This window comes from Rattus norvegicus, chromosome 9 (assembly GCF_036323735.1).
Source record: "Rattus norvegicus strain BN/NHsdMcwi chromosome 9, GRCr8, whole genome shotgun sequence".
NCBI lineage: Eukaryota > Metazoa > Chordata > Mammalia > Rodentia > Muridae > Rattus > Rattus norvegicus.
In genome coordinates, this window is record NC_086027.1 from 3,341,773 (window position 1) to 3,459,436 (window position 117,664).

Consider the following 117,664-nt stretch of genomic DNA (forward strand, 5'->3'; position numbering starts at 1 on the left):
TTTCTCTGTGTCTGTGTGTGTGTGTTTGTGCATGCACACATGCATCCATACCTCATTTGACAGTGCAACCTTCCAATGACCAGAATAAGGAAGGATTAGAGGAAAGAATGTAAGACACCCGGAAGGAGAAAGAACTGATCACCCAGGAAAGTGACTTGTGAGAAACAATGTACAAGCATTATGATATCTTTGAGATCAGATAGGAACACAGGCTGGCAGAAGCCATTTGAATATCCTTTCCTATAAAAATACCCTTTTTGGGTGAATGACCACCCACATGGATTTCAGCCTCAGGCAGCTAAAGAGCTACTGAGAGTATTGTTCTGGTACAGTTTATGTGAATTTTGCCCATGAAACAATATATATGATCCTCTGGATTTCTTGGTATTTTCTACTCCTTTCTTCCTGTGATCTCTCCGGAAAGATCTGAGCACATTTTCTCTTCTGTCCTGTCACAAATTGCCTTACACTACCCATAGACTTACAGGGGTGCTGTTCTGTTTCTACATCACAATCACCTTTGATGTTCTGTGTGTTTGCTGGGAAGATTTGCATGGAGCACATTCTCAGTGATTACAGGATCTATGCAATTCCCATGGATTTGATGTGAGATGGCTTCTCTGTGTATTTGCAGATACAGTAGTTGACAAATGGAACCTAGGCAGGTTCCTTCAGTGCTAACATAATCAGAAGTTTCACCTCAATTCTGGGCATGTTCTCCAGAAGGCATCCACATGGTATTCTAGGTTGCTCATACCTCTCTTGAAGTCAGATACAGACATAGCTACAATGTTATTATTCAATATAACATACCTGGACAAGTGGGAAAATATGCTCATTTTTCTCTAAATTCCAGTACAGTACATACTCCACAGTTCAAATTCTAGCAGTTTTAAAACCTGAGATATAAATCCAAGCGCAGGTACTCTATGACACTTGGGAATGCAGGGTCTGACCTCAGCTGACAGGTCATGCTGGATTGTCCAACTGAATAGAGCTGATGTAAGAGGGAGAGCTGAATTGACAACCACTCACTAAACCTTTTTCCCTTGCTCTGCTAGGTCTGAAATTCTCCAGCAGAAACTCGAACATGACACAGACCAGGACAAGATCTCCCTTGGAGAGAAGAGCTACAGGAGGAGTACCAAGTGTGCACAGCAAATACACCACTATTGCATCTCATCTGTAATGTCCATAGCTATCGTGGACTGCATTTTCCTCCTTTAGCTTGATTTCTTTAGATTGAATAGGCTGTACTTTCACCTCGCCTCTCTCCAGCAAGTGTACACTTTTGGAGGGACTCAGAGAAGTGCTGATGCACATCAATCAAGAGCTGATGGTCATCCAGAAAGACTGTGCACGTGTAAATTTGTACTTGTCCTGATGGGTCATCCAAAAGAGTTTCACGGGGATCAGTTCACAACATTGGAAAGACTTTGAGACAAGTCTGTAATATCATTTATACTCAGTGTTGGATGGCTTTTTCCTTAATACCCCCACTCCAACAAAACAGACCTACTCCCACTCCTCTTGAAAAGATTATTACCAACAGTAACTGCTTGTCTGCTATGTCTCCAAGGCAAGCCACAGGCTATAAGTCTATTCTGCAAAAGGAGCAGCAAAAGAATGCTTAGTGCAATTCCTCTATGTAAAGTTTGGTTGAGTTTTGATCATTTTCGTTATTTGGTTTTCCTTCTACTCATTTGAAATTTTGTTATTTATGTGTTGTTGTTTTGTTCATTTGCTTTTCTGTTTTGATAAGGATATAGACTGTACATATTGACTACCTGCATCTGGTTACTATCAAGTAAATTGCATGTATTCTGGTGAATAAAAGAGTAATCTCAAACTCTTCACTCTTAAGAACCTTCTTTATTGATCATTAGTGTCAACATCTGACGTCCCACAGCTATCAGGGAGGGATGGATCTGTGCATTCTCATGGGGACTGGGCATCAAAATTACTTCCCGGTCAGACTGAGATTCAAAGGCAGTTATACAGTCACTGTTCACTGTGTTCCCAACTCTGTGAATTTCAAGTTCATCATGCATATATTACCCACTGAGTATGCTTGCTGTCACATATATAGTTACCTCTAAATTAAACTCTGTGGATGAGAGTGTTGAACAAATTAATGGGATAAACATCAATTTTTCTGTAATATCTCCCAGGAAATGTAAACATGGTATAAGGGAGATTAAAGCAATCAGGAAGCCTGCACCCAAATCCCGTGGTGGAGAGTGCTGAAATCCCAGAAATGTGGACAATTCTGTGACCACAGGACAGACAGCCACTTCTGCCCAGCTCTGCCCACATCCCTGGCCCAAGAATAATCTGCATGGTGTCTCTGGAAACAGGAAAGGAGGAGCAGTCAGTGGCAGGAACCTGCTTGGTCCAGCCTGGGCCCAGAACTGACCCGGGCCAAGAGCATATTTGAAGAAAACCAGAGGCATACAATTCTCTGTTTCCTGATTGTGGCTTTTTTTATTTGAAGCTCTAAACACCATGTTGTTGTTGTTGATTTTTATTTGGATATATTTCATTTCGAATTAAAATGTTATTCACTTTGCTGATTTCCCAGAAATAAGTCCCAATATCATCGCCCTCCCCTTCTTCTATAATGGTATTCCCTTCACCATGCATCCACTTTCCCAGCCTAGCAAGGACCAAGGGCTGCTCATTCCATTTGTGCCCAAGAAGACCATCCTCTGATACACATGCAGATGGAGCCATGGCACAGTCCCTGTATAGTGATTGGGTAGTGGTTTAGTCTCTGGGAACTCTGCTTGGCAGGCATGGTTGTTCTTATGGGGCTGCAAGTCCCTTCAGGTCTTTCAATTTTTCTTTAATTCCTCCAACTGAGGTCCAGTTCTCAGTTCAATGGTTTGCTGCTAGCATTCACCATTGTATTTGACATGCTCTGGCTGTGCCTCTCAGGAGACATCTATATCCAGTTCCTGTCAGCCTGCACTTCTTAGCTTCATCACCTTATCTAGTTTGAAGGCTGTATAGGTATAGGTCACTCGTGGGGTAGACTCTGAATGGACATTTCTGCAGGCTCTGTTCTACACTTTCCCTCCCTATCCCTTTTATGGGTATTCTCCTTCCCCTTTGAAATGCATGAGCATTTTGGTCATCCTTCTTGAGTCTCATGGTGTCTGTGCATCTTGGGTAATTCGAGCATTTGGGCTAATATCCACTTATCAATGAGTGCATACCATGTGTGTATTTCTGTGATTGGGTTAACTCACTCAGGAGGATATTTTCTGGTTCATTCTCTTTGCCTATGAATTTCATGAAGTCATTGTTTTTGATATCTCTGTAGTACTCCATTGTGTAGATGTACCACACTTTCTTTTTCCATTCCTCTGTTGAAGGGCATCTTTTCATTTTCTGATGATTATAAATAAGGCTGCTATGAACATAGTGGAGCATGTGCCTTGTTGTATGTTGGAGCATCTTTTGGGTATACGTGCAAGAGAGGTATAGCTGGGTCCTCAGCTAGTGCAATGTCTAATTTTCTGAGGAACCTCCAGACTGATATCCAGAATGGTTGTACCAGGCTGCAATCTCACCAACAATGGAGGAGTGTTCGTCTTTCTCACATCCGCATCAGCATCTTCTGTTGACTGACTGTTTGATCTTAGCCATTCAGACTGGTGTGATGGGGAATCTCAGGGTTGTTTAGATTTGCATTTCTCTTATAACTAAAGATGTTGAACATTTCTTTGGGTGCTTCTCAGCCACTCCATATTCCTCAGCTGTGAATTCTTTGTTTAACTCTGAACCGCAATTTTTAATAGGGTTATTAGTCTCCCTTAAGTCCAAGTTCATGAGTTCTTTTTATTTTTTGGATATTAGCCCTCTATCAGTTGTACGGTTCATAAAGGTGTTTTCCCAATCTGTTGGTTGCTGTTTTGTCCTAAGCACAGTGTCCTTTGCCTTACAGAAGCTTTGTAGTTTTATGAGGTCCCATATGTCTACTCTTGATCTTAGAGCATAAACAATTCGTGTTTTGTTCAGGAAAATTTTCCAGTGTCCATGTGTTCAAGATTCTTCCCCACTTTTGCTTCTATTAGTTTGAGTGTATCTGGTTTGATGTAGAGGTCCTTGATCCACCTGTGCTTAAGCTTTGTCCAGGGCAATAAGAAGGGGATGATTTGTACTCCTCCATATGCTGACCTCCAGTGAAATGGTGAAAATGCTATCTTTTCTCCACTGGACAGTTTTGTCTCTTTTGTCAAAAATCAAGTGACCATAGGTGTGTGCGTTCATTTCTGGGTCTTCACTTCTATTCCACTGGTCTATCTTCCTGTCTCTGTACCAACACCATACAGTTTTTATCACTAATGCTCTGTAATACTGCTTGAGTTCAAGAATGGTAATTCCCCCAGAAGTCCTTTCATTGTTGAGGATGGTTTTAGATATACTGGGTTTTTTGTTATTCCATGTGAACTTGCAAATTGTTGTCTAACCCTATGAAGAATTGGATTGGAATTTTGATGGGGATTGCATTGAATCTGTAGATCACTTTTGGAAATATGGCCATTTTTACTCTCTTCATCCTGCCAACCCATGAGCATGGGAGATCTTTCCATCTTCTGAGATCTTCTTCAATTTCTTTCTTTAGACACTTGAAGTTCTTGTCACACAGATCTTTCACTTGATTGAAAAAAGTCACACTGAGGTATTTTTATATTATTTGGGACTATTATGAAAGGTGTCATTTCCCTAATTTCTTTCTCACCTTTTGTGTAGAGGATGGCTACTGATTTGTTTGAGTTAATTTTATACCCAACCACTTTGCTGAAGTTGTTCATCAGGCTTAGGAGTTCTCTGGTGGAACTTTTGGGGTCACTTAAGTACACTTTCATATCATCTGCAATAGTGATATTTTGACTTCTTCCTTTCCAATCTGTATCCCTTTGACCTCCTTTTGTTGTCTGATTGCTCTGGCTAATGCTGAGAACAACATACAATGACAGGGACTGCCAGCAGTATGCTGGGATGGAGACATCGCAGAAGCCAGTGGCAGCTCCTTGTAAAGTGAGGTGGCATCTGGGACTCTGAGACAGATCCCTCCAGGTGACCAGCCATCTGAAATAAGAGGCTGACTGCAGTAGTCCGGGATGGAGACATCTCAGTAGCCCGCAGTAGCTCTTTGTAAAAACTGGTTGTTCCCATTTCCCCTAACCTTAGCCCTGGACAACGGCTGTATAGAATTCATTTGTGTGTGACTGCCTTTCAGTTGGCCTTGGTGTGCATAGTTATTCTATTATATCTGACTTTCCAACTTCTTTCTCCTCCTGCTCTGGTGAATTCTGTGCAATTAGATGCTCCTTGATGTTATGATTCTTAAACAATTGGAAATTGATGCATAGGGGCACAGCACAGCACAGCCCTAATGGCCCATGTGCATGCTGTGTGGTCTCATCTTGGAAACAATGTAATAAGTGCACAATAGTATTTCCAGATTAATGCTTGACTTGCAAAGAAAGTTTGAAGGAATTATTAGAAAATGAATTAGAGCCAACATTGGGACCCTAAGAAAGGAAAAGTTATTGAAGTTAGGAAATAAATTTTACATAATATTTGAGACTGGTTACTGGATAAGGAAGTATAGAATATATAAAATAATATACTAGTAAACTACGTCAAACTACTGGGACTCTTATGAGGGTCTTTGTGTGCAAGGAACAGAAAGCTAGCAGAACTACTGAGCTAAGGGTTAACTTGATTCTTTCTGGCCACTGCCCGGCAGCTTTGGCTATATCATTTATCATTAGAGCTTCACAGGAAAATGCAAGTAGCTGACCTCGGAGCTTTGAACTCTGAAGAATAATAAGTTAAAAGTTAAAGTTTAAATAATGATGAGTTTACCATTATTATTATTTTGGCCACAGGCCTGGGTATAGGGGAAGATTGAAACTTTGTGGAGTAATTGTAATTCTTACTTCTTGGTGGGATGTGGTTATTCTTTGAATTTGATTTGGCAATGATTATAAATGTCTTTTTTCTACCTGCTTTTGGATCATGAATAAAGGACTGGGGCAAGAGAAAGGCTACAGAACATGTGAAGAGTAAATGAGAGAGAGCATGAGGGAGTGAATGAGAGAGTACATGACAGAGCTAATGTAAGAACAAATGTGAGAGCGAATGAGAGAGCATGAGAAGAGCATGTGAAGAGTGAGTGGAGAGAGAATGTGATAGTGAATGAGGGAGCAAATGAGAGAGAGATTCTGAGAACAAATGTGAGCGCCAGGGAGAGAGCATGTGAGAATGAGTGAGGAGAGAACGTGAGGTGTGTGTGAAGACTGTGTGTGTGCGTGACAGGAGAGTGCATGTGGTATGTGTGAGATATGTATGAGGTGTGTGTGAAGAGTGTGTGTGTGAGTGAAAGGAGAGTGCATGTGGTGTGTGTGAGATATGTATGAGGTGTGTATGAAGATTGTGTGTGTGTGTGACAGGAGAGTGCATGTGGTGTGTGTGAGATATGTGTGAGGTGTGTGTGAAGACTGTGTGCGTGTGTGACAGGAGACTGCATGTGGTGTGTGTGAGATATGTATGAGGTGTGTATGAAGACTGTGTGTGTGCGTGACAGGAGAGTGCATGTGGTGTGTGTGAGATATGTATGAGGTGTGTATGAAGATTGTGTGTGTGTGTGACAGGAGAGTGCATGTGGTGTGTGTGAGATATGTGTGAGGTGTGTGTGAAGACTGTGTGTGTGCGTGACAGGAGAGTGCATGTGGTGTGTGTGAGATATGTGTGAGGTGTGTATGAAGACTGTGTGTGTGCGTGACAGGAGAGTGCATGTGGTGTGTGTGAGATATGTATGAGGTGTGTATGAAGATTGTGTGTGTGTGTGACAGGAGAGTGCATGTGGTGTGTGTGAGATATGTGTGAGGTGTGTGTGAAGACTGTGTGTGTGCGTGACAGGAGAGTGCATGTGGTGTGTGTGAGATATGTGTGAGGTGTGTATGAAGAGTGTGTGTGTGAGTGAAAGGAGAGTGCATGTGGTGTGTGTGAGATATGTATGAGGTGTGTATGAAGATTGTGTGTGCGTGACAGGAGAGTGCATGTGGTGTGTGTGAGATATGTGTGAGGTGTGTATGAAGAGTGTGTGTGTGAGTGAAAGGAGAGTGCATGTGGTGTGTGTGAGATATGTATGAGGTGTGTATGAAGATTGTGTGTGTGTGACAGGAGAGTGCATGTGGTGTGTGTGAGATATGTGTGAGGTGTGTGTGAAGACTGTGTGTGTGCGTGACAGGAGAGTGCATGTGGTGTGTGTGAGATATGTGTGAGGTGTGTGTGAAGACTGTGTGTGTGCGTGACAGGAGAGTGCATGTGGTGTGTGTGAGATATGTATGAGGTGTGTATGAAGAGTGTGTGTGAGAATGAAAGGGTAATGAACAGAGGTGTGCATGAGTGTGGGAGTTTGAAAAGAGAAAACTGCAATAAAAAAAGCAGAGTGCACAAAAGAATGCAGAGTGTGTTTATCCTCAAGCTCTGAGAGAGTGAGAGAGAGAGAGACAGAGAGAGAGAGAGAGAGAGAGAGAGAGAGAGAGAGAGAGAGAGAGAATGACTTTAAGCCTTGAAGTTGCCTGTCAGTTTGTACCCAAAGAGTAGTCTGTGGGTATGTATTATGCGCCTTCCAGATAACCCTGTTTCCAGGTAAGAACTCTGATCCTGTGAGAGGGCCAGGAAAGGCTGAAAGAATGGCTGCAACCCTGAGGGCAGAGGAAAAAACTTTTTGGCCTAGAATTCCTAATTTATCTTTTCACCTGAAGCCTTATTATTCAAATTTTGTTACTGTGATACAACTATGGTCCTGGTGAGCGTCTTGTCTCTTGGATGCTCAATCAGTTCTTTATTGTCACAGACTGTTTGAGCTTACTCCAGTCACTGGGACTTATTCACACCTTCAAGTTTTCTGAACTTTTCAGATTTCTAACACTTGTGGCAAACTGAGTGACAAAAGCAATAAACGTTGAGCACTTCCCTGGGGTCCAGTGCATATGGAGCTAAGGGTGTATGGATATGGTAAGTCCCTAGAAGTTATTCTAAGATAGTAGGACTGTGCTATTAGGACCCCTGCGTGACCTCACTTAACTTTGCCAGCTTTGTGGGCTACTACCCTGCTGCTCTGAGAAGAACTGAAAACTAATGGAATAGATGTGTAGCCTCCCATTACCTTTGTCATTGTTAGGATATTAGTAGGATAGGTTTGATTGAAATATACTCTCAAGAATATTAACAAAACCATTGCCTCTTCTGTACCATCTGGATGAACTACCAAATTCACAGACAGTTCTTCACGCACTTTCCAAAGCCAGCAAATTGGAGCATGAAGAAAGCTAAGTCGAAGGCATTCAAAACCAGCATCCTCACCAATGCCCCCAGGAAAGGCTTTGCTGAAAGAAGGGAGGTACTGAGACAGTTGGCCTTCATACACTCAGAGAAGACTGTGCCAGGAGAATTGGGGAAGGATTGTGGGAGAGAGTAATTAGGTGTCAGTAGTCAGTGAGCAGAAAGTAAAGTGAATAAGAAAAATATATATAAATAGAAATAAAGTAAAGTTCTTTAACAAAATGGGACACAATGTATTGCTGAACTAACTCTACTGTGTTTATACTTGCAAATGCTTTAACATCTAGAGAGACTGGATGTTATAAAATAGGATGCCCTTGTCATTTACATATACTATGTAAACAGCAAAGATAAATGAAGTGGAGAACATGCAGATCAAAGATCCATTGTTCCCTCACATCTAGGTGGCTCTGCTTCCCTTTATCAGGACTGTGGAGGCCTCTGCTCATCCAGCTCTCAGGGCTCAATCATCTCTGGCCAAGTGCTCTTGTGTTCCAAACAGAACTCTGCCTCAGGCTCCAGAGGCACTGAAGGGCCAGCCTTCACCTTCAAGGTGCAACCACTCTTTCAGCCTTTCCAGGCTCTCTGTTACTCAACTGGAGGCTTCAGCAGAGGCCTTTCATCTCAATAACAGAAGCTTACCTGATCCAAAACATTGGAAGCCATCCTACACTCCTGATTGGCTGGTTATCTGAGACCAAACAACATAGCTCTCTTCTTTATGCCTGTTTTCCTGATTTGAAAGTAAATAATGTGACCATCTGTGGTGTTGGTGGTAAGAATAAAATCCTTAACATGAATAATAGGCCCATGCAGAGCATGGGCTTCACATTCTAGGTACAGAGCGTATAGCTAGAGGGAATTACCAAAGAAAACAGTAAGAATCCTAACAACAATTACAAAAACAAATAAATAAATGAAATGAAATAAAACAAAAACAATAACAAAAAAACCTCGTGGGTGCTGGGATTAAAGGTGTGTATCAACTCTCACCAGCTTTGTAGGTATTTCCAATAAAAAGCAAACAAACAAACAAATAGCCCCATTACAGTTGCAGCAGTTGCAGGAGAGAAAGCTGGGAGATATCCTGTGCTGCTGCCCCCATGCTGTGATTCTGCAGCAACAACTTCCTTGGGAATAGAATCCTGTATGCAGTAGGCCCCTGGGTGAGCCTGTCATCTCAAAAATAAAAGCTTCAGTAATCCAAAAGATTGGACTCCAGTATATGTCAAGCCAGGAAAGAAGTCAGCCATCATTAGGGAAAGAGCAAGGGAAAAAGTATATAGGAAAAATATGTGCCTTAATCAGAAAAGATCCTCAACTTCTAAGGCCTCCACAATCTCCATCCCTCTCTTCTGAGCTTGGCATAGTGATGTTGTATAACTCCAGATGGTAGGAAAAGGCAGAGTTCTCCCCAGAAAAGTCATACATGATTTTCATCCTGACGTCTGTGAGGTTAGGTGGCATCTTATCACAGATTCAGCACACCCGGGATGAGAACACAGAAGCCACAGATGACAATGCCAAATGGACTCCCTCCTGAACTTATGGACGCATTAGAATTGAGGTTTAAACTGAACTCAGGCCATTGCACTCCCTGCCCATCCGCCTGATTCTTATGCTTGCTATGAATTAAATATCACAATGCAGGATATCCCAATATCCTTAGAAATTCAGGAAGAAATATGTTGGAGAAGGGATGGTTATCTGATTACAATGTAGTAACACAAGGTCCAGGTTGACGTTTTCTCACTGATGTCCAATTTAATTGTCTTGTTATATTTCAGAAAGTGAGGATGTCCAACTTAATATATAAAAGGACAGAAATTCATAATTTCATACGTGCCCTGTACTTTATCCCCTATGTTCACAAGAAAAGGCAGATTTTATAGCAAAAAGTTGGATTACAGACCACTGATTTTGTGCAATACATGGATGTGTATATCAAAACAATGCCAGCTAACAAGGAGTTCACAGTGAGCAAATATTACCAGGTTATATACAATTGAAGATATATGAGAAGGATATTGGTCTCTAAGAACAGGGAAAACCTTGGGAATTGAAATGTGTGTCACATGCATGTTCTCAGGTGGTAGATGTAGATCCGTGGTCTCTAAGAGATTTGGGTGGTAAGAAAACTCTCTAACCCAATTCAGGGTTGTAAGCAACTCTCCCCAGCAAAAGCATTGATGACTTCTAATGAAGCAGAGAGAAATATCTAGCTTTGAAATAGAGGTTGCCAAATGGTATTCCCAGCGACACATGAGAGACTGGAGGAAAGGGCCCCCACAGAAATTGATCAATTTGGGGAAAGCTAGTTAGCAGGTAGGCCTTAGAACTTCCCAGTGACATCATCAGTAAGCCCTTCACTGGACAATCTATTGTATCTAAGAGATCCCTAGAATCTTCTGTGATGTCACCAGTGTTGTGGTGACACCAACTGCCTTTGGGATATTCCTTCAGTTCCCTTTGGGTTCACAAGCAGGCATGTTTCGCCAGCTGCTCAAGCTATTTCGAAAGGAAAGTGGAGATCAAGGAGAGACCACACCAAGGCAGAAGGAAGATGACCCCCTCTCTAGTAAAACAGGAAGGAGGAAATCATTCCGGGGAAGGCTTGGTGAGTCCTGGGCAGAGTTGGGGAACATCCTCAAGGAGGTAGGTTTGAGATGTGCCTTCTAAGACTAGGCCTTACAAGCAGGAGCCTTGGGATTTCTCAAAGGCAAACCAAGAGTCAGGAGTTCCTGATCATTAATTTGACAGAGAGCCAAGGATTGGTAAGCCTTCAGCTTCTTTTCTGGAAGCTTTTTAGTTTTGAGTGCCAATGAATGCCAGGATCAGGTACTGTGAGATTTACAATGTGACCATCCATGGTTGGGAGTTGAAGCACTTCATCCTCTAGATTACTGTAGGTTACATAAGTCTCTGATGACAAGAATAAGGAAGGATGCACCCCTAGTCATGAATTGAAATCTCAGACACTTTGGGCTGGAACACACATGATTAGAGCTTGATGTTGCTAAGCATTAAGAACTCCAGGGTTGGTTTTTTTTTTTTTTTTTTTTGGTTCTTTTTTTCGGAGCTGGGGACCGAACCCAGGGCCTTGTGCTTCCTAGGTAAGCGCTCTACCACTGAGCTAAATCCCCAGCCCCAGAACTCCAGGTTTTAACTGCCCCACGTCTGAAATGAACTGACAATGTCCCAAATCTTTATGTCTGAGGCAGCTTGGGGCAAGGGGCCCTTTAATAGTGAATGAGGCATATGTATGGCAGTGGCAGTTAGGAAGAGGAACACAGTCCAGGTTGAAGATAGCTTTTCTACTCTTTCAGGGATTCACCTAGCCTCCTGATTTTCCATTTCCTCAACCTCCTTTTGGGACTCAGAATGGTTTTGACTCCCATGGGCCATCAAATATGCAAATTCACTTCTGTCTATCTATCTACAGGTTTTGGTAGGAAGGCATCATCCCAAAATGTCATCAGTAAGCAAGAAAAGCAGATACGAAAATTGGAGGAACTGAAATTTGAAATCCAGAAGTGTAAATTCAAGAGGGATGAACTTTCTAAAATCCTGAACCTTTATATCTATGATGATTGGGACTACAGGTAGTCAATATGCCCAGTAACCTGTTGACTGTCTTGTGCTCTCTCTCTGTTAACCCAAGATTTCTTTACATCAAGAGAGTATTTCACCTCTCCTCCCAGATTTAAGGAGCCTTGGCAGGCATTGTTTTGTGAGATAAGCTAGGTGCTGTGTGTTTAGGATCAACCTCTTTTGGACTTGACCCTGTGCTGCTTGGAGTTGCATTGGTTTGGTCAACAGCTGGAAGGACAAGGTCACAGTTGCAGCATCTAAGTGAGTGAATGAAATGCCTGAATGTCATCGTTCTTATACTCTGATATTGTTCATTATACACTGATTCTATGGCACCTCCATGGATATAGTTGGCATTCTAATTGTGTTTATATATGGGTTGGTATGTATGTATGTGAAAGTATTTGTGGGTGTTTTGTTCATGATCAGGGAGTGTGGAAACTTTGATGGGATCTGATGATTTATTTGATGAACAATTTGCAGGTGATGATAGTGTGGAGGCCCACATTTATCAACAGAGCCCTTTGCAGATTCTGTTTAACTTGGTGTTAGATAGTACTCTCCTGAGGGAAGGAAGTGTTATAAATCCTCTGCCCTGTCAAAAGTAGTTATGCCAACTGGGAATTCATGTAACAATAGAAACCAAGGATTGAGTATCCCTGCTTTCAAAACAAGGGAAATGTCATCACAAGGTTCTCTTGGAACAAAGGCTGTGACACAGGCTGGAGGAAATGCCTTACAGAACTAGTCAATGCTTTAATACTCACTCGGCTAACTCTTGAAGGTCAGATCCCTCCAATTGGTACCCTGGCTCTATTGCCTGTGCCCAGGATAAGAAGTTTAATCAGTACGAATAGGACCCAGTTGGAAGAAGCAAGTATGTGGTATATACTGGGTTTAAGTAACTCAGAGACAGTCTGATTTCACATAATCTTCTTTTGCCTGATTTGAACTTTATTTTTGTTTTACTTTTTATTTTTTAACTATCTATGGATGGTTTATTGTGACCTAGAAACAGTTACTTTAGAAATAAATTCTTGGCATTAAAGCGGCAGGTCCCCTGTGGTCCAGACACCGACCGGATCTGAAGGGACCCGATCAAAAGCTCCCTGCACCCAAATCCCATGGGAGGGAGAGTTAAACCTTCAGAGGGGCAGACACAGCTGGGAAGCCAGAAGAGACAACACTCTTCCCACATTTCTGACTCCAGAGGAAAACACCTAACTCCATCTGAGACCCTGGTGCACAGGGGCCCCAGGAAAAGGCGGTGCAGGCCCACCTGGTTGCCGCCCTCCTGGAGAGCTCAAAAGCAGCTCCCCACGAGCAACTTCAGCCACGGGACCACAGGTAAGACCAACTTTTCTGCTCCAAGCGACCTGCCTGGTGGACTCAGGACATAGGCACACAGGAACAGCGAAGACCAGTAGACAGGAAAGACTACACGCCCGAAAGCAGAACACTCTGTTCCCATAACTGGCTGAAAGAAAACAGGAAAACAGGTCTACAGCACTCCTGACACACAGGCCTATAGGACAGTCTAGCCACTGTCAGAAATAGCAGAACAAGGTAACACCAGAGACAACCTGAGGCCAAGAGGCAAGCACAGGAACCCAAGCAACAGAAACCAAGACTATGTGCCATCATTGGAGCCCAATTCTCCCACCAAAGCAAACACTGAATATCCAAACACACCAGAAAAGCAAGATCTAGATTTAAAATCACATTTGATCATGATGATGGAGGACTTCAAGTAAGACATAAAGAGCTCCCTTAGAGAAACGGAGGAAAACATAAATAAACAAGTAGAAGCCTATAGAGAGGAATTAGAAAAATCCCTGAAAGAATTCCAGGAAAACACAATCAAACAGGTGAATGAATTAAAAATGGAAATAGAAGCAATAAAGAAAGCACAAAGGGAGACAACCCTGGATATAGAAAAACCAAAGGAAGAGACAAGGAGCCGTAGATACAAACATCACCAACAGAATACAAGAGATAGAAGAGAGAATCTCAGGAGCAGAAGATTCCATAGAAATCATCGACACAACTATCAAAGATAATGTAAAATGGAAAAAGCTACTGGTCCAAAACATACAGGAAATCCAGGACTCAATGAGAAGATCAAACCTAAGGAAAATAGGTGTAGAAGAGAGTGAAAACTCCCAGCTCAAAGGACCAGTAAATATCTTCAACAAAATCATAGAAGAAAACTTCCCTAACCTAAAGAAGGAGATGTCCATAAACATATAAGAAGCCTACAGAACTCTAAATAGATTGGACCAGAAAAGAAACTCCTCCCGTCACATAATAGTCAAAACACCAAATACACAAAACAAAGAATATTAAAAGCAGTACGGGAAAAAGATCAAGTAACATATAAAGGTAGACCTATCAGAATCACACCAGACTTCTCACCAGAGACTATGAAAGCCAGAGGATCCTGGACAGATGTCATACAGACCCTAAGAGAACACAAATACCAGGCCAGGTTACTTATCCAGCAAAATTTTCAATTAACATAGATGGAGAAACCAAGATATTCCATGACAAAACTAAATTTACACAATATCTTTCTACAAATCCAGCCCTACAAAGATAATAAATGGTAAAGTACAACATAAGGAGGCAAACTACACCCTAGAAAAAGCAAAAAACTAATCATCCTGACAACAAAACAAAGAGAAGAAAAGCACACAAACATAACCTCACATCCAAATACAAATAAAACAGGAAGAAACAATCACTATTCCTTAATATCTCTCAACATCAATGGACTCAACTCCCCAATAAAAAGATATAGATTAACAAACTGGATATGCAACAAGGACCCTGCATTCTGCTGCCTACAGGAAACACACCTCAGAGACAAAGACAGACACTACATCAGAGTGAAAGGCTGGAAAACAATTTTCCAAGCAAATGGTCTGAAGAAGCAAGCTGGGGGAGCCATTCTAATATCAAATGAAATCAATTTTCAATGAAAAGTCATCAAAAAAGATAAGGAAGGACACTTCATATTCATCAAAGGAAAAATCCACCAAGATGAACTCTCAATCTTAAATATCTATGCTCCAAATACAAGGGCCCCTACATACATAAAAGAAACCTTACTAAAGCTCAAAGCACACATTGCACTTCACACAATAATAGTAGTAGATTTCAACACCCCATTCTCATCAATGGACAGATCATGGAAACAGAAATTAAACAGATATAGACAGATTAAACGAAGTCATGAACCAAATGGACTTAACAGATATTTATAGAACATTCTATCCTAAAACAAAAGGATATACTTTCTTCTCAACACCTCATGGTACTTTCTCCAAAATAGACCATATAATTGGTCATAAAACAGGCCTCAGTAGTTACAGAAAGATAGAAATAATCCCATGCATCCTATCAGACCACCACGGGCTAAAGCTGGTCTTCAACAACAATAGGGAAGAACACCCACATATACATGGAAGTTGAACAATGCTCTACTCAATGATAACCTGGTCAAGGAAGAAATAAAGAAAGAAATTAAAGACTTCTTAGAATTTTATGAAAATGAAGGTACAACATACCCAAACTTATGGGACACAATGAAAGCTGTGCTAAGAGGAAAACTCATAGCTCTGAGTGCCTGCAGAAAGAAACAGGAGAGAGCATATATCAGCAACGCGACAGCACACCTAAAAGCTCTAGAACAAAAAGAAGCAAATACACCCAGGAGGAGTAGAAAGCAGGAAATAATCAAACTCAGAGCTGAAATTAACCAAGTAGAAACAAAAAGGACCATATAAAGAATCAACAGAACCAAAAGTTGGTTCTTTGAGAAAATCGACAAGATAGATAAACCCTTAGCCAGACTAAGCAGAGGACACAGAGTGTGTCCAAATTAACAAAATCAGAAATGAAAAGGGAGACGTAACTGCAGAATCAGAGGAAATTCAAAAAAATCATCAGATCCTACTACAAAAGCCCATATTCAACAAAACTTGAAAATCTACAGGAAATGGACAATTTCCTAGACAGATGCCAGGTACTGAAGTTAAACCATTTAAACAACCCCATAACTCCTAAAGAAATAGAAGCAGTCATTAAAGGTCTCCCAACCAAAAAAGAGCCCAGGTCCAGATGGGTTCAGTGCAGAATTCTATCAGACCTTCATAGAAGACCTCATACCAATACTATCCAAACTATTCCACAAAATTGAAACAGATGAGCGCTACCGAATTCCTTCTATGAAGCCACAATTACTCTTATACCTAAACCACACAAAGACCCAACAAAGAAAGAGAACTTCAGACCAATTTCCCTTATGAATATTGACGCAAAAATACTCAATAAAATTCTGGCAAACTAAATCCAAGAGCACATCAAAACAATCATCTACAATGATCAAGTAGGCTTCATCCCAGGCATGCAGGGATGGTTTAATATATGGAAAACCATCAATGTAATCCATTATATAAACAAACTGAAAGATAAAAACCATATGATCAATTCATTAGAGTCTGAGAAAGCATTTGACAAAATTCAACACCCCTTCATGATAAAAGTCCTGGAAAGAATAGGAATTCAAGGCCCATACCTAAACATAGTAAAAGCCATATACAGCAAACCAGTTGCTAACATTAAACTAAATGGAGAGAAACTTGAAGCAATCCCACTAAAATCAGGGACTAGACAAGGCTGCCCACTCTCTCCCTACTTATTCCATATAGTTCTTGAAGTTCTAGCCAGAGCAATCAGACAACAAAAGGAGATCAAAGGGATACAGATTGGAAAAGAAGTCAAAATATCACTATTTGCAGATGATATGATATTATGTTTAAGTGATCCCGAAAGTTCCACCAGAGAACTACTAAACCTGATAAACAACTTCAGCAAAGTGGTTGGGTATAAAATTAACTCAAATAAATCAATAGCCTTCCTCTACACAAAAGAGAAACAAGACGAGAAAGAAAATAATGAAACAACACCCTTCATAATAATCCCAAATAATATAAAATACCTCGGTGTGACTTTAACCAAGCAAGTAAAAGATTTGTACAATAAGAACTTCAAGACACTGAAGAAAGAAATTGAAGAAGACCTCAGAAGATGGAAAAATCTCCCATGCTCATGGATTGGTAGGATTAATATAGTAAAAATGGCCATTTTATCAAAAGTGATCTACAGATTCAATGCAATCCCCATCAAAATACCAATCCAATTCTTCAGAGAGTTGGACAGAACAATTTGAAAATTCATCTGGAATAACAAAAAACCCAGGATAGCTTAAACTGTCCTCAACAATAAAAAGACTTCCGGGGGAATCACTATCCCTGAACTCAAGCAGTATTACAGAGCAATAGTGATAAAAACTGTATGGTGTTGGTACAGAGACAGACAGATAGACCAGTGGAATAGAATTGAAGACCCAGAAAGGAACCCACACACCTATGGTCACTTGATTTTTGACAAAGGACCCAAAACCATCCAATGGGAAGAAGATAGCATTTTCATCAATTGGTGCTGGTTCAACTGGAGGTCAACATGTAGAAGAATGCAGATCGATCCATGCTTATCACCCTGTACAAAGCTTAAGTCCAAGTGGATCAAGGACCTCCACATCAAACCAGATACACTCAAACTAATAGAAAAAAAGTGGGGAAGCATCTTGACCACATGGGCACTGGAGAAAGTTTCCTGAACAAAACATCAATGGCTTATGCTCTAAGATCAAGAATCGACAAATGGGATCTCATAAAACTGCAAAGCTTCTGTAAGGCAAAGGACACTGTGGTTAGGACAAACGACAACCAACAGATTGGGAAAAGATCTTTACCAATCCTACAACAGATAGAGGCCGTATATCCAAAATATACAAAAAACTCACAAAGTTAGACTGCAGGGAGACAAATAACCCTATTAAAAAATGGAGTTCAGAGCTAAACAAAGAATTCACAGCTGAACAATGCCAAATGGCTGAGGAACACCTACAGAAATGTTCAACATCTTTAGTCATAAGGGAAATGCAAATCAAAACAACCCTGAGATTTCACCTCACACCAGTCAGAATGGCTAAGATCAAAAACTCAGGTGACAGCAAATGCTGGCGAGGATGTGGAGAAAGAGGAACACTCCTCCATTGTTGGTGGGATTGCAGACTGGTACAATCATTCTGGAAATCAGTCTGGAGGTTCCTCAGAAAATTGGACATTGAACTACCTGAGGACCCAGCTATACCTCTCTTGGGCATATACCCCAAAGATGCTCCAACATAAAACAAAGACACATGCTCCACTATGTTCATAGCAGCCTTATTTATAATAGCCAGAAGCTGGAAAGAACCCAGATGCCCTTCAACAGAGGAATGGATACAGAAAATGTGGTACATCTACACAATGGAATATTACTCAGCTATCAAAAAGAATGACTTTATGAAATTCATAGGCAAATGAATGGAACTGGAAAATATCATCCTGAGTGAGGTAACCCAATCACAGAAAAACTGCACTCATTGATAAGTGGATATTAGCCCAAATGCTCGAATTACCCTAGATGCACAGAACACATGAAACTCAAGAAGGATGATCAAAATCTGAATGCTTTACTCCTTCTTTAAAAGGGCAACAAGACTACCCTTGGGAGGGAATAGGAAGGCAAAGATTAAAACAGAGGCTGAAGGAACACCAATTCAGAGCCTGCCCCACATGTGGCCCATACATAAACAGCCACCCAATTAGACAAGATGGATGAAGCAAAGAAGTGCAGACCGACAGGAGCCGGATGTAGATCGCTCCTGAGAGACACAGCCAGAATACAGCAAATACAGAGGCGAATGCCAGCAGCAAACCACTGAACTGAGAATAGGACCCCCGTTGAAGGAATCAGAGAAAGGACTGGAAGAGCTTGAAGGGGCTTGAGACCCCATATGTACAACAATGCCAAGCAACCAGAGCTTCCAGGGACTAAGCCACTACCTAAAGACTATACATGGACTGACCCTGGACTCTGACCTCATAGGTAGCAATGAATATCCTAGTAAGAGCACCAGTGCAAGGGGAAGCCCTGGGTCCTGCCAAGACTGAACCTCCAGTGAATGTGATTGTTGGGAGGGCGGTAATGGGGGGAGGATGGGGAGGGGAACACCCATCGAGAAGGGGAGGGGGAGGGATTAGGGGGATGTTGGCCTGGAAACCAGGAAGGGGAATAACAATCGTAATGTAAATAAGAAATACTCAAGTTAATAAAGATGAAAAAGAAAAAAAAAAAAGAAATTCTTGTCTCTTGTTATTCCCAATCAGGAAACCTCCAGGCTCTGTCTACTCATATACACAGAGTCTTTGTAGAAACATATCTATCTCCCAAGCCTTTTAAGGAGTCCTTATTTCAAATTAGATATTTGCTTATTTTCATAGAAATATTTCATGTGGAAGAATCATGGTTGGAGTCTCACTGTTGGGTTTTTGCTCTGGTCTGTGAGTTTACCACATTCTTCCCTCACACCCATAAATTAAATTTGAATTTTTTATTGGGTTTTTTATTTACATTTCATGTAATTCTGAAATCATGAGTTCAGATGGTTATTTGTTCCTTGGGCCATGTCCCAACACAGGTTGGATGTCGAATTGCCAATACTTCAATCCAAACATGAGAGGAGAATGATGGCTATGCAAATGATGACCAACTCAATAAGTGATGCCATGGAGAAGTACAAGGAGCTCATACAAGTGAACAGTTCCTACCGGTGACTCGCTGACAGAGATGAAAACCCAGCACTAGGCAGGGAATGCTTCTGTCCTGTATGACTTTGAACCAAAGACAGGGCTCTGGTTCCGTAGTGTCTGACTCTTAATAAGAAGCCTGCCTCCTGACAACGGTCTTAGATTTGTAGCTCTTGGACTCAGTTGTCCTACATGTGAAGGGTGTAGAAGACCCTCCAATTGTTATTTTCCCCATTAAGGATCCTCTAGTTAGAATGTTTTGTACCATGATGGGAATATCAATCAACTCTGAACCTGTAGGACTCTTGACAGGAGATTTAAAGATCTGTGATGCATGAGGAACACATGGAAAGATTGTATAGCTATTGGTTCTTCAACTACCCCTCAGAGGGGATTTCCCCACTCCACAAAGATGGTTTTAGCATACCATATAAGCACCCATATGGACCATCTCTTCTTCCTTGATTTATATAAACCGTCTTAGTGTAGGATTTTCGGAAGTACTTTGATTCATGTGGAATGTGGATTCTGGATTTGACCTCCTCTAATTGGTGCTAACTTGTATAGTGTGGCTCTATTCTGGGGATGTCTAGGGGTGAGGACCCTTGAAGGGATAATTGGACTTGCAAGAGTGACAGGCAATTAGAAGCTGGCTAGGATTTACCATTTTTTGTTTGTGGTTCAGCATCAGGCATTCCCAGCTCCTGTGTGAACAAGCTCAATTGAAGAACAAAATACAGATTTTGCTGAATGAGAAGAGAGAACTGCTGGTGGAGCAGACTGAACTGCCAGCATCCTCTGTGGAGGCAAAGAGGCTCTGTGAAGAGGCCGGAATGAACATCTGTGACCCCAGAGCCAAGCAACAGCAGGTAGGGTTAGGCCTCAGGGTCAGGTTGTCCTCATGCCTTACCATAAACATAGACAATCCAATGTAACTGTCTATTGACTGATCCATGTACTGTCCTAGGTCTCAACCAAGTGTTCATTTATGTGATGGATTACAAGGCTTTCTGTGGAGATAGCCCTTTTTCAAGAAACAGCATGTTTGGAAAGCAAATGCTCCTGCTCTTCGAGAATCTGCAGTTTATTAAGGGAGATAGGTTGATCACACATCACAGTACTACATGCCATTATGTGTGGAGGGTGCTATGTGGGAGCCCCTCTTTAGACTAGAACAGGGCTTTGAGGGATGAAGCAAAAGCCTGGAGCTCATTTTCTTTACAAGGATCGTGTGAGATTCCATGAAGTACGTAGTTTGCAAGGAGAGCCTGGTGGAAATGCCGAAGAAATGGTTCTCATTGGCATCTTTTGTTGGCTTTTGTTTTTTCTACCCAATTGTCCCTGTATATCAAGATGGTGTCTTCATGCTTCATAGATCTTGGTTAACTGACAGAGCCTGAGTAGCAGCATGTCAGTCCTGTTTTCTTTGAATGCTGCTGAAGAGTTCATATCTGGATCTTACAGTCTGAAGCTGGTTAGAAAGGCAGGGATGTGAAAATGTGTTCTCAAAAGCTGAGGATTGCAAAAGAGATTTTAGACTTCAAGAACAAAGTTATCCATATATACACCCCATTCTCACCAAGAAGACTACATTGTTGTGGTGACCTGTAATTTGTGAGTATGACGGGAGGCCAGTTAATCACATCTGATTTTGTCCGATCATTCTCTAACTTAGTCCTTTGAGCCTAGGTCTCTCAACAAACATGGAGCTTCCTGTTCTGTGCTGGCCAGCAGTCTTTGCATCACCGGTCCAGTTCCAGGTGGAGCCCCCTCTCATTTGTCTCAACACATTCTTAAACCATTCAGTTATTTTAAAAATAAGGATTAGATTTCTTCACTTTACCTGGACAGAGGTATCCCCCGGGAAGATTCTGGTTTGTCTTATTGGCTTCAGCATGATCTTGCATGGAATCCTAGAGTGCATCCCTCTGCTGACATTGCTTTGCTGACTATATCATGGGCACGGCATTCTTTCAGGATAGATTCCCTCTCAATATTGTACACAGTGCTGCATTTCAGAAAAGTCACTGTATATTATTTATTTAGCCTCCTTCTGACTGACATTGAGGTTGTTTTAATATCACATGAACTCTAATGTGATGAAAAGTTCCTGGGAACTGACCATGAGTCACTGTCTCCTCTGATGCTTCCAAGGTCGTCTATGAAGGAAACAGGGTAGTTTTAGTGAGGGGCCTATGATGAGTCAGCATAGAGCCTGATGGAGTCTTTTCCTAGAAATCTCTCTCTTGGGAATTTGATGTTGTATTGTTTAGGCTATCTGTGCAGAACATGTAACTTATTTGTAGGACCATCAAGTATCTGCATAGAAAGGTTTCCGGAAGTGGAAATGAGTACAGGCCAGGGCAGCACAGCCTGCTTGAGTCTAAGAGACTTGTACACAGCATTGTTCCCACTAATTCCTCACTCAACAGGAAATGTGCTGCATAAGAGCAAAGTTTTCATTTGTGCATGTGAGTGTGTGTGTGTGTATATGTGTATGTGTGTGTGTGTGTGTCTGTGTGTGTGTGTGTGTGTGTGTGTGTGTGTGTGTACCAGCTCTGTCTGAGCATGTTTATGCTCATGCTGTTTGTTTTTCTAATGTTGGGTGATTTTGCAAGTCTTTGTGGTATGCGTGTTTGTATGTGCAAGTGAGTGTGTGTTTGTGCAGAAATGCACCTGTGTTTGCCTCTATTTCCGAGTACTGACAACAGCACTGCTAGTGTTCACTTTGCATCCATGCAGCATCAAATACAGCACCCCAATCGTTTGGCATACAATGGAGCTCTTCCATGGATTATGAGATAATCCATGCAAGCATTCACTTACTTACTCAAAATATCTGTGACAAAATCACATTATGGGCAGAAAAAATTGTTGATTTTGATCCTGGGTATGGAGATTTCCTATGATTCTAGCTTTGGGCATGAAGTCAGTCAGGCTATGGTAAAGAGAGTTCCGATTAGAAGAAGCTGTACACTTTGGGGAAAGTCTGAAACAGTGAACAAGAGTCTAGTCCACCACCAACATATGATCCTTTGCTGGAAACAAGACTGCTCTACAACCTTGGGAACTTGCTAAACCAGATGAGCTAATAGGACAAGAACCCTAATTCTACGTTGGTTTATGAGAGGACAGAACATCACTGACTGAGCTGTCTGTAGGCTATGGCCACTGTGTACATATCCCACTCAACATTTGTTTTTATGCCTCCAGAGTATCCTGGGGAATCATTATATTAAGGATTAACTGGGAAAGTAAACACTTCACTTTGATGTACTATGTTTATATTGTGTGAACACACATGTCTTGTGTGTTTGGGAGTGTGTATTATTGTTTCTGTGTGTCTCTGTGTGTGTTTGTGTGTGCACACATTCATGCATACCTGATTTGACAGTACAATCTTCCAATGACCAGAATTAGGAAGGATTATAGGAAAGAATGCAAGACACTCTGAAGGAGAAAGAATTCATCACCCAGTAAAATGACTTCTGAGAAACAATGTAGAAGCATGCTGAGATCAGGTAGGAACAGAGGTTGGCAGAAGCCATTTAGATATCCTGTCCCTGTATAAATATCCTTTTTGGGTGAATGACCACCCACATGGATTTCAGCATCAGGCAGCTAAGGAGCTACTCAGAGTATTGTTCTAGTACAGTTCCTGTGAATTTTGCCCATGAAACAATATATATGATCCTCTGGATTTCTTGGTATTTTCTACTCCTTTCTTCCTGTGATCTCTCCGGAAAGATCTGAGGACATTTTCTCTTCTGTCCTCTCACAAATTGCCTTACACTAGCCATAGACTTACAGGGCTGCTGTTCTGTTTCTACATCACAATCACCTTTAATGTCCATGTGTATGCTGGGAAGATTTGCATGGAGCACATTCTCAGTGATTACAGGATCTATGCAATTCCCATGGATTTGATGTGAGATGGCTTCTCTGTGTATTTGCAGGTACAGCGGTTAAAATGGAACCTAGGCAGGTTCCTTCACTGCAAACATAATCAGAACTTTCACCTCAATTCTGGGCATGTTCTCCAGAAGGCATCCACATGGTATTCTAGGTTACTCATACCTCTTTTGGACTCAGATTCAGACATAGCTACAAGGTTATTATTCAATGTAATATACTGGATGAGTAAAAAATATGCTCATTTTTCTTTTTCTTTTAATTCCAGTACAGTGTGTAGTTCACAGTTCAATTTCTAGCAGTTTTTAAAAGCTGAGATATAAATCCAAGTCCCATACTCTATGACACTTGGTGATGCAGGGACTGACCTCAGCTGACAGGTCATGCTGGATTGTCCAACTGAACAGAGCTGATGTAAGAGGGAGAGCTGAATTGACAACCACTCACTAAACCTTTTTTCCTTCACTCTGCTAGGTCTGAAATTCTCCAGCAGAAACTCAAACATGACACAGACCAGGACAAGACCTCCCTTGGAGAGAAGTGCTACAGGAGGAGAACTAAGTGTGCACAGCAAATACACCACTATTGAATCTCACCTGTAATGTCCATAGCAATTGTGGACTGCATTTTCCTCCTTTAGTTTGATTTCTTTGGATTGAATAGGCCGTACTTTCATCTCTCTTCTCCCCATCAAGAGTGCACATTTGGAGGGACTCAGAGAAGTGTTGATGCACATCAGTCAAGAGCTGCTGGTCATCCAGAAACACTGTGCATTTGTAAATTTGTACTTGTCCTGATGGGTCATCCAGAAGTGTTTCCTAGAGATCAGTCCACAACATTGGAAAGACTTTGAGTCACAGACTGTCATATATTTTATACTCAGTAGTGGACAACCTTGTCCTTCATACCCCACTCCAACAAAAGAGAACTCCTTACATTCCTCTTGAAAAGATTATTCCCATCAGTAACTGCTTTTCTATTATTTTTCCAAAGTCAGCCATAGTCTATCAGTCTGTTCTGTAAAATGAGCAGCAAAAGAATGCTGAGCACAATTCCTCTGTTTAGATTTTGATTTCAGTTTTGATTATTTTGGTTATTTGATTTTCCTTCTATTCATTTGAAGTTTTGTTTTTTATTTGTTCTTGTTTTTTTCTTGCAATTGATTTGCTATTTTGATAAGGATATAGACTTTATATATTGACTACCTGCATCTGGTTACTATCAAGTAAATTGGATGTATTCTGGTGAATAAAAGAGTAATCTCAAACTATTCACTCTTAACGATCTTCTTTATTGAGGTGTGGTGTCACCATCTGAAGTCCCACAGCTATCAGGTAGGGATGGGTCTCTGCATTCTCATGGGGCCTGGGCATCATAATTACTTCCCAGTCAGACTGAGATTCAAAGGCAGTTATACTTACACTGTAGACTGTGTTTCATCTCTGTGAACTCCAAGTTCATCATAAAAATTTACCCATGGCGTATACTTGTTGTCAAATGTTTAGCTACCCCTAAATTATACTTTTCTGTGAATGAGAGTTTTGAACAAATTAATCGATTATACATCAAATTTTCTATAATATCTCCCAGGAAATAAAAGCATGGTATAAGGGAGATTAAAGCAATCAGGAAGCCTCCACCCCAATCCTGTGGTGGAGAGTGCTGAACACCCAGAAGTGTGAACAATCCTGAGACCACAGGACAGAAAGCCACTCCTGCCCACCTCTGCCCACATCCCTGGCCCTGGAAACTGCATATTGCTTCTGGACCCAGGAATATAGGAGCAGTCAGTGGCAGGAACCAGCGGGGTCCAGCCCATGCCCTGAACTGAACTGAACAGGTCACACAGGTCCCTGCACCTAAATCCCTTTGGGGAGAGAGCTGGACCCTCAGAAGTGGAGGCTCTCCCAAGAACTCAGAGGAGTCTACTCTCTCCTCACATACCCGACCCAAGAGGAAATTGCCTAGTGCCATATGTGCCCTCGGGACACAGGGACCTAAGAGCAATCAGGGTCAGGGTCATGACCCTTGGGCTTTCTACCATGGAACAGAATAAAAGCCAGTCGCCAGGAGCGCCTACACACCTGAGAGCAGAGCTCTCTTGTTCCCAAATTTGGCTGAAAGAAAACATGTCTACAGGCGTGGTGACACACAGACCTACAGGAGGGCCAAGCCACTGTCAGAGACATCATGACACTTGCCTCTCGCCATCAGGTTGACTCTGGCATTAGCTTGTCTTGCTGTCCCTGACAGTGGCTTAACCCTCTTATGGCCCTGGGTGTCAGCACTCCCGTAGACATGTTCTCTTTCAGCCTTATCTGGGAACAGAGAGCGGTTCTGTCACCTGAAGCTTCCAGTCAAGTTGCTTGGCACAGAAGAGTTGGTCAGACCTCTGCTCTCAGGTTTGTAGGCGATCCTGGTGACTGGATTTCAGCTCTCTGTGCAGGCAGAAACCTGAAGGGCCCTGCCCCTGACTACTGCCAGGTCCCTGTGCTCAGAGGGAGGGCACAGACGTCACTAGGCAATTTCCTCTTGGGTCAGGAATGTGGGCAGAAAGTAGTTGTCTCCTGTGAGTTCTCAGGATTGTCTGCACTTCTGAGGGTACAGCTCTAGTCCCACCCACCCCTCACGGGATTTGGGTGCAGGGAGCTGTGGGACCAGTTCAGTTTACTTCCAGAAGCAGACAGAAACCAGGGTCAAAAATTCTTTCTTCTGTAACTTCATCACTTTGTAAAACAAAAGGCCTTGTAAACATGAAATAATGATTTTCACAAAGAAACTAAGCATGGCAATTTCACATTTTACAAGCTGAAGTGCTTTCAGACGCTGTAGATGATCCTGCACAATGTCACTCACTCATTATGTTTTTTTTTTCTAGGAGAAAAGTTGGCATTTATTCCCTCTTATACATAACTCTGTCGAACATCAGTCATATAGACATTTGCATAGTACTTAAAATCTTTGCCCACTTTCCCTCAGCAAAAAGGCTCTGATATAACCTTTCAAGCACTACTTTATTAACAATGGTTCTCGAAAGGTGCTGTGTCTTCTACTCCTCATATCAAAGACAACAGAGTCCTCCCACTCCGTGTCTCATGAGGTAATTTCTTGTAAGGCTATAGCTGGCACCAGCTAATATTTTTCTTGTTGTTCCAGTCACCTATTTCCCAGGTGCCATTGTCTTTTTCAACTTTATGAGATCAGACAGCTGAGAGATTAACAGTTTTATGCATGCATCTTTTTTTGTTTTGTTTTGTTGTTTTGTCTTTTTTTTTCATCTTTATTAACTTGAGTATTTCTTTTTTACATTTCAATTGTTAATCCCCTTCCTGGTTTCCCTAACCCCTAACCCCTCCCCCTCCCCTTCTCAATGGGTGTTCCCCTCCCCATCCTCCCCCCATTACCGCCCTCCCCACAACAATCACATTCACTGGGGGTTCAGTCTTGGCAGGACCAAGGACTTTCCCTTCCACTGGTGCTCTTACTAGACTATTCATTGCTACCTATGAGGTCAGAGTCCAGGGTCAGTCCATGTATAGTCTTTGGGTAGTGGCTTAGTCTCTGGAAGCTCTGGTTGGTTGGCATTGTTGTACATATGGGGTCTCAAGCCCCTTCAAGCTCTTCCAGTCCTTTCTCTGATTCCTTCAATGGGGGTCCCGTTCTCAGTTCAGTGGTTTGTTGCTGGCATTCGCCTATGTATTGGCTGTATTCTGGCGGTGTCTCTCAGGAGAGATCTACATCTGGTTCCTGTCGGCCTGCACTTCTTTGCTTCATCCATCTTATCTAGTTTGGTGGCTGTATATGTGTGGGCCACATGTACTCATTATGATTAATAACAATGTGGGCATTAGGCATTTATCTAAAAAAAATAGAGGAATAATCTTCTGTGGAGACAAACCTGAAATCTTATTTTGTGGTCAGAATTGTGAAAAACAACAGTGTGTGCCAACTGCCTTGGAAGGCAGAGGTTTTGCCCAGTTTCTGACGTTACTTCTTCCTCCTAGTTACACACACACACATACACACACAAACACACAAACACACACACATACACACACAAACACACACACAAGCACACACACACAAACACACACACAAACACACACACAAGCACACACACACAAGCACACACACACAAACACACACACAAGCACACACACATACATACACACACATACACACACACAAACACACACACAAACACACACACAAACACACATACATACATACACACACATACACACACACATACACACACAAGCACACACACACAAACACACACACATACACACACACGAACACACACACACAAACACACACACACAAACACACACACATACACACACAAACACACACACAAACACACATACATACACATACACACACACACATACACACACAAACACACACACACAAACACACACACATACACACACACGAACACACACACAAACACACACACATACACACACACGAACACACACATACACACACACGAACACACACACACATACACACACACAAACACACACACATACACACACAAACACACACATACACACATACATGCACACACATACACACACATACATGCACACACATACACACACATACACACACAAACACACAAACACACACACACAAACACACACACATACACACACATACATGCACACACATACACACACATACACACACAAACACACACACATACACACACACAAACACACACACATACACACGCACACACACACACACACACACACATTTACCAACAGTAAAAAATATCTTTTCCTCCTTCCTCTACAGAGCTATTGCATCTAAACTGTGAATCTATATCTGGCTGGGCTTGTGACTCTAAGGTAGATTCCTTTCCTGTTTAGGACATAGTTTATTATAGGCCAGCTGAAGATTGTTCTGCTTCTCAGTGTGGCTTGAGAAAGGGATGTGGCTAACATCTTTCCCAACACAGCAGGTCTTCTATGTCTCATCTACACTTCTATATCCATATGTAATGTCAAGATGGTCTCAGTCCTTGTCTCTATGGCATCCTGCTATGTGTAGGAAAAAGTCACAGATGTTAATTGTTGCATAACCCTCAGAGCCTACGCAACCCTTTTCTCAAACAAAAGATACATGTGTGGAACGAAGTGGCCTGACCACTCAGGTGAATAGGAGAAGAAAGGAATGACCTGCCAACATCTGTTAAGCATTATATTAGAAAGTTCACCTGCATTTTCTCTTTCAGTCCTAATAAGACAGAAAGATAAATATTCCAAATTCCACTTTATAATCAGAAAGCCTTATGTCCATTGAAGTCACACATGTGAAAGGGTTGGGGATGGGGATTAGAGTTACTCAAAGAGAAGTCTGATCTTAGCTCCTGATAGGATGCCAGTGAAGTTTCCAGTACTGAAGCCTGGTCTCTGGAAACCCTGACAAGATAGGCTCAGCCACTCATCCTTCCCATGTCAATTAGAGAGACAAGTAACAGTGAATGGAAAGCAGAAGAAAAGACTTATCCAGATCATTACATTGAGAAGACGAACAAAGAGCAAGGCAGAGGGAGCTCTAAGCCAAGTTGGGGCTGACATGAAGCTTAGGCTTAAATTGAGAGCAAGAGACAGGCACAGCTAAGCAGTATTGGCCATCAAAATATCATTGCCAGGTTCTAGTTTGTCCCATCAAGAGGTCTGAGAAGTTACCAGAACTGTGTGAAATCTCTTCCCAGGAGACAAATTCTTTCTTTGGTACAAGACTCTAGCCTTTCCCTTCTCCAAACATGAGCTTCCTGAGGGATTCAGTTCCTTAGAGAGAATTGTGTTAGTCATTTATTACCAAAAGAGAGGGTCACCAGTGTCTCTCCTTAGAATATCTTCCCTGGGCCTGGAGAGATGGCTCAGCATTTGACAGCACTTCTGCTCTTCCGGAGGTCCTGAGCTCAACTACCAGCAGCCACATGGTGTCTCACAACCTTCTATATTGGAATCTGATTCCCTCTTCTGTAATGTAGGGGTACATGCAAATAGAATACTCATAAACATTAAAAGGAAGGAAGAAGGAAGGAAGGAAGGGAGAGAAGGAGGGAGGGAGGGAAGAAAATGAGAGAGAGAGAGAGAGAGAGAATATCTTTTCTTGTGCCAAGCATGGTTGTTGGATGTCTTTAATCCCAACACTGGGGAGGTAGAGGTATAAGGGGTGCCTGTGAGTTGGAGGTCAGCTTAGTCTACAAATTGAGTCCAGGACCACTAGGGATTGTTCCGTAAAGAAACCCTGTCTTGAAAAACATCATCTCAATCTTTAGAATTTCCTGGATTGTTGTTCAATCCATGATGGGCCCCTTGGACCATGCCTGATGGTTCATGCTAATGACATGACTCATGGCGATTTCCTGATAGTTTATGTAAATGCAATGACTCAAGTTTGGTCTGGCTGATGCCAAGAAAGACTAGAGGGTTGGGAGTCTCAGCCATATTCTAGCATCCTAGTACCTGGGGACTGGAGGCCGCCAGAGAATGAGTTCAACCGCAGCGGAAATTATTCAGTTATTGGGATAATGAGGAAAACAAAAACTTGACTCTGAACCTTGGGTGAGCTTCAATGGTTGGCAGTACTCCTCACATACAGCGCTGTGTTCAGATGCCAGCGGTGATGTGTTCTTCAAGTCCCAGAGCTGTCTGTTTGGAATCCTTGGTCCCAAGATCTTACCTATATACCTTTTTCTCCCAATATCAGATGTATTTCCTTTTGCCAAACTAAGCTGTATTCATAAATGTTATCCTCCTGAGTCCTGTAAGCCACTTAGGAAACAGAGGGGAGTCTGGAGAGAACTTAAATATCTAGACAGCTAGCCAGAAATGAGGATGACCCTGGAAGCCCCCAAACCTATGCTTGGGTATAGAAGTCTTGGCAAATTGGACAGCATTCGGATAAACCCGGAGAGAAAATAATATTTATAAGGCCACACAACAAACGAACGTTGTAACTGATTTTGGAACCTTGGTATCTCAGTCATATCCTGACCTGGAAAGCAGTTGGGTTTACCCTTATGTGAGGCTCACTAAAGGTGACCACTCAGACACACTATAGCTAATTAGAAGTCTTTTATTCCACCCAGATGGGACAACACTCGGTTACTCAGGGCCAAAGTGTAGCACTGAGGGTCCAGAGTATGGGATTTTTGAAAGCAAAGAATAGGTCTTGTCATCTTGCTCAACAGCTACAGGAGAGCTTTGTGTTAAGCAAGTAATTTGACAGAAACTAAGCTGAGCAGTTAGCTGGGGGGAGAGGCCTGCACAAGCAACAGTTTAACAAAGACTAAGATAAGTTATCTAGGACATCCTGACTTTGGGCTCCTAGAATACAGTTGAGTAATTTTCCACTGGATTCTCTGTTGAGGAGATCAATTTGTTAAACCTGAGGTCTCAGCAAGTTAATAAGGTGGAGGAGCCTCTGCATCATCCTACCCTGTCCTTTACCACACACTGTGTACCTGGACCATAACTCTGAAACTCATTAATCTCTACATGACTCGTTCATGCATACAGACCAGAGGGTTCTCATGGGTGAGTTTGTCCCATAGGGAACATTGAGAGATGTCCAGAGGTGCCGTGTAGTTACACATCTAATGGACAAAGACAAAGACCAAGGGTGCAAGATCCTAAAATGCACAGGACAGGCTTCCTTCCTCACCAATAAAAAGTATCCATCTGGTGAGATGTTGGTTTCACTGAGACTGGAAGACCTTACACAGCTATGACCATCCTCCTCTTCAGTCATCTCATAAGCATCGAAGCAGGATTCATTTCACAGAGGGGACTCTTGTCTCCTAGTTAGAGTTCTTTATCCAAAAGTCTGTCTCAGAGTGAGTGCTCTGAAAAGCAGACACTAAGAATTTCAATGTGCAGAACCCGTCACTGGCAAATGACTCTGATAGTGGAAAGCCATTCCTAACTCTAGGCTTTGTGTTTGTTAGACTCTGGTGTCTAGTGTGGGCATTATTGTCCTGTTACAGTATAACAGCATTTTAACTGTTTTATATGTGAGCGTGCATGCTTGCATGTGCGTGCCTGTGTGTGTGTGTGTGTGTGTGTGTGTGTGTGTAATCTTCTACAGTAATAAGCATGTTACCACTTGACTTTTCCTAAAGGTTTTTAGAGTTACTTATCCCTCCTTTCCCCTTCCCTCCCACCCCTACCCCAGTTTAACCCTCCCTGCTACATTAATCCTGTTCATCTGTTGCTGATGTCTATCTCTCCTCCCTTGAGGCCCCTTACTAATTTCCTGATTCTACGGTCATTATAGCGACTCAATGGGGGTAGAAATGCACACATCTGAAAATTCAAAGCTAGCATCCAAAACGAGATGTGTGTGACCTTTATGTCACTGGGTCCGGCATACCTCGCTCAGCAATTGTTTCCAGCTTGATCCACATACTGGCAATTTTCATCTTTCTTCATAGGTAAATAATACCCCATTGTATAAATATAGCACACTGTCCTTATTTATTCATCACTGATGGACAGTTAGTCTGTTCCCATTTCCTGAATGTTGTGAATAGAGCAGAAATTGTGAGTGAGCAGGCATCTCAGTAGTAGATACAGATTCCTTTCAGCATACACCGAAGACTGGATCATAAAACTAGCTTGAATAGCCAAGGCCATCCACAGGATCCTCAGTGGTAACACAGCCCACCAGTGACGCAGGTGCAGCCTGCGTAATGTTTATTTATTATTGGTAAGTATTTGTGTACTTATTTGTTTATCTTAGCCTTTCTGACTGAGATAAGAGGAAATCTTTAATTTGCATTTCCCTAATAGCTAAGGGTGCTGGACGTTTTCCTCTTTTTCTTTTCCTTTTATTTATTTTATGTGTGCTCTATCAGTATGTACACCTGCATGCCAGAAGAGGGCACTAGATACTAGTGTAGATGGATGAGAGCCACTATGTGGTTGCTGGGCATTGAATTCAAGTTGTCTGGAAGAACACAGTGCCCTTAACTGCATTCTCTCCAGGCTGGCACTGAACATTAAAAAAAAAAAAGTTTCTTGCCCATTTATGTTTTATCTTTTGAGAACTTTGTTTCATTCCAGGCCCCATATCTTAACGGACTTGTTAATTTTATTGTTTAGTTTTATTTCTTTGCATACTTTAGATACCAATCTTCTGTCTGATGTACAGTTGCTGACGATTTTTTTCTGATTCTGAAGATTTATTTTATTCAAATGATGATGTCATTTGTTGTACAGAAACTCTAGTTCTGTGAGGTCCTATTTGTCAATTGTTGGCTCAAATGCCTGCACTATCAGGTCCTATTAAGAAAGTCCTTCCCTCTGTCATTGAGCTCAAGTGTATTTCCTATGTTCTCATGGACTGGACTCAACGTACAGATTATTGATAATGCTATTGGCTCCCCTCCAGAACTTGATGGAAGAACTTATTGCTGAAGGCATCGTGTATTTGAGCCGCAAAATGTGGAAATATTAAACTGGTACTGACCTAGAAGGACCATCTTTCTGCTTAGCTTCCAAAATACTGGAGGGTCCTATACATGCTACTAGAGGAGAAAAGTTATTGTGAACCTTAGCTGTAAACCATGCTAGCTAGCTACAGTGACTGACACAGTAAAGTGTGCCCATAGGCTCAACAGTAACCAACGACTTTTCTGATTGGATTTCAGACCCTCTCCACAAGATGAAACCCCACTTGTGCCATTGTTGAGGTAAGAACCTAAAGATAGATCATAGATAGATAGATAGATAGATAGATAGATAGATAGATAGATAGATAGATAGATAGATAGATAGAGGATAGATAGATCGATCATAGGCCATAGGGGAGAATCCATTACTATTAGTCTTCTAAATGGACATAGAATTAAACCAGCTCCTAATGACTTATCTTTATACACACAGTCTGGTATCTCTCAATCCTCAGCAGAGAAACTTCTATCTGCAATATGCAGTAATTAATGCAAAGACCCACAACTGGCCAACAGGAAGAGAGTAAGAGACTGCCGAACACTCAGCCCTAAATTGAACATCTGTACTACACCCCTATATCTCAAGGCGCAGGGGTCCTCATGGAAGAGGAAACAGAAAGGCTGCAAGCGCCAGGGGCAGTGGACCTACAAGCCGAACGTGCCGACTGCATGTCTGCCACGCCGCTGGGCTGCCTGAGTGCCACTGCCAACTTCTCAGGGGAGGCAGAACACTCCACAATAGGGGTCCCGGCATGCATTTTTCCTGGTGAGAAACTGCAACGTTTAGACAGATGTTGTCATTCTCAGGAGTTACCCAGATGCCTCTGGGGACTGCAGGGATCTGGGAATGGTGGTTTAAGGTTCCTGCTTCCCCTGTGCCGCGAAGGAAGGGGATGGCTGAGCCCAGGATCGGCAGAATAAGTTTTGGTTCTGAGTGAGTGTACGTGTACAGAGCGGCTGGAAGGGACAAGGCCTTTACTGGGAGATTTAGGCGCAGTTCTTTACAACTAAGGCCCCCCCCAATTTGGTGACCCTTGATGAAGGGTTGCCCAAACTTCTTTATTCGATGCTGGATGTAAATGCGCACGTCTTACTCAGGGTGAACCAGGGATTAAATACCTTCTGCGGGAAGGGGATGCCCAGGAAAGGAAGCTCATTGGCTAAACACTTAGGGTCTATCTAGATACCTCATTAGCATGGAGAACTCTAGGTTTTTATGCTACATGACCCTGGTCCTCTACGTGAAGTCCTCTGATTATGCGTTCCAGATCAGGTAGTTTGGCAAGGAGCTGGCCTACTGTTCTGAAATTTGAGACTTCCCTAGGAAACTGGAAACTGGCTCAACGGTTCTGGTGGCACGGTCCACTTTTCCCACAAGTTCATATGAATTCACAGCGGTTCTGACATTTGCACATGCCCTGGGCTCACTCAAGGCAGACCAAATCCATCATGGAGAAGGGAGGCAGCCATGAAGTCTCACCCTTAGCCAAGAAACTCTTGGCGAGTGGTAGCTGCTGGAAGAGCTGAGCCAGTTTTCTTAAGAATTTTGCCCCTGGCTTAGTTAATTTCAGTAGGAAGAGTCTCTGTAGGGTAAGTCTTTAGGCTATAAATATCCAGAGGAGAATGCCATGTTGCACATTTTCTGTATACATTATCAACACCCAGATTCCCCCCACACCCTCCACCCTCACACTCCCCCCCACCCCCGAAGGTTTTGCCATTTCCTTCTGAGGCTCAACCAGGGGGCTAGGGTGGGACCAGGCAGGGCAGGGAGGCATGGGTCTGAGATTAGGATCCTTACCAGATGCATGTTACTGTAGACAAGTTCTATTTAAGCAGCATGCAAATTAGGAGAGCTGGCTGCCTCCCTTTTGTTTTCCTGATGTCCTCACTCCCTTGTGCTTCTGAATAAATGACCTATAGACTAGCCTGAATCTGAGAATTTTCAGGGGACCCAAATTAGGACAGATTATAAATACACATTTCACAGAAGGGGGAACAGGAGAGACCAACAGGCCTAGGGACAGAGGATCAACTTCAGTGCTCAGATATATTCAAACTACAGAGGGAATCACCATTTTGCCTCAAAGATTGGCAAAAAAAAATTTTTAAGTATGGTTGTGTTTTGAGATAAGGTCAGCCTTAGACTGGCTCTGACCTCAAACTTCAGATGCTCATGCTTCCAGTTCCTGAATGCTGGTTTAAGGCTATGATGGCCATTCTTGACTATTGGCTCAACTATGTCTAGAATCAGCTAAAACCCAAAAATCTGGGACTCCAGCCCTACACAGCCATTGCTGGGCTCTGAACTACAGACTGCAAGCCACTCTAAGAAATCACAGCAGCTCTGTCCCTGCAGTGAGTTGTGTAGGCTTAGGCTTTTCAAAATCTACTTTAATAAGAATCCTCAAATGCTTCGACCCGCTCCCCTTCTAGTCCACTGTCCAAAGGTAGGGGAGAAAAATGGTAAATCGGAGAAGGGGATGTGGACCAGAATAGAAGTAGGTCTTTGGGGTTGATTCCAGTCTTTGTTGTCAAGATACCAGAAGTCCAATTCAGTAGTGTTAGGATATCAAATATAGATCAGCAGTGGAGGTTTGATCCAGCAGAAACAGCCAGTCCTCCACCATGGGAGTGACCAGAACCAGCCGGGGTGCCAGGAGAAACTCTCTGCCATGCCTCTCTCATGAAGTGAAGATCAGTGAAGACTGAAGACCACCGAAACATTGCAAGGCTAGCTATGCAAGCACCCCATCACTGTCTGTTGAGTCCTGTGTTTACTCTCTCCAAACATCACCTGCAGGTCTTGCCTAAGCAAAACACCACATGAGTCTGTATCACATGACACAACCAGAAACTTCCACTTCATAGCTGTGACTACTCTGCAGGCAGACTCCACAGTACCAGGTTCACGTGGTTTACTATAGGGATTGATCCCGGGACTTCAGTGTCCCAGGCAACCACTGTACTGCCTGAGTAGGATCCACAGACTAGAACTGTGGACTGTCTAAGGCACTGGGAGGAGGTGGAGAAACTAATGTTGTAGTTCTATGAATATGTCACCCAACACGGTGCCCTGACATCTAAGCACAGACTCCAGGGTCAGCAGTCCCCACTCACTCTCAACTCCATTCCACCTGACAGCTGAACAAGCTGTTCTTCAAGGCCTTTGGTGGCTTTCCTACCCTGACCAGCTCCCCGCTCCCCTCCCTTCTCCTTTTGAACCTTTCTCCTGTAATCCATTCTTTTCCTGCTTGCATTCAGTTGGCCACGCCTCTTACTGAATTGAGAATGTGAAAGGAAAACAAAGTGCATGTGTTCCTGTCTGTCAGAGAGGCAGTCCTCAGTGTATGCTGTGCCCTCCACACCCTATACAGCTTCCTCGCCTGTCTGCTCTCTTCAAGAGCAATAGTCTAGGTTGCCTCTGTGCTGCCCATCTCTCCTACTCTGTAGTATCACTCACATCAACAAGTGTTGTCATCCAACTCGAGAAAAAAGGGAAGGTGAGAGGGAGGGACGTAGGAACAAATAAAGGAAAGAAAATGTCCTTGTTTTGAACTTCTCTTTCTATAGCTCATTTACAGCAGCATATCTCCAGGGAGTTGTTTGTATTCTGCCTTCGTGATGGGCCCATCAGCATCAACTGATGTCATCCTTCTTGTAGCCCTTGGAAAGCTTCTGAGTCTCTTGCTTGAGTCTTCCCACATGGCCTACACTCTACATTCAGCTACTTCCCAACCTTTCCAGACACCTCATGTTTGTTTGGCCTGAGGCCCCAGCCCCTCTAGCAGTTCTGCATGGACACATATTCCTTCTTCCATTTGCAGCAGGGCCACTGTCATTGCATCCTGTCTGGCCACTCCCTCTTCTCCTTGTTTTTCTGGAAGTTTCTCTCTACTGGACTGCTAGTGAGCGGGATCTTTAAAATATCAATAGTAAAAGCTCTGAGTCAGATCTTGTTCTTTTCTTTAAAATCCTTCCCACTCAAAATAGAACCCAAAGTTTTTGCATGGTAGAGAAAATCCCATCTAGTGGCTCCGGCTCCCTCTTGTTTCCTGTTTCCTCCTCCTTCCCTCCTTCTTCTCTCAGCTCCTCAATGCCATTTCCAGAACTGCCTTCCGTTTCCCATCTCAGGGCTCAGCTGATTCCTACCCAGAATATTCCATTCCAGATATCCACATGGCTACTCTCCCTTAATCTCATCTCTGTTCAAATGTTACTCCATTCTCAGAGAGTCTCCTGCTGAGCCCTCCATCTAAATAGAAACCCCACCAGTCTCTGCCTTCCTATCTTGACTTATTCTCTTCTTTGCTTTATATAGATCATTATATATTTATAGTGTCCTTTCTCCCCTTGCTAAAGCAATGGGAGGCTGATTATTTTTGATTACACCCTATTCCCATCCTCGTATTTAGCACAGATAGGTATCTGGTAAATCTATGCTGAATGAAGGAAAGAATAGACTCAGATCTAAGCCAACAGCTTCATTGCAGAACTTTTCACTACAATAAAGTACTTGCAGCAATATTAATGCCCTTGTGTGAGGTCCTAGAGAAATAAAATGAATAAAATGCTTTATTCAATTATCATAAGAAATAAACTATTCATGTGTCCAGCTATCAATATGGGCAGATCTTTTTTTTTTTTTTGGTTCTTTTTTTCAGAGCTGGGGACCGAACCCAGGGCCTTGCGCTTCCTAGGCAAGCGTTCTACCACTGAGCTAAATCCCCAACCCCCAATATGGGCAGATCTTAAGAACAAAGGTTCAGGTGGAAGGGAACAAGAGATTGAAAATAGGGGATAAACGAAAGAATGTCCAAGTAAAATAGATAAATAATAAGATACACTCAGATCACATTAAGGCTCCTCCAGGAACTGTCCGTGATGGGGTTCTCTCAGCTGAGTTCAATTGTATGCTCAAGCTTTAAAAGTAAACCAAAACCACAAAGTCTGTGAGGAAAATGAGTTGTTTCTTACTTAACTGGAGACTGTAGGACCCGACTCCTGCGAGGTGCAGGTGAGAGCCAGGGACTGGGCTCATGAAAGCAGTGTGACTCTGAAGGATGCCAAGAATGAGAAAACTCACAATCCTCTGCAAGAGGTTGAAACAGGGGAAGGAGGTAAGCTACAGAAAGAAAAACTCCAGGACAATGCACAGAGGGTGGAGGGCCTTGGCTCAACCACAGTGTTGAGATCCAGCTACAACACCAAATAGTGTTAGTGATCCTGAAGTTCGTTTACACACACATGTACACACATATGCACACACTCATGCACACACACCCTTTTCCTGGGTGCTTTGCATATCCTGTTCTAGATACATCTCACAGGAAGCTGGTACCATAGGTTCAAGGATGCCCAGATTCTACCAATGAATACTGGATACTTACCAGGGGTCACATGACTGTATTATCGATGTGGAATCCTGATTCTAGAATCCCATCTTTTTCTAGTTCTCCAGCTGTCTTTTGGAGCACAATGGAGCCGCTGAGGATCTCAGGACATCATTCCAAGGCCATGACAAAAGCAGAGCAGGGGAGAGTGGCTGCAGGCGACACACTGAAGACTAGCAGTCCCTGAGGGGGAAATGTGGAAATGTCTGTGCTGGTAGACAGAGAAATGAGTAGCTTTCTGTCAGGGAAAGAGGCCAGGAGTCAATCAGTGAGGGGGTTGACTGGTTGGGCAGGATGTACATATACACATATGTTGTGCCCTCCTATGTGAGGCTCTGGGTGAGCCTGGGATGCTCTGAGGGAGTGAGGTTAGTAATAGTGTGTAAAGCAGGAGGAGCGATGAGAATCCAGTGATAAAACCTCAGTGCCTTGAACATGTCAGGCCAGAGTTCTATCTCCAAGCTACACTGTACCCTCTGTAATTATAGCTCCTTTTATTTAAATAAACAAGTAGTATACATAAGTTACTCTCAGTATTGAAAAAAATAATTTTGAAAAAATGCTTTAGTATCTCCTCATAACAAAAAGAGAGCATTTACCTTCTAAAAATGAATATCCTTTTCTCCTTTCTTTTCTTGAGGTAGATACTATTTATTATTTCCTGTTTTCCTCTCATAGACATCAACTATCTTTTCTGGATTTTGGATTGGATTTAATGTCCGAAATACAGAAATGTAAACAAAATTATTCAGTAACAAAGCCGAAAGTCTGCATCCAGTGCAAAACTTAGTCACGGATACATAGCTCAAATATAAGCAATGGACTTTATTAAAAAATAAAATTGTAACACAATAACTTAGTAATGACAAATCAAACAGCATGACAAGATACAGACAAAACTAATGAAGAGGTGTTGCTGCAGCCTGCACTAGTGATGTCCTGTAAACAGGAAACGCTGCTCATCTAGTGGTTCTGGCCTCATCTGCACATACAGGAATATACAATCGGTGCAAAAATAAACAAATAAATAAAACAGAAACCTCCGTGCAAAGCCACCTTCAAATAGTTGAATGAGAGTTCTCTAGGACCAGGGCTCAAGCAGAGATGGTTAAAGTGTTGTAGGTGTTGAGAACTACAGGTCTGAAGTAATCCACTGTATAAAAAATGTCCTCACGCCAAATCAGTACACTGACCAGATCATTCATTTCATCTCGCAAGAGGAGAGGCAGGCATCTGCTTCCTACTGCTCTTTATCCATCGTTTGGCTGTACTCGTTGCCTGTACTGTTTTAATAAACAGCAAATAGTGAAAGTTAAAACAAGCTACCCAAACGGAAGTTCTCGCTAGTTTAAATTTACACTCTTAAAACAAGGCTAGCTTTCAGAAACAATCTCACTTTCCAATTTTGCATACTCGTCTCCTATTTGTTCAACCAAAGGGAGACAATAAGAAGAACTAGAAAGAATTTATTAGCATCTGCTGTGTGAATGAATTCGTTCCACGTACCACAAATAAACTCTCTGGTACAAAGGAACATTTGACAGAACAAGTGCAGAAGACTCGAGTGCTTCCTCTAAGAGTGTCCAAAACCTCCTTTTCTAAGGAAAGCATCTTCAAAGTCAAGAGCATGAACAAACCTTTTTTCATTAAAAATGCATACACAAAGTATTTTGTGAGCAGCTGTACCATATCCTTTTCAACTCTCCATTAGGAGCTTCAGTAGTAATTAGTTATTTATCCAAAAACTCTTCCTCATTTTCAGGTTTGAAAAGAGTATCATGTCAAGTATGGAAAAGAACTTTTCCATAGGTCTCTTCCAATTCAATGAATCCCATTCCTTCAGATCCTTCTGTCAGGACACGATGTCAATCTCAACTCCTTCATTCTTGTCCTCAAGGGTTTCTGTCAGGCAGTTTCACTCATATCTCCCAGAGCTGCCAGATCAATAGGTGGTAGAGGGTTCCTCCAATACTGGAAGGCATTCTACTGCTAAGTCTTCATTGTGCTGGCTGTGCACCTGTCGGCTCCCAGCGGGCTGCCCTCGCTCTCTACCCTGTTGCCACTGCCCAAGGCCCAGTTGACCCAGGCAGGGATCGCCCTGCTCCCCAGGGGTGGCTCTCTGGGCTCCAGGTCACAGCCCTGCGGCTTCTGTCTGTCATCCCCATCACCATGTTGCTTATGGGGCCAAGACACAGGCTCCGCCATGGTTCCCGCGTCTCCTGGCCCTTGAGGGGCCGAGTCGCCCCAGACAGGGGGACCCAGAGGGAAGTCGCTAAGCAGAGTGGCTTTCAAGGCACGTGGAACTTGAGCGGCTCAGCTGCAGGCCACTTGGCCATGGGCCAGGGATGGGGGTCACGTGGGCAGCAGTTGGAGGGTGACATGGAGCTGCGGGCGTCCTAAGGGTGGACAGGACCTTGGAGGAGCCACAGCCCAGCACCAGAGATTCCATGAATATCCTTTTAAACCATGATTTTTATTTAAATCTGAAAAAGCACAGGAGATGGTCAAACAGTCAGTGCTTCACATCTGTAAGCAAGACTACATTCTGGTCGTGTGAGCCTCAGTTACACGGATAATCCAGGTCTGTTCTGTGAATAAAGCTTGTATTATCTTCAAGGAGGTTTTAGATGTCATAATGAATAGAAATTTGAAGACCAAAGACACAAATCAAGAAATTTGTTCTCAGATACAGGTTACCCAAGGTGCAGCCATTTTGTGAATATTTATATTCATGTGAATCCTACCTCACATACCTTAGTTATCTGAGTTCATTACAGATTCTTTTAGACAGAAAATGTAACTGTAGTACTATAAGGATGGCTACAATATCTAATACTTACACAGGCATTTTTTCTGTTTTTTGTTTGTTTGTTTGTTTTCTTTTGTTTTGTTTTTTAATATGAGATTGCTCATGAAACAGAGTGCGCAGCACAAAGGACCTGTTAGCCATGGGAATCCCAATTTCCAGTTACACCTTGTCTCCCTTGGATGTTCCAGAATTGTTCCTTGGTGTTTCTAGTGTCCCTCCCTCCCTTCCCACTTTCCAGAACTTTCAAAATGAGCTCTCAACTTTCGACTGACTCACCCACCCACCTTAATAATCTACCTTTGTCCATTGCCACCTACCACTGCCCACAAAGCCTGGAAGACCTACTTGCTGCTTCCCTTGACCTCTTAATACTTCCCCATCTCTGTGCTCTGCCACAATGAGCACAGAATTCAGTTGTGACCACAGGGCCTTTGCATATGCATCTTCCAGAAACAAGAGCACTACTTCTGTCCCTCCTCCTGATAATGATGCTTACCCTTAGCTTCCCAGCTCAAAGGTCTCTCCCTAGGTATGGCACTGATATTTCAGTACGTTCAAGTAGATAGAAAATGTTTCTTCTTTATGCATCAATATTCTAGTGAGAGTGTCACAGTAATGTGTAAATGTGCAGCATGACAGAGGCCTTGGCTTGTGTGCTAAGAAGAGAAAGAGGCAGCAAAGGAGGGGTAACCTTGGTGTAGGTGTGGAGTAAGGAAAGGGTGTCAGGGTAGAGCAGTGGAGGTGGGATTGATACTTGGGACAGGTGGACAGGAAACATCTCTCAGCTAAGCAGCATTTGATTGCAGCTGGAAAGAAGAGAGAAATCAAGGGTTTTATGAGGCAAACCCAGCAGGCAGTGTGAGGTTAAGCCCAAAGTCCTGGCAGCCACTGTTCTTCCTGGAAGAACAAGAGGCCAGCTATAGAGCAGGCTGAGCTGAGCAGTGAGCAAGCACCACACTGGAGGAGCTGAGGTCTGGAGGCAGTGGGTTGCCTGACGTGGAGGCTGGGTGCTATCCAAAGTAGTTTCCTGTGCAGAAGGAAGAGGGTAATGGGTGGGTCTGAAGGGATGAGATTCAGGATTCAAAGTATATTTCTGAAGAAGGAGTCGGGCTGTTCTATGGGTCACAGCCAACAGTAGGCTCTGAGAGCCCGTGGGAACACGCAGTCCAAGAGTAAGGACTGGTGGAGAAGTGAGGGGTTTCTAGGTTTTCACTGAGGATGGGCTTCTTGGAGCCCTCTCTGGCCTGGGTCAGGCCCATTGTGTCCCTGCCTCAGATATCCTTGAGCTCAGGGGTGTGTGTTCTTTGTGTGATTTTGAGATAAGAAATGTTGCAGCTGTTGCTGGTCTTTCTGACAGAAAGAGGAATGAGATGGTCGAGGACAAGGAGGCTCCCTCTTCGGTCCTGCTTGGAAGGGCTACGACAAGGCTGGAGGGACACACACAGTGCAAATGGACAGAGTCACTGCTGGGTTTGCCCAGGTTAACGAGTGGGAAGACAGGAGGACCCCTCGAGCCACACTCATGTTCTGTGCCACTGGGCCAAGGCCCAGAGGACAAAGACACGGCGCTTTCATGTTGGGTTCTCATAACAAAGAAGAGCTTGGCCTGGGGCAAGATCTGAGAGGTCTGTGAGGGCCTGAGAAGAAATGGGATCACAGTGTGTGAGGACAGAGGTTTCACAAGGCATGTGGGACAGATCCCAGAAGCAGCACACGTCCCTAACTGTGTCTGCAATTCCATGGAACATTCCACTTCCCAGTTTTGTCTTCTGCTGGCTCTGTGGCTACTGAGCACTTGAAATGTGGCTCTGTGGCCTAGAAATGAAAATTTGATTTTAGTTTTTGTTTTTTGTTTTTTTTTTTGTTTTTTGTTTTTTGTTTTTGTTTTTGTTTTTGTTTTAACTTTGACTGGACTTAAATGTAAAAATCCAATGTTGCTAGTGATTGGTGCTGGGCACAGAAGCAGGAGATTTAGGCCCAAGACCAGTGTTCTTTGTCCCATACAGCAGGGAAACTGAATTGTGTCCAGGAAGTTCCTGGAATCACCAAGAGGCCCAGACCCAGGAGCTGTCCTCACAGGAGCTAGGATAGGAAGGTAGAGACGGAGACCCACTGCCCACTGCACCCTTGGCTTCACCCAGTTAAGACCACCACTCCCCCTGCCTTTAACACAACTGCTGGGTAATAATGGTAGCTGAATAGACACTGCCCTGAAAACACAAACACAAGCACAAACAGAAATGCCTAAAGAGTCGTGTTAGCAAAGAAGGATTCTGATAACAGGCTAACAGAAAGTCCACGCAAGAGTAATGGCTAGGTTTACATACTTAGTACCCAGTACCATGTGACTTTTAGGATTTGTTTTGTTGTTTTGTTTTGAAACAGGGTCTCATAAAACCAGGAAGATCTCATGGGTAGCCTTGAGTTTCTGATCCTTCCTGCCTCTTCCCCTGGGATTTCAGGCACACCTGATTTTAGAGTTCCTGGGTTTCAGAGCAGTTTATCAACTGAGCTATACCCTAGCCAGCCATAGACATCTTAAATGGAAATTCAATGACAGCTCAGAAAAACAGCAAGAGTGGCTAAAGCTGCCCTGTAATTCTTCCTTGGCGCTGCTGGGGCCAGCATGCTAGAGGCTCGAACTTCTTTAGAAAGCCACACTGTCATTTTGATACTACATGGCAACAGATCCCTGTCTCAGCAGGTGAACTGGCTTGTGCTCGGTGGTACAGTGTGTAAGTAGCACCTTTAAACAGAGGCTTCCTGTATGAGTTATGGTTCTCTAGAGTAACAGAATCATAGAGAGAGTCTTTATCATCTATCATCTTTCTATCTATCTATCTATCTATCTATCTATCTATCTATCTATCTATCATATATATGTATGTATATGCATACATATATGTATAATACACATATCATTATATATGTATATATTGTTATATATAATTATCTATGCATATATATGTATTTTATGTATATTATATGTGTGTTATAATATACACATGTATTATATCATATGTGTGTGCATATATATTATACATGTATATCATATGCATATATTATATGTATATATTGCATATATATGATTTATCAGAATTACTTACAGGCTACAGTCCAGCTAATCCAACAACAGCTGGCTGTGAACAGAATGTCCAAGAATCCAGTTGTTGCTTAGTCCACAAGGCTGGATGTCTCATCATATCTGGTCTTCAGTATACACTGCAATCCTGAGGAAGGAGGTTCCAATACCAGTGAAGGAATGGGTAAGCTAGCAAGGTGAGGGCAAGCAACCAAAGAGCAGAAGCCTACTCTGTCTCTGTCTTTTATGTAGACTTCCAGCAGAAGGTTTGGCCCAGATTAAAGGTTTTCCCATCTCAAGATCTGCATTAAAGATGTGTTTCTTCCTCAAAGGTCTGGACTAGAAGTATACTCACCCACTTCAAACCAAGCAAAAAATCTCCCATAGATGTACCCTCCATGTCTGGATTATAGTTCACTCTGGATGTCGTCAAGTTGACCACCAATAACAGCCATTATGCTCATCAAAGCAAGAGGCTCAAGGAACCCCACTCCATCCCAACCCCAGCACATTAAACACACAGGGGCCCTCACTACTTGACCAGACCCCTGTGCTGTGTAGCCCATGGTACAGAGGGGCAGTGAGCCGTCAGTTCCCTGAGAACCTTCCCCATCTGTGGCTAGTCAAGACTTGGGCAATATTACTTCTCTGTGGCTCAGCTTCAGGGTGAGAAGGGCCTGCTGATGACACCAAAGGTTTCTGTGAGAACGGCCAGCTACTGGGCCCTGGCCGGTGCTCCTCAGGCACCAACTTCTGCCTCTGCTATTCCTGTGTCCTGGCAACTCCTGAGAAACGTGCATGAGGATGTGATTCCAGGGGGCAGTCAATCATCATTTTTTGGATTGATTTTTTTAAAAAAAATATTTAAAGTACTTTATTTAACCGTGTGGCTAGTATTCAATCCACAGTGGTGCTTGGTATTGTCACTTTAGGAAGTTTGAGCCTTAATCATGTCTTATGGGAAGAAGGGCATTAGAGGTGTGAAGTTCTTGGCACTTAAAGCTCCAGAATCCAGCTGTTACTAATGCAGATACTCACACAGGGTAGTATGTATAAATATTGGAAATTTAAGCCCATTAACCTCTAGCACTTGGTCAAATAGGTCAAATTTTACAAGAAGGTTCCCTGAGTGGGTTAATAGGTGTCCTTACATAAATTTGGGAAAGCTGGGGTCAAGTTAAGTGGATTACTGCTATCTGTCCAGAGGTCTACCTTCTTTCTAGCTGGATGCCTTTCTGATCCCTAACCTAGCACATTCTGATTCTTTCAAGGTTTCCTAAGGTCAGTAGTGGAGTTTGCTATGGACAGAGTGGTGTAGTTCCATTCCCTGTGTAATGACTTGTAAATGTCACGTGGGGCTGCAGCTGGGACTGTTCTCTTTGCCTTTCTGGAACCAGCTGGTGAGTTTTCGTATGTCCTCATGTGACCCATCTGGATGCTGCCTGACACTAGAGTTTGCAAAATTCCTCAAGGTGGAAAACCACTAGCCATTGTGCTGGGAGGAACCCTCGTCTGGGACCCATGACAACCTAGGTCAGAAAGACAAAGGCCAGGCCCTGGAGTGTGTGCAGGGAGGAAAGGAAGGAGGAGACAGCAGCACAGCTAAGGCTGTGAAGAGATGGGGCAAGGGAAGCACTGTGAGTCGGAGAGGACTCAGAAAGGGAACTGAGGACTGACTATGGTGACTGGAGCTACACACAATGTATCTTTTCTCCCACACCAAAACATACACCCCAAAAATATGGGAAGCTCAAAACCAAAGCAATATTCTTGCTTTGAGTTGATGCAAGCAGAACCCAGAAAGTGGGGGAACCCCACAACATTAGGGTAGGGTCTCTCCAAGGATGAGGCTGGAGACCCAGCTTCAAGAATCTGTGAATGACAGCTAAATGATGGCCTGTCTCTTGAAAGATCTTACTTCCGATTTGGCTGACTTAGTGCCATTGTGTGCCTGGTTTTCTTCCACTGTAACAAACTTTATGGCCTGTGACATCATCCCTCTCAAGTCCTGTGACGATTGGATCCAATGGGACAGGAAGGAAGTCAGGAGCCACTTTACTTTGAAGGCTTGCTTCCCTGAAGGAGTGTGGCGTGTTGCTGGACATCCAGTAGGGCAGCTCTCTTCCCATGTAGACAGTGTGGCCCCAGGTGAGTCCTAGATGTCTCTAAGCCAAGGGGAGCACACTTGTTTAAGCAGTCCTACAGTGCTCACCGAAGACAGCAGTTGAGCACTGGGCATTGCTTACATGAGTCTGGTCCCAGCAAATTTCTCAGGGCAGTTGCTGCATTAGAACACAGTCACTAGCCCAGAGGGCTCAAACTCATGTGTTAGTGACACTCGGGCAGGCAACAAATACTATTTGCCTATGTTCAAGTCTTACATTGCTGGAGTAGAAGATTTAAATTTATATATTGAGAATATGAGAAGCATCAATATAAAAATGTAATGTATTATTCATTCATCTGTCCATTCATTTTTTCACTCGCCCATTCAATCATTCTGGCATAGTGGATTACTGCTATCTGTCCCAGAGGTCTACCTTCTTTCATGCCCAGCGCTGTGGTAAACACAGGGAATGGAACCGTGAATAGATTGGCCATGATCCCTACACGTTAATCAGATAGGTAAGCAAACACAAATACAATACATGAATGTCAAATGTAGTGGAGGCTACTCAAGTTTAGGAGATTAAAATTAACATTCCCCCTATCTTGTACCCCCAGCAGCTCCCTCAGTTTAAAAATAGCTGAGAGACTGACTGGCACAGTAGTCAAAAAGTTGGGAATAAACAGACTGCTTTCATGACTGACAAGAATGTACCTGGAGGATGGCTCTCAGAGCTGCAAAGCCTGGGGTCGGGTAGACAACTGTAGGCCAGCATCTCCTTAGGAAGGTCTCTCTTCCAAACCCAGGGGAGACAAGGGGATGTCTCCCTCTACCAAGGGTGAAACAAGAGTTCCAAGTATTCTGTTCTACCAAAGGAGAACTGCTTAGAGCCTGTGGGATGAAGACTGGGGGTATTTGCTGTTGTGGCAAGCCTGGACCCAGAGAAAGATTACACTTCACCTAGACTCTGTGTACACGAGACACTTGATACCCAACAACTCGGTTCTTTCCAGGTTATGATGTTTAAGAAAATGGCTCCCCTCCTCCCGCAAGAGCAAGAGACCCAATGTTGATAATTACTATTCAACTGTGGAGATTAGAGGCAGCAAGACACAGAGATGCAGGAATTACAAAATCCCAGGGTGCATAGTCAGGTTTGCAAACTCACATTGAACTGCATGTCCAAGTTTTATTGGGGACCATAGGGGGTCGGGAGCTGGGTGTGTTGGCTCATGCCCTTAACCTTAGCACTTGGAGGCAGAGGCAGGCAGATCTCTGAGTTTGGGGCCAGCTTGGTGAAGTAGGATGCTGCCATAGGAGGCAGTGACCTGAAGATGGACAAATGACACAGACTCCAGTCCTGTTTTAGAGGTAGGTAGTCTCTTAGAGACAGTGATGTGCTGGGTATGGGAGCATCTAGGGTCACGGGCAGCTGGCCTGAGCAAGTCACTGGGTGGACTGAGATGTTAGTGTGATAGTGTCAGAGAAGGACAATGAAGTCAGCCTTACCATTGCATTTTTGCTGTCCTGGTATGATGTCATGTTTGTTCTACTGCCTATCTACTGACGTTGATGTAATCTACTCTTGAATAGAGACAGGGACCTTGGGTGCTGCCAGACAACAGCATCCACAGCACATGGCTGGTGTTTCTGTGGCTCAAATACAGCAGGTGACTGAGAGAACTATGTAAAGACCTGGAGATTGGTAGACCAGGCAAGTTGGTCCAGAGGTGGGAGGGGCACTGGTCCGATTATGTGACCCTATGCAAATCCCTTAACTTTGTGATTAAATGTTATAATGAATATAATCTGTCACAGCACATGGCTGGTGCAAACTTCCTGTAAATTACAAACATGGAAAATCTTTTTTGTGATATTCAAGAATTATTGTGGACTGGTGCGTATGTGTGAATCTGTTTATATGTGTGTGCGCATGTGTGTGCATGTGTTTGTGTGTGCCTATGTGTGTGTATATGTGTGCATGTGTATGTGTACATGTCTACATGTATTCTTGTGTATGTGTATATGTATGTGGTGTGTGTGCAGGTGTCCATGTGTATATATGTGTGTGTCTATATGTGTGCATGTGTGCTTGTATGCTTGTGTCTGTGTGTGTGTTTGTGTGTCTGTGCATGTGTGTGTGTGTGTGTGTGTGTGATACATGAATAGCAGTGTCTCTTTTCCTCTCCTTGTGATCAACTCTGTAAGCACATAGGTTATTGTGTCCTTCCCACTCTGCCCTGAAGACACAGAGCAGGCTGCAGGCTGTCCCTGTCTGTCCAGCTGTCCATTCACAGGCTCACTCACTATACCCATCTTCATCTCTGGTCCTCCTATGGTAAGTATAGAACTTGTGGTCCAGCTCTTCTACTCTCTTTGACCTCTTCCCCATCGCTTGGAGGTCAGCAGCAATGTGGAACCCACTCCTAGTCCTTCCTGGGCTTCTCTTTGAGCTGATGCCCCAAGCCACTGTGCTGGGAAGCCAGCCCAGAATGCACCCTGGGGTGGGTGTGGCTGGACCAGAAGAAAGCTTCCTTGAATAGTGGGAAGACCAGGTGCTGTCTTTCCCAGCATTTACATGGCTAAGGTTGTAATCCCTGGTGTGAGGTCATTTGAGGGAAAGTTGACAAGGTAAAGAGGGTGGGGCTCTGAGATCTCATGGTGGGACTAGTGGCCTGATTTTAAATATATATTTCTTTGTGAACCTAGCCTTTCACAGCTGAACTATCTTTCCAGCTCTATGCTTAACCAAGAAGCTGTTTGTAATTAATGCCCACTGTCAAAGGGAAATTCAGGTTTCTCCAGTGGAGTGTCACTGGGCATGTCAACCACACTTAAGAGCAGGTTCAGAGTAGTTGTCCAACACAAAACAAACTCAATGTTTCCATAGTTCCTGTTTTATTTTGGCAATTTTTGTCTTGGTTTTGTTTGTTTTGATTTTCATCTTTTTGGGTGTTTCTTTTTGTTTTTCAGAGAGAGAGAGAGAGAGAGAGAGAGAGAGAATACAAAGTTGGGTGAGTAGGAAGGTGGAGAGGATCTAGGGAGGGGAAACATGATCAAAGTATATTGTATAAAAATAGTTAAAATACAATAAAATAGAGATTGTGAACATACTACACACACAAACCATACCAAACACCCACACTGTACATTTATACATATACCACACACATACACATACATACTACACATTGTATATTTATGTATACCATACATACTTCACACATTTATATATACCATACTCTATACATTTATACATATCATACAGGACCCATTTACACTCACCACATATAAACACATATACACTCCACAAAATACTCTATACACACACACACACACACACACACAGAGAGAGAGAGAGAGAGAGAGAGAGAGAGAGAGAGAGAGAGAGAGATGGGGGAAGGCCCACAGAGAGCACAGTCCTCTGTAAGCCAGAGAGAGAGACCTTGCCAGAAACTACGTGAACTAGAAGCTCTGTTACAGGAGTCCACCAGAGATGACCACTCCGACACAGTCTATAGCCAATGAAAGTCATTATTTCAGCTGCCTGGGACTATACCCAGGTGTTTGGGACTCAATTGTAGCCCTGAGCATTTAGAACAAGGAACTTTAAAAGGCAAGACTACATCCTGCTATCTCGCTCTACAATTTCACAGGGAGGTTTGCATAATCAGACGGTTTAACAAAAACTAAGATAGTTAGCTGGGACAATTTCACCTTGGGTCCAAAATAGAGTTGGGTAATTTTCCTCAGGATTCTCTATCAAGATCAAACGCTAGTTAAACCTACAATGGCCCCAGCAAGGATACAAGATGGAGGAACCCCTGCAGTGCCTTGCCCTGTCATGGCTCAACCTTGGCTTTCTTTCCAAGAGCTCTAAGAAATAACTATAAGAGAATAAATTTCTGTCATTTGAGTAATTTAGCTTATAATGTTTCACATGGTGGACAAGCCAGCTATGCAGGTGTGACTATTTTTTTTATAAAAGTAGTTAGGCACACATTTGCAAAAATCTTAACACCAGAGCAAAATTCCTTGCTGGTCACTACCTGAGAGCGAACTTTTTGAATCCTTAAGGTAGGCCAACACAAGCCCATGATCATAAGCTTTGGAGTATAAAACTTACTCCAAACTTATTGTGTGTTTCTTTGCTCTCTTGTTTTTCACCTCCTAAACACACACACTAAGGGTCAACCTTGAAAAGATGTCACAAATGCTGTGCGTGTGTGAGGAAGGAGAAGAGAGAGAGAGGTTGCAGGGAAATCGGTGAAGCTGTCTTCAGCAGCCATAATGCTTCACTGTGGCTGTGTAGCCTGCTGGGTGGTGATCACGTGGTGCCTTTCTTCATCAACGCCTATGGGAAAGTGATGTCGCCTAGCCTGCCCATGGGAAACCTGGCTCTGACACTGGGTGTAAAGTGACTCAGGCTGCTATTAACAATTTCTCTTGGCAGAGTGAAAAGCCCTGCTCAAAAGGGGAATGTGTTTTACCATAAAGATGAATCCAGGGTTGGCCTCAGGCAGGACAGTGGCCAGAGGGATTGGGGACAATCTCCCCTTAGTCCTTTCCTAAGTGGTTTTCCTGCACTGGTTTTATTCTCACTTATATTCTGGCCCTATCTGGGCTCCCTGCAGTTGGTGGGAAAGTGGGAAAGGCTGACTGCAGCTCTCTAAGATCTGACGTCATCAGGAATCATGGTTAAGCGAAGAGAGAGCTTCGACTTCCCTGAAACTGCATATAAGATACAAGCTCCCAGAAAAGAATCGGATGGTATGCTTGGACCGCAGATGTCCAGTTGGACAGATGCTCATGACTGGAGCAATGAGTACTTGGACTTGTAGGCTTAGGGACTGCATGGGAGAGGAGCGCAATGCTGCTGAGCAAAGCAAGCCGATTGAAGGAAGATGAATAAAGCAGGCAGTCAAAGAACTCCTACTGCTCAGTTAGCTGTTGCAGGTACAAGCAGGGTTTTCCAGGTGTGGAGAAGCAGAAACACAGATAGGCCCCGAACCTGAAACAAACAAGTTTTATGAAGCTGCACTTAGAAGCCCAGCAGATGCCATTCCTGCCCTGAGCATGGTTGAAAGCCCATGTCCTGAGCAAGAGAGATTTTAGTGAGTTAGGAGTTTTGTTGGGGCGAGACCCCAGACCATGCTGCCATTCTGTCTTTTGGACTTACTAAGCCAGATCATGTAGTAGAATAAAAATGTCTATATTTGGGCTAGCAGTTGCCATTTGTCCAAATATTGAGACCAAATTTGAACTGAAAGGTGGAGGAGTCATCAGTCTCAGTGATCCTTATTTGAGCTCCTTTAAGTTAGCCCTCAAACAGCCAGAGGAGTTTCTTTTGGTACAGAAAATTTGGAACCCATGGCTGGGTTCAGAGTTCAAGATCCTGTTTTGTTGGGCGCCATCTATGTCTAGAATGACCAACTGCACCTGGAATGTAAGGGGGTCGGGGGAGGGGCCGTCCCCAACCTATTCCATTCTAGGGTTGAGGAAGGGCCAGTGGAGACTGTCAGAGCTTTCAGCTGAAGGAATAACTCAAAACCAGTGGAAAGTCTCCAGAGCCTTTGGCCGAGTGGGCCTTAAGAGAGCTCCAGTGGGCTCCGACGGGTGAAAAGAAGAGGCTGCAGGAGGGAAATGGGAGGCCCTGCTGGGGGCCCTTTTGGGCCTGGGGTGGGGAGCATGTGAGAGCCAAGGAGGCTGGTCCGTGGGTGGGTTTCACCCACCAGTAGGCTCAGATTTCCTCTGCTGGTTCTTCAGCCTCATGTGTTAGATAATTTGAAAAGCAGCTTTGAAGAGCAAGGGGCAGAAAGAGTCTTGTTCTGACCTTAGACAGAACCATGCTTATTCAATGCAAAGGGGCATCTTGTCACCTAGAGGAAGGATGGATGTGTCTCTTAGAGGGGCAGAAATGTGTGTACATGAATTTCCATAGTATGCGAAGGAAGAGTGCTGTCTTCCATCAGGAAGCTATCAAAACCTGAGTGAAATCAAGGATCCATTTGTTAAACTCATAGCCAGACATCAGCATATGATTGACTACGGAAAAGAGAAATATCATATGATTGATTGTCCAGAATGTCCCAGGATGCCATTTTGATATCCTGAATAATTCTCTAAGCTTGTCAGTTTGACCACAGGGTATTTGGTGGTCTTCTTTAATCAGGGAACATGAGTGGTTATGACATATGACATATGACAGACATGAGAAGTACTATTCTAGAAAGATAGTGTTACCAGGAAGTGACTCATTAATGAGAAATAGTTGTCCAAATGCCATCTTATAAGATTAAGTATATAATCTGATGACTGTTAAAGAGCATATATATTGATCATTTTAATGCTGGTCATACTTTCCCTCGGGTGTTTAACACAATGTAGGTGACTGAAATTGATCTTTCTTTTTCCTTCTGTCTAGGCCAGTTGAAGATTTGTCCTCAGGGGTTATTTGGGATTGAGAAGAGATTCTGGCTATTCTAGGATTTTGTTGGGGTGTTTGTTTTGCTTTTTACCATTTAGTCCATCTATGTGAGGTTAAGTCAAAGGTCTTGTTTGACCATTGTTTTATTTGGAAATGTAGAGGAATTTCTTACCTCTTTGTTGACCTTTGTCCTACAGATTGGACCCTGGTTGGAGTCCACCCAGTGGCATCTCTGTGGCCTCCCTGAACAAGAGCATGGTTGACTTTTCACACTTACAGGACATTTAGAGATGGCCCACAGCTCCTTGGGACTTAGTTGAACTTGGAGGACAAGGGGGAGAATATTTCTCCTTTAGTTCCTGTGAGCACATTATTATAAGTCTTCAAGTATAGTTTTTGAGTAGCCAGAGCATCAGTTGTACCAGTTTGTTATTTATAATTTATTGGTAATGTTTAGGTAAACTTTGAGCAGATATTACACACTTTAACAAAAAAAACAAAAATAACAACAACAACAAAAAAAAAACCTCCATTAGGCACACCCGACCCTAGAGCCTGTGGGTCTGTCTGTAGTAAGGACTACTATCTCTAAGGAGATCTGGGTGATCCTACAAGTAAAAGAAAAGCTGGACTTGGGGATTTCACAGAGCTTTTCTTGTTGTTTACAGAACACATGAAAGATAGTATTACAATTAAGAACTGTCTGCCAGCAGATGGAGACAGATACAGAGACTCACAGCCTAACCTCAGGCAGAGCTCAGGGAATGTGTAGAAGAGTTGGATAGAATTGAGTGAGCCTGAGGGGTCAAGGATGCCACAAGAAGGTATAGAGTCAACTAACCTGGGCCCATGGGAGCTCACAGAGACTGGACCACCAACTAAAGAGCATGCATGGACTGAACCGAGGCCCCTACACATTTGGAGCAGAAGTACAGCTTAATCTTCAATGTGGATCCCCTAACAATTGGAGCAGGGGCTGTCTCTGACTTTGTTGCCTACCATTGAATCCTCTTCTCCTAACTGGACTGCCTGGTTGGGCCTCAGTGGGAAAGGATGTGTTTAGTCCTGTGGGACTCGATGTCCCAGAGCTGGATGGCACCCAAGTGGGGCTTGTCTCCCCTAATGAGAAGGGGAATGATGGGGGAGGGATTTTTAAAGGTGGGGCTGAGAGGAAAGGAGGGAGAGGGACTGTGATCAGTATGTGATCAGTGATTCACTAAGGTGAATAAATACATTAATGAAAAAATAAAATAAAAGGTAAGGAGTAGGGCGAAGAAGAATTGTCTGCCAGCTTAATGGACATACCTTTCAACCCTTTTAGGGTTTAGAATGATTTCTTACTTTGATGTATCAGTGGTCTTCAAAAGAAATCCAGATGAGTTCCAAAATGTTAAGAGTCTTGGGGTCTTGATTGAGGTAATTTTCTATGCCAGTTGAAGAATTAAAAGGCAGGGAAAATCTCAAGGGCAACAAATGACTATTGGATGTAGAAATCGAAAACACTGCAGACAAAGTCAGCAATTGAAGAATGGTGTTTATGTTGAGGGTGTGTGTGTGTGTGTGTGTGTGTGTGTGTGTGTGTGTGTGTAACACAGCAGGTACAAAGAGAAAAAAGACCCTTTACAAAGCAGAGAAGGGACTCTGGAAGCTGAAAAAGCCAATCTCTTCTACGGTGTTTTCAAGTCTCTGAAAAGTTTTCCTCCCCTAATTTAAGGTTGGTCAGTTTATTGGCCTGCAATTGTTGTTTAACAGGCTCCTATCTGGCCTTGAACTTGTTGAGAAAGTCCATCAGCAGGGGTTCTGCTGGTAGGAGACAAAAGACTGCAAAGCCTTTGTCTGAAGCTGCCAGGCTTTTGTCTTAAGTCTGGAGAGAGGAGGAAGCTGACCATTTTGGAATACCCCCCTTACTACTCAGTCATGGCCCTCTCCCTATCTGTTTTTCTACGAGGGAAATACCAAACGTTTCCAGAGCATCTAAGTTCATTTATATTCCTATTAGTCATTTCTCAGTTTTATACATCCTTACCAATATTGTTACTGTCTATTATTTTGGCCATTTTCTGAGGGATGTTATGGCGTCTGGCATGTGTATATGTCTGTATGAATTTTTTTGTTGTGGTGCTGGGGATGGAACCCAGGGCTTCACAAATGTTAGGCAAATGCTCTACCACTGAACTTCATCCCGGGCCTTTTGCTATACATTTGATTTCATTTTTCTAGTGACTAGTGTAGGTTTAAATTTTTTGCAACCTACTTTAAATAAGGGTTCGACCTCTCCCCAGCCCACTACCCAGCAGAGGTGTGGAAGAGAAAAGTTATTAGAACATAGGTGAAGTGGGCTTGTCCAGCAATAGTTCTTTGGGGGTGAGCTTGATCTTCTTGGGCAGCTGTTCAGTCCCATAGCAAACACCAAATATGATACAGCAGCTGCAGACCAGTCCTCCAAGCAGGCAGACACCAGGCAGCTGCAGTTCGATCAAGAAAACTCCAGGTTGGCCAGCCAGCCTGAGGTGAGGCCCTGGAAGTGGCAAAGTACCTCATGACTGTCATTAGCAAAAGATAAGGAGGTAGAACAAACCAAACTCATGCTCAGTGCTCATCTCCCATTGTCTGTGGGGTCATATAACTCTTATCAAGCGCCTTTCACGTGTCTGCTATATACAAACACCATTATGTGTCAGCTTCACGAAAACAGACTTTCAAATGTCTGCTTTAGAAAGACATCCGTTCACCTGTGTGCCCCAGCAAAACATCATTTGACATAACTGACTTTCCAAAGAACTAGAGGTTTCCACTTCCGACTAGTGGTGTGAACCATTTTTTCTGGAACTGATTGGCCACTTATATGTCTTTGGGAAAAATATCTATCCAAATCCTTAGTACATTTTAAATTTAGTTTGCTTTGTTATTGTTGTTGGTATGGGAATTCTTCATATTCTTTAAGTATAAATAGTGCTTCGCATTCTATAGATTGTCTTTGAATGTATGAATGGACTACACTTCATGGTACAATTAAAGCAGAAGGTTTTTATCGCAGCTATGACAGGGACAAGAGATCGATTCTTGGCCTTTTGGCTAAGATCAAGGCGGAGGAGATGGAGTGGGGGAGAAGGAGGTGGAGAATAGCAGGATTAAAAGGAGAATTAGTATCTATAGAGAGTTAGGGCAGCGGAGGAGGTGGGAAGGGCTAGTGTGCTAGCATGGACTGGGAAATGTGTGATGAGTACTATACTGAAGGAGCCTGAAGGCCAGCAGGACGTTGGTGTGCTGACAGATACTACAGGTAGCCACTTGTCCCTCTGCCTTTGATAGACAGCGATCAGTTTCACACTTCCTGAGGAATGCTGACCATTATCTAACCACAAGAAACCCTCCTACAGTCCAAGCTGAGCTCGTGCTTGGATATTTGGACTGCCTTTTGGAGTCAGGGAAATTGGAGTTTCCTTTGGACCTGACATTGAACTTTATTTTAAACATGAATACAGCCAAGTCTTGTTTATCTATTTTGCTTTTGATACTGCACTTTTGGAGTCAGAGATAGGAAAGTTGCCACATATAATGTCATGAAAATTTACACCTATGTTTTAATTCGTGCTTTTTATAATGTTAGTTCTTTACTTTTTATAACTTATAAAAAGATGTATTTATTTCATGAGCACACTGTAGCTGTCCTCAGACACACCAGAAGAGGGCATCGGATCCCATTACAGATGGTTGTGAGCCACCATGTGGCTGCTGGGATTGAACTCAGGGCCTCTGGAAGAGCAGTCGGTGCTCTAACCACTGAGCCATCTCTCCAGCCCATAACTTTAGCTCTTAAACTTTGACTCAATTACTTGTTCTAAGTTAATTATTTGTTTAAAATGTGAAGTATAGGTTTGCACAGTAAGCAAGTTGACTTCATCCAAAAAGATGGCGTCTTCTCTCAGGTTGGTAGTCTGTGCCATCTATAATGGGAGTCTCGTATTTCAGTAGAAGCTGACCACACTAAAAAGGCTAATCATGTGGTTCCAAGCGGAGTCTGACCATTGCAGATAAACAACCACGTAAACCAGGCCGGGGAGCACGAGCCATATGGTTCAGTTGATGTAGAGACCAGCTTCCGTCATTTGACCAGTCAGCCTTGTGCGTGTAATAAAAACTTAGTACAGACTCTGAAAACAGGAGGTTACGCTCTTGCCTGTGTGTGCTCTGTGATTGTCGCTCATTAGTGCCTGGAGGTGGGCATGTGCATTTACAGGAAGAAGCAGCAAAAACGTCTTTGGAACCTCCTCAGGAAGGCTGTCCTATGGTTCCTGCTTTGGCTGGATCTGCACACTTTCTCCATGATAAACACTGTGATTCAGTGATTATAGTGAATTGTAAGATAGCAAGTTGTGAATGTGGGAGGTGGATTGGGGGAAGACTCTGAACTTGTAGGAGGTACCAGAAGTTAGGTGTCTCATGGGTCTTGTTCTTTCTAATCTTGTAGTTGGCTTTGAAAGACGACAGGTGGTGGCAGAAGCAGGATTTGTGGGCCCAACCCTGACTTGTTAGAGCACGCTAGTGGGAAAAAGAAACACGACCAGGCTTGTTTGGGAAACTTTGATTTCTGGGTGGATGCAGAGTTACTTGTTATGTGGAGGTACAGTTTTCTGTGTCAGTTACTAGGAGAGATTTCCAGGGCAATTTGGAAATGATACACCATATTCCTAAGGAGCTATCTCATTGCCTGCGAAGGAAATGAAGAGGAAAAAGAAAGAAATGGGATGTACAGTCTCTTAGATATTTTTATCTGTCATAGCTGGTGGATTTAAAGGAAAATGCTAGGGTCAATGCTGATGCTGGCTAAGCCTTAGTCTCTAGCTAGTTTTATGTACATTTTAATTAAAATATTACATCACCCCCTCCCTTCCCTTTCCTTCCTCCAGCTCCTCACATGCCCACTTGGTCCCTCTCAAATTCATACCCTCCATCTCTTTAATCGAGATTGTCATATATATATGATATATCATATATATCATAATATTATAATCATATGTATCATATGTTATGTCATAGATGATATATATGCATATATGATGCATAGAACACACATAAATATACAAGTATAAGCAGCAGAATTGTTTTCTGTTACTTGTATGAATGTTTTCAGGGATGACCACCTGGTATTGGATAACCACCAATTAGGGTTCTTGTCAATGAGGAGGACTTTTTCTCCCACTCTCAGCATTCCTTAGCTGTCTGTAGTTCCTTGTCTAAGGTTGGTGCCTTGTAAGGTTTCCCACGTCCATATTAGCATGTCTATTGGTCCATTAGCTTGTGGAACATCCTAACAAAGGACACAGTTGAAATCAAACTAAGAGAAAGAAGGGTCAATGTAAGTCTTCATATTGGCCAACCTTAGGCCCGTTCTGGTCTAAGAACTTCAGGGCCTGTTCCAAAGAAAAATGCTCTGTTCAACCCATTGTGAAGAAGCATAGGATAAGCAAAGAGGAAAATTAATGGTAAAAATCATCCAGGCAAGGTCAAAGGACATTATTAATAAATGGGATGCATAAAGAAACATGACTGATGCCAAAATCAAAGCCACAGTGCTATACCTTAGAAGCCAGCTAGACAGAGGCCGCCTTCCAGGTCTCCATACTGAAAGGCTCTAAGCAAATTAGGTTAGTTGTTGGTGTTAGGGAAAGAGTCAAGGGACCACCAGATCCCAAGAGTACATGAGCCTTCTAACTAGGGCACACCTCACCCTGTGATGAGCAGGGTAAGTAGTAAGAAGGCTGGAGAATCATGTTACTAGACCAAGTTGCATAATAGGAGTCCACATATTCAAAAAACTAAATCCATTTAAACTATTTGAAACAATTAGGTTTCATTCAGATATAAGCAAGAATAACAGGAGATCACGATATACCCAAGCTCACCCTAGCTCTTTCTATTGATTGCATAATGGAGATACTAGTTGTTTCCTGTGGCTTTGTCTGTAGTGTAACCATGGATACAAAGGTGGAGCAGCCTGAGCCAAGAGTGGAGCTAAGTCACAGTTTGGGAGGGAGTGACAATTGCGGACTTCTTCCTTTTCTGTTTTTTGTTTATCTCTTTCTTTCTTTCCTTCTTTCTTTCTTTCTCTCCTTCTTTCTTTCTTTCATTCTCTACTACTACCTTGGGGAATGTTTCATTGTAGGATGCAACCACCACTGTAGAGAACAGTCGGCAAGCACACCCACTGTCCACCTTGTGGTTTATATGATTGTGAAAGAGCAGTGTGTCTCTACTAGGGCAATCATTTTCCTCCAGATACATCGAACAAGATCTAGAGCTATTTTGTCACAGCTAATGTGGGAGTTGGGCAGCAATAGGTCAGTATGTAAACACCAGGACAGCTTTAAAGAACCTACAGTCCATGGGCAGTCTCCTGCCCCTCCAACAAGTACATTTCCAGTTTTCATTTTCAAGAGTGAAAAGTTTAATACCTTCCCCCACCTCTGTTATATTGCAGATCTATATATCCAGGGTAAAAACCAAACTATACAAACAAAACCAATGTCTCTCTAGCTGGGTTTAATGCACAAATAAAAAATATCAGTTAGAGTATCCTCACACCTACTCATTCTTTGTAACTGACAGTGTATTTGCAGAACACCTTCATTGCAAAACCAACTGTTTAAGAGTGAAAAATACATTACTTGAAATATAATGTCAACATGCTAATTAGAGTCCTTCTTCAACTGTAGAAACTAAGTCCCTTGGGCCATGATGTGCTCCTCCACCAACTAAGGAAGTATAATTTTGGGTCTTACTTGTGGGTGCTGTTACTGGTAGGTGGTAGGATACTATTTTAAAAAATGATACAGAAGCCCAGTAAAGGCATAGAGGGAATCATTAAAATAGTAAAAATCTAGCCATACAAGCAAATTCAGGGATCCAACCCAATGTTTCTCTTCTTTCCAAGATAGGAGGACTAGAAAAGGAAAATCTACAGTTGCCAAGACAGGGAGAGCCAGGTGGTCTCCAGGCTGTCATCCACAAGTCACCTGACTCTTTATCCTGCTCATCACAGAATGAAGTCTACCCAGTTAGGTTCAAGTACTCCTGGGACCTGTAGTCAAGCATGGAATACTGTTCTTATAGTTCTATTTTATGGGGAAATTTGGCCCAGAGGAAAATAGAGATATTGTCTGAGTCTACTGGGCAAGATCTGATTCTGAATCCCTTAATGTTGGAAGTGATGCCCTTGAAACCCTCCATTATTGGTGTTACTATTATGGTTAGCATTAAGTATGACTGAGTTCATGGGAAATCCCCAGCCAGCTGCAGAAGACTAATACAAATGTGGTGGTCAAGATGAATAATGATATGATAAAGCTCTGACCTTGCTGAGAAATACATCTGATGTCAAGATGCCCAATGTGATGACTGGAACATTTCTGAAAAACCAACATCCTGCTGACTAATAGATATGACAAACCTGTAACATTTCTGACATCCTGTTGACATCATCTGACCACACCAATACTGTGTCCTTGGCCTGTGTAAATGTTTCACACTCCCCCCCTCCCTCTGTTACCCCTGTTATGGTATAAATTCAGCCTTGGGAAAAAATAAAATTGTCACCTTGATCAGACTCTTGTCTTGGCGTCCTTCTTCTCGTCTCTTGTCCCCCATTCTCTTCCAGGTACTCAGCACCCATTGTTGACACTTTAAGTCTGATTCTTAGATGAAGATTGTTGACCTTGGAGATAGGGAAAATAATACCATGAATATTTCAAAATATTTCTCATCCCTCTATCCCTAATTTTGGATTTAGATGTTCTTACATTCAGTTTGTTAATTAATGACTGCAGTGAGCAGAGCCTGCCTCAGGACCTCAGTAGTGGGTAGGAAAGAAACAAGTGTGTCTGTCTCTCACAAAGTACATGGAAGAGAAGGAGGTCAGAGAGGTGGACTGTTAAAGCTGATCTGTGGTGAAATTCAGGAAACACAGATGTCACAATGTTAACTATTTTAAGGATACAGTGGTATCAAGCGACTAAATGCTACTGTGAAACCATCACCACCATCATCCCTAAAATGTGCACCACCTCCAACACAGACTTTCTATTAGTTAAAGAGTAACTCAGTGCCTTTCCTCCAGAGCTCCTGATCCACTCACTTACCTTTTATGGATTTGCCTGTTGTAGTCACTCATACATGTGGAATCATGAAACATTTGTTCTGTATCTAACTTATATCACTTATTTACCCATGTTGTGGTTTCATTACATTAGTTATGAGCATTAGTTAACAAATATCTTAATTATGTTTTTACGTATTTACTCTATGTGCCGGTGTTTGTGTGTCTGGGTCTGTGTGGTGTGTGTACATGTGTGTATGTGTGTATATCAGAAGACAACTAAAGAGAGTTAGCCTCCTCTTTCTACCACGTGGGTATCAGGGATCAAATTCGGACTGTCATGCTTAGCAGTAGATGCCCTTACCTGATGGGCTGTCAACCCTTAAGGTCCTGTGTTCAGTTCTCCTTGGCATAAATGTAGAAATAGAGTTGCTGGTAATTTCTGTGTTTAATATTTCTGTGGGGGGTGTGGAGTGGAAATGATTATGGTGCGCTTTTCCATGAGGTGGTATGATGGTTAATCTCAGTTGTCAACCTGATAAACGCAGAATCACCTGGGAGATTGCCCCTGGGCGGTGCCTGTGGAGGATTCTGTGATTGTGCATCATGTCTAGAACAGATCGTGGAGCACATGAAGAGGTGTAAAAGAGCTGATGTCCCCTGTCTTCGCTCTCTGTTTCCTGACTGCGGCTGTGATGTGGCCAGCTGCTCTAAGCCCCTGCTGCTGAGCCTTCTCTAATCACGGACATAACCTTGAACTCTGGACCCTTAAGTTGCTTTTGTTGGGTATTTTTACCATAGCAAAAGGAAAAGCCACCAAGATAGATGATTTCTTTTCTTTTTTTTTTTGCATTTATTTTTATCTTGAAAACCAGTCTGTAATATTCATGCTCCTATAGAACAAACAGAACATTTCATAATTTCTACAGCTGAGACCACATGACTTGGGCCAATTATTATGTTCCCTAAAATAATTTTTGCCTGGTAGAAGTTGGGCAATATAGAGGTAACCTGTCTCCTGTGAATCTTTTATTTTAACACAAAAATCATGTCCCAGCTTCCTGGGTCTCTCATTCCCTCTAGGGAGGAAAACTTGAATAGAATTGTTCATTGACTCAGCCCACTCAGCCACCTAATGCGGGTGAGTCACAAACCTTTCTTTTCCAATATCCATTTATACTTTATTATCATGTGCAAATGCTATAGATGTTTGCTAGGCATCTCCAAACTTCCTTAAACGACTCATGGGTTTATAAATACTTTGGCTATGATATTTTACTTCTAACAAGTATTTCCTCATGATTTTTCAAAACCTATTCAAGTCATATACTTTAAAAAGAAGATCATTCTTTTTCTTGGATGAGAGAGATAGTTCAGTTGGTAGACTGCTTACCTTACAAGAATGAAGACAACCTGATTTTGATTCCTTAAATTCACATAATAAAGTCAGATGTGGTGGTGCATGCTTTTAACACCAGGATAGGGAAAGGGAGGCAAGAGAATCACTGCATGCCACTGCTGGTCTATGATCTGCTCACCTCAGGGCAGGGATGGCAGCTCAGGTGGCAAAATGTCTTGGGGAAGGGGGAGTGTTGACTGTACTTATCCAGTCATAGCCAGTTGGGTGCTGTGCTTCAGGGAAGACACAATGAGGGTGGGACTGAGGGGTTTCTCTGATACTCCAACATCCAGATGCTGCTGGGAGTCTTGGAACAGCCTAGAATGGAGTCAGGGGTCCTGCAGGCTGAGGACAGCATCTAGCCTGGGGCAGGAGGGTGGGTTGGGATGGGGGAAGGGGGTTTCCGGCTTAGCTGCAGGGATTGTCCTTAGCTTGTTGGTGGTTGTCTTGGAGTGCAGGTGAGCCTTCTTCAGGAGATTTAGTGTGGTTCTATAGGCCTTTCCCAGGCTGCCCTGGTGGATCTTGATGAAAGACAGTCCATAGTTCTAAACTGTTTATTCATTGTTCATGGCAGAAAAATGGATCCATGTCCTACTTCTCAGGGTGGACTCAAGATTAAATTCCTTTTGAACGGAGGAACATGTGGAAGGGAAGCTTATTGGCTAAGTCCTCAGGGTCTATAGGTACCTCATCAACACGGAGAACTCTGTTCTGGGCCTACAAGACCACGGACCATGTTTCCTTGTGTGCGGAGTGAGGCACATGTTCCAGGCCAGGAATCTGCCACCTAAGTCTCAGGTGTGTGCACACCAACTCTCCGGCTCTCAACCTGCTCTACCTCAGCAAACTTCCTGGCGTTGTTTACCATCCCACATTCCACTAGCCACCAGACTAGCTAATTCTGGATTTCCAAACAAATGAGAAAACATTTGGTAAATGGCTCCTGAGAAACAACAGTCAATGCTGTCCTAGAAACAATTGTCACACACACACACACACACACACACACACACACACACACTCATACTTTTCTCTTTTTTGTGAGCAAAGGTTTTACCAAGATTAACTCTCAGGAGATTTTATAACAATTCTTTGATTAATTTTCATTTAACAACAGAGAAATCAATATTTGGATTCCTTAGTTCCCATTTTATAACTAGACCTTATTTTTTAATTAGGAATACTGATGATGCTTAATATAAACCATTTCATATTTCCTTGTTTCCTTTCTTACTTTGTATTTAAGGTATGTGATAATGTGTGTGTGTGTTTATGAGAGACCCCATATCTTGATGTGTACTTGTCCATTCTTTCACAAAGATAGTTTAAAGTGGTGAAAGTGTGGCCAAGTACTTATATGGTTAAGAAATAAGAGGAGCATTAGGAAAAGTGTTAGTGACAGAGCACTAGACCACACCCACTGCTGTCACCCATCTTGCATTGTCCACATGTGCGTTTCACTGAAGGAGCAATCCCTTTCTCCCAGGATGGTAACATTTTTCCATGCCATCTTCCGATAACAGAAGGATGTAGTTCGTTTCTACCTTATTTCCTACTCTCTCAAAATATGACAATGTGACAGCTGAGTGGGAAAGGAGCTGGAGGGTTGGTCCCAAGGGTCTCAGCCAGAGTGTCTTCCTTCAACCCACCCTTGTGATTCATGGTTCCTCCTGGCTTTAAATGACCTTCGGAAGGATATTAGGTAACTTTCAAAGCTAGGTGATATGAGAAGGGATAGCATCTTCCTGACTCTCCCAAAATTCCTTGACCTAGTACGATGCTGTAAGGAATCTAAGTGGCTACATGGAGAGGTTATACATGGCTGTTTAGCAGATAGTTCCAGCTGAGGTCCACCTTAATGGCAGTCAGCCAGCGTCAGCTGCTGACCTGAGAGGAGCACAGGTTGCTCTTACCCTCTAGACTTAGACCTTCTCCAGTGACCTGATGGAGCTGACAGATAAATTGCAGACTAATGAGCTAATACCTGTTCTTACTTTAAGATAATTGACCTAGTGGTACAAGAGAGTCCTCACTGCACAAAGCTTCCTGCACGTGCTGCATGGTCCCACTGCACAGACGTCACACTCAGCTCTTTCCACCATATAATAATTAGATACTGTGTTATGACCAATCAGCCTTTCCTGCCTGTAAACCCCACCTACCCAACCCACCCCCCAGAAAACCTCTGAGGAAAGTCACACAGCCTGTGGCCAGATTACAGGTTCGGCTTCCTTTTGCCTGAGAAGAACTTGCCAGTTGGTGTTTGGAATTCCTCTTCATGTAAATGAAGCATCCCAGCCCTAGCCAATAACATAGACCTACCCTGGAAATCCCTACCCACTCCCCAAGATCTATACAGCCCTTGGCCACTCCAATACAGTTGATTTGTCTCACTGCAGCTGATTCTGGAGGTCCTCATGTGGTCTAAACTCTGCCCCCTAAAGACTGGATAATATTTCAGTGTGCGGACACAGTGCATCACAACCCTTTCCATTTGGGGTAAGTCCAACTCATTCATTCTTTCATTTAAGCAGGGCCCCAATAAGTAGACTAGGCTTGTCTCAAACTGGTAGTGGTCCTCCTGCCTTTGCCTCTTGTGTGTTTAAAGAAAACAGTCATGTGCCACAACGGCTGGCTCTGACTTTTTCATTCCACTGCCTTATCCTTTTGTTGCCATATAAGAAATTGCCATACGAAATTACAAATGTTAAGTCAAGGAGACTTGTGCGTCTGTATTCTAAGTTTTATCTCCATTTTGAGTTTTATTGCATACATTGCTATATGATAAGAGAAAAGGGTCCAGCTTCACTCTTTTGCCTATGGTAGATCCAGCCTTCTGAGCCCCATTGTTGGATGGTGTTAGACATCCATGGAAAGGATGATTTCCTGGCTGTAGATTATTTCATAGCATGCTAGTATTTACTCCTCATTCTCCTGTAGTGCTGGAGAAATGCGTATCATTTACTCCCTGCCCAGACCTTTCTTTAGAGAACCCATCCACCTCACAGCTCCAGGAAAGGCAATCCCTTGACTCTTGGATGTAGTCGACTACTTCATGGAGACCTACTCAGGTAACGCTGACTTATCATACTTTACTCTGGATATGTGTTACCCACAAAGATCAATTATGAATCCCATTAGCTCTCAAGGGTGGCACTGTGGGAGATAGAGTGTTTGGTGTGGGGCTCTAGTGGAAGGTCTTTAAGTCACTGGGGGAATAACCCAAGAATAAGATCTTTTTCTCAAAAGTCCCATTGATGTATAGACAGAGTTGGTATAAAAGCCTGAGTTTGGCTTCACCTGAGTTCCCTCCCCTCCCCTCTCCATCCTCCTCTCCCTTCCTCTTCTTTTCTCCTTCCCTGTCTCTTTGCTGCTGCTTCCTTAAACAAGATATATCATTCGTCTCCCCATGCATCACATTTTGATACTCACCATGAGGTCCTCAGTCAGAATTGGCAGGTGGCCTTTACCAATTTAACAATAGCAAAGGGTTAATGAAAGCTCTTCTTTCCCAGGGAAAGCAGCAGGCACTGTGTATGTTGATGGCTGCCTTAATACAAGGCTAACTGATGTGTGGCCAGGAGCTGTGTAGAAAGAAGTTTGACAGTGGCAGGAAATTTGAGGGTTGATGCTGCTATAGTGAACTTTGTATAAAGGGAACTGAGGAATTCTGCCATAAATAAACAGAGAAAAGATAGGTGGATTAAACACCAACTGTGGAGAAGTGATTGTTAATTTTCCAGCTTCTCTGAGCCCTTATTTCCTCTCAGTTCTCTGGAATTGTTTTGGGTAGACGTTTTCTCTTCTGCAAACAGTCTTTCCCTGAAGGAGAGAGACCTTGCATTTGTTAGGAAAGATTATTTCTTATATTACTTGTTGATGAAAAGAAATTGTTACTTTTAATAGAACTAAGTCTATTATCACGGTATTTGATTTGGGACCCTTTGTATCTTAATTTTTCTCCTTACTTCAGGGTTATGAATCTATAGTCCCAAATCATCTCCTAAATTGTTTAAATCCTTGTCTTTCATGTTTACATATTTGCTTGATGTAGAATTGATTTCATTGTGTACAGGGGAACATGTTTGTTACAGTATAGATTACCCACAATCCCATCTGTAGCTCCCTGGTTTGGTTTTTGACTTAGGCCTTACATCTATCTAGCTCCTAGTATGTGCAGCTCTCTCTCTAGTTTCTTCTTTCTGTTCTACTGACATTTGCATATTCTTTTGTGTATATCATGCTGACTTAACACTTGTATCACTATTGATGAATAGATTTATCTGGTAATAAGCCCCTCCCCCTTTGTTTCCTTTTGAGACCTCCTTTGCACTCCACCATAGACCAACTACAGGCTGAGGTAAGTGCCTGTCTCCCAATCACAACCTCATGACCATTTCTTACCTTCAGCCTTCCACATACATTTTTCAGAACAAAATTGTTGACATGAAACAAAAGCTTATTATAATTTGTATCAAAGCCATTCTAGTGTAGCAGAGAGAGAACAGACATTTTCACAACATTGAGTCACCTGGCATTCCACAAATCATGAGCCATCATAGTTTTATCTTGTAAATCCATTTCACAGAAGTTTGGAGGTTCTCTCCATCTGGCGTTGCTTGCCTTCAGTAGATTTATCTCTAGGTGCCAAGTGATTTCTAGACTTTTAAAAATGGTGCCTCTTAAGAATTGTGTGTTCTACTTGTGCTAATGTGGGGAGATCCATTTAGCTTTTTCATATTTCTTTGGGTCTTATCTTTTTTGTTTGTTTTTGAGATGGGGGGAAGGGGGAGGTTCTCAGTATAAATCTCTGCCTGGCCTGGACTTGCTGTAGAGACCAGGCTACCCTCAAAAATCACAGAGGCCTGCCTGCCTCTGCCTTCCAAGTTCTGGGATTAAAGACCTATGCCACCATGCCTGGCCTATGTTTTGTCTCCCTTCCTCCCTCCCCCTCCTCCTTCTTTTTAATGTAGTGAACTTCCTCAGCTCTTTCACTCACATTTTTGTGTGAACTCTCTGGCTCTTTGATCTGACCACATAGACTTCACACCAATTTTAAATGAGCGACTATTTTGTTCTACCGTACCCTACTCTTACGCTTTCATTTCTTTGCCATCTACTGGTTATAACCTCTAACATTAGTTGAGCACAAGAATTGCTTTCATTCCATTTTTGCTCTTTTTGACTCCCAAAGTTGTGTTGGTACCATGTTTTGTAGATGCTTAGCCCAGGGAGTGGCACTATTGGGAGGTGTGGCCTTGTTGGAGTAGGTGTGTCACTGAGGCTGTGGGATTTAATACCCTAGGCAAAGCAAGTCTTCTTCTAGCAGCCTTCAGATGAAGATGGAGAACTCTCAGCTCCTCCAGCTCCATGTCTGTCTGGACGCTGCCATGTTCCTGCCTTGAGGATAATGGCCTGAACCTCTGAAACTATAAGGCAGCCTCAATTAAATGTTACTCTTATAAGAGTTGCCTTGGTCATGGTGTCTGTTCACAGCAGTAAAACCCTAACTAAGACAGTTCAGCTCAGAAATGGGAATCATCACATAAGAAATGAGTGTTTAAAAGCTACCTGCTACACCCTCCCAAGAGCAAGTTCTTCAGTGTTTTTCTAATCTCTTATTTAATTTTTGTAGCCACTTGTATCAGTTTCCTGCTTTTCAAGAAAAGAAAATTTCAAGTCATACAAACCAGATGTACAGACGATGACAGTCTGAACACTGCTGACACCCCCAAGTCTCTCTGTTCCACTTGAGGCAGACCCTCTTGGATGCTGTCAGTCCCCTCAGTGTCTCTGAAGGCATGTCACTTTGCTTATGCGTGTGAGTGCCTTTCTTCATACACATCACAACATACCCACGCCTCTGCTCCTTTTTTACTCACTGGCATACACCCTCTGGCTCAGAGATTCTCAAAATAGCCTGTCTGTCCTGGTACAGCTGTCTCCTGAGATTATTTATTGTGCGTGTGTTTGCATGTGTGCACATCCATGCTCATGATTACCCATGCATGTACACGTTCGCTCTGGTGTCTGCAGGAGTCAGTTCTTACTTCTGTGTGAGTCCTGGGGATCGTACGCTCGCCATCTGACTCAGAGATTTTCTGACATCCTTTGTCCTGGTTCTCCTCAGCCTGCTTCATCTGTGCTTGCAAATGGACAGAGGGTTGCTTACTAAGGCTTTGCACTTTTCCTTTCCTGGCACAGTTCTGGGTTTCTCTCCTGCAGGGAGGTGGCGTGCATTTGTAAGATCTCTGCAGCCCTGGGGACAGCTTCAGCAATATCATAGCAAAAGCAGCTTTCATCAGCAGGTGTCTGAAGCCCAGGGCCTGAGATTTCCTGGCTAATTCCTGATTTCAAACAAGGGAGTGATTTCTGCCTGTTTGCTTTGCTTGGTCTGGTCAGCAGAGACCGATTAATTGTTGAATTGAACAAATAAAAGCTTTCTGTAAAGTTTTTGCTGGGCTGGAGCTTTGAGCCTTAGTGCTTCCCACTGTGCCTGGACCAGAGAAGAAGCTTTAAACAAGGTTTTGCCTTATGTTAGCGACATCCGCTTTCTCAGAGTCACTAATGAGAAAGCCTTCATTAGTGACCTGCGGTTTGCTAGTGATGACTTTTAAAGGACGCATTAATTGTTGGTGACTTTTGTCTTCTATAATATCAAATGCGCTTTGCAAACAACACCTTACCAATTGACTATGCTAATGAGAGGACAAACAAAATGTAAACAATATTCCCAGCGTCTGGTTCTTATGGGTGGACTGATGTCTATACGCAGGTGAGGGCAGGCACAAGGTAAGGCAAGGCCTGTGATTGGGCAGTGAAAACGTAAGGTGGGCACAGAGATTTGAAGAGAGGAGAGAGAGAGAGAGAGAGAGAGAGAGAGAGAGAGAGAGAGAGAGAGAGAGAGGAGAGCCAAGATGGAGGAGGAGAAGGACAGCCCAAATCTGTGTGGCCTTGAGGGGACGCAGGTAGTTACGAATATTTCATAAGGGATGGGTTTTTTTACAGGACACTTTGTCTTATCTAGGTGGGCAGTTTATAATAATATTAATTAGTTCAGAGTTTATTGTATGGACAGTTTGTTGGGTGAGGATTTACTGATATAAATCTGGTTGATAATTTACAAGCTTATTGAGCTTTGATGTTAACAGGTTATTGGAAGTTGTGGCACAGGGGCAGATGCTGGAAGTGTGAACAGAGTTCACGGCAGAGTCCCAAGATGGTGGCTGCTGCGCTGGCCAGAGAAGAGTGGTTGGCAGCTTGGGATGGGAACTGGAAACTTAGCAAGTTGGGTTGAGATGCTTTGTTGACTAAGATGCCATGTGGCCCGCTGGAGCTGGCACTAGTGTGGGTTGGTAGATTCTTTTATAATATTTACCACTACACTTATGCTAAGTATCTAGTCAGGAACCTTATAAAAACTGTTGAAATTATGTTTGAGTTTAACAGTCACAACACAGGTCTTTAACACAGGTCTTTAACTTTTTTTTTTTTTTGAAAAGTCTTTAAATGTTACCATTGATTTAGAATTGGCTTAGCAGAGAGGGACAAAAGCCTCAAATTTAAATCTAAGTGTAATTTTCTCTCATGAAGAAGTCCAGGTCTCTACCCAGAACTCCTATGTCCCCTGCCATGGTGACAGGGATCTAGTGCTGCTCTCCTCAGAAATGTGGCTCCTTCACCACACCTCAGGGGCAAAATCCTACCATCTTGTCAGCATTCCTATGTCAGCATTCCTATCAACTGGGAAGTGGAAGAATGCAGCCTCTGCTTTATTTATTTATTCATTTTTGGTTCTTTTTTTTTTTTTTTTTTTTCGGAGCTGGGGACCGAACCCAGGGCCTTGCGCTTCCTAGGCAAGCCCTCTACCACTGAGCTAAATCCCCAACACAGCCTCTGCTTTGAAGATACTTCCCCCAACTTGCTTCTAGTACTTCTGTTTATGTCTCATTGGGCAGAACCAAATCACATAGGATTCTGGGAAATGTAGTTTCTACCGAAGGCAGCCATGTCCCTGTCTAGAATCTGAGAGTTCCGTTGCTAAGGTTGGTTGAGATAATACAGGTAGTAGAGACAAATAGGAGTTGGACATACTTTTGGATAAAATGTGAACTCACTGCTCAATGAAGTCTTGGTCAACCAGATATAGCTTGCTCTCCCCCTTCCTCACGGGTGATTCGTGTTGCTTCTAACCTTTGTTTTGTTTTCCTTTTCTCTAACGTGGAGGACTCCATCCCACCTTTGCACATGCACTTACTGCTGAGATTTAGGAACCCTGGAGTAGATGCTCTGTCACCATGAATGTCTTCATATCTAATATCTAATATCGCTAATTCTTCTGCTTTGTAGCATCTATGACAATTGAAAGTGCGAGTTATTTACCTACTGGTTCACTTTGTTCTGCTTCACCTTCACCTCCAAGCCTCTAAGTCCTATGAATCAGGGTCTTGGTTTGGTTCATGCCTGTATCCCCAGCATTAGACTAATTAGTTTCTTATTAAGTTGCCTCTACTCCATGGGAAAGCTCACTGTTTATTTGATTAAACAAAAATAAAATGATCTGCCTAGAAACAATTTCAAAGTCTCCCATAGCTGATCCAGGAACTCCTCTATTCTTCTCCAGCCTCCGTGGACCACAGCAATGTATTCAGAAGCTCATGGCCTCATATAGGAGGTTTCAGACAATTCTTTAGTGCTTCTTCATCTGGTCACTGTCTGCCATGCAACCCTCAATGCTATTAGTTAAGTTTTAAAGGAAAAAGAAAAACCAAAGGAAAAAATGACAGGATGTGGGGATTTGGAATTGAAAAAAAGTTCAAGTCTTATGAAATCAACTAATAAGCTTTCAAATAGAATGATTTCTTGTAATGACGCAGTTTAGTTTTCTCAGTGTCACTGAATGAAAGTTTCACTTCACATTCAAAGTCTTCCTTAAATGCCCTGCTTTCGTCCCCTGCCTTGGTAAGGACAGCATGCCCCCAGAGCGTTTACCCTGTCCTGGACAGCCAGAGTCTTGCTGTGGCTGAAGACCAGTGTTGTATCTGCCGACCCAGCCTATAGACACAGAGGAAGAAGGACCCTCGTGGTGGCTGGAGGACTCTGGGTGGTGCTGTGCTCCAAAAGCTGCTTTAGACACGTGTGTGCAGCAGACACCTGGTTTTTTTCCCCTAAAGTGGCGTGTCAAAATAGAAAAAAAAAAATCAGGCACTTCTGCTTCTGAATTGGCAGAGGGTTCATTTTATGCATAATTTTTCATGTTACTTTGAAAGAAAAAATACCTCTTTTGTAAGTGCTAGTCATGTACTGGGGTGAAAGTGAAGGTCACACCTGAACCCAACAACTTCTTAAAAACAGTGGAGGCGGTGGGGAATCAGTTTTTGCTATCTCGATGTGTAAACATCAGCGGTCAGAATCAATGCAAAGTGGGAAGGCCAGGCAGAAGGCAGCTGACCTTTCGCATACTCCCTGTGATGGCCCTGAAACTTCCAGAATGTAGAGATGCAGAGCTGTAGGCTGTTGTCAAAGCTGTGAATTTCAGTTTCCCCATCATCCGAGGCTTTGATGGGCTGAGGAACCGGAGCCTCACATTTGACAAAGCGTAGGACTCTTGGCATTTGTTCAAGATTTTAACTTAATGACGTCTGCTTTGCATCTTTAACGTTTACTGCTTTTTAAATCTTTTAAAAATGGATTACAAAATGGAATTTTTTCTTCCCAGGTTTTAAAGCACCATTTATATATTGCGCTCTCTGCCCTTGGGGAACCCTGGCTCTGGAAGTCAAGAAGAGAGAATGTGGAGGCGAATTGTACAAAACGGTAAGCTTGCATTTGAAATGAAGCCAGTCCTATTCCACGCTGTTCCCAAAATAACTTGTCTTCTAGAGAAATTTAGTCATCAACGTCTAAACACAAATCAGGAGTCAAGGCTAAGATTTTACCCATCTAAATGTACCACCTCCACGTGTAGTTCAGCAGTTAACACTTCAGACGGGATTAGTATGCTCTTAAATACACAGCTGTCTCTTCCGGTGATGAGAACGCCTGTGTCGACTATTCTTAGAAGCTTTAAGGGACTTCTGAGTCAATGGGGACACTAGATTTCCCTGCAAGCTGTCTGTCAAATCAGTACACGTCCTGGCTTCGTGACGTATCTGATGGAGGAGGAAGAGCAGCAGTCAGTGGGCGGAGCCGGCTTCTCACCTTAGGTATTGGGCTTGTGGAGAAGAGGAGTTCCGAGGGTAGTGGCAGGGACAGGTAGTGTGGAGGCTGCACTGACGCCACCCAGTGGATGAGTCTGCTTTCAGTCTAGATCTCAAAGAGGGGGTGACCCTGCCCAGCACATCCATGGTAAATGGTCCTCTTTGTGCTGTGACTGATAGATGTCACTCTATCTAGTGAGTGCTCAGAGTAACATGGGGGAGCCAAGCACGGTGGCACACCATTCCTAGAGGGATGATTTTTAAAACGAGAAGCAGCATTTTTGGCAGGCAGAGATTATCAAGAAAACAAAATCCTCCTTGGCAACAGCACTGTGTTCAGTTCTGCTTGTAGAAGGGAAATAAGGAAGTCATCAGGACGGTCGCTGAGGAGGCAGAAGGGGACTTCCTCGGAGCACACGAGGTCAGTGAGTGCATATTGGAAAATGAAGCTGGGTGCTTGTCAATGGTTACGAGTTACTAGTCAGTATCACAGAAGAAGGTAATTTATATATTTAAGAGACAGTCATTGGGAAAACATTTAGAAAAGATCATGATCTTTTGATACTTCTGCAACAGCCAAGAGTGGTCCTAGATTCCTATCATTTATATTGGACTAGCAATCCTGTTGAGTTGATGGCAAACAGAAAACAGGGGAAACATGCAGCTGAGATCGCCTAAGCCATACAGAAGCAGTGAGTTCACCAAATCATGTAGTACTGATTCAGTGGGTACTTACAATAAAAAAAAAAATGTAGGTTCAAGCCCGAGGAGCAGCATGCACTCTAGCTCACTAGTCTATGCTTTTGAGAACTACTATTTACATCAGATGAGGGTATGACTGTGGTCTTGAATTCTCATGTCTCCTTGTGCTACAGCCATAGGGCAGCTTGAATTGGAACAGAAAGAAAACCATGAGAGTAAGCACCTCACCTCTGGTTAGGACCACCCTACAGAAAACCAGGCTGTCCTAAGTACCAACTCCTAAATTAGCATCCAGCCAACGAACTGTTAGAGGAATCTTGTTCTTCCTAGACCTTATCTTCTCAATTATGCAATGAAAAACTCCTCATACTTTCATGAATGACATCTAAGTGATAAGCTATATGTGCGAGGATGTTGTGACTGTATGTAAATTACATAAATAAAAGTGAAAATTTTAAGAATTAGGAAAAGACAAAAAAGAAAAAAGAAAAAAAAGCAATGGCCTAAGACAGAGGGAGCATTGACTCTAAGCTCCCATCAGATGGTTCTTTGGCTTTGTGGACCATGGATTTTCTATAGTAAGTATTTGATGCAGCTGCCACAGAAGAAACCATATGTAGTTGTAAATGAATGTCTTCATTTACAAACCAGGAAGTGAGCTGGGTTTGACCCAGGAGCTATTGTTTGTCAACTTGTGAACCAGGGGCCTATTGAATTCTAATCATCTTAGGTGATCTTGTGTAAGTTATTTTCATTTCCCAAGCTTCCATTTCTAAGTTATCTATCACTACAGGACTCTGCCATGTCTCCTCAATGATGGGACACATGACAGAATAAGGAACCTTATTAAAGCAAAAAGTCTTACTGAATAACATTGTGAATTACATAATTATATGAGATGAATTAGATATAACTGTTATATGAGTAGAAAGAAGGTAACACATCACTTAGTTACTATTCTGTTATTGTTACAAAATGCCATGACCAAAGCAACTTGCACAAGAAAGCATTTAATTTGGATCTCCCAGTCCCAAAGGGTTAGAGTTCATGAATGTCATGGCAAGAAACATGGCAGCAGGCAGGGAGAAATGGCTGAGAGCTTACACCTGATGCACAAGTATGAGGCAGAAAGATAACAGGATGACTTGGGACTTTGAAATCTCAAAGCGACACACCTCCTTGAATAAGACCACACCACCTCTTGATCCTTCTCAAGTAGTTCCTTCAACTAGAGACCAAGCATCCAATTATGTGAGTCTATGGGGGCCATTCTCATTCAAACCACGATCCTGTTGATGTGTATACATGTGTAAGTAATATGTATGCATATGTGCACATATGTGTGCACCTGTATAAGCCATCAACCTTGGGTGCCTTCTATCAATAACTACTCTGTTTGTTTATAAACAGGATCTCTAACTGAACCTAGAGTTTACTGATGGCAAGACTAGCAGGTCAATGAGCTCTGGGGCGCTGCCATTGCTTGCCTTCTCTGGCATTGGTGTTATAGACATGAACCACTTTGCCACACTTCCGTATTGGGAAAGAAACCCACAGAGCCATCTCCTAAAATAAAGAATAAATCTTAAAGGGTCAGAGATATAGATTAGTGGTAGAGTACTTACTTAGCAAGGTCCTGGATTCAACATGAATGTTGGAAAAATAATTTTTAAGTAGGTGAATTGGTAAACTCATACTTGCTTTTGAGGTAAAGCAAAACTACGACTCAGAAAGATTTAGGGGTCTACACAGTCACTTAAGCAATAGGAGTGACAAAGGATAAACTTGAACTTGATTTCTATTCTCTACTCACTGAGCTATTTGGGTAGCTATGGACATCAGCTCAGGGGGCTTGGGGAAGAGTAGATAAAACCAACTGTGTGAGAGTATTAGTGTGCTCTGACAGTTGCTCTTCCCATGATTTCCCCTTTCTTCTCCTTTCTTCCAAGGACTAGTTTGCTGACTCTCTGAGAGCTGTTTTCTGAACCACCTGCTAGAACCCCATACCCACTGAAAAGACATTTCCTACAAGAGTGCCCCAGCAAACCAAAGTAAGAGGAACCCTTCTGCCCAATCAAGTCCCAGTGACACAAAAGAGGAACCAAGAAAGGGTGACTAACAGAACCTATTTATCTAGGAAGGTCTTGGTTAAAGTCCCCAGAAACTGCTCAGTCCTGAGAAAACTAGAAAGAACTCATTACCATGATGGTTAGTTCTGGGTATCAGTCTGACTGGACTTAGGAATACTCAGAAAACTGGTAAACCATTACTCTGGAGTATAGACTGTCATGAATCCTTGCACACTTAGTAGGCGAGATACATCCTTTACATGCCTGGTTGCTATTGTAGCAACAGTGGTGGGGGTGGCACAGACAGAGCACAGAGAGGTTAGATGGTTTTTTCCTCTTGTAGCTGGGATCTCTTCTTACCCTCCTGCCTCTATATTGGAACTCTACTCCCAGTTTCCCTTAGAGTCCAGTAGCCCCATGACCCCTGGGCTTTCAAGATTTTAAGTTTAGATTGAGCATCTCTGTGTCTCTGCTTTGCAGAAATCTGTTGTGGAACGTCTCAGCCTCTATGATCATGTGAATAACTCCCTTATTAAGTTACCTCTCATGTGCCTTGGTCTGTCTGTCTGTCTGTCTGTCTGTCTGTCTATCTATCTATCTATCTATCTATCTATCTATCTATCTATTGAAAGAATAAAAAGTACAGCCAAGAAGTCAGAAGTTTAGAAATGCTATCTCACCCAAAGAAGCCCTAAATACCTCAGATTCCAGACCCCGCTCTCTACCTATGAGTAGGTAAAAGGTCACATTTCTTGAACCTGCTCTCCCAGGAACTAGATTAAAGGGCTTAAGATAAGGCACTAAGTACTTGATCCCGGCCTAGTAAAGATAACAGAAAGCTTCTCCCAGGAACTAGCTGACTATAAAGTTATATTACAATCTTAAAAGCAATCTTGAGAGACAGGAAGCTTCTCCTTGTGATTTTTCACTGGTATTCTCCACATTTTCCAATGATGCCATCCCTACCCCCTTGGGTTGTGGCTTTTTCCTTTAAATACTCCTCTCAGCTACTCGTGGTCGAACTCCTCTGCCCCTGCCTGGGATACAAGTCTCGACCCCAGTGCACTGGTTCCTATCAATAAACCTCATGTGATTACAGCAAGGACAGTCTTACGTGAGTTCTTGGGGGGGTCGCATCATCCCGAGACTTGAGTGAGGGCCTCCCTGCTCTGGGGGTCTTTCACTATCTATCTATCGTCTATCCACCCATCCATCCATCCATCAATCCATCTACCTATCTTCTATCTCTATACTATTGTGGTGGTTTAAGTGAGGATAGCCTCCATAGGCTCATATACTTAAACACTTGGTCCCAAGTTGGAGGAACTGTTTGGGAAGGTTTAGGAGGTATGGCTTTTTTTGGAAGAAGTGTGTTGCTTGGTGGTATGCTTATGTTTCAGAAGATTTGTGCCATCTCCAGTGTGCTTTCTGTCTCCTGCATGTGGCTCAAGAAGTGAGCTTTCAAATGTTCCTGCCACCATGTTTTTGCCATGGTTCTAACCCTCTGAAACACAAGCCCTAAATTAAGAGCTTTCTTTTTTATGTTAACCTTGGTCATGGTGTTTTGGGTTTGGTTTTTGTTGTTGTTGTTTGGTTTCCTGTGTAGCACTAGTTATCCCTGAGCTCATTCTGTAGACCAGGCTGACCTCAGACTCACAGAGATCTGCCTGCCTCAGCCTCAGGAGTGCTGGGATTAAAGCATGTGTTACCACTGCCTGGCTGGTCATGGTGTTTTTATCACAGCAATAGAAAAGTAAATAAGACAACTATTTTCCACAGATTTTGTCTCTCTGAAGAATCCTGACTTACACAGTCACCCTGTGAGTCAGATAATGCAGCACTGTCCTTTTTACTGTGCTCCTTAATACTATGGTGGTACAAGGTGGCTACCATTTGTTTCAGGAAGTAGGATCTGTTCTCCCTTGCCTTGAGTGGAGAGTCTGGTGACTTCATGAAGTGCAGGAGAAGGGTGCTGCAGCTCAGGTCTTATGTCATATGTTCTGTCTGTTTCTATGCTTTCTCTTTGAGCCCTGAGCCACCTTAGATGAGTCCTACGCTGCTGAGATTGCCAAGGTGAAATGACACACATGTCCTATTCCTATTGTCAGCCCCAGCTTGTCCCAGCTTTCCACTCGACTCATAGGATCAGGTGTGAGTGAAGCTCTCAGATGCCACAGAGCAGCTCACATACCAGAAGACTAATGACACTGAGGTGACCAAGCAATTACATCTGAGGTGAAATTTAGGAAGTATTCAGTCAAATGCATCATTAGAACAGACAATGAAACTGTTTAAGCTGCCTGGCTCTGGCAAGAGGTAATTGAGTCAAATGCTAAATCTGGCTTAAATAAAGCACTATTAGCTTTTCTGTCTGCCATTATAAATAGCAGGCTGTCTTCCAACAAGTGTTCCACCAGTTCTGAATAATCTTACAGCCCCTCTGCATGGGCGAATAGTGTAGGTGAGGTGAGACATGGACTTCATTCTCATCTATCTGTCCTCTAATGCCTATGAATAGGGTTGGTCCCTCTAGACTCCTGTGTTTGAATGTTTGGCTCACAGGGAATGACACTATTAGGAGGTGTGTCCTTGTTGGAATAGGTGTGGCCTTGTTGGAGTACGTGTATCACTCTGGAGGTGAGCTTTAAGGGTTCCCAGTGCTCAAGCTATACCCAGTGTAGAAGAGACAGCTTCTCCTGGCTGCTTTCAAATCAAGATGTAGAACTCTTGGTTTCTCCAGCACCAGGTTTACCTGCATGATGCCATGCTCCCTGTCATGATGATAATGGACTAACCCTCTGAAACTGTAAGCCAGCCTCAGTGAAATGTTTTCCTTATAAGAGCTGCCTTGGTCATGGTGTCTCTTCACAGCAGTGGAACCCTAACTAAGACAGGGTGCCAGGCTGGCATACTTCCATCTCCATGACCTGTCAGCTCAGTGCCTTGTGCTTGTTCTTGATATCTACATCTTGCACTCCAGGCCTTGTCAGGTTTTTCCACAGTGACAGGCTGTGTGCCTGTGTCCATTGGCCCCACAAAGTAGACTCTCCCGCATCATTACGTTTATGTGTAGTGGTAAACAGTGGACTGCCTTCCAATTTGACCTCATAATTGAAAACCTGATGGATAAAACTGCAGGCTCCTGAGGGCAGTGCTAGGCCTTAAGTGTCCTTGGGCCCTTTTTTGAATGGACACAGTCTCCGTCACCACCTTTCTGTACTAGTTGGCTTTCCTCCTGCTGCTTCACAAGCCTAATCATTGTGTCTCTCAAAAGAACGGTTCTTAGGAGAGGTTGGCATCTGTATTTAGCAGGAGAATGGAAAGTAGAAAGGGAGTAACCGGCTTGGGATTGGTTTGAAAGTTTACAGCTTTCGTTTCTCCCTGAACTTTGCTTGTGATTCTTCTCCTGCTTAAAATACTTGCAAGAAGAGAAAGGGTGGCCCTAGAGTTCACTTGCCATGAGATGGAATGTCTGGGGGGAAATGCCAGGGATGAGGTTCACAGTCAGCAATTCGGGAAAGCAGCCCCTGGAGATCACGGGAGTGTTGGAGTTTAAGAAGCTACGGAAGGCAAGAGGATGTAGATGATGTGATGACTTTAGAACAAAGACTTAAGCCCTGATTCTCTGACCAGCTCCTAGACACAGCATCTATATAAAAGTCAAGGTCCACATGCTCATATTCCTGCCTTCAAACTCTGTTGGAAATACACAAGACTGCAGAGGAAGGATCCCTGGCACTGTGGAGAGAGGGCCTAACTTATCTACCTGAGAGTTACCCATAAATGTCTGGCTGGCAGACTTTAAAGGGGAACATAGTCACAGTTAAACAGAGGAGCCCACCATGACAGCATTAAGGCTGCCACTCAGCAGAGCTCCAGGGAAACCAACAACTACAGTCCTCAGACAGAGGGAACTGGTGTCTGGGTAGAGAATACTACCTTGTGCAAAGCTGTGCTGACTCCCAATCACCTCTTCCTCCAGTGCATAGAAATTCCTCTAGTCCTGGGCCTGGCAACCATGAGCTTAGCTCAAAGCCAACAGCTGAGAGCTTCTGAAGATACTGTGTCAGGATGGCTGTCTGGGGAAAAAGTAGAAGATTCCACGGTGGAGAGATGAAGCCCTGAGGCACATGTTCTGGTTCTTCAGAAGGGTGGGGAGGCCGGGCTGCCAGTCTCACATGCTTTAGTATGACTTTTTCTAGAGAGATGTGATTGAATACTTACTTATTCCAGGTAGAACAGTAACAGAAGAAAGAAACAATTACATCCCCTGGTCTGACCTGGTGAAGCAGGGAATAGACTGGGGTTCCTTTAAGGAGCATAGGTAACTCTGACAGATGTATTGTGGGAAAGCCCAACCCAGCATAATAGAAAGTTGCAGTCCTGGAGCTCTGGTTCCACCTTTCCGACAGCTCTACCGAAGAGTCTCGGATCTCCAGCAATTGTTCAGTTTATATACCTCACAGGGGGGTCTAAGGATACTTGAGTTTTCAGGGCCTTCCTGAGTCATGTGAGCCTCCCAAGTCCCTCCTGAAGGGAATGTGTCAATCTAGAGACTATGCAATGCATCCGGAAGCACAGCAGCCTCCAGCATTCCAGTCTCATATTTGACAGCTATATGCAGTAAAGTCTAGGGAAAAGCCTCAAGGCACGCACAGCCTGAAGAGCAAAAGGCCAGCCAATGGAAAAGCACCTACATCACCGAAGACCAAAGGCCAGCCAATGGAAAAGCACCTCTGCACTGAAGATCAAATGGCCACCCAATGGAAAAGCACACACAGCCTGAAGAGGAAACGGTCAGCCAATAGCATGAGTCTGCCCACTCCTTGATGTGTTCCAATGTGACAAGTTACAGCTTCCAGGTATTTACAAAAAGCAAATTGCAAGAGAGAGAGAGATGCAAGGAAAAGGAAAAGAAACTTACAGTAGACGTTAACATTTAAGAATAATCCACTTTTTAAATCACTGAGGGGACATTTGCAAAAGAAAAGGCAACTGAGAATGAGAATGAATTCTTTGAAATAACAAATATTGAATAGACATCAAAGTAAACAATGGAATAGAATTTATGGATAAAATAAAAGTTTATGAATTTCTGTAGACTTTAAATAAACAGATAAGGAGATTAATAGATGTAGTGACAGAGAGGGAAGGAGAGAGACAGACAGGCAGACTTATAACAGAAAAACAATAGCTACAGAAGGAATGATGGAATCATAAAACCTCTACTTTGAAGACATCCTGCTATTAATTTAAGGGCAATTTAAGGATGCAAAATGTGTTTGTAAAAATTTACTAAGGAATAACATAGGTCTCAAAGTCTCATCAATAAATTACTTATGAGCTACTGTGATAATTAATTTTGACTGTGACAGTTAATATCATCAACTTGACAGGATCTAAAACTACATAGGAGACAGTCCTATGGACATTACCCTAGGGGACTTATTCTCTTCATGGCGCTAACTAAGCAGGGAAGTTAACATAGACTGGCTAAAAAGAAAACAAGCTGACCACACTCATTCACATTCCTCTCCAGGTGCGATGCAACCAGCTGCCTCTGGAGGGCGCTACCAGGCCAAAGCAAAGCAAACATGGTACCAGCAGGATTTACCCTCCCCCTCTGCCCTGCTAAACCGTTAGATTATTTTCCTAAAGCTGGCCACCCAGGTCTACTCCAGGACTTGGCCATTTTTTTATGCCTGATTCATTCCCGAGACTGGTCCCCAAGGTCCAACTATTGAAACATCAAAGCTCGGCAATCAAAAATTGCCATTTACCTACTCTAGCATGCCCGATCTGAATTTACCATCCCATCCTAGTTCACTCTAACGCAGACCTCCCCCTTTTTCCTCTCCCTATTCCTTTTTGTCCCAGTCAGTGGAGACAGGTCCCTTCAGCCTCAAGCTTCTGCCACAGGGCCTTCCATGACTTCGATGAACTGTGCCCACGAACTGTGAGTGAAGTTCTCCTTTGAGCTGCTTTTGTCAGGATATTTTATTATACCAATGCTACAAATAATAAATACATTCACTAGTGTGAAAATAGCTAAAAATGTATAGGTATCTTGAATCAGATGATTAAAGTCAGTATTACCAATAAAGGATCAATATCAATTACTCTGTGGTGTTCCTACTGTGCAGGCCTGAGTCTACCCCAAGGGACACACACCCACAGCAGGCACTCAGAAGAATTTGTGGCTTCTGCTTTTCCAAACTTCTACTGTGATGAGGAAATTGTATTGTTAAAGACAGGAGAGCTACAGAGAGAGCCACAGAAACAAGGACTAGGGATATAGCTTAGTGGTAAAGCACTTGCCTATCATATGCAGAGTCCTGGGTTCTATCCCTGGTGTCAGGAGAAAGCATTACCAGAACTAAATGCAAGCACTTCCTGGATTGAATAAGAGAGAAGGAAAGTAATCTGCCGAAGGCATTACTGACATAAGTGCAAAGTTTGATTAAACCTGTAGATGAAGGAGTAGCATATACATTTAAGATTTTGTTATCTGATGAAATTGAGGGTTTGGTATTGAAGATAATTGGTATTTATGATAATAAAGGAAAGAACCCAACATGTTCAAATTAGAGATGTAGAGAGGGAGAAAGGAAATGGGACAAGGAAGAAAAATGGGCGGGAGGAGGAAGAGGAAGAGGAGGAGGAAGAGGAGGAGGAGGAAGAGGAGGAGGAGGAGGAGGAGGAGGTGGTGGTGAAAAAGGAATTAGAAGAGGAGGAGGAGGAGAAAAGGAAAAAAATTGAAGTCAGTAACTGAGTTGGTAAATTTGGGTTGAGAATGTGAAGCAAATATTTATACTATTGAGGCCACGTTTGCAGGTTTAAAATGTTTTTGAAGTAGAAACGATTGCAATAAAGTAAAACAACAAATAAATAACAACAAAAAGACACCTAAAGACTGAGCAGGTATATTAGGACATAACATTTGATATAAGGAGACTGCATATCCCCTGCTTCATATTAGTACATACGCACAATGTGCTTTTACAAAATAAAGAGTGGCGTGGCGGCCTACACACGTCCGCCTGCACTTGTGGGTGAGGGTTAGGAATTCCAGGCCAGCCTGGGCTACGTGAGGAGACCCTGTCTCCCAAGACCAAAATGAAACTGAGCAGCTGCAGGGGGGCATTTCCTAGAAACGCAATTGAAAGTTGGAAACTAATGTGCAGACAGTTAAAGGGGGAGAGAATTATTGATGGCCCACACACTTTGAAACCCTGTTAACCTTTCCTTGTCTTACAGGATACATAACCCAAACTGTGCTGAAACAGACTCCACTACCAGATTATCAAAGGGGCAGGACTTTACCCTGATTCATTGATTAGACTGGGAAGCCACTGGGCTCTGGAATGCAGAACTGTAGAACCACAGAGAGGGCAGATCCCTGGGAGGACAATCTATCAATGTCTAATGCAACAGCTGTACTGTGCACTTAACCTTTGACCCAGCAATCCCATATTGGCCATTTATCCCCCACCACCACAAAAAAAAAAAAAAAAACCAGAAACAATGTTTTTCCAGGACTCCTCATTACAGCACTAATTAAAATAGGGACATATTGGCAACTACCTCCATGCTGCTGACATCATCCTGCCAGGATGACAGAACAAAACAGTGGTAATGGGTTGGCCTGAAGGGCGGTCACTTATCCTCAAGTTGTTCTAGCTGGAACCCACGATATCAGCAGGGTTGGTTTCATCTTTCTGTGTTGCAGTGAATATTAAAAAAGAATCTCTTCCATCCCGTGCTATAGCTGGCACCGGAGGGCCACATGGCACCTAAGGGGTATTTTCATCTCAGTCAGCAAAGCAGCCGCCCTCTTGTAACTCTCTTGCTGCAGACCCTGCTCACATTCCCTGTATCTTCCCGCTGTGGCTACAGTCACAACTCATCAATAACCTTGTAATTTAGCAATCAGACTTGTATCTTAAATCCTCAATCCACAAAACTTCCACATAATAAATTCACAACCAATGATATAAACTGCCCACCTAGATAAGGCAAATTGTCCTATAAAAGTCCATCTGTTAAGAAATATTCATGACTACCTGTGGTCATTTAAGGCCACATGGATCTGGGCTGACCTTCTCTGCCTCTACCTTGGTTCCTCTCCTTTTCCTCTCTCTCGCCTTATAAAAACTCTGTCCCTGCCTTACTTTTTCACTGCCCAATCACAGGCCTTGCCTTATCTTGTGCCAGCCCTCATCTGCATAAAGACAACAATCTACATGTCTGTCCTCACAAGGTCTTTCCCTCTTGTAAAGACACGAGATATACTGGATTGGACCTTGCTATTATGGCCTCAGTGAACTTGACCACCTCAGTAAAGGCAAACATGGTTACATCCTTAGGTGTTAGGGTCTGTGGCTTTAAAGGGATTTGGGATCAATTAGCACACAGTCCTCTGCTGTAGGAGGGTGGTCGAATAGACTATGAGCTACTTATACTCCAAGGTTACCACGTAGTTCTAAAGGAATGTGTGAAGAAAACTTAGAGTGTGCATGAGTCTTTCTTTTACATGTATCTCTGCCTCGCTTAGGTATTTTATGTGTCCATATATGCTATAGTCAGAATAAACATGTATGCTGTGATTTGAATGTGACAGTTCCCCTCAGGAACACTTGGTCCCCAGCTGGTGGCACTCTTTGGGAAAGTTGTGAGCTCTTAGGAGGTAGGACTTCTCTCAAGCAAGTGGCTCACTGAGGTGGGCCCTGAGGTATTAGAGTCCAGCCCTGCTTACTGATTACTCCTTGTTCTCTGAACATAGATGCATGTGACCAGCCAGCCTTCTGCTCCTTCCACCATGCCTTTCTGGCTGCTGCTGGGTCTTCCCTGCAGTTATGGGCTATATCCCTGTGAAACTGCAGAACAAAAAGAGCCTTTCTCTCTTCAGTCACTATTGTCAACATGTTTTACTGCAGCAACAAGAAAGTAGCTGAGAGACATATTTCACATGCAGATGAGTGCGGTGGAGACTAGGATGATCTGAGAGTGTTCTCTGAAATCAAATCCAAACTGGATTATTGCACACAGAGCCACAGCCATTCAACCTACAGTTCTTCCTAATTAGGGAATCAGTTCCTTACTGTGCTTTCTTTCTACAGCAAATCTAACTGAACTGTGAGTCTTCTGAAAACTTAGTTCTAATTAACCAATGTTTTATTGATCTTTGATACCTCCAATTAGTCCTTGTTACTACAGAATTAAACTTACAGTTTTGAAAATATCTCAAGTAGTCTATTTGAGAGATATTTTTAGGATTTAGGAGTACCTGGGTTTGCAGGTAACAGAATGCTCCACTGTAACTTACTTAAGCAAAGGGAAGCTTATTCTTCTCTATAATTTGATATAGTATTGACTCAGGCTAACGTTAATGTAGACAGACTCTACTCAGCCATTCCTACATGACTAATATGTGGGCTTGTCTTTTGATTCCCTGCTGTACTTTGGGCAATCAACTGCACATATAACACACACACACACACACACACACACACACACACACACACACACACACACAATCACACACACATATATATGCATATATGTGATATACTGACTCACACACACATATATATACATAGACACACATACACATGTATATATAGACATACACACATAGTGTCATACACACATATACCTGCATATATACATATATGTACATATGTTATAAATGTATGTATAAAAATATACATGTATGTATAGACATACACACATACAGAATCACACACATATATACAACTTAAATATACACATATATATATAGATACACACATACATATTCTACATATACACACATATACATATACAAATACATACACACAACACATACATATATAGATACACACATATACATATTATACATACACACATACACATACATATATATATATAAATCTTTTCTAAATAAAGAAATGAGGTGGTGGTTTTTTGTTTGTTTTGTTTTTGACTAAGTATCTTCTTCCTCTCCTGACCATGAACATGTGAAGGGCATGGCCTTGGTGGCACTACTGTATATTCACACACAGCACAGACTGGTGTGTCAGGATCGTTAGGCAAGCCAACTTGAATCAGTTTGTTGGGAATCCTCAGTGTCCCTCCTGGAAATAGAAAGGAATCCATGGCTGTCAAGAACACCATCAGGACCACTTGTTTATAGTGAATTGATTCAACATCCAACAAGAGTTACAACATCTCTAGATGTTGACATCTACGTTTTATCAAAAGTTAGAGTGGTTCTAATTAATAACTTAGGAATGAAAGGAGCATTTTAAAATGTTAGTTTGCCCTAAATGTTATTGATCTCGACATGTTTTATTCTATCTCATTTGTGGACTTACCTTGAGCAGCGCCAGAGTAAATGTTGATGGATGTACCTGTCAGGCTGGACTGAAATGCGCCGCGGTGAGGGTATCCACAGCGAACAGACGGATTGTTTCCTCGTGCTCTATTTGCGTTCTCTTTCTGCACATGGAGAAAGATGTAATCAGTATTGTCAGTTCAATCCAAAGGGCTGAGGACTAGCTATGTCATTTAACAGGGATTGTGTAAAAATTTTCTTAAATTCTAAAACACAAAGGTGTCTTCTATGTTTTCCTTTCTATCCCTCCATTACTCGTGGTCAGGGGTAGAATCAAGTATGTCCAGGCTCTTGGCCTCTCACTCAGAGAACTGAAAATAAGGGCTCCCCCAGACTTGCAAATGTAGCAAGAAAGATTTATTTGGAGTGAGATAGCACTACAGATTGAAAAGAGGGAAACATGATCAAGACTGACGGTGGCCAAGTGAATGCAGTTACTCAATTATTGCTGAGGGCTGCATTTTATAGGGTTCAAGGGGAGTTTAATTATTAAGACACATAGAGAAGGCAGATCTCTATTGTGATTGACAGATTGTCCTATATTCATTATAGGACTTAATAAAATGTCCTAAATTAATGTAATTGATTTTACATAATGTATCTGACTTTAATCGTGGTGTACTGGCTAGTTTCATATCTGGGAAGAGGATATCTAAATTGAGAAAATGCCCCCATAATACTTGTAGACAAGTCTATAGGACATGTTTTCTGACCAGTGATTGCTGTAAAAGCATCCGACCTACTATGGGCAGTGCCATCCCCTGGCAGTTGTTCTGGGTTCTAATAAGAAGAAGACTAAACAAGCCACAACTGGCAAACCAGTAAGCAGCACCTCTCTATGACTTCTGCTGCAGTTCCCACCTCCAAGTTCCAGCCTCCAGTTCCTGCCCCGACTTCAATCCATTATGGACCATGATCTGGATATGTGAGTTAAAATAAACCCTTTTTTCCCTAGGTTGCTTTCAGCCATGGTCTTATATCATAGCAATAGAAACTGACTAAGACAGAGTAAACAGAGGATTCTCCCTAAAAATTGCCATGAAGGACACAGTTTCACATACTGGGCATATTTTTCCAACCAATCCAAACCAGGTCAGTCTTTATATCCTACATACTGGCTACACTGGCTACATCGAATATTTGAATGGGAATTATCTAGATTTAGTCATTGTTAGGGGAACAATAACTTAGACTATTGTTTAGAGAGGGGTGTATGCACAGTGAGATGCAAAGAGGAGTCCTATGTGCACTGTTCAGAGAGGGTGTATGGGTGCACAGTGGGTGTGGATTATGGAGCAAGGCTGCCAGATGCATTATTAAAAGGGACTCCTATATTACTACAATATTCCCTGAGGCTATCTTCTTCATCCCCCCCCCTTTTCTTTCTAGAAATATTCATGTAAGTGTTGATCTGATATTTGGCATTCTGTTGGGCCCTAGAAGTTTGAGGTAGCCAAGGCTACACAGTGAGTTCTGGTGTCAAAAACAAAACAAACAAACAAAACCAAATAGAGACCATCCAAGCAGATGGTCCCTGTCCTCATTACAGTTCCTGGTCTGATGGAGGAGACACTAGTTACACAGAATCAGTTTAGATGAGTTTCACGGACAAGATACAATAAATAAAGCAAAGTGAAGAGGTCTCATGCCTTACAGAAGTCATTCTGATGTCAGTGTAGATCATCTACCATCATACAGTCCCTGGAGCCGCAGCACTCCTCTGCTATCTCACATACTGTGCAACTGTCCCCAGGCTGCAGTCTCCACTTCATGGTCCAGACTGACAGCTAGGTGTCTAGCCGTAGAGTCTGGCATTCTATCTGAGGAAGGAGAAATGGCTGAAGGAGGACATTTTTGTGAATGGACATACTCTCATTTTTATGTCTTTGGCCATTAGTTAACCTCACATTGTATTTAGCGCTGAGACACAAATAAGTCGTGCATCTTGTTAAACAGGGGATTCTGTTACCAAATAAGACAAGAGTGAGTGGCTGTGTACCAGGCATGGCATCTGCCAAACACAAAGGAAAGTGTTCAGTTTTCACATATGTGCATAGCATGTAGACAAAACACACTGTAAACACAGTGTTGTTAAAAAAACAAAAAAACAAAAGCAAACACCAACAAGGAATGGTGGGTTAAGAAGAAACTTAAAATATAGTAGAGATCTGAAAACTGGATAGGCATGAAGTAAGGAAAAATAACCAGAAAGAAGAAACGTCATACAGAATGGCAGAGAGGAGGCAGTTGGTTAGAAGGACTTTTTAAAAACTCTGATGTCCAAGTACAGAGAAGAAAGGTATGTGACACATGATGATCTAAGTAGGCAGACAGGGGACAACCGTGCCAAGCTCTGCACAGAGTATAAAAGATTGGAAGATTCACGCTGAAAACAGTGCTGTGCCAACAAAGGTCCTAGGCATTGAAAAATTATCACCAAATATATGTCATAATGTATAGACAAGAAATACATATCATAACGTATAGACAACACATTAGAAAATCAAGAGATCATGAAAAAGACCAGTGGCCTCCAAATTTGGGGTGAGTGCAGCTTGATCTAAATTAACAGCAGAGCAAATGAAATAAAATGGAAGGGTTCTGGACCTAGTCACAGAGCCCAAATTCAGGACTAAGGTGAGGGTTGGTCTGGGAAGACTGTGTGGGGAAGAATAGGAATGTAACAAAGATGTTTGCCTTTTTAATTTTCACTTTTAAACTCATGGGGTTTATTTAGGAGTTCTTTGAGAATATCATACAATGAATTTCTTTCTCCCAACTTCTCCTAGATCCATCCTCTTTCCCTACCCTCTCAACGTCCAACAGAACCCCACCTCTCTCATCATGTCCTATTTGCAGTGCCCATATTTTCATGGATGTGTGGCCTTCCATCGGAGTTTAGTTGACCTATCAGTGGTTGTCTTGGTTAGGATTTTACTGCTGTGAACAGACACCATGACCATGGCAACTCTTATAAAGACAACATTTAATTGGAGCTGCTTACAGCTTCAGAGATTCAGTCCATTATCATCAAGGTAGGAGCATGGCAGTGCCCAGGCCTGCATGGTGCAGGAGAAGCTGATGGTTCTTCACCCTATTTTGAGGGCAAATAGGAGAAGACTGGCTTCCAGGTGGCTAGGACAAGACCACACCCACAGTGACACACTTCCTCTAACAAGGTCACACCTACTTTAACAATGGCACACCTCCTAATGTTGCCTAATGGGCCAATCATATACAAACCACCACAGTGCTTAATAAGTGTGGGTGCTTCAGACCTTCTTAGAAGAGGGAACAAAAATACTCACAGGAGGAAATATGGAGACAAAATATGGAGCAGAGACCGCCCGCCCCACCTGGGGGATCTATCCCATATACAGACACCAAACCCAGACAATATTGCAGATGCCAAGAAGTGCATGCTGACAGAACCTGATATAGCTGTCTCCTGAGAGGCTCTGTCAGAGCCTGACAAATACAGAGATGGATGCTCGCAGCCAACCATTGAACTGAGAATGGGTTCCTCAATGGAGGAGTTAGAGAAAGGACTTAAATAGCTGAAGGGGTTTGCAACCCCATAAGAAGAACAACAGTATCAACCAACCAGAGCCCCCAGAGCTCCCAGGGACTAAACCATCATACCAAGAGTACACAAGTCGAACCTATGGCTCCAACCGCATATGTAGCAGATGATGGCCTTGTTGGGCATCTGTGGGAGGAGAAGCCCTTTGTCCTGTGAAGGCTAGATGCCCCAGGGTAGGGGAATGTCAGGATGGGGAGGTAGGAGGGAATGGGTGAGTGGGAGAGGGAGCAACCTCATAGAAGCAGGGGGAAGGAGGATGGGACAGTGGGGTTCTGGAGGGGAACTGGGAAAGGAGTAACATTTAAAATGTAAATAAAAAATATATAAAATAAAAGAAAAAATAAAGAAAGCTTACTGTCCCTCTCCCAGTGGCTACAACTCACAAATGTGGATCGAGTCAGAGCCTTGAGCACCTGCTGGAGCCTTAGCTGGAACATCTGTACTCTACCCTTCTTCCTGGGGCATTGTTGAGGATGGCCAGAAAGATTGTAAGAGCCAGAGGCAGCGAATGAATGCAAGCAGCTGTGTCCTCCAGACACAACACGGCAACTGGACAAACACATTCACAGTGGTTATGACAGCAAGCACAAGCTCAGTGCAAGCTCAAATTGGATCAAGTCCTCTGCTCTTTTTAATATGGAAACTAAGAGTAGCATCTAGGCAGAACGAGGGAGGTGGGGCTTCAGCACACAGTAGTTAGTCAAAGCAGGGACCTCATAGTCACTCAGGTCCCCTGTACTATTCTGTCTTAAGATCTGTTTTAGAAAGCAAACACTCGGATTTGTGGTGCATTGTGTCCCACAACTAAGTCTGATGGGCTCTCGGTTTAATACTTACTATCAGTGTCACGTGTTGGAATTCAGAAGGAATTTTGTGGCATAGCAGCTTCCTCTGCTATTGGGACACTCTATCCTACAGGAGGCTTCTAAAACAGGCAGGTAAACAACTCAAAGTAGATTTAGGAAATCCCTGAAACTGACCGGATTCACCAGGCCCCTCCCTGCCAGAGTGAGCAATAGAAGCTGAGATTCCTTCTCAGACCTACTAAGGGGACCTGCAAATAAAACTGGTGACACCACACCAGCTGCCTGGAAAAAGCAGAAAGCAGCTGGGTGCCTGCAAGATGTTTAGACCAGAGGCACCTGGAATGGTCACTCTCCAACCTGTGCAGTGTGCTCCAGGTTCCGAGCTGTCACTCATGCGGCGTGGGCCTTAATGATGCAGCTGTCTTTGAGTGATTTCTGCTCTTGCAAGCAACCCCATATATATATATATATATATATATATATATATATATATATATATATACATATATACATATATATATGTGTGTGTATATATATATATATATATATGCCTATAAGTAGTCCCAATAAAACTCATTGCCTCACCAAATTGGACTTTGGTGGCGTCCATACTTTTGTCTATTGTGGGTTCCCTATGTGGGGTGGAGAGACATTTGTGTGGCATCTTCCCAGGACAACTTTATCACACAGCAAATATTTGCTCCAATCTGGAGGCATCTCTAGCCCTCTAGGAAATGTGGTGGGTGCTCTATATCCATGGGTTTTAAGGGGTGAGAACTCCATCTCTGTGCAGTCTCCTGGAATCTCCCTTAGGGAAGAAGTAAACATAGCTCCCTGCTGTTTGGGGGCCCAGGAAGATGACAGACTGGAAAGTATACAGATATACATATTAGACAGTGTTCTCAGAGAAACAGGACTTACAGAATGACTCTATATGTGTATACAGAAAGGGGGTTTATTAGATTGGCTCACAGGCGGTGGTCCAGCTAGCCCACCACAGCCATCTACCAACAGTAGGCTCACGTATGCAGTAGTTCCTGAGTCTGTGGGACTGCATATCTAAGCTGGTCTTCAGCGTACACTGGAAACCTGAAGTCAGCTCTCCTGCCAGTAAGGACTGGACTTGCCAGAAGGCAAAGAGCAAAGGTTTCCTCTTGTCTTATCCTTATATAGGATTCCAGTAGAAGGTATGGCCCAGATGGAGATCTTCCAAACTCAAAGATCTGGATTAAGTAAATGTGGGCCCTCCCACTTCAAATGATTTAAGTAAGAAAAATGCCCTGACAGGTCTGTCTAGCCATTTTCGTGTTAGTTCATTCCCAATATTAGGTTGACAACCAAGGGCAGGTACCACAGTCTGTAAGGTATACTCAGGAAAAGGAAACCCTCATCTTTCCATGCTACCAAATTTACTCAGCACCTCCCTTGTGCTAGGCCCCAGGCACAGCTGGAGTGATCAGATGGGAAAGTTAGTCTGTCAGAAGTCACCAGGAAGAGAGAAAAAAAACACATTGTATGTTCCTGTGACCACTAATACTCAAACACATTTGTGATCCATTGCTTTTCTTGTTTTGGGATTAGCCATGAATGTTAGCATTTCTATTCATAACTGGATTTTTTTAAATGATTACAAAACAAAAATTAACTTCCGTTCTGACTCTGATGCAAGGGTAAAGAACTAGTTGAAACAGTGTGGGGTCCCTGCCCAGAGTACATTAAAATAGCCCAAAGTAGCTGTCAAGGCATAAACAGCTCAGGAGAAAAGCATTGCTGTGGCTTTACCCAACAGATGGTCCATGACGTCAGTGTCTCCAAATTACCTGCAGCCAAAGCAGATGGAAAAAATTAACGTGAAGCCAGGCCTGACGGCAGGCAACAGTCACAGAGGACATCAGTGGAGGAGAGCAAAATGCTGGCTCTCTTTGAGTTGTCCTAAGAGCTAAGAGGGACCTTTCCCTTTGTGTAGATAAATGCTTCCTACCACCAATACAGGGCATTTTGTAAGGTCCCTGATGCTAAAACACAGTGATTCTAAACCGAAGTGATTACGAGTTGGGGGGATGGCTGAGTATCCACTGTATGAGGGGTCAAGGACTGGGTTCATGGCCACAGCACTCACGCATGGGCATACATCTGCCATGCACATATCTTGGTAGCATATATTTGTAAATGGCCCTGGAGTAGAGGTGAGGATCAGAGACTGGCTGATCTCTGAAAACTATTGGCCAGCCAGTCTTGCTGAACTGATGGAATTCAGGTTAATTTAGAGACCCTGTTTTTAGCAAACTGGTGGCGTGACTGAAGAAGCTACCTAAGTCCACACACAAAGAAAAAAGGAAGAAAGAGGGGAAAGAAGGACAGAGGGAGGGAGACAGATAGACAGAGACAGTCACAGAGAGACAGAGAGAGAAAGAAAATGTTTAAATTAAAATCAGATGAATACATAAATAAAGGTTTCCCTGTTAAGAACCTTTTCAGGCCTTTAATGGCCCCCACACACACACCAGCTGCCTGCCCCACCCCCTTAGTTATTTACTACAAACTAACACAGTTCACTCAGGCAGTCTGCAGGGATTATCTGGACTGCAAGATCTGAAATCCTGGAAGCAGAACCTCAGAGCTTGGTGATCACAGACAGTCTTTGGCAATCCATCACTTACCATGGGCAGGTTACTCAGGTGCTGTGAGAGTCTGTAGTTCTCTCTGAAGCCAGCGGAGCTCTGGATACCCCAGAGCCTATCTAAGCTCTTAAAAAGAACAGACCACAGGATACCAGGCTTATACACAACAAAGTAGAAAAACAAAACAAAAACAGAAGGACCTAGAAACAAAACTTGAGTTAGCTTTTTCTACCACTCAAGTCCAATTTTATGACAGCATTGCCTAGAGCTGGACTGTTGTGGTTTAAGATCCAGGGAAATGATCCCCAGACAAGAATGGGAGTTCAGGAAATCCTGAGGTGGCAGCAGTGTCTCTGAAAGTGACAGTGGGGGAAGAGAAGAAACAAGACAGGAATGGGAAACACACACCTCAGAGTCACCCCAAGCAAGAGTGAGGGTGCTAGCTTGTCTCCTCCAACACCCATGCCCATCTGTCACCAGATGTGAGGCGCTGCCAGGGACACTGCCTTTCTTCTGCTTTTGGGTCTTCTAGGAGAAGAGAAAGCCCTCGGCAGGGGAATGATGCTTGCCAAGGGAAACTGAGACCAGTAAATGTAATGGGTGTGTTAATCTACTTTGTGTGACTGTAATAAGCCGCAATACTGGTCGCCTATTAAAGAGGTTTGTCCAGCTCATGTTTAGAGACTGAATCCCAATATCAGGTGGTCTAGTCTGTTTGGCCTGCTTCAGAACAGTGTAAGAGAGAAACAGAAAAGGAAATTGCTACCTAAAGAGATGGCCAAGCACATGTACTGGTCTTACATTGGAAGAATTCACTCTTGCAAAACTCAGTCCATGAGATCAGGGCCCTCTGCAGATAAGAGAGTACATCACCGGGCACCATCTCACCTCTGCCACAGTGGTGACCAAGTTCCAGCACATACCCTCAGCTGTATCTGAACCAAACAGGGATGTGAACAGAGTGTAGACAGCTTTCACTGATGTAAGCTTTGGATTAGGGTCCCCTCTGTGGATTTGCCACATGGCCTCAGACAAGTAAGTTTCTTCCTCAGCACCACAGGATACATGAACACCAAACACAGTCCAGTACTATCTCAGTGCTTGATATGAAGGAAGCCTTAGTTACTTGACATTACTGTATTTTCTATGTAAACCAGGCTGAACTCACAAAGACCTACCTGCTTCTGCCTCCTGTCAAATACTGGGATCAAAGGCATGCACCATCACCACCACCGCCAGTTTTTCTTTGATGTGACCAAATACGAGACAGAAATAAAGAGAGGAATTTGTTTGGGGACTTGTAGTTTCAGAGATGTCTGTCCACAGTGAGAGGCAGTGACTAGAAGGTCAGTTAAGAGTTACTAGGAAGGAGATAAAAGGAATACAGGAAGAGGCAGAGGCAAGATGCAGGGTCCAAAGACTCTGCAGTTACTGAGTTCTCCAAGTAGTCTCTCCCCAACTTTCCCTGTCATACTATGACGCCATCGAGGGGTCAGAACCACTGAGATTTCATCCCTAGAAGCACCCTTCAATGCAGACTTACTTGTTCCTTACTAACCTTCTGGGCATTTCTAAAGCCAATCAGATTGAAATTAAGATTAACCATTCCAGTGTAGGGACTGTAGAATTTAGAATCACATCAGGTGCTACAACATGAAAGGACTTCAGACCACACTTAGGCCAAGGCCTGTCACTGATTTCAATGTCTGTTGAGTGCATGAGGACTTGGTAAAGATGTCGGTAGAAACATGATGTGCTGATCTGAAGCTAATGCCAAGGGAATAAAGAAACTATGTATTCATTTGATTGTAATAATAATAATAATAATAATATATAATCATTATAGGAATATATAAAGACATAAATGAAAAATAGTAAGTATATTTAGGCAGATTAAAAATTAAAGTTGGAAGTGCTAGAGAGATGGCTCAGTGGTTAGAAGCACTTGTTGCTCTTGCAGGGGACCTGGGTTCCACTTCCAGCATCCACATAATGCTATGCAACCATCTGTAACTTTAATTCAAGGGGGTGCGATGCCCTCTTCTGATGTTTCCAGGAATGAGGTATATGCGGTGCAGGTTCATATGTACAGGCAAAGTATTCATTCACATAAAAGAAAATGAAGATTCTTGGTTTTTTTAAGGAGGAGGAGAAAGTTGGGCTCTGGAATTGACTCAAAGTCTCAAGAACAAGCAGAAACCTTGTAGAAAAACAGGAAGTTAAAAACAGACGTAAGCTGAGTAGCTTGTGTGCTGTCTTTGCTCATCCTGGATCCAGAACAGTGTAGATACTCTGTCTTTGTGTGTGCAAGAGAGGTGGGGGGCTAACGTCTCCCAAGTTGATCTATATAATGAGAGCCTTTCAAGCAAAACATCAGCAGGAGTTTTCACAAAATTAGAGGCTGATTCTAGAATTTATCTGGAAGCAGAACAAAATGCATGGGGGCATTTCTGAAAGAGAAAGGAGACTTACAGCTAATTATATAATTCATAATTGCTTTTCAACTAATTATGAAACTGTGTATTCATTACTTTGCTCCTCGCTGAGACGAAACACTTGACAGAGGCAACTTAAGGACAGAAGCATTTTTTTTCTTTCTCAGTTTGAGAGGAAAGCCACCTTCAGGAAAGTCATAGCAGCAAGAACAGGAAGCAACTGGTCATATTGTGTCCAGTCTGGAAGCAGAGAGAGGTGAGTCCTCCAATCTTCTCTTTTTTATTCAGCCTGATGCCCCAGCCCATGGATGGCGCCACCCATACACAGGGCAGGCATTTCCATCAGCAAGACCCTGCTACAATATCTTCACAGATACTTTAAGAGGTTTGCTTCCTATGTGCTTCTGTGTTCTGTCAAACTGATGATCTAGAATAGTCATCACAAGTCTACTTCCTGTCAACGGCACACTCAAACACATCTCTTCAAATCACAGCATTACACTGTTGGCCCTGAAGCCTCATGTTCATCACATAATGTAGAGTGCATTGAGCCATCTTTCTCATTTTTAACAATTTGCTTGTTCATGTGTTTGTTTATTGTGTGGGCACCAAGCATGCACAGAGAGGTCAGAGAATAACCTGTGGCAGTCGGTTTTCTTCTTCAAACATGTGGGTCTCAGGAATCAACGTCATGATTGTCAGGCTTGGCAGCAAGTGCCCACCTCTGCTGAGCCATTCTGCTATCCCTATTTAGTCCGTTTCCATGAGTACTTATAGTTTCCAATTTCCATTTCTTGTTTAAAAAAATGTAAGTGTATAGTGTCTTCTGAAACAATCTCTTAACTATGAGCTATTTAAGAATAAAATTTACACACTTCTAATATATGGTGGCGCAGAGTAAGTGTTGCCATTTATAAGGGAGGACTGGAGCACAGATTGAACCAAATTGAGACCCAAGGCAAGGAAAGCAAATGCCAAACCCTGCAGTTTCATATCTAGTGTCAAGACGGATCATCCGGACTCCCAACATCCTTAGCAGCACTGTTGCTCCAGCTCTTCCTCATGCACACACATAACCTATGTCTGGGCCTGATCCCACCCTTTCCTTTGCCAGTGTCCCATGGTCCTGGTATTGTCAATCTCAGGAGTCTCCATGACAACCTGGCAAGTTGGCCTTGACAGACACTTGCTTGACTTAGTGGATTTCTAGAAACTCAGCTCAAGCCTCCTTGACTCCCTCACATTCGTCTCTTGCCCCATGTGTGCAAAAACAGCACCATTTATGGGCTGCATTGCTAAATTCCACTGGCCACTGGAGATGAGATCCCTTGGTCCAGAAGTGAAGCAGCTTCTGTGTGCCTTTGGTGCTGTGTCTGAGAAAACATCCTGTAGGCTGTTGTTTTACCTTAGGTGGGATTCTCATACAGGCCCTCTCTTTTCAAATGAATTTGCATTTTAGTTGCCCTGGTGCAAAGCCAAGTTTCTCTTTATGCCAATGTCTATAACAACTGCAGCTGTTTTGTGTGCCCTCACCGTGTTTGAAACTTAGCTAAACCCCATATGTTCCTCTCTTTCTGCTCCCTGTTTGTTCTCTGTAGACCTGGCTACGGACAGCGAGCAATAGCTATGCCACAGTCTGATTGCTCTCCTGCCTTGGAAGTGCCTCCGCCAATTAGTCTGTTACTTTTGAAGTCAGCTTCACTTACGTTCTCAAGAACTCTCAGCTATGTTCTTGGCATACATGTGACACAAAGGCCACCTAGCCCATTTTCTTGTTCTTGTCTGAAACCTCATGAGCTGGGTCTCCATTGCTTATGCTTCTTAGGCATCCTGGTCTCCAAATCCTCCATGAATGACAATAAGCTTTTCACGTTTCTTCATCCCTTCCAGTTCTGCAAGCCTACGATCTATAGGTTCAGGTTAACAGAGGTTCAGCCTATGATCTATAGGGTCAGGTTAACAGAGGGTCAGCCTATGATCTATAGCATCAGGTTAACAGAGGGTCAGCCCACTGCTTAGTACCAATATTTCTGTATTAGTTACTTTTATTGCTGTGAGAAAGAAAAATTGACAAAGGTGACTTGCAGAGGGAAGGCCCTTTTATTTTGCCTGTATATTGAGGATATCGTCCACCATGGTGGGGAAGTCATGGACCGTTCATGGAATTATTCCACCCACCCCCACAGTGCATGTCCCACCCATCAAGCTTCCCTGCAAATGTCCTTACATACGCACTCAGAAGTTTGTTTCCTAGATGATCCTAAGGCCTGAAAACCGAAATTAACCATCACAGCATTGTAATTAGTACCACGTGTTTTTGAAGGTAGGCGCAGGGGCGCTCAAGGCCACGCCGATCCTATCCAAGCTCTGGAAGCAGAGGATAAATAGCAATACTCATGCCATGGTATTTTATAACAGCAAGAGAAAAGCCACCAGTACAGATAGGTTGTGTTAAAATAGCACAATTTTCATTAGAATATGAAATACCCACCCTAAGTGTATTGAACACTGGGTCCGCAGCTGGTGGCCTCTTTGGGAAGGTTGCTAACCTTTTGAGGTAGCTCCTCACTAGAGAAAATGGGTTGGTGGAGGTGAGCTTTGAGATGCTATAGCCTTGGCTCACTTGGCTCTTTGCTGTGCTCTGCTCCCTGAGTGTAGCTGAAAGGAGACAGTAAGCCTCCTGCTCCTGCCCATCCCTTCAATTCCCGTTGATGTGTTCCGGAAGTATAAGCCAAAATAAGACCTTCCCTCCTTCAGTTGCTTTAGACAGGGTGTGTTATCACAGGTAACCAAGGCAATAAACCACATTGTTCTACTCACCTTATTCGTTTTGTATGTGTCCTAACTGTACAAGGGTCAGAGGACTACCTCAGGATGCACTTTGTTTGAGTCAAGGTTTCCTTTTAGCCTGGAGCTAACTAATTAGATATACCCTAGAGATAGACTTGACTCCACTCCTCTGTGTGCATCGCTGTGCTTGCCCTGGGTTCCAGAGAGAGACCTCAGGTCCTCAAAGCAAGGACTTTTTCAAGCATTGAGCTTTTTCTCCAGCCTCCTAATGCACACATGTAGTTGTACTTCGGTGGTTAAAATATGACTGTGTGAGAATCTTCATGACTGGTGCCCTGCCATTGGGACCTCCCTGTTCCTGCTGGCATTGCCAATCATGCTTCATCCTGTCCTAAGCTAGCAGCAAGTGTGTCCCCTTTCCCATTGCCGTTTCCCCTCACATGTAGCTAAGGGCTGGCTCACCATGACACCCCCCCCCCAATAATTACAGCTGAATTGTAACAGAGCAGAAACTGAAGCGGTCTGGATTATCACCTATGTGAGCTTGTTCTCCAAAATTGATATTTACCTGATTTCTAAGGCAATGTGTTGAGTTGAGGTTATGAGCCATGAGCCTCAGGTGCATTAAGTCAGGATCTCCCACTCTTAGGTATGATTGGCAACTGAGGCCTGGAAATTCTTGTGTGGACTGTGCTGTGCATTGTAGTTTAATCTACAGTACTGCGTAACTGTCTCCTCTGTGTCGGATATAGCCGTTGCCATCTTGATTAAGTATCTTAACTCACAGAGACTCTCATGTGCCCAGTTAGCATGCTCTCCAGGGAAGGGTGGATTCATGGGGCTCCTGGGAGATCCTTAGGAGTAGCCATTCCTCCCTGTGATTCCAATCGTCACTCCATAGGGGTAAACAGGCTAATAAACCTTGAGGCGATCCCCCACTTGAACCCACTTCCTCCTCCAAGCCACCACCTTCTGCAGATTTCCCAACCTTCCTTAGAGAGCCTCCAGATGAAGAGCAAGTCTTCAAACACGAGGTGCTGTGCAGGACATTTCACCTCTGAGTCACAACAGGAGGGGAATCAGAAGAAGAAAGAAAGATAATAAGCAGGTTGCTCTTGTGCATTGTATAACATGAGGGCTGCCTTCCTGGGGACTTCTCCCTTGAGGAACATGTTTTGTTAATTGCACCAGGCCAGCATAAGACCATAACCACAAATTTCAAGCCACATTTAATCCTTAAATACTATCTAGGACAATGCACAATGGTCAGGTCCAAATCCAGGATTCCCAGAGTATGCCAGAACTACTTTATTCAGAGGCTTCTAGAGTCAAAACCCACAAGGCCATGTAATTTCTGTCTTTGTCCAATCAGGGGCAAGCATACATCATGATGTACCTTCTGCCTATGTGTGATCAAGCACATCCTGTGCAATTGGGGCAACTAAGCTTGCTTACAGAAGCAAGAACATGTGGCCTGTTATCTTACATGACCAACATCCCCCAGCATTCCAGGCACATAGAAGGAGAAAGAAATCCTAACATTTCTCACTTTTCATATGCCTTAAATCATTTCCTCTTCATACCTTTAAACTTACTTAAGCTTTCGTATCTCCAGAAATTACTTTCTTTGACTCTCAAACATTACATAAACTGTAAACCTTTTTTTTCCCTCTTTAACCATTTTCCGTAAGACACAGCGGTTGATTGCTGAGAGCAGTCCTTTACTGTGGGGATAATCTTCTTGTGCATTGTGTAAAGGTTTCTTTGTGTTGTTCAAATGTTGATTTCTGTGCCAGCAGTGCTGAGTACTGTCTGGACATTGGTATCATTTCACTTGTCTCAGTGTTTGCTTTAATAAAGAGCTGACAGCCTACGGCAGGGCAGGAGAGGAAAGGGGAACATCTGAGCAGAGAGAGAAACTCTGGGACAGAATGTGTGTGTGTGTGTGTGTGTGTGTGTGTGTGTGTTTCTGTGTTTCTGTGTGTGTATGTCTCTCTCTCTCTCTCTCTCTGTGTGTGTGTGTGTGTGTGTTTCTGTGTTTCTGTGTGTGTATGTCTCTCTCTCTCTCTCTCTCTGTTTGTGTGTGTGTGTGTGTCTATGTGTGTGGTATTCACCATCCAGACACAGAGGAACAAACGGGTGCCAGGACTGAAGGTGAGATATCAGGCCCCGTGGCAGAATGTAGATTAGAATAAATGGGTTAATTAAGTTATATGAGCTAGTTGGGATGAACCTAAACTATAAGGCCTAACCTTAAAAAATAATAGTAAGTCTCTGTGTCATTATTGGAATCTGGTGGGTTGAGGCTGGCAGGTTGAGACAGTCTGACAATAATTTATTATTTCTTTAAATAAAGGAATAGTAAAAAGTTACATCTGAAACCTGTTTGTCTTTAGCATGCATGAAGCACCTGTCTACCTGTTCTGAACAAGAGATCTAGTAGCTCTAGAAAAAAACAAGGCCTGGTTTTTGTATATGAAATGAACTAAGAAAGTAGCTGTGATTTTGGGGAAAGAGCTGGTTGCTTGCCTCTGTGAAACTTCCACAGCTACAGACAGCCCTGGTCATCAAAGCCATCAGAGATCTGCGAAGGAGAAATCATAGAAGGATATACAACCCAAATGGGTCAGATATCAAGGAAAATGACAGTCCTAGTCCACTGCCTAGATAGCTCCTGTGGCTGTAGTTGGGCAGAGGTCCCAGTGTACTGTCACTCTTAGGCCAGCAGGCCCAGAAGATCTGAGAGACTATTGTGGAGGAGGAACCTGGAGGACTGACTGCCTTGTCTAGACAAAGTGGGGCAGCCAACTCTCCAGCGTCCCTGTCCACAGTTTGTACAGGGTCCTGCTGCAGGTGAGACATGGAACACTTTTGTCCAGTAGCCACAATCCCAGCATCCTCATCTGCCCCATATGCTTCTTTAATGACCTTAGAGTCACCACTGGGAGCTGGCATTTCTGTCTACCATGGGAAACTGTGTTCATTAAATGTTTTAAATGCCGTCTGTATTCAGGAATCTCTGATGAGTTTGAGGACCATAATTTGTTAAGGATATCTGAGCCAAACAAAACTCATTTTTAGTTACTAGCTTTTGGGTTAACCTTGAAAGTATATACAGTGGGCTGAGAAAAGGCTTTTCATTGTAAGTTACATTTGAACTTACCATGACACAAGCATAGATCTGAACACATTAGAGAATTTAATCCTTTATGAGGTGGTTGACTGTTAATTTGCATGTCTTAATCCTCTTAAACAGTTTACACAAGTTAGTAACTCTTATAAGATTAGAATTTTACAGCTTTATCCCTGCTAAGTTTGAGCCTTAAAAAATAACAATTTCTGAATTGAAGCTCTTTTAGTATCAAAATAAAACTTTAAGTCATAAATAAAGTTCATGGGGAGAAAGGCAACTCTATTTTCGTGGCCTTTTTACAGTACAACATTACAGAATATCACAGTTTCTCATACGACTAACTTTATCAAAATAACTAAAGTTTAATAGAGTTATCAAGATAGAGAGGTTAGACATGCATTCCTAAGTCAGTATTTTTTCACCTACATACGCCTTGGGTCAGGAGAGACACTCCACCACTCTTTGGGAAAGACATTCTACCACTCTATGGACTTTGGACAGACTGCTTAGGCCACTGTTTTGCTGCACCATAACACAGGAATTTCCCAGTTTCTGGTGTTTAGTATTTTGTGCTCATGGCTGTGGCCCTAACTCCTTAGCCATTTACTTATTTATTTATTTAGTTAGTTACTTAGTTAAGATTACATATTAATATGTCATAATAACTGAAAATGTACCACATCCTTATAAATTTAAATATCTTAAAAGCTGTTCCTTTAAAAAAATCCATTTTTTAATTTAAATTTTCTAAAAATTCCAAAATTTCCTGTTAAAGAAGTTTAAAATCTCTCAACTGTGGGCTCCTTCATTATCAAAACTAGGGTTGCCCCTTTTTTACATCAAGATAGAACAATGGGGCACAATCACATTAGGGATAAGGTTAAACCAAACTCCAACAGTGCAAACACCTCAATGTTTGTTGCGACCAACCCCGACCAGCAGGAAAGGAGCGACACCATGACGTTCTTCTCAAAGCAGTTTATTCAGGAACCTTACAACATGCAAACAGGAATCTCACTTTTCTTCCCTCTCCCCCTCAGCCCCCAAGCACACTTCCTTATATCCTCCCTCAACTCCACCTCCTCAGTCCAGACTGCATAGTCTCAGTTCATAGGTCCACGTCACATGGCCTGATCTTGCATCATGGTGCACCTGCGCAGCTCTCACAATGGACATGGCTAGTTTCAGGTGTGTGAGGAAGTCAGGTGCTAGTCATGAGAATTAGCTGCAGTCCCGGGCACCATCTTGGTACTGCCGCCACACCCGCTCCCCACATCCTTTGTGACTGTATAGCTCAGAATGGCTCCCTACATCTCCCCCTTTTTTTCTTTTATAAAAGACCATTAAGATTTCCGGGGAGAAACTGGGCAGAGGAGCAAATGACCGAAAGAGGTGTAGCCATCTTTGTCTTAGGATCGACCTCTCAACCCCAGCCTTACCCATCGTAGGGTCACCTTGTCATCCTCAAGGTCCCATGTCTTAGGTTGGTCAGGGGCTAGAGGAAGTTGCCCGTCATTGAGATGGCTACCTTGGGTCATCTTACCATTCCTCCAAAAAGCCCAGGGATGAAAGGGTAGGGGCCAGATGGCTTTACTTTAGGACATTAGGGAAGTTGAGCCTTTCTCAATATGTGGTGGGCATCTCGTCTTGTTCACCTGTGAGTCTGGAAGCTTCAGCTGTTAGGAACCAGAGTTCTGAGTACGTGACTAGGCAGCTGTCCTTGAGGCAGTGGAATTAGCATCAAAATACAGATAACTTCAGGGCAAACAACTTTGGAAAGCAAAACTCAACCTCCAGCAAACAATCTAGTCTCCAAAATCCAGTCTCCAAGACACCGAGTCTATACAAGGTTCGACTGTCAATTCTTACGTATGAACGCATGATGGTGCGGTCTCCAATTCCTCAACAAAGAGACATTGCCTTAAAATCTTTTAGAAGCCTGGTTTCTAGGATAAGAGTTCCATAAAAATATTATCCCAATTTAGACCTGTTTCCCTAGATTGGCTCATGCCACATGTTGTCTAGAATAACTCTATCCAAATTACCAGTTTTATGTCAACTTTGTTACCAATTTACTTTTTTTTTTTACCATATCCAATAACATAAAAGCCAATAGTCCATAATCAAGGCATGCAGAAAATAATTATACATTTAGAACCAGTCAGAAACAAAATTGAAGTGGCTACACATATCTTCAATATTTACACCAAACACCATTATGACTTTTCTAGCTGTGATTGTAAGAGAAGCACCTTGTCACCTGCTAAATCTAATAATCAGCTCATGCAGACACTCATCCCCGGGTAGCTTCTCCAGCTGACCTAGGCTCCTTGCTACAGGTGCAAGGCTCCAAGGGCCGATTGAAACTGCTTTTTATTCATTAGTTCCTTTTTTGAAACGAGTTAAAATCAAATCAAGGTGTGAACGACCAGCAGATAAAGTTTTTACCATTTTCTCTTTTGAACATGAAACATAAAACATTTAAGCAATGAGAAACAAAAACCACAGACATAAACTGACAGACATGGACAGCTTGGTGCACCAAGGACAGACAATAGACATAGAGGGGAAAAACTAGATGGTGTCCCACCGAAGGGATCCAGATTCCAATAGGAGCCAGCAGAGAGGTAGGATTTCCCCTTTCCCACCACTTCCACGGTGACCATCCACTCGAGTGGAGTTGATATGGATGATGGATTGTCTCAATTCCTGGACTAGTTCATCAAAGTGTTGAGACCAAATTCCTGTAAGATACTGACATATATTACGGGATATCTGAGCAGCACAACTGACATTAACAAATGGTATGGAAGTGACACACAGTCCTGAATATTTCCACTCACAACCCAATTACATTAACTCCATCAAGCTGTGCATGGGCGTTGAGATGTCCTTGGGGGTAGGGGGTAGGAAAAATGAAAAAAAAAATGCTGTAGTTGATGTGTCCTGACTGGTCCCAGCTGAAAAGTCCTTGAGACCAGGAATCCAAGTAGGCAATTCTGTACAATTCTCAAGACAAAAGTTTCGAGTCGAGATATCTTTTTGTTTGATTCTCCTGAATAAATTTTTCAGGCGGTCTACCTCTATCAAATCTGATCAGTATGACTCTGTGAGGTTTCCAGACCCTAATCATACCTTTTAAAAACACAAAGACAAAATCTTTCTCCCAAAATACTGTGTTCCTTAGTCTGAAACCAGAAAACCTTGTATCTTGTACTCTCTCCCAGAGTAAAAATATAACCATAAAACTCAGAGTCACACCCATCATAATATCCGCTTGTTCCCGGAGCAAATCGACCCTTTGATACAGCAGCAAAATTCCCGTTTTCAACTGACTATTAATATTACCCTGAATATCTAAAGCTTCTGCAACACCTGCGGATAGATTACTTACAGCTGCGGATAAATTACTTACAGCTGCCGCAGTCTGTACTACAGAGGTAAGGGATATGGCTGCAGCAGTGGCTGCGGCGGCAGAAACTGTGCGACTTGTCCCAAAACCGGGAACTTAACCCTCATCCCAAAGCTGGGAACCTTATTGTCTCAATCCGAGAACTTAACCCTCGTCCCACTTATGTGGGAACTTACTGGCTAGCCACCCTGACTGCGATGAGTACTGAACAAATGTTCTCCGTATGGGCCACCACTTGTCGTGACCAACCTCGACCAGCAGGAAAGGAGCGACACCATGACGTTCTTCTCAAGGCAGTTTATTCAGGAACCTTACAACATGCAAACAGGAATCTCTCTTTTCTTCCCTCTCCCCCTCAGCCCCCAAGCACACTTCCTTATATCCTCCCTCAACTCCACCTCCTCAGTCCAGACTGCGTAGTCTCAGTTCATAGGTCCACGTCACATGGCCTGATCTTGCATTATGGTATGCCTGCGCAGCTCTCACAATGGACGTGGCTAGTTTCAGGTGTGTGAGGAAGTCAGGTGCTAGTCATGAGAATTAGCTGCAGTCCCAGGCACCATCTTGGTACTGCCGCCACACCCGCTCCCCACATCCTTTGTGACTGTATAGCTCAGAATGGCTCCCTACAAATGTTCAATATCTGAGATCCTCTGTGCTTCCCCAGTGAGCTCAGGTCTCATACACACCACACACACACACACACACACACACACACACACACACACACACACACACACACACAGCCTGTCATTAGGCCCTACACAGCTCTGTCTCATTTTGGCTGTTGTTCCTGGTGGCTATCATATGGCACTGGCATCATCAATACTACTGGGGTTCTCCACTGCAACTGGGCTGCATTTTCACCAGTAGCTTCTCCTGGGTTGTATAGGAACTCCAGCCTTGCCACACAGTTCCAAGCCTCAGTTTCCCACCATGACCTCTTCATGCCTTTAAAGCCAGAACCACCTGGCTTTACATTACATGTTAGGCCACCAGCACAAGGTCCATTCTTGTATATAAGTGCATGGAGCTGTAGCTTCAGGACCTTATTAAATAAGTATTGTTTTGAAATCCTTTCCTTCATAAACCTAGTTTGTATGGCTTTGTATTCTGAACAATTAACATCCAAAATGTCTTGGAGACCCATTATTGCTTCCTTGGTTGGTTTATACCATTTTTAATCAAGATGGTGATGAAGTCATGTGACATCCATCTTCTCCAACCCATGTGGATGCCTCCATCCCCATGGAGGGGAGCAGCTAAGATGGGACCAAGGCACATGTTGCTTGCCTCTGAAGAGGGTGTCACACCACATGGTTCCTTTAGGATTACTGATGTATAGGTTTTTAACAATCAACACCACCCCACCCTACCCCGCCATGTTACAAGTTTGAAGTTAATATTTTTTGTTAATGATTTTACAGAGTTTAACCATAAACTTACAAAATTTAAGGGACAGAAAGTTCACACAGCAGTCTTACAAATCTTGAGGTAATGTTTAGATCTTAGCTGAAGTTTAGACAGCTAAATAAAACAAATAGAATATATTTTTTAGCTATTTTGTTTTTGTTTTGCTCTCTTTTCCCTGTCACAGAGTCAGGTCGCTCACCCAACATAGGTCAGAGAGAAGGCTTTTAAGTAAGCATGGTTGGGTCAAGAGAAGGGAGACCCATGACCCAGCTTCAGATGCAACTTTTCAATAAAGTAGATCAGCATAAGACAAATTTGATATTATCCATACCCAGAAGGTATTTGAATCCCCGCTAAATTAAGTAAAGTGACTAGAAAGACCAGAGATAAATTCTGAACCCTGGTGGTCAAAGTCCCGTGGTAAGCTGCCATGGTTAGCAGTAGTGGCTGGCAGTGGCTGAGATAATAGAAACACAATCAATAAACACAGAACACCGAAACCTTGCACATTCAAAGGAGACCAGTCTGAAACAAAACACTTGGTGGCCACCATCATTCATATATCCAGCTGAGCCTAACCTGTTTCCATCTCAGCTCTCAGGTTTGCAACAAAACTTATGGACACACCAGAAAACACAGACCCGTCTGCACACACAGAACAGACAGACAAAATTTTCCAAACAACCAGAACTAGGCAGACAGGACAGTATTGGGTTCTATTGAATTGCTCTACATCCCAGATCAGGATTCCAACAGACTAGATATCACGGAAAGTTACCATGACCTACCAGGGCCAGCCTCTGTAGATGCTTAGTGGTTTTCTCTGAACAACAATTCATTCTGAATATAGTGCGCAGAACCAAAAGCATGCCACAGAGCCTCAAATGTCTCATGGTGTGCACCTCCAGAGGTGGCCTGCCACAGGGAAGAACCTAGATAAAAACAGTTAGTATAACAGGTTATATTTTATTATGCCAAAGGTCATCACATGCGGTTCACACTCTAAATGCTTAACTACAGTCCTAATACTATCTCCCCAAGGTCCAGTCTCTAACAAAAGTCTCTGCTTCTAGGGTCGAGATCCGGGGGACAGTCTTCAGCCACTGAGCAGATGAAGCTGGCACCTCTCCAGAGCATTGCCCGTGGTCTCTGCAGATATACTATGCAGTGGGCATCATGGGCTTCTAGGGCTGCATCTGGTAATCTTGAGCAAGTAATATAACTGAGTGCTGGTTATCTGGGGCAGCCTTGGGTGTGGTGGGGATCCTGACTAAGCTATTTTTACATGTCTAAAAGGCTCATTACCTGGCCCTCTAACCCTAGAGTCCCAGAGTAAAGTTTCAGCTTTACAATTTGAGTGGGTGGTCTGATCTCACTGGAACTCCAGAAACTGTTAGTTCTGCCAGGTGAGAACAAGACCACTACTGCAATTTCTAAGCCAAATCTGAAACAAGGCTTATTAAATATCAGCCAGGACGATGGCCACTGGTCAGGTCTAGACCGAGGATACCCAGAGTATGTCCTGAACTACTTTAGTCATAGGCTAAAGGCAAAACAAGACTATTGACTTCCTGTCTCTGTCCAATCAGGGTCAGCCATGCATCCTAACATACTTCCTGCCTATGGGTAATCAAACGCATCACGGGCAGTTGGGGCAGGCGAGCTTGTTTGTACTAGTGAAACATATGGCTTCACACCAACAGTAACCCCCAGCATTGCCACAGTTCTCTGTCCTTGGGCAAGTGGGGCTTTCAGGTTGGAGGCATTTGTGTTTTATTGATCTCTTAAGTACAATAATTCAAACCTAGAAATAACTTTAGCCACCACAGGTTATCTTCTGTCTTCCCATGGGGCAAGGTGTCAGTCCCATGCTTGCCTCATCTTGGATTTTTCCCTTTAATTCCACTTGCAGCACCTGTAGCAAAGTATGTTCTGCTTTGTTTTCAAATTCCTTGTTAATATAAACATTTGTTTAAATAGCCCTGTCTCTTGGGTGGATGGATTCTCTAGGGTAGGAGATCTCTAAAGCCCTTGCCCAGAGCCCACATTCAAGGATCCTTTGTTAGGATTCTAGGACAACTCTGAAGATACCTCAGAGTAAACAGGGAGATTACCCAGTACAGAGAAGGTGGGAAGGTGTTCATCTTTTATCTTGCAAGTGAAGACAGAAGTAACTCCCAGGATGAATAGGTAAGAGACTTCCCATAAAGTTACTTTTTTTTTTTTCCAAACTAAGGACATAACCATGACTTCACTGCTGAATTGCCACCGTTGTAGACAGGTGGACCAGTTTGGAGCATAAGGAAGAAATGTTGGAGAAAGTGAACTTCAGTAAAAGAAGCTAGAGTCAGTCACCTCAGTCAGTGGCAGACCGGTGAGCCTCCTTTTGTGAATTTACAGAGATGGTGTTTGTTCTTATTACAAAAAGACAGCCTAAGATCATCTTCTGAGAATCAAAAGATTTTATTGCTTTCTAGTGATGAAGACTTTGGTATGCAGCCCCGGATTTGGCCACAGCTCTGATTTTTCCCTACAGCAAGTCAAGGACCTTTCATTTAAGAGAGGAAGAGGGATGTACACAAGTCTCTTTGACAAATGGGAGTGCAGAATATTAATATAGTTGTTGGATGTGAAGGTACTGATGTGACAGCCAATGACTTGGCCAAAGGATGCTTACCTAGGGTCCTAGAACTGTGGCAGGGTTCCCTAAACCCTATGTTGTATACAGTTCATGGAGCACAGTCATGTCCACAATAGGATTACTGTTTAGGGGTCTTTATCTGGTACATTTTCTCTGCCAATTAAAGAACTAAAATGCAAGAGAAACCTCAGACACAGCAGGCAGCAACAGACTTTATTACACATAAAGAAACACACACACACACACAGAGAGAGAGAGAGAGAGAGAGAGAGAGAGAGAGAGAGATCAGAGACAGAGAACAAAGCACATTGTACATTGTACATTGAGAGAAAAGTGTCCCAAAGAGCAGAGAGTGAAGTCCAATGGGTTTGGTGGTATAGGGCAAATTTCCTTTCAATGATTTTGCTTTGGTCAACTTAGACAAAGAAGAAGAGAGCTGATTGGCCCACAGCTGTGGTAAATGTAGCCAGAATGGATTTTGAACATATCTGAACAGCAGGGACCAGTCAGCCAGAAGAGGATCCCTTCTGGTGGGTGTCAAAACCCACAAGACCTTTGTCTTTCAGGAAGGTGAGGAAGAAGCCAGAGGTTTGTCTCCTTTGTTATCTGTGGTTCTTTTTCCTGTCATCTGCTGGCCAGGGGTCTCCTCAGTAGTTAGTGTCTAAGGACTTCTGAAATCCAAATGACAGAGAAGCAGGCAGAAGTTGTAAGCCAGAGCTCTGCTCAGCAGATGTAGCATGACATCTCTAGGTCAGGTTGGAGAGGAGATCCTCAGCCTGACTAGCACAAGAAGAAAAGATTTCACACTGACTGAGCCTCTTTCTTTTTTAATATTTAGAAACAAAATGATCACCTTTGCTGCCAGGCAGTGCAAAGACTAGTCCAGCCCACCTTTCTTGAAAACCCATGATCTGCTTTTCAGGGGGAGATGAAAGTGCAGGCATAGACAATGGATCTGAAAGCTGCTGGCTTTTGAATATTCATGACTATTCTAATGCAAATGAATGTTTCCAATTGAGCTGAGTTTGGCCAGGTGCTGTTGGAAGTGCTTTAAGTTTATAATGTTGCTTCTCTGTTCTTTAGATCTCCTAGAACAACTTCTCTGAGAAGGTTTCCCAGGTGTCCCACCTTGGACTGTAGTTCCTGCCCCTAAAGTTCAAGGGCTCTGGATCCCCCCAATCCACAGGACAGCCTGCCCTTGTTTAATTGGGGCCCAGGTCTGAGAGGCCCTCCTTTGGCCCAGAGCCAGAGAGCCTTATCACTCACCAGATTGTGCTTCAACCAAAGCTCACTGCTCCCAGAATAACAGAGGGGATGGTGGGGGGTCTGCCAAGGTTAGGAGCACTTGTTTCAGCCCTCTTTGACTCTTGCAACTGTAAATGGCCTTGGCCTGTAGCCTGATGCTTTGCTAGGTCCACAGACTATGCAAGACACACAACCCTGTGAGCTGATGGTGGTTGCCTTTGGAGGAACACAGTGAGTCTTCAGTCTCTGTGGGTGCTAAGGGAGGATTTCCCTGTTCAACAGGATTTGTTGTGAGGGTTTCTGATCAAATTCTAGGAGGGGGGAGGGGGAAGGGAAGGGAGACAAGGAAAGTCACTGTTCAGCCAAGGACCTGTTTGGAGGAGTACAGACGCTGGTCCTGACCCAGGTCAGTGAAGGAAGTTTCCACAACTTCCACCATCTCCCAGGAGCTGGGTGGTCCTCAGGATCCATTGGAGTGAAAGATGCCACTTCTAGGTTTAAATTGGTCCAGGATCCTTATACCACCTAAGGACTCTTGCTGAAGTATCTCAGGCATGGCCTATGATTCCATTCCTTGATTAGTTCTTGAAATCTATTCTTACCTCCTAGGCTTTCCAGCAGAACTTTTCACCCTCAAATACTCTATGGAAAAGACACTCCTCTCTATGCCCGATACATACTTATTCAATGAGAATCTACCTATGTTTTAAACAGGTGACTCTAAGAGGTACAGTAGTCTCTGGTCAATGCGTCTTGGTCTGTCTATTCAGACTACCCTCCACCCATAGTCCCCCTCTGCACCGTCATCACTAGGGCTGCCATAGCCTTCTCTGGGGTAACCTCACCTCCAATGCCCTCTCCTCTGGGTTCCAAAGCTGCCAAAGCTATGTTCACCTGAATTCAGCCTCCCCAGTTTTCTTCCACGACTACCTGCTGTTTAATTTATCCTGGCATTGTTAACACCTGACTTTCCCTGTGATGAGTTTTTAGCTGTGGACTAGTTTATTCTTAAGAAACACATTGATTTTCGAGGGCTGGAGCTTCATTGCAGTTACTTAAGTCCTTCTTCCATGTTTCCTTTCCAGGACTTCATAGTTGTGGCCGAGGCCTGATGTCAGTCAGACAGGCTTTGATGAGGATGGTACCCTGGTTCTGGCAGCTACTCAAGGACTTGGGAGAAACCTGTTTGTACCCCAAGCTTCTGGTCAAATTGAGTGGCCCTCACCTTGAAATAGACCCTGAATATGGCATAGATGCCAGGAACCCAGCTCTGTAAACGTTTATATGCAGACAAAGTCTCTCCATGTGCTTTTAAACCAAGGAAGTTTCTACTCAGAAACTTAGAAGGCTGTCATGAGAGATTGCCAAGCAAGGACAATACACAAAGGGAAGCAAGCAGATTTTACTGAGAAGAAACATCTCCCTGTAGCCAGAGGGGAGACGTGAAGGTGAGTTACCTATTCAAGTTACCTATTTAGCACGCTGAAACGGTTTTTACATCTTGGGAATGTGCCATTGTGGTCCCATATGTAAATTAGGCATCAAACTCAGATGAGTCTGATTGGCTTATTTGAATGCACGTGGCAAAGTCTGCTTTGCTGACAAGTCCTGTGAAAGTACAGAGCCTTGGAAATCGAAAGCTGGAGGTCAGCTGACATCTTGGAGGGTCAGGGTGTTTGGATTTTAATTCTTTGGCTCACCAACTGTGCTGGACATTTTTATGTCAACAGCATAAGTTCCAGCGTTTTTAGAAGAAGAAACCTCAATTGAGAAAATGCCCCCATCATATATGTAGTCAAGCTTATGCTACATTTTCTTGATTGATGATTGATGTGGGAGGGTCCAATTCTCCTGTTCAGTATCACCCCTGGGCTGGTAGTCCTGGGTGCTATAAGAAAGCAGGAAGAGTAACCCATAAAGAACAGCTGGTAAGGAGCGCTCCTCCATGGCGTCCGCTTCAGTTCCTGCCTGAGTTCCTGCCCTGACTCTCTGGATGATGGACTACAAGCTGTAGCTGAAATAAAACCTTCATCCCCTAGTTGATTTTGGTCATGGTGTTTTATTGCAGCAATGGGAACCTCATATATAGAGTGTGTAGAGTCCATTGTGAAGTCTCTGTGTTCGTATCACTAACTACCACTTTTGCCGGGACATGTCAATAGTCTTGCTCTCCCTGAGGCTGTATCTGTAACTGCAGATAGAATGGTGTGGCCTCCCATATGATTTGTATTAATACTTATATCCCATTGGCCAAAGCAAGCCACATGGTCAAGCCAAAGATAGTAGAGGAGGCTGCAGAAGATATAACTCCTAGGTTAGCTGAGGGCTACCAATTTGTAAGACAATCTACCCTATTCATAATTGACCCAGAGCTTCAGAGTTGGTAACAGTAAAGGGGAAATCAGGGTCTTCTTCTGTTGTTCTTAATAAGTTATTTTTTAAATGGAATCACAAAAACAATTTTATTAGAGTCTATAAGAAAAACCACAGGATAGCTGTCAGACCTGAGCTGCTGCTTGAGGAGGAGAATAGAGAAGAGAAGGAGACATTATGCGATTTCAGCTGGCACAGAGGTCAGACAAATGGCAGGGAAAGACTAAGGAAGCCCAAAATGTCAGGGTGGGGTTCCCAAAGTGTTAAGGAATGCAACTTTGGAGAGACAGAAGACAAGGGCAGATTTCTCACCAGGTGGTTTCCTTCAGAGAGCCAAGGGCAACCCAGCAAGCCTCCTGTAGCAGGGCTTACAGCTCATCCCTGACATTCAGAGAAAAATCACAGGCCAGCTTTATTTAACGGGGGCGGGGGGAAGGTGCACAATCTTGGGACAAAGCATGAGCCTATACAAAAGGAAGGAAGTGATGGAGCTTCCTTTGCAGACATAACATTGTAATATACTTATGGAGTACAGTAGCACCAGTGTAAGTATAAGATATCACACACGCACACACACACACACACACACACACACACACACACACATGCACAGAGAGAGAGAGAGAGAGAGAGAGAGAGAGAGAGAGAGAGAGAGAGTCCTGAACTTGCTATGTATCCAAGGATGATCTTGACTTTCTGACTCCCTTGCCTCCACAGGCACCCACTACCCCCCATCACTCCTGATTTATATGATGCTGGAGAGGGATCAGATCAGAATATCCATGTAAGACAAGTGCTACATCCACTAGGCTATATCCCCAGATTTTATTTATTTTAGAGAAGTTTTAGGTTCACAGTCATAAGAGAAGCGTTTCCCATACCTCCCCTGCCCACACTCATTTCATGACCTCCTCCTTAGAAACATCTCACACCAGCATAGTGCCCATCTTATAGTCCATGAGCAGACCCCCTTTAACACATCTTTATTACTCAAAGGAAAGATTTTGCATCAGGGCTTCTTGTTGGGAATTGTGCATTGCATGGGCTTGCAAAGAAGACTGTAGAATTGCATGGTTGCACATAAGAGGAAGGATACCACTGGAGTATCATAAAAGACTAGCTTTTACTGCTCTAAGAACTTCTGGGTTCATCTTAAGCCTTCATATCTCTGGTGGCCACTGACTTCTTTATTATTTCTATAGTTTTGCCTTTCCTGTATTGTCATACAGTTGGAATCATACAGTATGGCATCTTTTTAAATTGACTTTGGCTTCTGGTTTCTTTCACACACTCACATACACACACACAATATACATACATATATATTTTTTTCCTCCTTTATGTCTTTCCTTGGCTTGATAGTTTTTAGAGAGGAGTGGTATGCCATTGCCTGGGTAGACCTCCCTAAGATCATGTGGGAAATGAAGCAAATAGCTGATAAACACATCACTGTGTGGCATCTGATAGACATACGTTTTCACTTCCTGTGGATAAATATCCAAAGGGACAGTTGCCAACTTAATTTCAGGTTTGAAAGTTATTCAAGCTGAAGAAAAATTAATATTAAGTAGAGTCATATACAATTTCTTATTTTATAGATTATGTCCAAATACTGGTGTTCATCTACTAGTAGGTTTTAGAGTATATGAGAGATTTTGGTGGTGAGATAAAACAGAAGTTTCAGACACACATTTGAGCTAAAGTTGTTGCTTAATTTACAATTCATTTACATCTCAGTAAACTCAAAATAGACTGAAAATACATCAAAGTGCACCTAGGACCTGATCTCCCTAGCTTAGCCTATTAAAACCATTTTCTGGTCAAATTTGGTACAAGAAATTAGGGAATGAAATCAGATGAACATTGTTTACAAGAAATTTTTCTTCAAGGATGATACTTCAGAATGGCTACCTGACTGCTAAAGCCAATTGAGACACCTCTTAGACTGGGCCTTTGTGTGAGTGTGTGTTTGAGATGGGATCTCATGCAGCCTTGAACCAAGTTAAGTGTGACCTTGAACCCTTGATGCTTCTGCCTTCACCTTCCAAGTGCTGAGTTTCTAAGTGTCCACACACCCCTAACCCCACCTCTGGCTTCTTAGATGTGTTCTTGTAGTGAGTCTGAACTTGAGCAATTATAGAAGTCTACTTACGACCCTTTATAGAATTTATTTTTCATTTAGTCTCTACCATATTATATACGACACATACATACAAACACACATACCATACTCATACCACACATACACACACTTGCCACACACACACACCACACACATACACACTCAAAAACACACAAACACACACCATATATCCACAAACACAACCTACTACACATTCACAAACACACATACCACACACAGCAACACACACCAACACTCACATACCATACACTCACAAACACACAAACATACACACTACACATTCACAAACACACACACATACCACAGATAAACACATATACACTCTCACAAACACACAAACACATATACCATACACCCACAAACACACACTACACATTCCTAAACACACATACCACACACACCACACATTCACAAACACACACACAAACACACATAACACACACACACACACACACACACACACACCTATGTCTGTTTTTTAATCTGACAGCCCTGTATAGCAAAGAGACTAATTGTGACCAAACTATACAATGTTGCTATGTAGATATCCAAGAAAATATTTCAATGACATTTGAAGGTTTCACATTAATAAAAATCAATCTTTTGTTGAAACACATCATCCAAAAAAATAGTTAAACATTTCAACTGGAATTTGTATTGTGTCTAAAAACAAAAGGCTCCAAACCATTTCCCAGATAGGATTCACTGAAAGAATGCTCATAAGTGCCTCATATGCCTCATATCCAAGGTGGCTTAAGTCACATGCTTCCCTCAAGCCTCAATAATGTACTTGCTTGGTCTTCTCACTATTTGTGAAGTCATGCTAATATCCCATCTGACAGTGAAGTAAAACTTGGTGACAGAGGAGGTTCTTTATGACGAGGATGCATTTTCTTCAGCTACTCGGTCGTGTGCACATCTAGAATTATCCACAGGCCTGAATAGTGCTGTCAAAGCAAACCATCCTCATAGGTTAGGTCTGCGACTGCTCCACTGCCTTCATCAGACAGGAGCATAGCACACCCATGAGCAACTGTTCCACACACAGAATCATGTCTTAAGTAAGTGGCCACCTGTTTCTCTTGCTCCCCAAGCTCCTTCTCTGAGGAGCATCCCTGGAGGAGCTGCCCATCCCTAGGTAATGGCTCTGTCACTGTCTCCTGCAGCATCTCAACATGTCAACATCATGCTCTGTCATGTGTTTAATGCTCACCAGCAAAATGTTGTATTTAAATAAGTTTGTTTTCTTGTCATTTACAAGCCCTAAAATATAAGTGATTTCATTTGAGAATAATCACTTCTGGAACAGAAATTTCTTTTGGACTTAGCCAATCATGGTGTGTGTGTGTGTGTGTGTGTGTGTGTGTGTGTGTGTGTGTGTGCGTGTGTTCACTGTGCATATGTGTGTGCTCACATGTATGTACCAGAAGTGTCTGTTGTATCTGAGGAGCTGTCTGCCTTGCTTCTGAAACAAGGTTTCACTAAAGCATGGAGCAGGTTGATGGACAAGGTTGCCTGGAAGCCTAGGCATCTATTGCCTACCTCTACCTCACCAGTGCTGGGATGGCAGTGTGCACCATGCCACCCAGTTTAGTTTACATGATTTCTGGGGAATCAAACTCAGGTTCTCTTGCTGGCTTGGAAAGTGCTTTACCCACTGAGCAACGTTCCCAGCCTCTGGGTCCAGCAATTCTTGAGTCTCTCTTCTTGTCTTGCTATTGTTATTGTCAGAACAGATTCTCTTGTCTAGACCTCCAGCTCTTTCTCCCCCTGCCTCAGGCTCCTGAGTGTAAAGATGGTAGGCATTGCTACCACAGCCAACTGAATTGTTCTCGTACAGCTTACACATAGTTGACAGATTTGTTTAAATGGCCTCCTGTCAAAATGGCCTATGCTTTAATAATTCCCTCATTCAGATGTTGTCTAAACATATTTATTTAATAACCAAAATGATAGTGTGCCAAGTAATACTAACACTCCTCAGACATTACACACATGACTAGTTTTTCCCAGGTAGAGCTGAAATTATCTGTCAAACAATGAATTTCCCATGTTGTCAGGTAAATTGCCAAATCTCATAAACCCAACAGAGAAAAATGATACCTGTATTTTCTCACGTAAACACACAAGGCAGGGCAACCTCAAATGCCAAATTTTTAATTAAGAGATACAAATAAGTGATCCCATCTGGTTTCCCAAATGGCAACCATTCCATAAGCCTGGGCTTCTACTTCCCTGCATGAAACAGTTAAAGTGAGAGTCAAAGAGAGTGGGCGTGTCAGACCAGAAGAACTCACACACCTATCTTATTTTACACCTATTTGAATGCTTATAATTTTCTTGTAAGAAAATGTAATTGCTTCCCCCCAAAAAAATAGTTGTAAAGTTTTCTAGAAGTGTGTAAAGCAGGAAGTGAGAGTAAGTACCCTGTAATCTCTTAGCACTAACCACTCTAGACTCAGCATTTATGTATGCATGTGGCTATAATATACACTTCACATTTATTATGTGACCTTCTTTTTCGTGTCCTGTGCTCATTTGAAAAGGTGAACCATACCTTTCCTTATTGATTTCTAAGAGCTCTTTGTATGTGATATTTAGCTGCACTGGATTTGTAAAGGTGGGAGTCGATGTTGTGGTCAATAAACAAGTCTTCTCTGCACAGGAGTCAGAATCAGCTCTGCTGAGCCTGGTCACTGCTGAACACAGATTCATAGAGAAGCTTGGCGTGATGGCACTGTGAGGAAATGTCCCTTTCAAAGGCTGGATATGGGAAACCAATTCCTTGACACAGCTTATTTTGGGGCAGTCAGGTCCAAAGCTGAAACCTGTTTTCCAGCAGGCGTTGCTTGCACAGTTGTGTTTTATAAAACTGAATGTGCTCCATCAAAGAGGTTGGATAAAACCCAATCTTTTGTACCCAGGACTACCTTTCCAAAGTACACGCAGAATCAGAGGAAAATGTAATTCCCCATGGAGAAGGCTGCTCTTACCGGCGTTGGGGCATTGGTGATGTGCACCCCAGCAATGTGAGGAGGATGGTTCTCGTCTTTAGACTTCTTCACCCCTAAGCGGGTCTGTCCAACTGTGAGAAAAACTGTATCATCGTGGACTGAAGAACCAGTACATGACAAGTGCTTCCCAAAACTTCCATTGTCAAACCAAGAAAAGTTAGAGGAACTGTCACAGCCTGGAAAAGCCTAAGATAGCATGACTACTAAGTGCTAATATGGTGTCCCAAATGAAGTCACGATAAAAGAGGTTAAAACAAAGGAATTAAACTAAGTTTGTGGTTTAGTATAAAATGTGTCCTTCTTGAATTATTAGTTGAACAAATACTTCCTGGTAATAGTAGAAGACA

The 117,664-nt window shown here is 43.0% G+C and overlaps 2 protein-coding genes, 1 long non-coding RNA gene and 2 pseudogenes across 7 annotated transcripts in view; 3 read left to right on the top strand and 2 right to left on the bottom strand.

The window, feature by feature from the left end:
* Spetex2el5 (Spetex-2E protein like 5) overlaps positions 1-1,849 on the top strand; it is a 10,028-nt gene extending 8,179 nt beyond the window's left edge. For both annotated transcript variants that reach the window (XM_063267827.1, XM_039084394.2), the window contains exon 5: positions 1,062-1,849. In XM_063267827.1, coding sequence (XP_063123897.1) covers positions 1,062-1,067 — 6 coding nt within the window. In that variant the 3' untranslated portion in view covers positions 1,068-1,849. The remainder of the gene's footprint in view (positions 1-1,061) is intronic.
* LOC134480312 (partner of Y14 and mago-like) overlaps positions 1-21,636 on the bottom strand; it is an 81,157-nt pseudogene extending 59,521 nt beyond the window's left edge.
* Positions 10,666-24,837, top strand: Spetex2el9 (Spetex-2E protein like 9). Of its 2 annotated transcripts, XM_039084392.2 has the most exons (5): positions 10,666-10,984; positions 11,810-11,969; positions 19,550-19,681; positions 20,344-20,527; positions 24,045-24,837. In XM_039084392.2, exons 1-5 carry the CDS (start codon positions 10,855-10,857, stop codon positions 24,048-24,050), a joined length of 612 nt encoding a protein of 203 aa, XP_038940320.1. In that variant the 5' UTR covers positions 10,666-10,854; the 3' UTR covers positions 24,051-24,837. The 2 variants fall into 2 exon arrangements, with proteins under 2 accessions (XP_038940320.1, XP_038940321.1); XM_039084393.2 differs by lacking the exon at positions 19,550-19,681 and having other exon boundaries at positions 10,683-10,984.
* Positions 24,838-39,251: 14,414 nt separating this feature from the next.
* C1h9orf40-ps1 (similar to human chromosome 9 open reading frame 40, pseudogene 1) lies at positions 39,252-40,780 on the bottom strand (annotated as a pseudogene).
* A 31,183-nt stretch (positions 40,781-71,963) lies between these two features.
* LOC102554555 (uncharacterized) lies at positions 71,964-111,817 on the top strand. Of its 3 annotated transcripts, none has more exons than XR_005488999.2 (4): positions 71,967-72,179; positions 95,321-95,409; positions 106,975-107,100; positions 108,138-111,817. It is a non-coding gene; the product is annotated as an uncharacterized LOC102554555 (long non-coding RNA). The 3 variants fall into 3 exon arrangements; XR_005488998.2 differs by having other exon boundaries at positions 71,971-72,983; XR_010054679.1 differs by having other exon boundaries at positions 71,964-72,179; positions 95,321-107,100.
* Positions 111,818-117,664: the final 5,847 nt, after the last annotated feature.

Bases quoted from the DNA above. Each gene is read 5' to 3' on its own strand.
- Spetex2el9 (XM_039084392.2), top strand. From the start codon at position 10,855: ATGTTTCGCCAGCTGCTCAAGCTATTTCGAAAGGAAAGTGGAGATCAA. The intron at 11,970-19,549 runs GTAGTCAATATG...GTCCCAACACAG, and splicing joins TATGATGATTGGGACTACAG to GTTGGATGTCGAATTGCCAA. The intron at 19,682-20,343 runs GTGACTCGCTGA...TTTGTGGTTCAG, and splicing joins CAAGTGAACAGTTCCTACCG to CATCAGGCATTCCCAGCTCC.